This window comes from Vanellus vanellus, assembly GCF_965231255.1.
Source record: "Vanellus vanellus genome assembly, chromosome: 4".
In the NCBI taxonomy this organism is placed as follows: domain Eukaryota; kingdom Metazoa; phylum Chordata; class Aves; order Charadriiformes; family Charadriidae; genus Vanellus; species Vanellus vanellus.
Genome location: NC_138909.1, coordinates 14,684,859 through 14,829,037, shown reverse-complemented (window position 1 = coordinate 14,829,037; position 144,179 = coordinate 14,684,859). Strand labels below are relative to the sequence as shown.

The 144,179-nt window shown below is 39.5% G+C and overlaps 2 protein-coding genes across 2 annotated transcripts; one reads left to right on the top strand and one right to left on the bottom strand.

Moving 5' to 3' along the window:
* Positions 1-47,124: 47,124 nt before the first annotated feature.
* FREM3 (FRAS1 related extracellular matrix 3) lies at positions 47,125-112,867 on the top strand (the record flags this gene model as incomplete). Its single annotated transcript, XM_082482452.1, has 24 exons — positions 47,125-52,216; positions 53,604-53,693; positions 77,429-77,575; positions 80,208-80,438; positions 80,695-80,820; positions 83,780-84,031; positions 90,840-90,989; positions 93,187-93,396; positions 94,575-94,772; positions 95,380-95,544; positions 96,393-96,575; positions 98,138-98,268; positions 99,883-100,041; positions 101,289-101,592; positions 103,495-103,626; positions 103,925-104,256; positions 105,721-105,913; positions 106,640-106,744; positions 107,000-107,127; positions 107,867-108,001; positions 110,017-110,143; positions 111,201-111,388; positions 111,474-111,620; positions 112,337-112,867. The coding sequence occupies 24 exons, from the start codon at positions 47,125-47,127 to the stop codon at positions 112,865-112,867; spliced, it is 9,456 nt and encodes a 3,151-aa protein (XP_082338578.1).
* Positions 112,868-115,231: 2,364 nt separating this feature from the next.
* Positions 115,232-140,319, bottom strand: SMARCA5 (SNF2 related chromatin remodeling ATPase 5). The gene is made up of 24 exons (XM_082482152.1): positions 140,164-140,319; positions 137,555-137,629; positions 134,533-134,699; positions 133,713-133,813; positions 132,937-133,037; positions 130,831-131,010; positions 129,282-129,437; positions 129,047-129,178; positions 128,143-128,211; positions 127,556-127,665; positions 127,056-127,282; positions 125,184-125,305; positions 124,943-125,095; positions 123,554-123,686; positions 122,658-122,806; positions 122,164-122,283; positions 121,827-121,937; positions 121,114-121,227; positions 120,814-120,936; positions 119,429-119,561; positions 118,301-118,419; positions 117,123-117,335; positions 116,566-116,676; positions 115,232-115,551 (listed from the first exon to the last, which is right to left on the bottom strand). The coding sequence occupies exons 1-24, from the start codon at positions 140,287-140,289 to the stop codon at positions 115,486-115,488; spliced, it is 3,111 nt and encodes a 1,036-aa protein (XP_082338278.1). The 5' UTR covers positions 140,290-140,319; the 3' UTR covers positions 115,232-115,485.
* Positions 140,320-144,179: the final 3,860 nt, after the last annotated feature.

Genomic DNA, 144,179 nt, shown 5'->3' with positions numbered 1-144,179 from the left:
ATTTCAGTAAGCAGAGATCGTAGCTTCTAGGTGAATTCAAGCTTTCTGGCTAAAATTTAGACTATACGTAGAGAAGTTGTTTCCATATTGAAACAGCTCTTCACTCCCTCTCCCTGTTGTATGAAATGGTCTGCTATTTAATTACTGTGTGCAATTGCTTCTCAAAGATAATACCTTCTTTATGGTCACTGGTTGTGCTACAAATCAGAAATAAGCCTTTACACTAAGCTAGTCTTGCAAAAATCTTTTTGATCCTTTACAAGCCTAGCTGTAAGCAATGAAAGAATCAAATATTCTCAGACTTCAAATGGTCCAGGACAACGTTTCTTTCCTTCATTATCTGGAGACATGGCTTTCATTGTGTAGCCAAATAAGGATCAAAGGATCACAAACTTGGAAACTGCAAGTTATGTAGGATTATGTAGAATGACTGCAAGGAACCCTTTTATTATGAGAATCAGTGCAGTACGCCTTTTGCAGTTCCCAGTTCAGTATTTGTTATAGACAGAAACACTAGTAAGTGAAATGTTATGGGATTCATTATGTATAATTTTATAGGTAGTAACTAAAACCATTGACACTCAATAGAAATTTTTAATACAGTGTCTCTTGTTATGCATGATATTGAATATCATATGTATATACAAGATAGTTCGGTCATGGTTATGTTTCTATTAATGGTGATTAAGGGCAAAATATCATTTATATTACCACATAGTTCAACAAATAAGCTGCACAGAGAGACTGAATTCTAATCCAAGGAATATTTCCACATAAACAAGGAACAATTGCTAAATACTGCTGAGCCAGCCAACAGAGAACGAGTGTACGCCAGAAAAGTAACAAACGAAACCCTGCTATGTATATTGCTATATGAACCATTGGGAACATTGGGATTCTGGGTGTTCCTAATGGGGTGCCAGAAATCTTTCTTCTTTCATGGTGGTCAGGGGAAGATGCAGAGCACTGCCTTGCTGACTTGTACAACTGAAAGAACATGTAATTTTTCTCCTTTAGATAAACTGGAGAACATGTGTTTTGCAGAAGTAAGAGGAGGAAGAGAAAAATCAGCATGGGAACAGACAGCATTTTGATTTATATAACTCCCTTTTGAGGGAAGGGAACCAAAGCCAATAGAAAATACTTCTTTAAACAATCCTCTAGCTTTTAGTAAGACTAATACATTTGTAGGAACAGGTGAGCTGACATGAGAAGAAAACAGCTCAGTATCACTACTTCAGGGTTTGTCTCTCCCAGTGCAATATGGCCAAGAACCTGGCAAAGGCTTCCTGGCATCCCCAGGTGAGAACATCTCATTTATCTCTATAGTTTTGTGATACATTCACAAAGGACAGCGTGGACCTGTGGAACCTCTATACTGTAGTCTGTGCCCATCAGTGAGGGTCACTCGGATTGAAATCTTCCTCTCCCTGTTAAGCTGAGCAGAAGAGTGTCTCACCCTTTGCCCTACCATACTGCTTCTTGATCTGTAATAACTGGTGGGTTTTGGACCTGGCCTGAAATGGTTTGTTTGCTTAGAGAGATAGTAGATAGCAAGCATGGAAATTGTCAGCTCTTAAAACAAATAATGAATACATTCTGAAGCTCTTGAAATGTTCAATCCTGCAGTCTTTCATATGACTTGCTTTTCATACCTCAGCAGCTATAGACTCATGGGTCAGTATGGAGGACCTGATGTGAGACCAAGTGTGACACCACTTATAGGAGATGACAGGTTTCAAATATTAGCTCAGTGTTTGAAGGATCACTTTGACATGTACTTTGGAGTGTGAAGTCTTACAGTTGCAGTCTCAGAGTAAACAAAAGGACATGACACAATGTAATGTTCCTATTCTGTCATTTTTACCAAGTCATCTTCATTAATCAAGAATCCAAGTTGGTAGCATAGTCTTCAAAAAATGGTGAAATGCAAAAATCTGTCAGTCTTAGGAGATTATAACAGTGTTGTCAGACTTTCAGTGTGGACAAAATAAACTTAAAGCAAGATCTACTCTGTGGAGTTTGAAAGTCCAAAATGTAGACTGCTATTGAAGCTGGAAATCCTGGAGGAATTGTAGAGACTGCTGTGAAAACTACATTCCAGTAAATGTAGATGTTGTCTGTCACTCAATACAATGCCCCTTCTCGAGTCACTTAAGAAAAATCTGCTATTCCACTCTCTATAAGGTCATTTACAGGTTCTATTAAATTGTCAGTAAGTTTTTAACAGGCCTTTTTCTTGCTCTCTAAAGGTTTCTGAGTTAAAGTGCCAGTGAATGTGCTTTAAGGCAAGTGCTATTGGAAATGTCTGTTGCACCAGATACTTTCTTGGGCAGAACTGCTTTTGAAGCAGAGCAGAAGCTGAACTTTTGATCCAAGGTTGTTGCCTGGGCACATGTAAACATTACTGCTGACCTGTAGGATATGAAAAGGGATGAAATACATTTGGTAGGACAAATTATAAATTTCAATAGTTGAGCATAAAAGTCAGAATTTTACTGTTAGTGTAGCAAAGGTGTCATGCAGACAGAAATATTTGACTTTACAGGTGATTTGCCAAAAGAGTAAGGTATTTGTTTTCCTCTTTCCTGCAAATTAAGATGTCTTTGAGATGTTTGTTACAGCTGTTAGAAAATTCTTACAGGGAAATAAAGAAAAATCTGTGCTGTGCTTAAACCTAAGGGGAGTAGAAAGAGCAAGTGGAGAAAATCTTGTGATAGAGTAACCTGAACTCACATCAAGAATGGAAGCTGTTGGCAGATAGATAAAGGGAACAAAATCCAAAATAGAATTTGAAGCATCAGGTTGGCCTGGTTGTAACTATCTCTTGAGAGACTTTAGGCAAAAGTACTTGCTTTGAAAAACGTTGGCAACACTTATGGACTTTGTCATAGCAGTAAGTCATTTAACTGCTTCCTGAATCGGATTGGTAACAAGGAGCGATCTGTATTTGCAGCTACTCAGAGATAAGATAAAATAAAATAATGGAATTGCAAACTATTCACTGTGAAGAAGCACACAGTACAGTACAGTGAATTAAAATGCAGGAGAGGGTCTGAGTAATCATACAATTGAACAACTATTCATATGGCTAGAAATCTAGATTGTAGGAGAGAGGATGAAACACTTGCTGTTGTCCTCTTAAAGCAGAAAATTAACAGATTTTCAAGCACAGAAGTTACGCTCTTATATACTAAACTCCCACTGCTTGATGGCTGTAGTGTAGCTGTGGCAATAAGTAAAAATTTCTGCAAGAATAAACTGCGTTTGGGTCTATGCTCTTATCTTGCCCTATAGATAATATGGTTATCATGCATTTATAGAACATTTACAAACTACAAAACACATTCTTCTAAACACCAGTCAGGCAAGCAGCCTCTAAATAGGCAGCTCACTATGTCTAACCTTCATGCTAAGAATGAGAAATACTTCTTGCAGTGTAGAAAGCCTTGTTAATTCCCATTCATACTAAGGGGTTTTCATGACAGAATTTTTCCTTCTTTCTCTCTATTGCAGAGAGGCTAGGGAACCTCCGAATAGTGATCCCTGTCCAGTTGGTACAGCTGGAGCAGTGCTGGGGCACTTGTCATGGGACTGGGTTGGGGTTACACAGTACCTTGCCCTGTGGCTCATGCGTAGTTGCATGTTGTTCCACTCCATGAGCTAAATTCCCTGGCAGAAGTCCAGTGAAGAATGAAGGTGTGGAGTGGAGGGGAAAAGACAGGACAAGGCAAGCCAAATATAGTTGAGTTGAGGCAACTCTAGCTAAGCCAGAAAGTAGAGTCTTGAGACTCATTCATGATTTGTGTTCAAGTGGCTAAGGAGGTGAGTGTGGTCATGGGCCTGTGAAATGAGTTAGTGAATTAGCCATCTTCTCACCTACCCTTCCGTTCTGTGCCAAGGTAATTTTCAGCTTTCTGATGAAGCTAATTGTTGAAGGGCGGCAAAGAGTTGGTAGGACTTCATCCAGAAATGCTCAAAGCTGCTCTGTAATGAGCTGGTGAGAACATGGTACAGAGAGATGGCACAGGCGCTGCTTTCACTTTGTAAGCCTTGCCACAGAAATCAGAGTTCTAGTTTTAGTTTTGAATGCATGAGCTGCTTGTTTAGAAATCAGCCGGATGTTTGCATTTTCATCTTTTGTTATGCAACAGGGTAAAACGAAAGAGCAAGAGCTATTTAGTCAGTCCTAGATTACCAGGCAGTGCTTTGCAGACTGCCGTTTGAAGAATGAGCTAATGTCGCTACTGTAAGTTTACTTAGTTTTAAATCTGAGAAAAGTGCTGGGCAGTGTTCCATAGCAATCGAAACAACAGTTATTACAAAAAGTAACAAGCAAGCAAAATGCAAACCAGAAACCCCTGTTGGAAGCATCTATCAATAGACCACACCAAGCCCAGCCTAAGCCTGAAGCAAAACCAAATTAGAACACGCGTTTTTCTTGAAGTCCTATGAACATATCCTTAGAGATTCCCATGAGGTTTGGGAAAGCTGTTTTGTTATGAGTAACTAGAGAAAGTCTAGATTTTCAATGCTGGTTTTGGTCTATCAGGCAAGCAGGAGCCTACCCATTAACCACCACCTGAAGTTGTTCTGTCCGTAACTTGCCCACTGTGTTCCCATCCCAGTGTTCCTTGGAGTAAAACCTAAGTGCAGAAACTCCATCCAAGGGGCTACAGAGATTTAAATTTAAAAAATCACCACTGCTTCAACAAGCAGTATATGGAAGCTGGCGATGCATAACAGCTTGCAAAACTCATTTTTAGCTAAGAAGCCCTGCCATGGGTTAGTTATTAATCTTACTTAGTTATTAATCTTACTTACATCGATCCCATCGGTCCCCCAGGCGTCAATACTTGGTCCAATCTTGTTTAATATATTCATTAATGACCTGGATGAGGGGACAGACTGTATCCTCAGCAGGTTTGCTGATGATACCAAACTGGGTGGGGTGGCTGACACCCCAGAGGGCCGTGCTGCCATCCAGCGTGACCTGGACAGGCTGGAGAGCTGGGCAGAGAAGAACCTAATGAGGTTCAACAAAAGCAAGTGCAAGGTCCTGCACCTGGGGAGGAAGAATGCTAGGCACCAGTACAGGTTAAGGGCGGACCTGCTGGGAAGTAGCTCGAAGGAGAAGGATCTGGGGTTGTGGTAGACAGTAAATTATCCATGGCCCAGCAATGTGCCCTGGTTGCCAAAAAGGCCAATGGAATCCCGGGCCTGGGGAAGAGTGTGGCCAGTAGGTCGAGGGAGGTCATTCTCCCCCTCTACTCTGCCCTGGTGAGGCCACAACTGGAATACCGTGTCCAGTTTTGGGCTCCCCAGTTCAAGAGGGCCAGGGAACTGCTGGAGCGAGTCCAGCGAAGGGCAACTAAGATGATTAAGGGCTTGGAGCATCTCCCTTATGAGGAAAGGCTGCAAGAGCTGGGACTCTTTAGCCTGGAGAAGAGAAGGCTGAGGGGAGACCTTATTATGGCATACAAGTATCTAAAGGGTGGGTTGAAGGAGGATGGAGCCAGGCTCTTTTCAATGGTTCCCAGTGACAGGACGAGGGGCAATGGGCACAAGTTAGAACACAGGAAGTTCCGTTCAAATACACGGAAACACTTCTTTACGGTGAGGGTGACAGAGCACTGGCACAGGCTGCCCAGGGAAGTTGTGGAGTCCCCTTCCCTGGAGATTTTCAAGACCTGCCTGGATGCAGTCCTGAGTAATGTGCTCTGGGCAATCCTGCTCTAGCAGGGGAGTTGGACTAGATGATCTCTAGAGGTCCCTTCCAACTCTGAAACTCCGTGATTCCGTGATCTGTTTGTGCCAGAAAACCCAGCACTGTGTTGTTAGCTTCAGACAAAAGATGTTCAACTCCTGACAAGTTTTCTACCAGCTTCTGGTCATTGAAGTAGGAGAGGCCTTCTTGTTGTCCATGAGTGGGTTGCCCTGCCTCCAAGTGAGGGGGGCTGTGTAAATAGGAAGACAGGAAGCAGCAGTTAAGCTGGCTAGTCTTACTGCTTCCTTTCTGAGAGAAAGGAAGGAGCTATGAAGAGGTGCTTAGGGTTTTGAGGGGTTTGGGTGTGTTGTTTTTTAAGTAATCTTGGTGTGTTTCAGAGAAGGTAATCTCAGAATCCTTGCTGCCAATGGGACCGTTTGCTACTTTGAATTGTATTGGAGCTGTATTTCCCAAGCCAGTGTAAGAAATGCAGTAATTTGGTTGTCAGTTGATGTAATCGTTCTTAATGGGTTATTCATTGTGTCTCTGTGTTCTTTAGGTACAGAAGGTAGCAAAGCAAATTCACCAGCTGAGAAAAGGAAATACTTTTTTAGACTCAATTTATTAGATCAGAAAAGCGTTTCCTACCCAATTATGTAGACATGTTGAAGAGAATTTTTCTTATCAGACATTCTCAGTGACAAGGAGGAACTGAGTCAAGATGATAACAGCAAAACTATTATGACATTGCAGGTTCCTGAGCCAGGTTCTTTGGGGCAGGAGTCCTGGTGAAGCTTATGACTGAATGAATGTGATACATCTCAAGTTTTAAAAAACTTGACAGTAATGATAGTATGGGAGAGGAAGTGAATTTAGCCAGAAAAGAGATTACAGATATGCAGAAAGAATATGTTTGAAAAGGCACTTCCTTTTCAAGCAGCCTGTGCAACCAGTACCTGTCAACATTGGGAGCATTTGATCTTCCTGCTCAGTGTATTCCGTAAACTCTGCTTGCATACAGCTGGAACATCTCTTTCTTCTGAAATGCTGCAGAACTTTGAAGCATTTGCCATGATTTTAAATTAATCGCTTTGCACCCATAAAAGCCTAAATCAGGATAGCATATGGTGAGGTAACATATAAAACTGGGAACCAAAGCTGCTATGTAATTATCACATGGGAGGTGTGTTTATGTCTGCCTGGGTGGTTGTTCCTGTGTGGCAATGTAGGATGGTAATCCTTCCTCTTTGCCTTTCATTAATTACTAATGAACTGAAGAAATTCACCACAACATTCTTTACAACTCTGAATTTAGAGACCTGGGCTCTGCAAAGAAAAAGAGATGGCAGTAGAGAGCCTGTTGACAAGGAACTGAAATATGTATCAAAATTAAATAGTATTTCTCTTCAGCAGTCAATGTCATGTTTTAGAACTGGGGCATTCAGACTGCAGAATTTTTACAAGCACAGAAAAAAGGTCTTCATTCTTTTAATAACTTGGTCACTTTTAATATGAACTGTATTTAGGTAAGAGTTAAAATCCCATATTCCATGAAATCTATAAATATCTCTTATCATTTATTTCAGATAGTAGGTGGTACAAAGATAACTTGTGATCTGTGTTGTATCTTTAAGTTATATGAAAAAGGATGCAGTTTATTTTTTAATTTTCTACAGTTAGAAGAACTTTGGGAATGGTATTTTCACTGTGATTGAAAAAAAGAAGCAGGTATAACAAGTAGTGTTTGTCCAAAAAGTTCAGTGACGTTGGTTTTATTCAATGTTTACCATGATTCTGTTTGAAAAACTGAGTCCGTTGATTTTCCATGTGTATTATGGAACCTTGTCTGGAGAACGGATACTCTGAAGACCTGATGTGATCTGTTGTTCCAGTTGCAGTTTTCAGTTCAAAGACACCTTCTGTATTAGTAGTAATAAAGGTGAGTGAGCAAGCAGTCAAAAAGAAGGTTTGACTCCCTGCAGCTGCTAATCTGTCACAAACCCAAAATTGATCAGCAAACTCTGATTAAAATCTCCGTGGGCCTTCTTGAAGGGATGGTATAGTCTATATGCTTCTTATGGTAATTTTTTACAGTTCTGGCCATGCCGTTTGAAAAACTGGAGGGATGAGGGAGGAAGGAAGGAAGGAGAGGTCAGCATTTTGACCGGTCTGTGTGACATATAGACTGCAAGTTTCAGAAGTATTTTAAAAATCAGCTATGTAAAATTATATAAACACCTAACTGCATTTTTAGCCATCCCAATGTTTCTGAAAATCTTGCTCCGAATCACGTTGTTTTACTTCCAGTAAGTTTTATACCTCTTTTCTAATTCTTTAATATTCCATTGCACTCATATTAAAGCTTTAGCTTTTCAGATATGATTCCTCATCTTCCTGACTGTTGCTAAATTAAGCTCGATTCAACAAGTGTCAGTAGCCTTGGGAGGGAAAGATGGCAAAGCAGTGGCACCGGGACAATATCTGATAGGCAAAGCGTAGGGTGGGTTTGCGTGCAAATGCAAGCGGAGTTGTGTGAGGTAAATAAGGATATAAGGGAGTTAGTGGTGGTAGAGAAAAGGAAGAGCAAAGAGGTAGACTGCAAAGATAAAGAAAACAGTAGAAAGGGCCAGAAGAAGAGCACTGCATCACTGTACTATACTTTTCCTCACCAAATATCTTCAAGAGTAATGTGGGGGTGTTTTGTAAACACCTTTTGCCCTGCAACAGCGTTTTCCATGTGACCCCTCCTTTCTCATTCCTGCATTTTAGCACAGCCTCCCTCCAGTGAATTTGAAATGCTGGTTGCAAACAGAATGCTACTAATACTAGTAGGTATACTCATTCAAATCTATTCTCAGGGTATATCTTGACCTTACAGTTCCTTTGGGCATTTAGGGAGGTAGGATGTATGTTGTTTTTTAGCTGCCAAGCACAGTGTGACTGGCCTGATCAAAAACCTGGTGAATTCAATGAAAATAATTTTATATGCTCTAGATGAAGTGTGAACGCAGGTTTGCTTAAAAACAAGAGATATCTTTGTTCAAACTATAATAAACTGAAAAGAAGTACTCGGGAAAGAAAATACAAGGATGTTAATAGTGACTTTTCTACTGCTGTTGCTTGAGCCAAACTGTGACACTATGCATTGACTTTGCCTTAAGCATGTCTTCCAAAAATTAGTTGTCAGTTTAATAAAGCAGATGCTTTCTAGTAACGGGAGAACTGAGGTGGGAAGTTTATGTGTAGCAGCACAAGGCAAATGCAGTAGGCCATGTCCATGAAGAGTATGGCTGGGTCTGCAAGTATTTCTATGTTTAGTGGCTCTACACAGTATCCTGTGAATGTGGCTTCCAAATCTGTGCTTCCTTTTGCTGACAGGTTGGGTGACCCCACACAACACCTTTGCATACTTTTGGCACCGTGGTTAGTCTGTGTGATGGTAATTAGCATATCCCCACACTTACAGTGTGCGTGGGGTCTTTGGTTCATAATCTTGGATCCGTCCCCGATACTCAGCTTACTTAGGAGCAAAAGTACACTTTGGGTTTCAAATTTTAGAAGGCTTGTGTTTCAATAATGCTTTTGCAGTGTATTGCTAATAAAAACTTCCACTTAAGATAGTACATGCAAAGGCATTTTACCCATTTTTCTACATCTGTATTTACAACCAAGCATTGAGTTCGCTTGTAAGGACGCACTGCAGATAGAAAGGAAAAGCTTAACACCAGTGATTTGAATCCCAGAGGAGCCCTTTGTGAGTAATCATGCATCATGAATCCATTAAATGACAACGAGCTATCATGTGCCTTTATGAAAGTGATATTACAGGCTATTTCTGACAGTATTCTTTTTTCTTTGTTTTTAAAAGGATTTACTGTGTGAGACCATTGTCCTACAAAATTTTCTGGAGTTTAAGTCTTCTGAGGGAAGCTCTGGGAATTGTCTGGCATTCCTGAGTGATTGCTGTCTCAGATTTCCATCTTAAGCTTTCATCCATCATGTAATACAGACGGATCTGTCCAACTATTCACAGGATACAAATATGTGAAAGTATAGAGATAGTGATAGCAGGACAGTTATCTAGCTATCACTTTTTAAACGGATGGAAACTTACTGTAAAATAGATGTTAAACCTAATTATTTACAAGCTATAATATGCTTTTGAAAACCAGGGTGTTTTTTGTTGATTTAGTATGAACCAGACTTTAAATTAGCATTTCAGACCAAATTCTAGCTAGCTATATAAATATACATGTATATATACATAGTGTTATCATATATCAATAATGCTTTTTATCTCTTTTTTTTTTAATTAACAGCTATTATATGTTCTTACATAAGCCAAGTTTAGCCTTCATATAAGGATACAGAATGTTGTTGATTTAGTGCCTGCTCTTCCAGACGAATATATGCATTTGATTAACATAATTGTGTGAGATGGTATAATTGGCTTATCTTTTAATATGCTTATCTCCCTATACTACTTTCATGTGTGTTAAAACGTGTTGGATTGGGTGCTACAAGCTGTGGGGTTCTGGAGAAGGAGTTGCTTTTTTTTTCTTAAAGCATTTCAAGTTGCAGGAAAGGGTGCATCATGATTAAAAGAAAATCTTGAATAGTCTGTTGAGATGATTAATATAAATACTTAATTTGATACTTAAAGGGGAGTTTTCAAAGCAGAACATCTCTGAACTGGGCAGGAAGGAATAGGAAGGAGGTAACAGAGATTGGCAGACTAGAAAAAAAAAAACCTTTCTGAAGGCATAGGAGAACTTCAGCTAGCCTGGAAAAATACAGTTCTGTATATAATAAAAAGAAATATTCAGGAATGCAGTATTTACCATCTATAGTAAAGTTGAAGCTTACAAGTAAAAATGAAGTATACTCCAATTTAGAATGAGTAATTTGCTGCTATAACCAGCGAACTTGATTATTTTTAACAACAAAGTAGTTTACGGCAGGCCTAGAATATGCTTTTGAAGTTACAACCTTTAAACTTGCTACTATGTTATTGACTGTACTTAGCCTGAAAGAAGTACTTAATCTTTTTATATTAAAGTGTTTCTTTGCCAAATTGAATTCTCTCATGGTAAAATAGGATGATGTAATTTTCTGGGTGGGTAACAATGGTACTATACTCAGTTCGTAAGTGGATTTGAGGGAAGGAGTGTTACTATGGGAAAAGCTGCCAAAGACATATAGGGAAATGTATGGAATATGGACATAGTACTGGGGAGAATAGTACTAATCTTAGTGAGTTTAGTAAATAAACAGACTTATTTTATAAGGAATATGGATATTTTCCATCTTTGCAAAGGCAGAGAACAGAAAAAGCCAAGTCTTAGGGCTGCTTCAGCTTCTCAAGTAGAAGATGAATATCTCCATGACTACTATGCAATAGATCTTATTTCCAAAAAATGTATGCTTAAGCTTTAGATGTGTTTAAAGAACTGTCAAAGTATTTTCCTCACTTTACTCTCTTTTACCTCATCCTTTCCTCTTGCCCACACACGCGTACCTACAGCGGAATATGTTGTGTAAGCTTTAAATGCAGCAGGCCCTTGTGATAAGCTATAGGACTTTATGATGTTTCACAGCTCACAGTGGAAATACTCAAGCTGTGGACTGGAAAGCTATTAGCAGTAAATACTTATTGTCATAGCATTATTGCACATAATTCGGAACTATACTTGACTACAGAAAACTTATTATTGCCATACCGATCTTTGTGCTGTGAGACTGGGGTTTGAGGAAGAAAAGCACTTTTAAAATAATTGTTCTCTTATATATTATTTTCTCTGTAGTTATTTTGGTTGGTTTTCCTTCTGTTTCATATTTGGAGAATTTCTCCTTAATGGAGTTTTGATTTCTCCCTGAGAACAGAGGAAAAACTTGCACAAAAAAAGAAGCCAATGAGGGAAGTAAGATGTGGCACTCAGTTTTCTAGTAACCTATCAGACAATAGGGACAGAGCATTTTTTGAACTCCACGGGGTGGGCAAGGATTCTTAGAAACTGCTCTGGACATCATAGATGGCTTATCCATGGGGAACTGGCAAGGCAGTCCTGAATTGCCACTATAGGGATTTGGACATGTAGATGTGAAGGGCGGTAATCAAGTATTTGCAGGTTTTTAGCTGTTTATTTTGCCGGTTTTCGGAACTTGTGACTCAAAGTGTAGAGAAAAGAATCACAGAAACAATGAGGGGGTTTTCTTCCTCTTGGGCCATGTGTATTCCTGGTTTGAAGTTAGAAGGCTAGAAATAGATTGTCAAAGGTATTACGGGAACTTAGCACAGTTTTACAGGATTGTCTGCTTTTATGGGTGAGAAACTTGAACTAATACTTAGAAGCGACACTAATATATCATATCGTGCAAAACTTCTGTCATTAGATTTATACTTTCTCTTAGTTCTTGAACTGTAAAGATGTCACAATTAAGACATGGTAAAACAAACAACACAGTTGTCATATGCAAAACAGGTTTTGCTATGTGATAAACGTGCACCTCAGGAAGTCTAAACAGATCCTGAAAATAAGCCATTACTCACAAAAGCACAACACAATTATAAAGCAGATAAAGTGAGTAATTAGTGAGTATATTGCTTCTGAAGCTCTGAAAGATAAAAGTACTTGGGTCAGCTGCCTCTAATTCCTTCACCGTAGATGCAAACTTATATACAAAGTGGATAGCGTATTAGACCAAAGAAATTACTCATGAAATTTGCTCAATAAGCCGTTTCTAAATGTCAGTTCCTTAAATTTGATAAACTTGCACAAGCAGGAGTCTGTTGAACTGTGGAGCAATTAAACGTGTCATAATAGGCTTGTTACTCGAGTTTTGCTTTTTCCAGTTTCCTAACTTAAAATGACCTGATGCAGACTGCTGTATTTCTCTTTTCTTGCTGCATTTCATACAGCTCTTGTGGCTTTATTCTGTCATAGGAGAAAAATTTTTGCTAGCGTTTAAGAACACTTTTCACTTCAAACTGTGTCAGGTGGCTGTAACGACAACTCTGAAATTAGTTCACTTTCTCAATCAACTAAGCACTCAGTCATGCATCTTCTCTGAAAGCTTAAGTTACTTGCGTTCAGGCTGCCTTTTCCAAATAATGAACAGCTGTCAAGCCAGTGCCAGGCTTGGCAATCTTTAAAGACACATGGCTGCATTCTGTCGTTGGATACAGTTTTGACAGGGATTAAACAGACCTGCTTAGGAGGTAAAAATTGGTATCACCTTCTTTCCCCATCTTTTCTCCTCTCTCAGATGCATCACAAGCATTACTGCTCTGGATTGATATTAATAGAATAATCTAAACTATGCAAAATAAACATTTATAAAGATTTAGCTTTTCCAGGGAGGCTTCCTGAAGCAGACTACGTATCAATCACCACAGAAGGTATAAGGCTGAATCACAGCACAATTTACCTATTGCATAGAATGAGCATATGCTTTCCCAGGCAAATATAACTCAGGTCGCTTCAATTCCTTCAGGGATTAGGTTTAAAATATGCAAATTGACATGTTTGCATTTACAAAAATTCCAATTTCAAATGCAAACATGCTTGAAATAAGTTCTGAAGTTGATGTGTTACAGCATTGACAGTAGTACTGAGATGAGTTACCTGCTTGAATCTGTGTCACCTAATTCTTACTCTGCTCCTTTCAAGATAAACTCCCGTTAACTCCCAAGGAAACTGTAATCATGATGTGCTCACAAAGCATATGTAGATTTGCAGGCTATTGCAGTCTGGATCTCAGGTTATCAGGAGGATGTCAGTAGGCCTTTTGCTTGTTCCAGCGAAAGGTTTGGTGTAGTTCATTCCTACTTAGGAGAAAGAGAATGGGGAACAAGTGCTGATCAAGTCTCAAAAGGCAGAACTTTCTGTGAACACAAGGTGGAGCAATGATGTAGTGTCAGTATGGAGGAAAAAAAAGGTGATGGTATTTCACAAAATACATCAATTTTAGTGATGTGCAAGTTCTGAAAACTAGATTAATCATCCAACACACCATTTCAGGGATCTAGAAAGATATGGATCCATATTTGTCACTGGTTTTCTGTAACTGTGTGAACTATCTTGGTCATTGATGTAGCAGATTGCATCAGGTGCTCCTAAGATTCAGCTGTTCCTTGCATTCAGACAGCATCAAGTAACCAAAACAAGACAGCCTGAAGAATCAGATTACATTGCTAGTGGCAATGAGCAGTGAGAAACACAGAAAGAACCATACATGGGTCAGTGTTCAAAGTCCCTGAAGTACACTCACCAAACGATTCAGGGCACAACCATCACTCCAAAAAAAAAAGTGTACATCTTTGGAAGCCTTTTCAACAACTACTGGTCAGGCACCATCTAAATAGCCTGGTAAGGAAATGCAAGCAAAGCTTAGGTACCACAATTAGCAACTATCTATAAACTCATCTGTATGACTGTCCCAGTGTAGAAGACTGATGCAGTTCTACTTATGGAAGAGTAGAATATGCTGAGTACAAAATGTGATACATCACCGTCTGAATGCCTCCATTCATGGGCCAAATGATTGCTGACAAAACAAAAGACAAAATTAATTAATGACATCGGCTGACTTTCATTCAGGTGACCATGACACAAAAGGATTATCTTCCCCTTACACTAGGTGAGTTTGGTTTCTGGTCTGTGTCAGTTACTGTATAGAAATGTTCTGCATGAGGAAAATATGCCTGTACGGGGAGAATAGCAGTGGTTTTAATTGTAAAACTAAGGCTTCTAGCAAGGTGAGTAAGTCTCAGTTTACTGGAAAATAGTTGTTTCAGGTTCTAGAGAGAGTCTGTGTTTAAAAGTGGTGTGGTCCACTTTCCTAAAATAACCAGTTTATGGTATAAACTACAAATGCGCCATATGTACATGATTTAAAATCAACCTATTTTTTTCGTGCACTAGACCAAAAACGTAAAGAGAGGATGCTCAGTTAGATGTCCTTTACTTGTTCTACTCCACTGCATATTAGCAAACACTTGGCAGAGGCAGCTTATTAAAAGTAGCTGAGTATCAAGTAGAAATGGCCACAAGATGTTCTTTGTTTTTGTGATTATTATTAATTAATACTGTTAATGGGAGTTTCAGATGTGCTAGAAAAAAATAATGGCTCAATGGTTATGTTAGCATGGCATTAAAAATGTATCTAAACCAGGACAATTGATTCCTATGGAAAAAGTAGTGAAATTCAACAAACTTAATTAGAGATTTAAATAACTTAGATGATGTTTAGATAAAATTTTTGCAAAAGATTTCTTGGGTAAAAAACAGATGTGGCCGTGCTGTACCAACAGCATGTATAGGATAGTAATTCCTGGGAGCATGTGGTTGTCTCCACCCAGTTAGCTTTTTTCTTTCCCCCTCAGGACACACTGAGGGAGGGGAAATGTCTTCCTACTGTTATTGTGTATTACACCTGTTTACTTGGATGGGGTATTTTGGAGACTTACTTAAGGTCCAGGGTTATTTGCAATGTAAACATGAATAAGGTTGATAAATTAACCTGGCTCATTAAGTTCCATTAAAATGAATTGAAAACCTAGAAGAGAAATTCAAAAGGTTTGACCTTACTATGGCAACCATACCTAAACCCAATCAGAATACAGCTGGAGAGAGCATTACACCACCAGACCCATCTCATTTCTCTGGAGGAAAAGTAAAGCCTGGAGAAAACAGAGGTGACATTAGTATTACTTAAGAAGTTCTACATTACTTTTTTGCAGTTCTGTAAAAATAACCATGTTGTGGTGGCGCTTTTTCTTCAGGAATTACGCAGACTTGCAATTGAATCTTACCACAGGCTGAGTGCTAACAGGGAGCTACAGCACTGAATCATTATCCAGCTCAATTCTTTAGTTGTTAATTTGTTCAACACAACTTGACCTTGAGTCAAGTTGTAAAAGATGTTAGAAATTCAGCTGAGAGATATACTTCAGGTGTTATTAAAGTTTGATGTAAATTACATCTGGACACTACTACTTTTCATCTATCTGCATTCATTCTCATTTGATATGCAGAGAAATGTGTTTCCCAATTGCCCGTTTCTCATTTCTGTTTCAATAACTATAATCTCTGTGACAAAGAATCCATATTCCTAAATACTGTATAACACCTGTAAGACGACTTTGGAAGTCAAACAAAAAACCCCACAAGGTTTTCCTAAACAGTCTTGAAAATTAATTTGAGAAAAAATGGGGTATTTCTTCACTTTAAGAGGTTAGGAAATTCCTCAGTTTACCAGCAGAGATTGTTTCCTTTTACATACTTGGGTCAGTTGTGCCTCCTACAGAGTGTGAAGGAAGGATGTTTTTTTGAGAGGCAGTGGAATGGCAAGATGTTTCTTCACATGGTGAAATAATCTATGAAGGCATTTAGAAGGGGGCAGAAGTGCAACACCCAGCTGGCAAACAGAAAATTCTCAGGCTGAAGAATCTGACAGCTGTCAAAGTTGATGGCTGTGAGAGTTACTTGTGACATGAATGATTCAGGTGAGGTTCTGCTCCACAAATTACTGCATCAGCTTCCCTCAGTTGCATCTTTTCTATCAATTGACTAAAACGTTTATGAATGTGTTCCTGAAAAGATATAGATGGAGAAATATCACAACAATATTTTTGCATATGTGTAACATAATTGGCTTTTGCATATGTTAATAGTATTCTCTACAGTTCTGTTCAGCTGTAGGCAGGTGGCAGAATGGCCCCAGGAAAAGTGTTAAAATCAAGCCAAAAGAAAAAAAAAAAATTTACTGTTTTCAGCACCACTAAGGCAACTTACATTTCTGGATGCAGCAGTATGTAGTTTTGAATGGACAACAAACAATACTTACTTCCTGCAACTTCTGAGAATAGACTAAAAAAATGTACAACAGTGTACTGAAGGAGAGAGCACAGCCACAGAGATTTTTATAGCTGCTGTTCTGGTACTTGCAATAGTTTGGCAAGAAGCAACAATGACAAATCCATTCTCTGCAAGATATACTGTAAATAGTCAAATATCAAATGAACAAAATCCTTTTTTTTTTTTTTTTTTTTTTATTCCATTACTGCAACAACAGCAAGTTTAATTAACTCCTTGTAATGTGATCTTTTGGGCTGTTAACCTCCAGAATCCTCTTTGTTGATCCCACTTTGCTGTTCTTCTGACCTCTCATTACAAGGGCTGTCACAAGGATTGTTCTGAATATTAACCGTTACTTGGAGAAAATTGGAAGACAAAGAAAATTATGGACTTTATTACCAAGGAAACTTCATCTCTCAGCAAAGCAGCCTGAAATATTTGGTTTGCAGGAAATACTTTTGAATTGGCTGACTCAGGTTTGACTAATATTACCAAATAAGCCTTTGCCTATCCTGTATTTTAATTTATGGATTTGTTCTATCTATTCTTTGCTCTATCTGACTGTCAGTGAAGTATTACCCTGAGAAGATGTGTATGTTAAGATGTACGCAACGGTGTATGTCTAATGGTATTTATCCTGTGTCCCTAATTGGCTGAGCGTGTCTCACATGATTAGAGAGGTCAGCTAAGCTGAAACCCCATTCTCCCTCTTTTTCAAAGTGACAAGCATCTTGAATCAGTGAATTTGTTTTAGACCATTAGTTCAGGTGTTAGAACACTACTGGCATTTCATGGGGTAATAACTGAGGGAAAATATCACTCCAAATATGATGTTGCCTAGAATTAACATAATGCTAAACTGCTGATCTCAGGAGGAGACCTTGCCGTCTTTTCCAAGTAGGATTTCAAAAAATTATATGTTGCAGCACATCAGAGGACAGTATCTAAACAGAGATTTGCCATGGGCAACCAATCTACAGAGCCTGAGAGGAGGTGCCCATCTAGGGACCCGAGAGGAAGAACGTGGTGGTCTGTGACAGCCACAAAAGCTAGTCATGGTGTTCCTGTTCAGCTCTGCTTGCAGTCATGGACATCTGCCTTGTGCCACTATTTTTAATCCAGAAGAAAATGTGCCCAGGTTTGCCAGCTTGAGAAAACACAGTGTGGCACCAGCCCTGGACAACAGGCGTGTATGAGACCTGACTAATAGAACGGTACAGAAGGCAGAATGCCAAAGAGACCTGTCAGGACAAAGTTTATAGGTAGAGATAATATGTCCAATTAATTCAACTGGAGGGAAAAAAAAAAAAGGGAAAATTAGACAGCTTTGGGCACAGTTGTATACAATCACTTGTATGCCTGGAAATTTCTCTGATTTTTCCAGCTACCAATAAATACTGCTAACACCTTAAGCCCTGTCTACAGCAAAATACTAAAAATATCTTGTTCAGAAATATAAATGTCTCTCTCCAATGGAGGCTTTAAGTGCCAGAGAATACAACTCATTTGGCTGTAAGTGATCACCACCTAGACCCCCTCAGTTATGAAATATTGTGGATTCAGCCGGAGACACACTGACAATTTCTTGCATTGATAAAATAACCTTTAATTGAAATTATCCCAAAATATTTCCCAAGTTGTATTAAAGATATGGTGACTATATGGTAAATATATAGGACTGAAAAGCAGGGGAGTGAAGAGGAGTAAAATATAAGTTTTCTTAAGGATTGATGTAGCAAGCAAAGAAGTAATAGAAGATATTAACTATAATGGGATCTCGTTAGCATTGCATTGAATGTAATTAATGTTTAAAATGAGATCTTTTTTCCCACACTGGCTAGTAAATAACTTTTATGAAAATCTTCATGAGATGCAAATAGTTACATGTAGCATGGAAAGTAGTAGAAAATAACAAATACTGTGGTTTACTCAGAGATACCAGCTTTTAGTTAAAGAATTTACTGGCACTTCATGCCTGAATGCTTTAAAGGTATTTGGCTTACAGAGTTTTATCTCATTAGTTCCTGATGGCCAAGTAACTCCTTTTCATATTAATTTATTTCCTCTAAATTATACTCGTTTATAACCTGAACTCAAGGATTGCTTTCCTGAGTATGTCCCTGACAAAAGCAGTTTGTGAGTTATGGTCTTATCAGGCCTGTTACTATTGTTCAAATAACATGGAAGACTTGTAATAGAATGCGAAGTAAACCACTCACCATTTCAGTTGTATCTTTCAGTGAAACAGGAGCCCTGGCTTATCTCAGCTTTCAAACAAATTAAAGATGGGCCATCTGTCATGGCAGTGAAGAGTTTTACCTAAACCCAAAGCAACTTACTCTTTTAGAATGAAAGATATTTAAGGCTGGCTTGAAAAGGTAGCTGTTTGCTTTCTTCAGAGAGAAAACTGAAACCAAGGATTCATATGCTCCCTTTTCTAACAAGTTGACTAGTATAATTTAAATAGACTAGTGAATACACTTCTTAAAAATCTATATTGCATCCAAACAGTTTTTGTATTAGGGCTTCTTAGACCATGGGAACAACAAGGAGATAACAAAGGGAGTTTCAGATAACTACACTTTTCTTTTTTTCTTGCTTTGCTTTGAATGCTTACACATGATGGTCTCTTTTTTCCCCAGAATTTTCCTTTCCAAAACTCAGTTGTCAGCTTTGAGAAATGAGATGCTTGACATTTTTTGTTGTATTTTTTATGTCTTGTATTTACAGTGTCTTTTTTTATGTTGTTTACTCCAGAAAGGCTATATGATCACTAAATTAGGTTATAGATTCATTTTATTTGAAAAAAGAGGAAAAAATTAGTTATTGAAAGCACAACTACTAAAATTATTTTCTCTCACTTTAAGAGGAAAAATGTTTTAAAATACCCTCAATTGTAGTTTACAGAAGTCCTTTCAATGAATACTTCGGTCTGCTGCAGAGGAACAAGTCGCTAACTACTATTTTTCCATAGGCTTCTTGGCCTTTGGACCTAGGGTAGTCAAAGGTCTCTAGGGCATGATGAAAAAGTCAGAAGGGAGATGGGAGTCTTGGATTGGAAGCAGTCCTTTTGCTAGGTTAATATATTTGCCGAGCTACTAGTTTCCTCTTAATACTGTGATCTTGTATGAAAACGTTGTAATAATACTAGTTTTGTGATTACAGAAAGAAAGCAATTAAATGCTGTGCAACTGTCTTAAAGCATGGAAAGGAACAGTGCTGTGGCATACAGAAAGTAAGATGTATTTGTAACTTCATTTAGAGGGAATCAGGAGACACAGAAAGGAAGATTGTTCTTTTCTTTTTCAACCAACCAACACTAGCAGTACTAAAGGTTAGAGCATTGTCTCAAATTTATTTCCTTGACACTGTGTGGAAAATTCTATTTCTATCCCATGAAAATATTTGCAATTTCAAAAGAATTTCATATTCCACTTGCAGATGAAATGAGAAAGTTTAAAATATTTGAGAAGGGGAAAAAAAGGGAGGGAAGATTGTGATCATCTTTCCATTTTTATTAGCCTGGTGGTTGGAAGGCTAATTTGATAATATGGAGACATAAGAGTTCAAATTCCTGTGACACCATTCTCCCACTTTGGAGGACATCCACCATCCCCAGGAAATTGTTTTCAGTTTTCTCAAGAGAGTTGCTCTAATTTGCCAAGTCTGCAAACTTTTGAGCTTACCAAAGACGTGGGCAGATCCAAATAACAAAGTGAATTTTTCCAAGGTAGTAGAAGCCCTCTGCATGGAAAGCAGTGGCTGGTGCTCAGGAAGTGAGAAAATGTGTATGCACCTCACAGGGAAAATGTTGGTTGTGATAGAGTAATGGAAGTAGTGTGATTTGTGAATTCCCGAGGATACGATCAGATATAAAACCCAGAATTGGAGAAGACTGGTAAAAGGAGGCATTTCTCATTATTCTTGGAAGTTTGGAGAAAGAGATCTGTGTGTATTTTAACTTTTTTTTTCCTTTATGAGGAAGTCTCAGTGTCCCCATGCAAGCAAAAAGACTCAGTGGCTTAAAAGGAGGCTCTAAACAGTAAAAAGAAATAGTGCAACAGTCATAAAGATGGGATTGATTACATAAAGCAAGATACTCCAGTGACCTTAGCCCAATGTATCACCCTGACTCTGTATTTGATCAGAATCCTTCACTTAAAAGTATGTGGATTCCAAGGAAGAATACCCAGGGCTTGGTGAAGGGTCCAGGTGGTTGTGGTGTTGAAATGTGCCGTTCTGCAAGCCTGAACCCGCATAGTTACGTGGCTGGAAGGCAAGTAAAAGGCCTGCAAAGTTCGCTGATGCTGGTCTCATTTCCAATTTACAGCAGCATACTGTGGTGAAAGCCAGTGAGGCCATACCACTGCTACGCTAACAAGTTTGGAAGATCTCTTTCCAAATTAAGGAATATCTTGTCCTACTGCTAAATAGAACATTGGGATATCGCTTGTAGTAATCCCAGTCACATAAAAGTGATCAAAATTTCCTCAGCCTGATGACTTTGTAGTTCCTACATATAGAACCAGCTGAAAAAAAGTGTGCTTTGTCACTGCAAGACTAATTTTTCATTCTTTGGGAAAGTTCAGTGTACTTGAGACTTTGCAGGTGAAATATGGCAAGATTTTTAAGATAAACAATGTACCTATTCTCTTTTCCTTTTTTTTTTTTTGTTATTTCTTTTTTTTTGCTTGGAAGGAATATGTGCCTGTATCTAGAAACAATCAGAGTTGAAGTCTAAATCACTGTTAGCCTGTGTAACAAATTCTTACATCTGATGGCTGTTTGATGGTCTTGCAATGCTGCTTAAAATTCTTTTAAAACATCTAGTTTCAGAATGCAAAATTAGTCTGCTTTTGTACTAAATATTTTACAAACATCAGCCAAAATTATTTTGGTGCAACAGTATCTTATTTACACTTACAGACTATCAAAGCAGCTTTTAAAATAGTTGATTCTGATCTGGTGTAAGCACTGTAACAGTTCTGTCCTTGTCACTCTAATGTGGGCACGTGCAGCATGTGATAGTCTTTTGCTTCTTACAAACAACCAAACAGATCTGAAGAAAACAGTATAAACTGAATATAAGTAAGGGGACCTGAGTGGGAGAAGTCAATCAAGTGCAAAAATTAATAACGAGCATGCATATTTAATGAATTAAAAATTGTTCACCACAAAAAGTCATGAGAATATCCTGAAGGTCCAACAGTCTCTAAACTTAAATGGCAACAGACTATTCATCTTATTTTGAGGTAGCGCTGCTACAAACTGTAGTTTAGATCTTATGCTGTTTTTTTTTATAATGAAAGAGAGAAGCTTTATCTTGGGGGAAACTGTAAATAAACCTATCAATTTGTATGTTAATTACATGAGTTTATTATTGCACATTAAAAAATGAGTGCTGTCTAGTGTCTCAAGATAAAATCTAACAAAGAAGTATTATATCTTTTTAAATAGCAAGATTTTCGTGACCATAATGTAGACTGTATTTATGCAGGCAGAGTTAGCTTCGTGGTGCTTACTGGGATTTTTTTTCAGCCAGATTATTAATTTGCAGAGCGTGTTGTAAAGTGCATGCTTCCCTTTCAGCAATGTGTGAAGCTTGGATGCTTTCCAGCTTAGAAAATTTGTCATGTATAGCTGATACCTATTAATTACTACTGGTCAAAAGTTCATCCTCTAAAAACTAACCTTAAAAAAAAAAAAAAAAAAAAAAAAAAGGCTGTGGAAAGAAAAGTTATTGGTGTGCTCCCAGAAAGCTACATGAGATGTTAGGCTGTGAAGAAGGAATGGCCATAACATATAGGTCCAAAGGGTCAGAGGGAAGAGACATGAAGTATCACTGTGATTTCAAACAGAACCCAAAACCACTTCAAATGTGAGACAGGAAAATTAGTCAAACCTACATCACCAGGAAGGAGGGAAGGGAGGCAGGGGTGAGAAAGAAGTAAAATGTTTTAAAGTAAGAAAATAGGTGTAACATTTTCCACAAGGCATCAAGGGACCAGGTAAACAGCAGGAGACTAGCAGGGAATAACTTCAGACCCTCAGCTACCCTTTTGGAATAGTAATTCAGGTAAACCTGAATGAGAACCAGATGCCTAACAAATACCTTGAAATTATGTTCACTAACAATTCCTCACAAGAAACTGTAAATCTGCTGTCAGGAAATTACATTTGTGGAAGGTAGTACAGTGTCATTCCTTCATGCAAGGCTGTAATCTTTAGTTTGAGACTCTTGAAGGGTGAGGGGCAATAAAGAAAAAAAAAACAAAAAAAAAACACCTTAAAATTCAGGTATTTTGATTTGTTTGGTGCAATTGACAAACTGCCTGTTTCAGGAGCAGAGGTGTCTCTTCAGTTAGTTTTTAGTTGCAAGGCAGCCAAATTTTTATGTTGCAAAACCTGTTATTGTTTTTAGTTTCACAAGAATAACCGTAAGGATTTGGATTTAATTTTATCTAAGTCATCAAAAAAAAATCTTGTTTCCTTTCTGGTTTTTGTGTTTGAAGTTTTCAAACACAACTCTGAAGCATCTGATGCCCTGTTGCCACTTGAGCAGACAGGATATTTAGGGGAACTATTTCATATGTATAAGAGCTGCATTTATAACAGCTGAAGAACTACTGCCCTACTCATAGCTATTTTTATCTATGAGGTAATTTACTACTGTGGGAGGACCACAACTAATTCAGAGGACTAGGAAACTGAATACAAAAATATCTGAGTTGGTAAGATTAATAAGATATATTATAAAATGTAATTTTTCTCTACTGTTCCAAAATTGGTGCTCATCTTTTCTCCTGTTCTCTGTATTTGCACTGTTGCAAAGGACTGCTTGCTTGAAAGAGCAGGAAGGGAGAAGCGAAGAGGAAGTCTTTCCAGGCCTGTGGGGCGTTACCAGATAACCTGCACGTTGTGGGTGACAACTGTTTAATTATTTAATCAGAACACGTTATTTCCTGAATGACATTTGACTTGATTGGCACTTTGAATCTTTCCCTGAGTAGACTACACAATTTTAAAGTGGGTTTGTTCTCTCTCACTCTTATTGTAAAAATAATTAAAAGCTAAATGTTGGGTATTAGAATTATCTTGTATATTGAACAAAACTTTTCATGCGCAATGAAGGAAGGGCTTCAAGAAGTGCATATTTGGTTACCTAATGAATATTCAGGAAAATATTCAAAAAGAATTTTAAAAAGAAATGTCGACTGATTGTAGATTATCTGAACTGCAGTTTTGCTCAGAAATAATATGTACATTCCTTTGCTGTGTTCTCTTATTCAGAACACTCAACTGTTGTATGTTCTCTCTCCGCCCTCCAAGTAATATTTGTATTCAACTGTAGAACTGTATCTGGCAACACTGGTACAAAACTTTGGTTGGTTGAATTACCTTCCTATGATTGTTGCCATTGTGTATCTGCCGCTCATTCATCCAGACTCTCTAGATACTTCTCCCCAGGTTTTCTACAATTATCATTTACCCTCAGGGCAAGAGACCTGAAAGAAGGCAGTGAGTTTTGGTTCCTCACAGCTTTCTGCTCAACAGCTGCTTCTTCTTTTCAGTGCTGAAGTTGGTGGTGTTGCAATGCAGCATAGAGGCAAAAGGTGTCCTCTGCAGCAGCAAGATCTAAACTAACTGCGTGTTAGTATAAACTTCCTTGTCCACAGGGCTTAAATTTAATCCTTTCTTCCACCTAGGTGTTTCCTGGGCCATAGCTTTTGCATGGGCTATTCTCTCCTAACTTGGAGACCTTCTTAAAGGTTGCCAACTGTAAGGTATCAACACAGCCTAAAAGAAACAATCCAAGCTCCGGTTGAAGATTATTCTAACTTGATATTTCTGGATTTGTGGGTGGTAATTTACAAAAAACTTTTTTTTTTTTCATTTGTTTTCTGGGGGTTTTTTTGCATGATTTTCTTAGTCATGGCAGATTATTATGCTGGGGAAGCATGGGGAAAAGTTTTCTGAGACAATGCTGAAATCTCAAAGGCCTTTATGACTTCTTGGGCATGTGAGAGAGGAAGATCAGTGTACCTGCAGCACACTGATTTCTTTCCCAGTCTTGAGCAGTAAGCAATTCAAACTACCAGATACTTATACTGACCCCTTGGTCACCAGGTTTGCTCTCCACAATAGCGTTTAAAGCTCCTGAAACAAGAGGCAGGTCTCCCAGTACACTTTTAGAGGTTTATTTTTTTGCAAATCACTGTAACTGTGAGAGAATGTGTGTACATTAATTTCTTCTTTTTGAGTGCTGTTAGGACTGCATTCATGTTTTACTACTCTGTTTTAATAGTAAGGCTCCCTGTCAACAATTTTCTCATTCAATCATTGTGGGTTATTGTTTTTCTGCACCAGCGCTTCCATTTCCTCACTGCAAAATTGATACTCGTGTCTGTTGGCTGAGAAGACCTTGCAAGCTACTCAGGGCCCATAACAAACAAACAAAAAAACCCCATATGTGTCTATGCATGTGCACACAAGAGTCTATTTGCACTCAGGAAGGAAGACAATGGAAAGGGAAGAAGTTTGGTTTATCTTTCCCATCTTGGCAGGGCCTTGAACTTGGCAATGAAGCTGATGTATGCGTCTTACTGCTTTTGTATACTATTTTTAAAAACTTGTTGTCTGACCCTCTATATTACAGTGACACAGTTTCCTAGAGCAGACAGCCCTGTTTGGGTCGACTGACTCTCAAAGAGAGGAAGAGGCTGTGAGGTATATATTGGCAATGAGAATTTTGGCCTGACTTCTCAAAGGGACTGGATTACCTTAGTCCTACACTGACTTGTTTTTTCCTTGCCTTAACTCAAACTGGGTTTTGGCCTTATTTATTAATATATTTCTCCCTGTTCCTTTAAAAAACAGAGTAGAAATTAGGTACCTGAACACCCTTGGAAATATGGGAACCAAGAGCTAAAATGAGCAGTTGTACTGATGCACGTCGAGACCAAGAGAAGGCTGAGAAAAGCAGTGATTCTGTTTCCTCCTTTCAAATTTTTTCCAATTTTATTTTTATTTTCTGTTCACAATTATTGTAGTAGAACATCTTAATGAAAGTGCAGTGAGATTGCCAGAGTAAAAGAGGCCATCTCTTTCCTTCTTGTACCCCAACTAGAAGACAAGTCAGTCTGACAGGCTGGGGCAGAGGGCAAGTCCAGCGCAGCCCAGCCAGCAAGGAGTGACAGCTACAAGCCAGACTCCCACTGCTGCCCTTTCCACCCAGCAGCCATGGGGCTCAGCCCCCCTGCCGGCAGCTCCAGCTGGGATGAGACTTCCAGCACCTTTCTTATGCAAAAAGAGGAAATAGTCTGAGAAGTAGGGCTAATCTGTGGGCAGCTTGCTGTCCCTGTCTATCTGTATAATATGGGAGATGGGAGTGGTGGTGAGGTTCTGGGGGGATTGCTGTTGCATTTTATTTTTAAATGCATGAGTGAATGCTGTGAATCCCATGATACATCTGTAACGGAAACTTAATTTTGGGATTTTCTTGAGAATCATTTGTATTTGATTTTGAATAATTCCACCAGTTTTTCTTGTGGGTATATAGTAAATGAAGGACTGAGTGAAGGACCCTTGTTTTGTGAAAGAAATTCTGTGAATCTCATTAAAGGAGTTCACTTCCCATGTAAATGGATGATCAATATGTTAGAGAGGTGCTGTTTGACCATCTGGTTGCCTAGTAAATGGGGAGATCTACCCCTGGTAATCTCATCAGTGAGCTGGAGTAGGGCCTTCCATCAGTTTTCAACACAATTTCTTTCTATGTACCTTTTGTTAATTTTATTGCTACAAAGGACTATGAGAAAAAAACAGGTTTAGAAGTCTGTTTTAAATTAGAAAAAAAAAGCCATGAAATTAGGATTAGGACTGAAACCCCATCCTTAATTTATTTCATCGTGCCTGTATATTACGGGTGCATCTCTGCACTTGAATGTGCCTTTGTGTTTAGGAACAGACGGGAGGAGGAAGTTTAGGACTGCTATTTCAGCCTTCAGTCAGTCTCCTGGCTTTTGTGTGTTTTGAAAACACACCTTTCACATTATTTTACAGATCTGTAAGCAGCTTATGAACCACCTTTGAATAATATTGTGTCTGGAATGCCTCAGAAAGTAAAGTTTGAAGACCTATCCTACAAGGGAGATTAAATATAAGGAGGCCACATAGTGATATTGCAAGAATTTGTGCACAGGAGGACTTATATCCAACATCCCATATTGGGTTTTTTTATTTATTTTGTAGACATGAGACTGGCCCACAGAATTCAGTAATGTGCTTCACTGGACCATATTCAAGCAAAAAAAAGATACTGATAATGAAAATTAGAATTAAAAAAACTAACAAATTCATTTTGCATTTGGAGACATTTTCCCATGAGGGGTAGGTTGATATTTCAAAGATAGTCATCGCTACCCACAACTGTCCCGTCTTATAACTGGCCCCCAAACTATGAAGGTTAAAAGCATGAACGCCTCTCTCAGCAGAATTGCATCCTTCCTGCCCTGCATCCAGCGGCAGCAAAACTCTGACTGGTTTGTTTCCTAAATCGCACTTATCTGAGAAGCAGGCAAAAATCTTTTGGTTTCAAAAGGAAGGCTACTTCAAGCAGACTTCGCCTGTTCCTTTTTGTGTGAACAGTTCCTCAGGCCTTTCAGTCCTCAGAAGAAATTTTTGGGAGCGTGGGTAAGCAGAGTGGGTAAGTCAGTCAGGTGGCACTGGGAGAAAGAAGTCTCACCTGGACAGCTATTTTGTGAGACATCTGGGATGTGGTACTCTATTGGGAACGAAATGTGCTGTTTATCTCTGTCTGCCGTTTTTAGAGAGAACGGGAACAGGTCTGCCCTGCTGTCTCTGTATTTGTATGTGTGTGCTAATTATATTTCTCTGTCCTTCTACATGGCTAATAGGCTGGATGCAGGACAAGTGCGTGTGAGGTATTCTGCTGAGTCCCAGAGTTTTACTGAATTGCTTTGGCTTTGCTGTACTTATCTGCTTCACTAGCTGTGGAGACAGGTTTTCAAGGCAACCGAAAGCCATTATGCTTTATATTGAATTGTCATTTAAGTATGAAGTAACTTGATATTTGTTCCCTTGTTGTAATTGATCACTCAATTTTTTTTGCTGAGTGCTGTAACTGTGGATTATATTATTGTTTAAAAGCCAGGAGACAGACAAATGGCAGGACTTCAGATAGGAGGAAGGGAGTTTGGAGTTTTACCTCTTTTGCAGAAATTTTCAAGTTATGTAATGGGACCCACTGGCTGTCTGAGAAGAAGAGGTTAGACACAAGTAGGATTTGTTAAAACCATACATTAAAGGTACAAGAAAGTCAGTCAATTGTGAGGGTGAAGTAGTCAGACATCCAGGAAGTCTTTGAAAACAGAAGAGTATGTATTGTTCCCGTAAAGAGAGCATGTCAAGGACAAGAAGATTAATCAAATGCTTTTAGGTGTCATTGCCAACAGAGTGTTATTGTTAACTAAGCAATGTTACTTGAATCTGTCTACTGGTTCTCCCTACCTGTGTAAATCACTCTGATCCTTCTAAACGAGGCTGATTTAAAGCAAAGCATTGTCATTGCCCACATGTGAGAGATTACAGAGCAGACAGCGGGATCAGTTACGTCTCAGTTTTTTGAGTGTTTTCTATGAGAAAATGGAAAAGGAGGAAAGTGACTCCTGATTTTTTGGGGGGATGAAAAAGGGAGAGTGTCTTTGCTTATGCAAACAGGCACACACTGTACATAGTTCCCTAAAAATGTTTCCTCTTTTGTTTTGGAAGTATGGTGTCAACTAATAACAATGATTTTATCATTTTTGAATACTAAAAATTGATGAAAAAATTAGTTCACTTAAATTCTAAGAAGACGAGCAGCCATTTTCTAAGGATGAGAAAAGAAAAATCTTTCATTTTAAACAATATTGTCTTTTTAGCAGAATACTTTATATCACATTATCATGCCTCCAAAATTATAGGTTACATTGATCACATCTATCTAATCTAAGTCAAATTCTCGTACCTTCTTTTTGGCTTGCCTGCTTAGTTTTCCTGTTCATAGATAGTTTTAGTTTGTAGAGGAACGCTGTTGCATTGTGTTGTTGTTATGTGTTGGTATCAATTTCCATTCAAAGGCCAACTTTATCCTCAAACAATATACAGTATACTGGAGCTGGATCTGAACTTCACCACATTTTTCTTACAGGTAAAGACAATTAAACCCCCTAAGATATCTTCAGAAAAACATGGTTAATAAGCAATAACTGGTAACTTTATTTTCTGGGTAATTATAGTGGCCTTTCTTGCCTTGGAAGTAATGACAAGATTCATGGGAGCTTGAGTCTATTTTCTAGACTGTTGGTAGCACCACAGGGTGGATTGGCCCTGTGAGGGTACTGGAGCTGAGTTGCATCTGTGTCTGCTCTGGTTCCCCTTCCCCTGTTGAAAAATTGAGTAATATTACTGGCTTCAAATGGGTGAGAGTAGGTCAGTCAATAAGGTCCTGTAAAAGGCAAACAAGCTGACCAGCTGTGAGGAAACTTGGGGGAGCAAAGTTGCAAGAATTCATGTTGATAGGGAGGAAAAGCTGAACTATTTAGACCCTAAACCCTACAGCTCCTCCTCCATAAACGTGGATTATGAGGGGCTTAGAGGAGGTTTACAGTGACCTGTGTAGCCCTGGGGTATGCCACAGAAACAAATTGAGAGGACTTTGAGAGCAGATCCAGTGATAGTGACCAGAAAGTGCTAGCAGAACATGGGGATGAGTGGGATCATTAGGGGAACTGTGACTGGGCTGAGCCTTGGTGCAGCAGTTTGTCTTGATGGCCTTAAATGTGTAGTGAAATGAGATTTTCCTGGAAAGATCAAGTCACCTCCATGATAAAACTATTCAAGGGAGGCAATAGGGAACCAGGGTAGCTGAGATGAGGCCAAGGTCTGGAGCTGATGCTAATCTAGTGCATGCATACAACTATTACCGATTGGTAAACTGTGTAAAATACCTTGTTCCGTCATGTTGTGACTTAACCTTTCTTCCTGAATGAGGCTTGTGACTGACCTGAATTCCTTTTCTTACGTGCTGTAGGTACTTTCTAGGCACAGCCAGCCAGAGCCCTGTACCACTTTCATAAATTCAGGTGTTCAACCACCAAAGTTGTGTGGACAAAAATTTACACAGAAACGATGGGATGTGTACATCAAATCTAATGTAGTTGGAATCTCTTTCTACACATCAGGGAGGATGACTCAGACAAGAATGGTAGAAGTGCTGTTGGTTTCAATGTAAATGCCTGCCTCTCTTCCCTTCGTCTGTTTTCCATCAAATGAAAACGAAGGAATGGATAAATGGAAATAAATGAAACAAATGACTGTTGTCCCAATTCTTGTTCTTTTAAAAGGTAAAAAAGTGTTTCGTACTGTGGTTACTTATTTTTAGGCTTTTTATTAGATTAAAAATGAAATCTTATTCCTTATTCAGGTGTTCTAGGGAATGGGAACTTGCGCAAAAGAAGAGCCTGCGGTTATCTTGCTTGCAACACGTGATGGGCCCAACATAGCAAAATACCTTTTTGTGAAGCTTTGCAGTGCTCTCCATTTCTCAAGACCTGCTACTGCAGAGGTGTTTGCTGGCAGGCCTAAACGTACCTGTTTGATAAGCATGCAGATATCTGAAACCTGCAAATATATTTTTCTGTACTTTAGGCAGAATAGGTGTTCAAAGAAATGGATGAAGTATGAAAGTTTGATACTAATGAACCAAGTTCTTGTGGAACTTGGCTGCAAAGCTCCCGCTGACTTCAGAGGGACTCAGGTTTCACTAGTGTTAACAGGTTTGTGTGGCCAGGACCTTGGGACTGTGTTGTTAGCATGTGCTTAAAGGAGATTATAGCATGCTTTTGTTTGACAAACCCTAAGTTTAGCATACGGAACAAATATCTCTAAAGATACCTTTTTAAAGCTAGCTAACAATGATTTGTATTTCCGGTGACAGACACCTCTTCAATGCTATACAAAGATGAGGAGGCAACTTGTCAGAAACATAGGCAGGATGGAAATCATTGTATTTTTTAAATCTTAGGGTTTTAGAGTCTCACAGACAACTGTCGTGCATCCTTTAGATTCTAAAAGCTCTTGAAGAAATTCTTGGTGTAGAGCTACAGGGACAAAAGAGTTCTTTTATGTAAATGTAAATGAGATTTTCTGCTAATTAGATGAAATTGATTATATTGAGAAACATTTGCTGAACTTGATGCTGAGGCAATACAAAGAAACCACATTGTTTTAAATGTTATATTTAGAAATAGTCTGTATTATATTTGTTGATCAAAACCATTGTTAATTATAGAATACCTTAACAAGAGAGATTTTTCTTTAAAATCTTCCAAAGCAAAAAAGCACAGGATAAAAAAAGCATGCAGGATATTTCCTAACTGTTAATAAGAGCCTAAGGTTAATCCGAAGGGTATAGGCTTCTCTCGATCACTTACTAATGTCCAAGAAATATCTTCTGCCTGCTTATTCTTGCTTCAATTAATGTTTGGTGCACTCAGTTTAAAGTATCATATTTTTCCATAACAGACAGAGCAAAAACTGACAAAGAAATGCCAATAGCCAGCTGTAAGCTTCCTACTACTACCAAAAGGTCATAAATTGCATCTCATTTCAGGGCAGATTTTTCAATTAAAATTTAGTTGAAAAAAGAAAATTAATGTTTATTGAGACCTAGAAATGCGTTTTATTTGTTGAGAGGGTTTTGTTTAGCTGGGGGTTTTGCCCTGAACGTCATAGTGGACTTGATTTTCTAAAATAGTTTAGGTAGGAATTCCAAGCTCTTTTGATATCCTTGCTATTTTGTATATCCATTAAGAAAATGTGTAAAAGTGTGTGCTTTTTAGGTAAGCAACACTAATTGTGGGGGGTTTTTTATGCCTTCTCAGAAAAGTTAATTCATAAGAAATTAGAAATACTACCTAGCAAACAAATTATACTAGACATCCAAAAGATGACATACAGCCCTTTGCTACTTAAAGAATAATATTTTCACATAAGAAAAGCATGTAGAAAATCATAACATCAATCTGAGGGTGAGTAGCGTTCACTGTAAAGATGTGTGGATCCAGTCTGAGGCACATGAGCACTGCAATGTCTAGTATTACGGGGGTAAAAAGACCATGAAACATGCATTTAGGATCAAGGAATTCGGGCCCGTATCCTGGAAGGCAGGCAGACCCAGAGCATAACTCAGTGTGAGTTTTCAAGTGTGATTAAGAAGGTTAATGCAAATGTTGGGTGTATAACCAAGACAGTAACTAAGAGAAGCAGGAAGATGATCCAGCCTTTTTTGTAGCTTTGGTAATGGCAAGCACAGATACTGACAGCTCAGATTTCTAAGATTTATGGTAAAAAAGGCATTAAATTTAGGGAGAGTTTAGAAAACAGGCAATGTAAAGGCTTTGAGAAAACGTCATGCCGTGGCATACTTTTGTTTATAATAATGCTTATAAAGCATTATTATATTTTATTATGCTTTTAAAGTTAACTAAGTAGTTAGAAATACGTAAGTACATCTATAGCACAGTAGTGGTATTCTTCAGATGAGAACCTTTGGCCACATAACCTCTGAGTGGTTGTTCAAATCAAAGATTTAAATAGTTGCCAGAGAAACTAAGTCAAAATAGCTTGCATCTTGGCTTATCAAAGCATGTAACTTCATAAGATCATCTACCTGTTGTGAAAGTCAGTGCTGTAAATGGAAGATAACCAATAACTTGCAAATACAAGCTATGATGATGGCTTGTACGCACGCTGCAGCCTGAAATGAATTGCTCTCCTTGTTCAGTGTTTCCAAATACACTATTATGGTGAGGAAAGAAGAAGTTTTGATGAGGGAGTTACTTCAGAGTTTGTGGGGGGATTGTTTTTTTAAATAAAGGACTTCAATGTTTGTAATGGGAAGCTTACAATAGTCTCTTTGTGATAATGTGATTGTTCTGTGATCTAAAACCTCCCTTTCTGCCTTCAAAGCACCTACTAATTATAGAAGGTTTTGCTATAAAGCCTCTTCCTCTCAAAAGCTATAAGCTCTAAAAACTAATCAAAACAAAACAAAAAAAAACACCCAAAGGAATTACATCGTTCAAATCCAAAGCTTGTTTCTTTTCCTATTTAGCCTCTAGTCTTGCAAATTCGGAGCAACGAGGCAGTTTTGTGTATGTGATGACTCCATTGATCTCAGCTGCTGGGGTGGGGGTGTGCAGCCCCTTCCCCAGGTGTAAATGAGGGCTGGTGCTAATGAGGTCAGCCCAGCAACACCTGCTCCTCACACCTGACAGGAGAATCAGACCTTAAAGCAATGGTTTGCAGAGGCCACCAGTTTAGTAGACAAAGCTACCTTTAGAGTGTGGAAGTTTTAAAAGAACACTGATGAGTCTGTGAAAGTGAGTGTTTGCCATCAGCTGTAGAGGTAGGCGGCTCTTCTTTCTATGCATTTGAATTATTTTAGTAAGCTTTTCTCTCAGTTGTTTTGCATTTCTAAACTTGGGAAGTTTTACTGATAACCTGATTGAATATCTCTCAAATTACTCTCAAAAGTTTTGCCCCTTGCTTAGTTTCTGTTTTATATTACAAGTAGGTTTTGTTTGTTTTCTGGTTGGGGGTGGGGTGGGGTGGTGTTTTCTCTTTCCTTTTAAACTATGTGACTACCCAAAATGTTTGTGACTACTGAGAAATACTACGAGGCCAGATGATGTAATACTGTTTTATCAAGGGAGAGAACAAGAAAAAGCTCTGTAACATTCCACTTCTTAAGGGATTGTTTTTCTGATATAAAAGCTGAGTTTGTTTTAGCTAGAGCTCCTACCGTGTGGTGGTAACGCTCCTAGCTAAAACCTTTCATGATAATAGCACAGTGCAGAGCGTTCTTTTGGCATGTGTTACGAGCCAGCAACTTCCGAGGCACTGAACCCTTAGAGGATGCCATGAGATGTCTGATTTCTGACCTTGGGAAAAGCTCACTGCTTCTCTGGAACAGTTAGAGTTGTGCTGTTTGTGGATGGAGAGTAAGAGTTTCCTGTGTTGGTGCCACTGAGGTACCTCGTGTGCCCTAGGGCGTGCAACATAAACAGTTGAATCAAAAACACCATGTGATGTTCAAACTTGCTTTAAACTAATGCAGTCACGTTCTGACTCTATATCACCAAATAAATCAGTATAGCTGTTACATCTTACTGGTTAAGCTATTATTAGGGTTAAGGCAGTATTTATATTTTACAGTCATACTGAGTTTGTATATTACTTTTTAAAATGAAAACTACAATGATATGTGACTATTTAACAGAAAAGCTTTGAAGCATCAGCTTTCAAAGACTCAAGCTGTAAATGACTCCTTTTTTTCAAACTCTGTTGTTGTGCGAGTGGGAGAATTGCTTCTGAGTTGTGCCTGAGAGTGTGTGAGGCTGGCCAAAGGAAACAGAAGGATATATTCTAAGTCGGTTGTAATTTTATTTACAATTCAGTGCAGTGATAGTATTTTTTACCTCTTAAGAGTCTCTTACCCATTTGTGTTAACCTTGCTTATAAATTGAATGCCTTGTGTTTTCTGCTGTACCTGGCTTAAGCCAGTTCTGCTTAAGCACCTAGTTGCTCACGTGTGTTTAAACTACCTGTGAGGCCCTGGGGAGTGTTGTAGATTTTGCACGTTGCTATCAAGTATGGCCCATAAACTCATTGTCCCTGTCCAAAGAAGTGGTTTCTGAAGATGTGTGATGGTTTAAGTACAGTCTGATGCTGTACATAAACAATTTCTTTACTGAAGTATGGAACCAATAAATAGAGATGAGAGCTAAGTAGTATAGAATGAAGTAAAGAGCACTAGTAACATCAATAGCCAAATCTTATTAGACTATTATAAATTTGCTAGGTTGTATAATGTTGGTATTTGCCAGTGTAAACAGAAAAACAATATAAAGTATTGTATTAGTGAACACCCATAATCTTAAACTTGATAGCTTCTCCATTGAACTGTACCAGTTAGTCTTAAATAAGTATTCCAACTTTAAAATAAGCTCTCAATTTGGAACAAAAGTGATCTTGTTAGTGCTGGACCTCCTATGAACTTCCTGGTTGTTATCAGATTACACCATATCTGTGTCCTTAGCTGCTGCAAAGTGGCGTTAACGAGGATTTTAATATTAGCCTAGCAGACTTTCTGATCTTTTACTAAAGCTCAGAGAATCACTTTGCTCTTAAACACTGTCTGCAGTTCCTAGTGTGAAAGATATCATTTGATATTTAGAGCTCTGCATTTCCTGATACTTACCAGCTTCAACACAATGTGGCAGAATAATAGAATATTATTCTTTAACATTTGTCTCAGACTTTTCTAGTATTTTATAGTTTCAATTGAACAGAGTTATAACCTTACAATGAGTTCTGACAAGATATACAAAAATCTAGAGGTAGCTTTCAGTACAGTTTTCCACATGTATGTATTCAGCATAAAGCAGTTCTGTCAGCTCGCAGACCATAGAACTATCAAACCTAAAAATAATCTCAAACGTGAGATTTTCAAATATTAGGACGAGAGGCAGTTGTTCAGAAGGAAGTGATTGCTGCCTCACACAGTGTTGGACTCTGAATGTGTATTTGAGACTTGTCGTATTTTGTCTCTCTAGGATAACATCCATGTTGAACTGCCAAAGGCTAACCTCAAGGGTATTGCTGAGATACATTAAAAGCCAATCAATCAGGAGCACTTGAAAAGGTTGCTATCTTTATTCTTTAATTTTTTTGGAGACCAAACTGGCAATAAGAGTTAGATTTAATATAGTGCTGTGTAGATACATGCATTGTTGAGGGACTGCTGGTTAAGTATAAGTTGTTATTGCTCTATTGATGGTGTCTGCTTCTGGACAGGGGACTTTGAAGAAAGTAGGACTGTTATGGGAGGCTCATACAATGCCTGTAGCATCCCATTCATCTCTTGGTTTATTACTGACTCACTATATATAGTCAATATATGTATATTGGCTACTATATAAAGTCAATGATTCATATATTGACTATCTAGCAATATAGTACTGGAGAGATGGGTTCATAGATTTCCTTCTACCTTAACTGGAGGTTTAGCTTTTTGCTTTCCATGCATAGTTGGGGATCATGGGAGAAGAATTCTGATGGGTTTGTGCCTAGTGTCTTATAAGTGATGCTTTGATCAATGAGTGGTGGTGCCCCCACTTAAGCAAAACCACTTAAAAGAGGTTTCTTGCTTTGATGGGAGAGCTCTTTCCCTCTCTTTTCTCTCTCTTTTTTTTATTCCTTCTTTTCTAGCCTTGTATTTGTTTAATCTTACTGTGAATAGTCTTCCTTTTCACAAAGTCACCTAGCCTTTACTTACATTGTGCCAGTTCTTCTTAACAGAAGAATGGTTGTATAAAATAAGTGTGTTGGGGGGCAGTCAGATGTACTCATTAAAAGGCAAAGGTGACTCTCTTCTTGGGGAGGTAGAGTGGAAAAACAAACAAAATGAGGCACAGTATTTATTTCTACTGCATGTGTTCTCACTTAGCAGCGTCTTTCTAGTGATTTTTGCAACATCTGTACTGTGCCTTGGAATGTGTAACAGTTAATTTAGGTGCATGTGCAGGGTGCATGGACATTCATGTCAACAAATATATATCATGTTTATGGTTTTTTGTAGATTTTCTATGTTTGGTCTTCTAAAAGACTTAAGTCAGAAACTATTTTCTCAAAGTTGTGGCATGGAAAAATTGAATTTTTCAAGTCTCTTGCTATTTCTTTACAGCGATGTGGTGGCCAGAGTAGGCAAGAAACTGCATGCTGAGATGTCAGAACAGGGAAAGCCTTAATAAGATGTGTTATGCTGTGTTAAGGGTAACCTGAGATTCTCCAGGAGGGTGGATTCAGCTGATCTAGTGTAGCCTAGCCTAGATATTAATTTGGGCTGCGGGAGACCTGTGTTTAAGTACCCACTTTGCCTCTTGTCCCAGGCTGCCTGGAGGATGTGTGCCGCAGGTATTCTTTTTGGCACCATTCTCCCATGTAGCTGTGCTGCCTGAAGCCCAGGCTTGAATGCGTCTCCCGAGTCCTGCCTGGAGTCAGCTGGTTGTACTGGCTTAATGAGCGCTCTCTGCATCGTAAGAATTTACTTCATACCACTGAATTAGATGTCTGTGTTGAACGGCTGGTTGGTTGTGTTTTGCTGGTTGGTTTGTTTGGTTTTTTTTATGTCAAATCAGTGCTTTCCTTTGGCAGAGAACCTTTTTGTCAAAAAAGAAAACAAGCAAAACCTCCAGGTGAACCCCGGTCTACTCTTACTTGACATATAAACCCTGAAAAGTGATTGTATTGCTTTTTTTTGTTTTTTTTTTTGTTTTTTTCCCCTCTCCCCCTCTGGGCTGTTTTGAGTAGCCTGGTAATATTACAAGCACCTACATTCAGCCTTTTTTTGTCCTATGAATCTGAATAACTTTGTCACTTAGCATAAATAGAAACAATGCAGTAAGAAGGCTAATTCTAGAATCTTTTAAAGATTACATATGGGTAGAGGTATTTTGTGGTGGTGAAAAAGTGGATTATTTTTCAAATGGTTAGTATCAACAGTAGAGTACTCATTTTTCTGCTTTACAGGGAAGCTAAACAGGTAGGAACTATTTCTCACTTCACAGAATAAGAATTTCAGAAAAGTACTGCTGTGATCTACCAATGCACTTTTGTGCTTTAATTTTTTTTTTTAAGAAACACAAGGATCTTTGTCCCAAAGCAAGATATGGATCAGATCCCCTGAATATTGGAGTGTGCATATGACTCCCTAGAACGGAATGGAATCAGTGACTAGGAGCCAACTAAATCCTCTTTATATTTAACATACAACAGCTAGAATTTGAACTTGGATCCTCTGATCTCTATGTCACAGCAGATGGTGCAGATAAGATGGGTAGCATCTGGTTTCATAGGTCCTAAGCAGACATATCACTGCCTCAATGTAGCAGCACATCACATGCCAAAAATCCCCAGTATGTTGCTGGCGATAAACCTGTGTGGAAAATCTCTGATACAAATACAGGACAACTTCAAGTCCATTCCTATTAGAATATTGAAATGTTGGGTTTGGTTTTAATTTGTGTAAGCTTCTTCCATATTTATTCATCAAAATAAGAACAATTTGAATAGTTGCTACAGGGCTTGGGAATCTTCAGGGACAGATTCAGCTCAGATGCCTAAGTTTGGGTTACACTTAGGAGAAGGATAATAGCAGTAAAACCTAACAATAGAGTGAAAATGATGGCGCTTACAAATAAAACGGGGGGTTAACTTGATTTCAGTTTCCAAAGACTTCCGACCAATCCTACTGCACTTCCTATTATGTTACTTTTTTAATCCATCAGTCATCAAATATTACCAAAAAAATCATGCCATTTTCTCCTTTAAAATATGAGAAAGGGCCAATTCTCAGAGCCACTCAACTGCTTTTGGTTTTGTAAATATAGGGAGCAAATTTCCAGAGTGGCAAGAGCTTCTAACAATTGTGGGTGAGCAAAGTTATCAAATTATACTCTGCTAAAGAACTGATCTAAGACAATATTGCTGGTTTTGTAGTAAAATTGCTAGGTTGCAGATTTTATGAGAACAAATCCAATTTATAAAATGGGCCAAATTGCTGTGGAAGACCAGATTTATGTAACCCATCCTGATTTAAAATGAATTACAGGAAAGATACAGATTAAATATTTGACATATCAGCCATTTTCATTTTGTGTGAAAAAGGATTTGCAGTGATGAAATCCGGAAAGATGTGTCAATACCTTATAACTTTTTTGTATGTGATTTTAAAAAAAATCCTTTTATATCCATAAATACTTAACGGATATAATTTATTGCTGTATTTCTGTATTGTGGTAAAATACATGCCATTTGCTTTAGTTTAAGGTTTCTTCAACTTCCTTTGACTGCCTTTTTCTTGTCTGTTTTTCTTACCTACCAACTTTCATAGGTGACGAGATGCATTCTAAAATGGTATAGTTTCTCTTCCATTAGGGCAATAGCTAGAGGAGCCCACACCTCTCGAACATCTACAGTGAACAGTGGATCATGAATGTGCTCCTGTCCTACTCTGCAAACTCTTTGTCTGCTCCACACAGAGGTGAACAGGCAGCTCCTCCGTGTGCGTGAAAGAGTTAAAGCTTTCTAGCCATTTCTCCTGTCAGAGTAGTTTTGCCTGGAGTACAGTGGGCTGCTTGCATGAAAGGCTGGCTAGTCTACCTGAACAGATGTCTGAGGGGGGGCTATTGATTCTGTAATCCTCTCTGATGTTGGTAGCGCTCATGTGATCAACCTCTTTGACCTTCTCCTGGTTATTCTAAAGAGTACTAAGAGGTATTAAGAAGAGAAGGACTAGCCTATTCATTTCAAAGAACGCAAATGCATAGTTTGGGATTTACTTATTTAAGACAGAAAGACAATTATAGGCAGTAAAATATTAGATAGGCAAGTTAGCAACCTGACCTACCTGGGCAGAAGTTTCTGTGTATCTTCTATAAAATCAGGAAATGTCACAGAGGGAACAGCTGTAGCATGAAGGAGGGAAAGCAAGCTGTGCCATGCACTCAGTAAACATGCCTGGGTAGCTACTTGGCCACCAGAAATCAAACACAGATGGAGTGTGTGTACGCTGGAATGTTTTTGAAACTTAAGTGAGAAGAATAAAAGGCTACGTCTGTTTCTGTACTTCTTCAAAAGTGCACATAACCATTGGGATCTCACTACATTTGTATATAAGTACAGTTTTAAAAGACGGACACTGTAAACTTTTTAGAATATTGCATACATTTATAGAAATATGAATGTATGAAACAGCGGTGTCTAGCCTTTGGTCATGGTCTTAATTACTTTTTTTCTCTTAATTGAGGTGTAAGGCAAAATTTGTTTCTGCTCTGGACTACCATGTGCGATTAGAGAATTTATCCCTGATCCTATTTTCATAGATAGTCAGTGGACATGCATGTCGGTTTCTAACTATGCTAAATTGATTTGGAAAGTACATTGGTTCAAAATATGCCTCTCCCCTTACAGCTCTCTAGTTCTACCTTTGTGTTCTGGTGCAATTATTGTGAGGTCCATGAGATGTTAATTTTTGTGGAGAGATGAGGAAGGGTTGGTTTTGTTGTTGTTACATGACTGTACTAATCAGGCAGTCTGGGAATGCATTTAAAGGAAAATGCTGCTCCTACTCGCTGTACAGGGTAGAAATGGTGTGTGTGCAGGAGGATATGATTTTAGGTGACTGCCTTTCCCCTCCATTCTGCAGAACCTGTCTCTAGTGGGGGGAACTGGGCAGAAGTGCCCAAGGGTGTATCTGGAGCCTGTAGCCAGATACCAAAGGCTTGCTGTTTCCCCTTCTCCTTGTGGTAGAATACTGTTTTGTCTGGGCAGAATGCTTTGGATCTGACACTAACATTTAAGATTACACAAGTAAAAAGTTGGTCTTTTCAAATACTGTAACAGGTAGCAAGCCTTGTCTCCGTACCCCAGAATGCTACTGCAAATTAGCAAAGGGACAGCAAAGCCATGAGTTTAGGAGCCTTGTGCACAGGGGAGCTTCCTTGATGTTTGTATGTGTCACTGCCCAATTGCTCCACCTTGTCAATCAAACTCAGTGAAGCCACTTGCTCCATCAGAGGGGAGACTTATGGTATGAAATGCCTATTGGAGCATTCCATGAGGAGCTCCTGGACTTCATTTGTGCTCTGCAGCTGCAAGATGGAGAGGGTCTAAAGAGGTCCTGAGGATGGCAGCTGCAGCATCATTTTTTTTCCCTGTTTAAATGGAATAGGCCTTTCTAAAAATTGAATAGTATTAAATCACTTCCAATATCAAATTGCTACCTGTTTAATTACATCTGACTAAGAACTAACTCATCTGTGAGGAAAATAATATTATAGATGGACTACTTAGTGTTTGTATATTCAATGTTAATATAGAAGGAAGAACCTGTATGTAATGTACCTTTAGTTGGTCATAAACTGTTTGCTTAGGAAACTTCATCACAATGTTTGTGACTGTTTCGTAATAATTATGTAAATTCTTCATTAGTCATTGTATTTTTACAATAATATGCAAAATCGTTATATAAACCATCATGAAGCTATCATATGCACTTGTACAATGTTGAAAGATTCTCAATTCTAAGACTGACTATTTGTAAATTTACTTAAATAAACTTCAGAGGGAGCTCTCTTACTCTACACATGGGTTTAAATACCTTAAGTCCTCATAGTAATACTGTGATTTAACCGTAAAATAATTTTACATGAAAAGCTTCTAAATTTGTGCATTTGTTTGTTTTCATTTACCATATCTGCTTATCCAGAACGCAAGGAGCCCTGTGCTTTAACATGAAGTATGCAAGTCAGCAACTTTGACTGACCGGGGGTGAGGGGCGTTGCATGAATGATCACTTCAGATCCCATGTCATCCTGTCTCTTTGAAATAAACTTGGGGAAGCGGGCCTTCGCAAATGTCCCTGCATCCTGCAAGGCTGGCAGCATCAGGTTAAATAAGAAAGACTACATTTCATGGATCTAGACTCTTTAATGTGAATGGCCTCCTTTGAAGATAAACATACCTAAGGACTGTTACCTCAAGCATTATAGTAAATCCTTATTGATTTACAAGGGGGAGGGGAAGCAAGAACGAACAAGTGTGCAAGGTCCCCGTATCCCTCAATATAAGGCTGATTTGAGTTGAAGCTGTTAGTCTTAAGGTTATTGCTATCACTGTTTAAATAGCCTCTTGGATACTTTTGTTTTCTTCTAATTATTTAAAAAAGTGAGTCATTACACCGATACAATAAATCACTCTTAAGCATTTCCTGAATCTCCAGTTGTGGAAAGCTTACTTATTTGAAGTGAACCATAAAACTACACAAATTAAACACTGTACAAATTAATTTTATCTTTGTTAGGTTTTTGGAATCTCTTTCCTTTCTCTACTGTAAGTAGATTTTTTTACTTACTGAGGATATTATTAGCATTCCACTTAGACATGTAGTGTTACCTACTGACCCTACCAGATCTCTCTCTAAAAGAGGTGCAAACGTGGATAGCTCTGAGTTCATGCTAAACTTCCAAAGAATCCCCCAGACTTCAGCCAGTGCAGAAATCAGATGGAAATTTATTAAGAACTGTGAAAGGGCTTTTAGACACTTTTTGTTAAAAAAAAAACTTGAAAGTGTATGCTTTATATGGGAAGCTGCAGCAGATGTTCTTTTGACTGTGCGGGTGTTCATCTACACAGCCAAACCAGCCAGATTCTAGGGGCTGATTTCTCTCTCTCCAGGCTTTGTTCTCTGCTGAATGGTTGCATACCCTGAATTTAGTGAAGGGTCTTCAGTGATACTTTCTACTCCAAAAGTTACGCCTCTGCTTTTTTGCCTTTTATTTTTTTTTTAAAGTGGTATGATTATTTCTAAAGGGGTTTAGAATGCAACAGAAGAAAGAGTTTCAGTAGGGCAATCCTAAGGCCTTAGCTTGGAACCGAGGTTTATAGCCTGGATCTAGTTCTTAAGGTTTTTAAGGACTACAATGTTGTCATTCCCAGAGTCCTATACAGCTGCTGAGCTTTAGAAATCAAATATGTACATATGTCCACATACACACCCGTGCCTATCTGTACACACATAGGCAGCTGATCAGGAAAACTGCTCTCAGTAGAGAGCATTGCAAAATACGGCAGAAGCATTTCAACTTATTTTACCAGAACAAGAACATATATTTATAGTATCTTGCAGATCCACTGTATTTTCTTCTTAGGTACTTGGTTCCCTGTAAGCTGTTAAGTGCAGCAAATCTGCTGCTTGAAAGGGCAGGTACATGCTTGCTGTCATTCATTCATTCATCCAGTTAGACCCTATGGCATGATACAGTATCACTTAATATGTCCTAACATCATGTAGTGCCATATGATAGAGTTTTTCTTTTCTCCTGAAAAGAAACATGACAGATAGTGCTGGAACTAGATTAATATGGGGGGGAGGTGTGTGTGTGTGCACAAAGCCCCGTATGAAATTCAAAGGTAATGCATAAATCCTGTCTGTGCAGTGCCAATGATTGATGCACTACCCGCAGCCTCCAAACAGGGATGTTTGGCACCTGGTGTGTGGGCAGAAAAAAGGCAGATCGCACAGCAAAAGCTCTCATAAGATATGGGGCAGGGTCCTGACACTACCAGCCCGGGGCATCTCATCTGCATAAGGTAGAATTTTTTTTTAAATGGAGCTCTTGCTGACTTTTATTGTTATCAAAAGCATGTTAAGTTGAAGTAGCACTAATATGCTCAGCCTCGCAAAGCAGTGTTTGACTGACATTACTACTATGGAATTGATTACTTCCAGGGTGGAGGACAGATGTCTAATTTGGTCATTGCTACATCTCATGCTACCATTCTTAAATGAAACAAATCTATTAAAAGCAAAACAAAGCAGATGTAGTTGCATGCTTAGCAAAATAGTTATGTTTGTTAGGTCAATTCAGTAAATTACTTATTTTTATGCTTTGATTATTTTTTCAGATTCGTTCACGTTTTCCAATTCAAATACCTTCAAGAGTCCCTTCCCTCCAACTAGTGTCTCAAAGATCAATCGAAGAAAACACTTCATCTTACCTCACTTCAAGATGCAATATACAAAAAGATGGACTAACGCTGGTAGCCGAGTATTCTCTTGATTGTGTGGTGGTGGTTTGGTTTTTTTTTTTCTGAAAACTTGAAACCAAGCAAGATGGAAAGGACTGTTCCAAACCACTGAAGAGTCCAGACAGTAAGACTGGAGACTAACTGGAGTAAGCTGGGAGCCGTACAACCAACAGTGAACTCGGAGGCAACTGGGCAACAAATTCCAAGGTAAGCAAAAATGTCCATCTATTGTTGTACCTCTATATTTCCACACACTTAACCGATGCTTGTCAAGACTTGCTTATAATGCTCACTGTTAAGCGTGAGAAATCACCTAACCGTCAGAAAGAGTTTTTGGAAGAAGTATTGTCTGTTGTTAAAGTGCTCACACAACACTTATGTAGCAAGTATTCACTCAAACATCGTTCTGGTTGCAGTTTTATGTATTTTTGTGTGACTGAAAAAGGATCTTGATGTGATTACTGTAAGTCGAGTTCTGTGGAAAATCTATTTGCTGTTTTGGGCTGCAGGTCATAATTTCCATGGTAATTGGCTCTGAAATCTTAACGCCCAACACATCAGAGGGTTGCCACACTGAACTGTCAGATTGGCTCGACCTACATGGTTCCTATAGGTTAACGTGTGCATCAGTGCTTGTGTACCCAAAATTATAGTTGTGTGATTTTTAAGATAAATTTTGATTCAGATGGGAACGCTTGCAGGGAGTTACTTAACTTCACTATTTTAAACACAGTTTGTCAGCGTAACACTTAAACTATATACTGGGTTTTTTTTAATGGAACTTGTGGAGATTTTCTTTTCCAGCTTACTGAACCCTCTAAGCAACTATTCTTACTTATGCTTTTTTTTAATGACCCAGACTTAGAACTTGAGGACCTAGTTGTGTATGTTGTGCTGCACCAAGGTTTGGACTGTCTCCTAGCTATGAATGCCATATGCTTTTATGTGAAAGTAGAGCAGAAATGTTCTTGAGCCTAGTTTGGGATCAGGAGTATTAATAAAAGATACGCAGAATGCAGAGTGAAAAGTAGACAACTTCTGTTTTTTAGTTGTAGTTATGTTACCATAACACTGGACTAACATGGCGGTAAATCAAGATCCCTAGAATCTTTCCGTGATATCAAGCATCCATGTTTTATTAACTGTCTGATCTCTACCATTTGTCATAACTTGCTTTAATATTTGAATACAGTGGTTTTCTTTAAACTGAAATGTGACTGTAGGAAAGACTACTCAGCTATGTTTGAGGCACAATGAAGCCACTTGAGCAAGTACAACTTTGTTTTTAACAGCCCTTTGAACTTGATTCTGAATATCTTGTGTCACTAACATTGATCCAAAGCCCATCAAAGTCAACTGAAAGGTGATTGCAGGACTCAGAGCTTTGAATTGGGTCCTAAGAGCTGGAAAAACAAATACTCCTTTTCTGCAAGTATATATGAAAGCATTTCCACCCATTTTAACATGTAATATGAGCACATGTGTCTATGTGCTTATAGGACTGGGCTTCAGTGACATAAGAAAGATGAAATATTTTAAAAGCCAGTGAAACAGAGAGTAGAAAATGATTCTTGTATTATGCACAAAGTCAAGAATAGGTATGACCACCAAGGTAGTCAGAACCACTGCATGCAGTTTGGATTTAGTTTGCCCCCACTTTAATGTCAGGTTTCAAAAACTTAAAAATACAGAATCTATTTTTTTATTAATTCATCTTGTGGTGTACATTCATATTTCTGATAAATTATACTACCTCACAACAAACTGAACGATAGAAGTAGGTTGAGCACAAATACGTGGGAAAACAATGCCTCAAATTTTCCTGCCCAGCACACTTTTGAGATAAAAATTGGAATTGAATACATTTATCATTCCATTTATTTTAATGGGAAAATTTGTCTTGCCTTCCTGGAAACTTGACAGAAACAGCATACAATCTTTGAGTTTTACACAGACCTTATGCACTGGCACTGTTCCTTATAGAATAAATGCCTAGATTTCATTAAGGATGGAAAAAATGCAAATTTTGTGAACTTTGCATGCTTGTGTATATATGTAGATGTACACACAGGTTTCAGTGGGTAAGCTGGGTTATTGATTACATGGTTATACCAAAGAATAGAACTTGGCATAATGGCTTTGAATCTGTCAAGAACAGAAAAGCCCTTTCTATCTGTGATTATTCAACAAGGTCTTTGTTACTTATTAGTCCAGTTATATTTGCCAAGAAATACCGTGTTGGCTTGAGGGAAAATAAGCTGGACATACTTAGGTTCCTGAAAGGACAAGTCCCAGTAAAAGTTTGTTAGCGTCGACCACATGAGGGGCTCTCTTCATGCCAGAGAACACTTCCACAGAGTACGGAATTGGTGTCTAGTGTACATGGAAACTTATGTATGAGAAAGCCCTTATACTCAAAAAGAAAAAAAAAAAAAGCCATTGATAAACTAATAGCAAATGATTGTATGAACCTTGTACTAAAACAGAGAAGTGTACTTGGTCTGCCTACGCACCTTATTTTCAGATATGTGTTGGTATTGGTAAAGATACCAGAACACAAGCAAAACACTTAAGAATGAAAAGCACAACCCTATTTTATGGTAGTTAAGAGCGGGCAAGCAATTAATCTTCAAGCACAGTGGGACTCAGTAAATTGCTGATATTTTCCTGAAGAGTTTGAAAAAAAAAAAAACCAAAAAAACCAAACGAACCAACAACCAACAGTAAATAAAGTTTTAAGCAACTTGCCACTTTAATGAAATAATAGGCTAAATGACCAAGATATTAAAAAGTGCAGTAGTAATTCCAACAGAAACCTTGTTTTTTTAAAGTCCAGTAGCATTTTCATGTGCTGTCCTCAGCCAAGAGCCCGAGCACCTGCAAGTGAAACTGAATGGGAATGGTCCCAAGCAAAGCAGAAACTGCCTAGGCTGCTTTCATTTTCTAGCTGTGAGGAACTGCTTAACAGTAAGCAAACATCCTAATGTCAGCGTGGTTTTGCTGATTTTTTTTTTTTTTTTTTTTTTTTTCCCTCCTTTACTGTCTGCACATAGCATGAACTGTATGCCGAGTTTGGGGGTGAAGGAGAGGAAACTTCTTCTGTCTGTATGAAAAGATGAAATATCAAAAGCCCCTTCTAGAGCATGAAGGGGGCGGTCGTGTTAGCTTTGAAATTCTGCATCTGCTCCTCTCCACGCTGAAATAGCTTCCCCCCCTCGAGAGGAAACTTGTATTTCGGGTTTGCAGCCGGATAGTAGCTGGCAGGCGGGGGCTCCTCTACCCCGCCAGCCAGACGAGCCCCGTCCCCGCCCGGGAAGGATCGGCCGAGCCTGCCCGGCTGCCGCCGGCCTTCTTTGGTGCCTGCTCCCTTCTGCCTCTACTTACATCTCCCCAGCTCCGCCTCGCTCCTCCTGCCCTGCTCGCTCCTGCCTCATCTGCCTCTCCTTATTTTCCGTCCTTAATCTCGCTGCATCTTCTCGCTGTCGCACCGCCCGAGGGAGCGAGGCTGCGGCCGTGCCTGCGCCGGGAAAGGGGTCCGGGGGCATGGGCGGGCTTGCTGCTCCCCTCGCACCGCCCCGGCTCGGCAGCCCGCCCCGGGACGCGGGTCGCTCGGGCTTTTCGCCGCCCCAGCCCGCACCTTGCTGCCGCGCCTGGCGTACGGGCACCTCCCGGCCCTAAGCCCTAACCCGGGGCGGCGGCCCCCCCCCGCTGCAGCGCTGGGGGAGGGCCCTTCTCCCCACACACCCCCCAAATCCCGGGGCGGCGACCCCGCCCCGACCCTTTAGTAGCCACGGCGGGGCGGGAAGCGGCGCAGAGCTCAGGGTGCCCAACAGCAGCCGGGCCATGGCCGGGGAGCCACGGGGGGTTCCGGCCGCGGCGGTGCTGCTGCTGCTGCTGGGGCTCCCGAGTGCCCGGGGGGCGGTGGATCCCCCGCTGGAGCCCGATGCCGCCGCTATCCTGGTCTCCAAGCGGGGGCTGCGAGTCCCCCTCGGCCGCTCCGTCTCGCTGGACCCGGCGGCGGACCTGGTGCTGCGGGTGCGGCCGGGGGACAGGTGTGCCGTGGCGGTGCTGGGGCGGGGGCCGGGCCCGCAGCCCGCCGGGACCTTGGATCCCCCGCGCTTCCCCTGTGCCTTCGCCCGCGGGCAGGTCACCTACACCCACTTCGGGGCCCGCAGCCCCGGCCGGTACCGCTTGCGCCTTCAGCTCCGTTACGACTCGCCCCGCCGGACCCTCGTCGTGCCCTTCACGCTGGAGGTGGAGGTGCTCTTCCAGCAGCTGCGCCTGCTCAGCCGCAACCTGCCCCTGCCCGTGGAGAAGCTGCGGGGGCTCAGCTCCCCCCTGGACGGCAAGGTGCTGGGCTTCCCCGAGGGGGAGCCCGGCCGGCGCTGCCGCCTCACCCTGCTGCCCCCCGAGACTGCCGGCCCCCTTCCTGCCTACGGGCGGCTGCTGGACGCCGAGGGACGGCCCCTGCCCGCCGGCTACAGCGGAGACTGCTCTGCCGTGCTGCAAGCGGGGATCCGCTACCAGCACACGGCGGCCACCGCCTCCCCCAGCCGGGACTGCATCCCGGCGCGGGTGTCCGTGCTGCCTGCCGCCGGGCCGGAGCAGCGGGAGTATTTCCAAATGCTGGTGCGGATTCGTGAAGGGGCTGACAACACGCCGCCCAAGCCCAGCTTCCTGGCGCTGCTTATGATGGAGGTGGACCAGTTTACGCTCACTGCCCTCACCCTGGACATGCTGGCCGCTGAGGACCTGGAAACCCCCCCAGACCTCCTGGTCTTCAATCTCACCTCCTCCTGGCCCAGTGACCCGCGGCAGCAAGGCTTCCTGCTCAGCACTGATGACCCCAGCCACCCCCTAGTTGCCTTCTCGCAGCAGGAGGTGAGGGAGCTGAAAATTGCCTACCAACCCCCTACTCTGGACTCTGACCAGGAGCGGTTTTACCAGGTGGAAATGGAAGTGCTGGACCTTGATGGTGCCTCCTCAGAGCCTTTTGCCTTTGTGATCCTGGTAAAGCCCATGAACACATTGGCCCCTGTGGCCATTTTCAGTCATGTGGCTGGCCCACAGCTGATGCTCTTTGAGGGCCAGTCAAGGCCCCTGTCTGGCACCTTGGAGATCAGTGATGAGGACAATCTGAAAGAGGTGAAAGTCTGGGTCACACAGGGCCTGCGATATGGGAAACTAAACATACTGGGTGTACCACCCAGCCGCAAGTACTTCACTGCTGCAGAGCTAGCAGCAGGGCAGGTGATTTACCAGCATGATGGCAGTGAGCACAGCTACAGTGACAACATTATTTTCCGTATGGCAGACGGGCAGCACCAGGTCGAATTTCTGTACCCCATCGCCATTGCTCCTGATGATGATCAGCCACCGCTGCTGAATGCAAACACAGGGCTGGTGCTGAGTGAGCACCAGACTGTCCAAATCTCACCTTTTGTCCTCAGTGCCACAGACATTGACTCTGATGATGCCTCTATCCGATTTGTCCTGGTTGGGGACTCCACAATGTCCCCACTACACTCCCACCGCTTTGGTGAGCTGCTGCTGCGTCAGGCAGAGCAACCAGCATCTTATCAGAGCAAAGAAAGTGGAGCAGGGTTGGAGAGTGACTCCTCTTCCTCCCCCTGGTACTTTGTGGAGGATGAACATGTGTATGAGAGGGTGGTGAATGAGTGGCTGCAGCAGGACATCCTCGATGGGAAGCTGTTCTTCAGGCACATGGGAGCTCACAGCGCCAGCCCAGTGACGGGCCACATTGTGTTTCAGCTGCAGGATGACAACGACCCCCCTAACCAGTCAGGAGAGCACGTGCTCACTGTCAAAGTCCAACCGGTAGACAACCTGCCACCTGCACTGTACCCAGGTACTAGCCTGCAGATGACAGTGCAGGAATACCAACTGACTGTCTTTAAGAAACACTATTTACGGTACACTGATCTGGATACAGATGACAGGGAGCTAAAGTACACTTTACTGACACCTCCAACTGACACAGATGAGAACCACTCTGTGGTTACTGGAGAGATTGTGTTGGCTGACAGTCCTGAGACTTCCATTACACGTTTCACCCAAGCCCAAATCAACCACCACAAGGTGGCATATCGACCCCCGGATCAGGAGCTGGGGATCACACCACGGGTGATTCAGTTCACATTTGTTGTAGAGGACTCAGCCCACAATTCCCTACAAGGTACCTTTACTCTCTTCTTGCAGCCAGTGGACAACCAACCACCTCAGATCATCAATACGGGCTTCACTGTGCTTGAGGGAAACAGCTTCCTTCTCACCAGCAATCAACTGGATGCCACAGATAAGGACACATCTGCAGACCAGATTGTCTTCACTGTAACTCAAGTTCCAGAGCATGGCCAGCTACGCTATCTGGAGGAAGGGCTGATGGTGCAAGGGGAATCTTTCCTGCTAGATGATATTGCTGGTGGGCGCATCTCCTACAAGCACAACGGCGATGAATTTGCTAGTGATTCTTATCAGTTGGAAGTAAGTGATGGAGTCCATCATGTGCCAATCACAGTCAAGATTGCTGTGCAGCCTGTGGATGATGAAAACCCAAGTATCGCTCTCCCTGGTAGTCACAGGCAGGTGGGAGCAGCCATTGATGTCCTGGAAAATGGTGCTACTGAAATTACTACATCTCTTATCCAGGGTACCGATGAGGATACAGATGACGTGGTGCTGACCTTCGTTGTGCAGGATCCACCCAAGCTGGGTGACATCCTTGTGGGTGGGGTGCGATCAGAAAAGTTTACCCAGCATGACCTCATGGGTGGAGCAGTAGCCTACGCTCACAGCAGTGGAGAGATTGGCTTGCAAAAGAGGTACGACTCCTTCAATCTCACTGTCTCTGACCTCTCTGGTGAACGGGTGGTGGGAGGCAGCACAGCACAAAGGGTGCGTGTGGCTGTAACTATATTACCTATGGATAGTATTGCACCTGAAGTTATGGTGGCTGCAGAGCCACTCAGTGTTCTTGAGGGAGGGAAGAGTACTCTAACTCTGGATGAGCTGGATGTGGAGGACGTAGATACTCCCAGAGACGACATCTTGTGCATTGTCACAGTTCAGTCCACTTCAGGATATTTGGAGAATATTTCTCCAGCCCCAGGGTCTGAGAAGTCTAGAGCCGGTACTGCCATTAGTGCTTTTTCCATCAAAGATGTTCGTCTGGGCCATGTCAACTATGTGCAGAGCATTCACAAAGGGCTGGAGCCTGTGGAGGATAGATTCAGTTTCCAGTGCTCTGATGGCATTAACTTCTCACCCCACCAGTTTTTCTCCATTGTCATCATCCCCACCAATGATGAAAAGCCAGAGCTGTTTGTGGGTGAATTCGTGGTGCTTGAGGGGATGAGCCTGGTGATTGACACCTCCATCCTCAATGGAGTCGATGCAGACATGCCTCCAGATGAACTGCGTTTTGTTATTGCTGTCCCTCCTAACCATGGACAGATTGTGCAGCAGCTGTCCACAGGTACTGTGCCTGTTCACAGCTTCACCCTGGAGGAGATCCAGGAGGCTTCCAGCATTGTGTATGAACATGATGATTCGGAAACAAAAGAAGATATCTTCCAAATTCAGCTGACTGATGGACACCACACGGTGGAGCAGAACGTGCCGATTATGGTGATCCTGGTAGATGATGAAACCCCCAGGATGGCAATAAACAATGGACTGGAAATAGAGATTGGCAAGTCAAAGGTCATCTCTAGCCGAGACCTTAAAGCCACAGACATCGATTCAGAGGACAAGAGCCTTGTTTATGTCATTCGTTTGGCACCTGTGCAGGGTTTCTTACAGCATCTGAACAGGCAAGAAGTGCTGTGCAACATTACACAAGGCACAAACTTCACACAAGAGGATATAGACCAGGGTTTTATCCGCTATGTTCATACCGGCCTACATGGAGTGCGGGATCTGATTAAATTTGATGTTACTGATGGTATTAATGCCTTGATAGACAGGTACTTCTATATTACTATTGGTAGCATTGATATGGTCTTCCCTGAGGTGATCAACAAGGGTGTAACTCTGAAAGAAGGTGGAAAGGTGACACTCACAACTGATCTGCTCAGCACAAGTGATGTTAACAGTCCTGATGAAAATTTGCGTTTCAGTGTCACCCGGTCCCCAACCCGGGGCCATCTAGAGAATTCAGACAGTCCTGGAGTACCTGTTGTTTCCTTTACTCAACTCCAACTTGCTGGCAACAAGATTTACTATATTCACACTGCAGAGGATGAGGTGAAGATGGACAGTTTTGAGTTTGAAGTGACAGATGGCCATAACCCAGTCTTCCGTACATTCAGGGTCTCCATCAGAGATGTGGACAATAAAAAGCCAATTTTAACTATTGGTGACCTCGTTGTTGAGGAAGGGGACACCAGGCTGATCACCCCTTTTGAGCTGACTGTGGAAGATGGGGATACACCTGACCATTTACTCCTGTTCACAGTCACTCAGGTTCCAGTGCACGGACAGATTTTGTACAACAGCAGCTACCCAGTCACCAGCTTCACCAAACAAGACTTGAATGAGAATCTTATCAGCTACAGACATGACGGTACAGAAACCAGCCAGGATAGTTTCTCCTTCTCTGTGACTGATGGGACCCACACAAACTTTTATGTTTTCCCTGACACTAGCAAGGAGGTCCACCAACCCCAGACGATGAGGATTCAGATCAATTCACTGGACAACAGAGTGCCACAGTTAGTGGTGAACAAGGGTGCACCTACTCTGAGAAGACTTCCAGGGGGGCATCTAGGCTTCCTGATCACTAGTAAAACACTAAAGGCGGAGGATCGAGACAGTCCACACCAGCTGTTGAAATACAAAATAACAAATGGGCCGGAGCATGGCTTCATCATTAATACTGGCCTGGGAAATGAGAGCATTAGAACATTTATGCAAGGTTGGTGCTGATGGTTGTATTTGCTTATAAAAATTGGGCTCAATGAACTGTTGGGTTTTTTTTGTTATCATTTTTGAATCTTTGTTTTGGGGGATTTAAAAAATGATGTATTTTAAACTACAAAGTATACACAAATTATCAGAATGATAATACATGCATTTTAGAAACAAAGCTTTGTTTTACCTATGAGAACACAATAGAAAAGTTCTGTGTTGTATGTGCATGCATTAATGTGTTTTCTACTGTGTGTTAAGTGTACATCTTGCCGTGTACATAGCATGGTACTGCTCATAAGAAGATGGGATAAAATCTGAAGTGGCGAGTTGCAGATCCTGGACCAGTTTCTTTTTGAAGACTGAAGTACCTTTTTGCCTGCCTGAAAACTAAACTCAGACTCAAAAATCACTATTATTTTCAGAGAAAATTGTTTGGAGAGGTGCTTAACATTTCTACATATCACTGGTTCTAGTATTTAAAAAAAAAAACAAAAACAAACCACCAAACAAAAACCTAAAAAACAACCGAAAACAGGCAGGTGACACCCAGTATAGCCTCAGTAGTTTGGGTGACATTTTGTGTTATTCTGTTCCACCGAGAAAGCTCAGTAGATACGGAGGTCTCCTTTAGGTCTGCTCCACCAAATCTGTGCAGAGAGAAGGGCTTCAGAGAATGGTGGGGTGCAGTGACAGCAGCCAGACTCTTTATAATTGTCCCTGTGCTTCAGCTGATCTTACGGAGTTTGCTGGATTTAGGACTCTCATTCATCTGTCCAGGATAGAGTAGTATAAAGATTTCTCTGAAGTCTTTATATTGATGAAATGTGGCACAGGATAATACGCCTGCAACTTTAGGGTAATAGAAATATCCTGATGGTTTTCCCCTGTTCTCTGGGAATATCAAATCAAAATTTTATCAACTTTCAGACCTATTTGTGATTTGTTTAATGTATTCTCATATTCACTCCCAATGTACCTGCAAGTTTTGTGTATCACAGAAGAGCTTAAACTGATTAAAATTAAATTTATCTTTAAGAAATGGGCAGATATTTACTCCCAATAGATTCAAGTTAGTTACAGCAAATTAAATCTTCCTAATGTGCTGAAACAAGGACGTGACTTTAGTACTTAACAACAAATATTTATGGTAAAACTATATCTCATTATCTTTTTGCCATTGTTCTTTGAGCTGATAAATAAATTCATGTTGTGTTGCTGAGTATAGACCAGTATAAGAAACCATGCCACATTATACAAATTTAGTCGCTGAAATGCTTTATCCACAGATTAGCCAACTTAGTAAGTAATCAAATAGTAAAGGTAGAATGAGCTATGTCCTACATTCTGTAGTAAAATTCTATGATGATTCATTTAGCATATTCTTTTCTTAGCCGATATTGATGAAATGAAGATCAGCTACATCCTGAAGGAAGGTGATAATGCTACCAGTGACATCTTCTATTTCTCCATTGAAGACAATGGTAAGATTAAGATGCTTAATTATACGTATTTTAGAATTGCACCATCTGGACGATTGTTCACATTAAATAAACATATCATCTATTATTTCTTCATAAGTAATACTTGAAAGTGCTATGAATGCATAGGAACAGAAATCAGGATATTTTATTCATTTTAATATATAATGTCATAGTTACTGCAAACTGCTATGGCAAGCTATGAATTCTTAATGGGATATACTGTTGTCACAATGCTCTTTGTTCAGTGGCCTTTACAGAGGACTGTGCAAGGTGGAGCATTGATTGTTTTGGAATTATGGCCAGCTACTGAATCAAAAGAGAAAATTAATGTTAACCTTTGTTAAATAAGGAGAGTTCAGTTGATCTAGATCATGGCTGGGAGCCTGGTGAAATGGTAAGATATGCTGGTTAATTCTATTTTGCTCTTATTTACACAGAAGCACATCCTTCTTTTGCATAGATTTTTATGGTTTCAAAGGCTTCAGGATGAAAGCAAGCACCTTGGATATGACTTCCAGTGTTTTCCTTATCCCATTTGTAGGGCAACACTTACTGGTTTTGGGCAGAGCACTGAAGGTATCACTTAGCAAAACAATGAAATGTGACTTGCTTATTTTCAGTTGTCCAAGCAGTAATTGAACATTTGGGACAAGTAATTTGGTATTGTCACTTTGTTCATATGTGACAGATTATGTAGCTTAAGGGACATTAAAAGCATTTTCAATACTAGATCGACCACACCTCTGGTTCATTGTGGTCCTGTCAGGGACGAGTTTCTCATGTTTACAAATGACGATGGTATGGTAGGCAGCTGGGAATGTGCACAGTATTCGTTGCTTGAAAGAAAGTACTTCCTTTCTAGTTAAGGTTTGGGTAAGCAAATAATTCAGCTGTCATTACACCAGGCTTTAGGAAATGAGAAGATCTGTTTCATAAGCAAAGAATGCGCCAACCCATTCCCCATGGCTGGCACTTTGTATCCTTGGCAACTTTACAGCTGGAAAGATCTTCTCTTTTAGGAGCCAGTAGAGTAATTGGGAGACAAAGCTATGACAGGATGAAAACGGCTTTTGGTTTGTGCTTCTTCTGATTATGCTGAAAGAAAAAGGTTGAACATTGGCCAGCTGAGGAGGATGGAAAAAACAAGCTAGATTTCACAGGCCAATTATTTTCTTGCTCTTTTTGAAGTACTGTGCAACCGATGCAATTAAAATCAAATGGGGCTATTAATTTAAGAAATATTGGAGATGCGTTCTTTGTCTATTTTTGCTTACATTTCACTTGGCACACAGGAGAAGGTGCTGTGAACTGCTACCTGTGTTTCTTACAGACATCTTATTTTGCTGTCACTTGATCAATATACAAGTCTTTTACTGACTGTGGCATGACTAAGTGGGGTTTTATCATAATGATGAGAAACAATGGGGAAAAGGGGATGACATGACATGACTGAACAGATGGTAATTCTTATTCCTTATACACCCAGGGGCACAAAGGGAGTCAGTTACTAGATGTTTTCATTAACAGCACTTGCAGTCTGTGCTAAACGAAGTGATTCTTTCAGCTACGTTACCTCATCATCTGTCTGTTCCAGATATCAACAAACAGAGTAAGAAAAGCTGTGGCAATAAATGTGCACGGCTATGCTTATAAAGAAACTATGTACTGACTGAAGGGTTATTGTATACTGATGTGAATGGCACAACCACAGGAAGAGTACATGGCTACAGGAAGGTGTGCTGAGCAAGTAACATCTGGAAGTTCACTTAAAACTTGTTTGGTGTTGGAAAGAAGGTTGAAAAGCCAATGCTGTCATTACTACTATAGCACAAGAAAATGCTTTTAAAAGCAGTTCTATCTAGATTTGTCTTTTGATGGCTTTGGTGCTTAGAAATACATTAAACATAGTCCTTCAGGAGCAGTTACCTCCCAAGGGAGTGCCTGAAAGAAAACACAACTGTAATAGCTATTGTAAAACTCAGGAAAAAATACTGGAAGGCCCAGCAGGAAGAGAGACTGCTTTAGTACAGTTTGCAACTGCTTCAGCAACCTCAAGAAAGAGCCTGCTCTTTTCTATGTTTTTATGTTCTAGCTTCCAAAATCCTCTTAAAAGCATTTGATTTTGCACCAGTACAAAGGAAACTGAGCAATGAAGTATGCATGTGTGTATGTACCGAACGGGAGGAGAAAATGCATGCATTTTTCTCTCTCTTGTCAATTCCCTTGCACAAACACAATCAGGTTCTTCTGGACAGAAGTTTCACTCTTTAATGGGAAAGAATACCTTTTGAATAATAGCATTTTGTCTAATCTGAGGTTAGGAAAGATTCCCTTAGGTTCTTTGTCTGAATAACGACTTGTTCTGCTTTTTAAGAGAGCAGCTGGGAAAACTTTATCAGTGATATGTGTGAGAAAGAATGGCTGGCAGCTTTCAGAAAAGTTGATCCCTCTAACTTGAGGAAACTGTTCCCATTCCTGCCATTAAACTGAAGATTTGGTCAAAAGTACTGGAATTTTCACCTACTAATTACCGGTGCACGCTGGCAGCTCCGAACTATGAGTGTTCAGTGTTAATGCAGTTCATTTCACAGACCAAGTGTTGGTACAGATTGAATACAAAGTAGGTAAGGTTGAGCTGGTTTTCATGATTTATGCCTGGGATATGTATACAGTAGCATAATGTTAAGTTTATTCAAAGATTTAAAATGGAGCAATGATATGCAGTAAACCTAGGGGGGTTATCTTTGACTTTACCATATCTGATTTCAGAAGTATTTGTTTTTTTTCCTTGGTGATTTTCATGCAAAGATTAGCTTAGTTAGACTTGGTTAGTCCAGTGCGTCTCCACCTGGTTTATGTTCGGTGATATTTTGTATGAGTAACTCCTTTATTTAACTGTAGAGCTCACCTTTTTTATTTTGTAGTTTTTCAGTACACTTAACCTTTTGACACTCCTGTCATTGCTGCCCTCTAGACCTTGTTTTCAATTACTGTTGCCAAAAGAGTAATGAGCGCTTGGTGATACTGAAAGCTACAATGTTTTGCTGATGTGAACTTTGTGGGACTGGTACAGGCTTCTTTCAAACCTTGTGTGGAATGCAATTTTTAAACTTAGAATTCCCTTTGGATAAAGGAATCCTACTGAAATGTCCTAAAGAGTATTTGAAATCCATAAAAACTTAAAGATAATTTTGTATTACATACTTCTAGCTAATAAAAAATAGCTCTGTAGAAAGAAAAATTTTGAACGTGATCTAAAGTGTGAATTTGTTTTGTGCTTTTTGCTCGATGTGGTCCCAGGTCTGCGGGAGGAAAATCTGACCCTGCTAAAGTTAGCAGGTGCTTTGCTATGGATTCTGCTTTTTAATTTCACTCAGGCCTTCTTCCCTGTATTTCATTGGTGCTACTGCAAATAAATTGCATGGAGGAGGTGTAGTTGGGTGAAAGCCTAGCAGTTCTCTGATAATATGTGGGTTTTCCACCTTTTTGTCTTAGCTTTTGCTTTCCAAAGACAGACTGTTCAGCTAGGGAGTTGCTTCAGGGGCTGATCCAGGCTTCCCTGAGGTTGATATAAGGAGCCTCAGCCTTTTATCTTTAAGCTTGTTAATGTTTTTCTAGGCAAGGAGTATGGCTCCTTAATTCTGGACAACCTTTCAGGGTTTTGATTGAAGGTGGCACCTAAGAAGGTAGACGGATACAGGTTTTTGTAATTCTGTGAGCTACACAGTTCTTGCAGATTCTAATACAACATTGTAGTAAGTCACATGCTTGCTTATAAAATCTAGAAAACTTACGATATCTGCTCACTTAAGAATAGGTGTTCTTGTTGATGCACAATGTGCAAGTGAGAAATTAATTTTTCATCAGAATTAAATGGTGTTTTGTTGTTTCCTTTTGTAGCACAAACTGAATGAAATATGGCAATTCCGGAAGCTTATTAACAATCCTTGGTTTGAATTTGATCACCTAAACTGGCAGAATGTAGTTACTGCTCAAAGTTAATATCTGGTGAGGTTTGTGTGTGTTAATGACTGTATTTATCTAACATAACTGTCTACTCTTACATGTAGGTAAGATTTCCTCTAATTTTACTAAAAAGATGTTGCAGTGGTGTAATTTTGCTACTTTCAGACACAAAGGTGCATCATTTAAGAGGCAAAGGATTTCTAACTGATAAGCCATCTCCAAGCAGCCTTAAAAAAACCCACCAAAGCTACACTTCTCCTGAGTTAGATGGAATTTTTAAGGGGTTTACAAAAACTTTTGATTTTTAATAAAGTTTGAAAACATTTGTCAGCAAAGATGTATGTATTCGTATGCAACAAAGCTTGTCAAATAGCTTGCACTGCAGGAGTCTTTTGAATTCAGTGGGAAAATGCCTTCCACTTTTAATGTGTTTTTGGTGTGCTCTAATTTGCTGTCATTCTTGACAGCGCTGAATGATGCATTTTACCTGTGTTGACCTCAAGAATGCAAAGCCTTTAGGTGGGGAGGCTTTATTTTGATACAGTTGTTTGCAAAGGCATTATGTTTCTGTTGAAAGGAGAGAACCTGAGTAATTGTGGAATGAAAACACTGAAGTGTTTCTGACATGGCTTTGATTCATTCCTTCATCTATTGCTGTTTCAAGATATGCACTCTACGGTGTTTTCAATTCTAAAGCCAGGTTTTCCAAATAAATAAAGTTACACACTTGAAGACAAGGCTTTATCTATTTATTTTTTATTTTCTTTTAATCTTCCTCTCCGAGGTGTTGGGTACCATTTCTGCTGATGCAAGAATGAAGTTCCTCTACTAGAACAGAGGAACTGAATGACAGTATTGTTTTCAAGATGCAATAAATAATTGTTCCACTCGGTGCTGCTAAGTCACCTACTAGACTTCTTGTACAATTTTTGTCTGAATTTGTGATGATGTAGAAAAAATGGAGAAACTGTCTTGGGGAAAGAAATGAGAATCACCAGAGACCTAGAAAACTTGACCAGTAAGAAAAGATTACAGGATTTGGTACTGTTTACTCTGGAGTAAAGGACACAGAGAAAGTATATGGCATTTGTTAATACAGATAAGAGGAAGAGAATGAAGTATTCTTCTTTACCACTCTGGTTAGCAAAGTTTACTTTTAACACCCTGTATAATGTGAGATGCCTGGAAGAGAATAGTTAAATTGCAGGGCACAAGAAAATCTTAATTCATAAGTTTGTCTATTTTGCCTCCCCACTATGTTTGTGAACATGATTGACAGCTTGAGGTGCTTGATGGGCCTGATTGAGAGTCAAAAAGATGCAGAAGCTAATGGTCATCCCTATTTGAACATTTTCAGTTTCATTTTCCTCTCTATGCCCTGACATTACTGGGTTCTATCATTAATTCTTACCATTTTGAACTACCACTGCAATCAAGGTTTTATGTCCCCCTCCTTCCCAAATCATGTTTCTTTCAGTCTCCTTTCCATCCTTTACTTCCTGAAGCTGCTTGACTGCTCTCTTCTTCCCTTGCCAATCCAACTTTGCAGCTTTCTGTTAGTTCCCTGATATGTTGTCTTCTGTAGTGTGTTTTGTTTTGTTTTTTTTTTTTTTTAATAAAGGTAACTTGAAACCAGACATTTCTTCTGTAAATTCTTCAATCCAGGTGTTTTCCGCTGAAGGGGTCCACTAGATCATTTGCTCTCTTCTGCTGTGTATTCCTTAGTTATTTTACCAAGTCAAGAAGCCTCTTTTTTGAACTGACATGTTTCATAGAATATCTAGGCTTGCTTTTTAGATAAAAAAGCATAAATAAGTAAAAGGAAAAGCCATAACTTTCCATGCTAATATGTTCTAGTAATTAATCATCCTCACTGAGGAAAACGTATGTGTTTACAAAAGCTCGAGTAGTCTAGCTACACCTTTGGGCCACAAATTCTTCTCATGACAGTGCTAGATTGAAGAACTGTTTATCCCTCTTGGTTTTCTCCTAGAAAGACTATCTCTACTCTGCAGTCAAAGTACCTTTTGGTTTTCTTTTGACTGAGCTTTTGAAGTCCAGTCAGAATCCAAACCTTTATCTCTGCACATGGTGCTGCTTTGTTACGTAAATCTATTTGCCAGCTGGAGCTGTCAGGTTTCTTACCACAGCATTACTTTACACAATGTAGACAACTATGTATTCTTCATTCCTAATATGAGATACTTTTTCAATGAGGCAGTAATTATTTTTGTTTCCCTTTTGCTGTGTCTACCCCATTTCGTCAAAGGCCATTTTTAACTGTAGAAAGCAGAACTGTGTGCTGAATTCTGATTCTCAGTAATGTGGAGAAGTAAAATAACCTTGAAGCTCCTAATTGCTCTTCTCCCCTTTGTAAAATAAAGGATTCTCTAGCTCAAGTATTGCAGTGGAAAATTGTTTATTATTGATATTTTTTTCTGATTTGCATAATAGATCCTTTTCAGAAATTCAGTTTTCTAGGACATACATACTATCTACTTTATATATTGATAAGATCTACAGAGATCTCTGTAAAACTTTGCAGTTGGAGGTATTGAAATGTGGGGTTTGTTCTAATAGACTCTGCCTACTGAGCAGCGCAGTTCAGCTGAACATCTGTGCTTCCTGCATCATTAGTAATCTGAGCATCTCTTTGTAAAAAATGATGTTGTTATTTAGGTTTTGAATCTTTGGGGATGGAAAGAATGGTTCTTTGATTTCAAGTGTTAACTTTTTCCTCATATTGTTGTCACTTATCGATACCCAGTGTCAGGGCAGGCCCAAAACAAGAGACAAGAAAACGATGTGAAGGCTCTAACAGGCAGTAGCTCAAAGAGGCTGATCTCTACCTGCTAACCAGTTCTGCTCTGACGGTGATGGCTACCAAATACATAGTACTTATAGACTATCACCTCCTTTGAACAGATACAAGCATAACCCTGACACTTGATAATTGATAATTTCTGTTTCACACTGATTGCTCTCTGTTTTCCATTAGCTCATGTGTTGCTGTTTTCCAAATTGCTGCCTTCATGTCTTCACTCAGATGTGCTGGGTATTTGCAGAGTTGCCATCTCCTTGATTGTGGCTTTTTGGTACTCAAGAATTTTGGTTCTTAAGAGCTAGAAGAACGTATTTGTAAAAGCCTCATCATTTTCTGCTGTGTACAACTCTTGACCTTGTGCAGTAAGATTATTCTCTAGCCAGTAGCCTTAGGGTTCAAATCGGTACCCTTTAAGTGTGTGCAGCAAATAGGATGTGTATCTGAAGTGGGAACAGACACCCAGAGTAGTACTACTTACGCTGTAAGCCGGCTGTATGGAAGCAGCCCTGTAAGTGACGTGAGTATTGTGAAGGTGCTGCTCTCTGTTTTGCCTATATGTTTGAACTTTTTGTCTGGGATCTTACAAAGCCTGGATGAAGCAGCAACGATGCTTTGGTAGTTCTGAAGCTGAGCCACCTTCGAGAGATACTCGCTTACCTGCCACGCATCTAATAAGAAAACTGTATGTTTTGTTTTGGTTTTGAGGACTTCTTCAACTAAAAGAGAAGAGTGCCAAGTCTCATCTCATGTTGACACTACTCCACTGACTATTGTTTCTTCTGATAATAACAGCATATGAGGCCTAGGATTTACATGAGATCTGACTGTAGCTGAACAGTTAATTTCAAGAATTTTAAGAAATTAAAGATGGGTACTAAAAAAGTAATTTTAGTATTGCACCAGTGTGAATGAGATTAAAACCAGGGCTCTCTAAATCCGGAACATTCTCTCATGCAGAACCTATTCATTATCGGTGACACAAGACCTACTTTAGAAGATGTCAGCTGGGAGGGAGTTTTAGCCAATATTATGGCTTTTCAGAAATTACTTTTCAGTCCCATAAGTTTGCTGTATTGAAACAGTAATACAGACTCTTAGGAAAAAGTACTTGATTTTTCTTTCCTGGCTTTTCTTGGAAGTCCTATATGCTTTAGCTGGAGATCCACACACGTGCAGCTATATCTTGAGTTCAGATTGTTTTGGAGTGTGATCTTTGATATTCCACTAAAAGCTTTTAAAACCTTAATGGTGAAAGCTGAACTGTGAAATATTAATTTTGAGCACACTGAAGGAATTTAAAAGGAAAGAAAGGGATTTTTGCAGCCTAGAGCACAAACTTGTTTACACTATTTTCTTGCCAGTGCAGTGGTTGTCCCAGTATTACAGCTGGGATTCAAATAAAACTAAAATTTCCCCAGTCTTTGCATTGAACATAGTGAATAGTGTTAAATTTTGAATTTGTTAAGCAGATGGGATCTGCTGCACGGCTCTGTTTTCATAGTGCCCGAGATAATTGTTGGGGCAAGCAGAGCAACTATGCTTTTGCCTTCATTGGCCTTCATCTCACCACCCAATTCTGCATGTTTAAAGGCATACACTGAACTGCTTCTGAATACTACCATTTCATTTGTCAAAAACATTTTCATGCTTTTTTAAAGTTAAATACTGTATTTAAACATTAATGCCATCATGTACACCTGTAAAGAGACATGTTAATAGGAAAGGAAACTATTTATTTTAAAATGTCTTAAGAGTACAGTATAGAAAATTTAAACAATAAATGCACAGGGAATTGTCAAGGTTTAAGGCATGTTTCTTTGTACATAGAGGATTTCGTGGCTGAGTACTTGTTTTTAATCATGCAAAACAGAGTACAGAGAACTCTGTTAACTTTTCAAAATCACGTGTATTGATTCCTTTGCTGGTATCTTTTCACTGGACTAAAGCTTAGGATAAATTGAATTAAAAAAAAAATATTGCTGTCTTCTTATTTATATAGTACTTGCACTGAAACCCACATCTTGCTCTTCAAAAGCCATAGTAATCTTACTTTCTGTAAGCAGACTTTTAGAAAAAAAAAAAAGTAGGTTTTCCTCATTCCTTAGCAAATGCATTTATCACCTATGGTAGCCCAATGGCCCTTCCAGTCAATTCTGCATAGATTTAACCACTGTCTTTGAACCAGCCACAAGTCTGCTTTTCATTTAACCTAATGATAAAGAAGCCAATGGATGGTATGTGCATAAATTTTTAAGTATACTTTAACAAAGATAAAGCTATGTTTTTGCTATACAATATAATTTACAATTTTATTTTAATCCTTCACTTTTTTCTATCTCTTCATGCCCTTTCTCATCTAGAAGCCTGATAAAAGCTTTTTGAAGTCAATGGAAGTCTTTTGAAAAAAATCCAGTGAGCTCTGTTTAGGCCTCATAGACTGTAACCTTTTCTAAACAGGACCAACAACACAGGTCTTCAGTAAGCTGCTTTCATCTACACAAAACTGCTCAGATGGTGCAAAGCAGCTGGAAAGTTGCTTGGTTGGTGAACCTAAAGTGTCACATACCATGGTGACATGTTCTTGGATAAAGTGTGCAAATAAAGAGCACCAAACTGTATATATTAAGAATGTGATTAAATAGTAGTAGCAGCAGCATACTTAGTGGTGTGGTTTGATTTTATTTTAATAGGTAAATTAAACTTTATTTCCACAGGGTACTTTTTTAGAGAGTCTTGGCACCTTGTTATAAAAACTATTAATGTTGATGTGAAGTTAACAGAGTGAACTAGAGAACGTTTGTGGTTTTCCCTTTTTTAATTTTTCATAGGAAATCTGAAGGAATTGTTTGTTTGATATGGCTTAAATCATCATGCACTAATTCAGTCTTTTGGGCATATGCTGGAGGTAAGCAAATTTTCAGAGTTTAATTTTATGCAAACATTTTGTTTGTCTTCGTGTTCTTGGTTCTGTATCCTAATGACAGGAGATAAAATATGTACACATTCCTGCTTTCTTGCATCTGGGCAACATTAGGAAAAGCAGCTACAAAATACAACAGAAGATTTTTTCATATACTTTTGAGAGCAAACAGAATACTTGATTAAAATTTCATTGCTGGTTCTTTCCGGTTAATACGTTGTTGCCAGTTTATATAGCATTACTGCATCGAGCAAAATGTCAGATCAATTTCTGTATTTTTTTTATAACTATCACAGAGTTTATTAGAGCTTCAGGCTTCATAAGTAGATTATTTTCCTGATGGCTACCCAAGAATGCTAGAAGGATGTGGGTTCCACAAATACAGTCCCACCCAAATTGGTACTTAACACTTGTTTAAAGCATGGCTTCAAGACGATATGCTCTCTATGTGTTTCTCAATACCCACATAAACTCAAGGAAATGGGACTACAGTGATTTTGTTTTCTCCATTTTTTGCAGTCTCAGGGCTGAGACTCAGAGTTATTACAGATCAGGTCTCATATGTTACTGCCATAACATATTGTTGTTATGAGATATGTAAATTGTATCAGGAAGGTTTTTGTATATAAGACAATTGACATACTTGTCACTGCTTCAAAACAGTAACAGAAGTTGAATGGAAACTAAAGCAAAACACAGTCACCCCAGTCAAATGATGTTGTATTGTGAATGTGTGGCAGCAGATAAGTTCTTCCTGGATAGCGTGATAAGATTTTTCTTTTTATGAGAGATGATGTAGGTCATCTCCTTGGACAATAGATAAAGTTAGTTTCTTTCTGTCTCCTTACCTGACATCTTTGGTAATATTGGATTTCGGTTCCCCCCAAAATACTGGGTAAATATTTCTCAAATCTATCACTTAAGGAGGATTATTTTCCAGAACATGACATACTTAATTAAAGGATATAATTTTCTAGTGCTGCTGAAATTGATGACTTGATGGTTCATGATGTTCTTCCTGAAGATCTGATGTGCCTTGGGCAGTCTACTGTCCTCCTCTGGTTCTTTCAAATCTCAGATTTTTTTTCTTCTACATGTCTTTTAGCAATTCCTCTTTACCTCATTCCCTTTTTTCCTATGTTATGTATCAGTAAGCTCTGCAAAAATAAATTCAGCTACTGTCTTTGTGTGCATGGTTCACATGAGCATGTGATTTGTCTTTCTAATGTCTTTGACAGCATAAGTAGGTAATTTTCTTTAAAGTATTATTAAAAGGAAAATATTTCTGTTCCATAAGTGTTGTCAGTGATGGGAATTATAAGCATGAGGCTCCTAGTTGAACCTCTTGTAATTAGAGGGGCAGAGATTCCCCTGTAATTCCATTAACATCTGGTGCATTGTCTGAATACATAGATGGACAATTAGCAATTGAAATATAGTCTCAAAGTGCAAAATCTGCATCCAGAAGGTATTTGTAAATAACAGAGCCAATTAACGTAAAAATTTATTTTTATGTGCTTTTTCTATTGGGCATTGATCCTGCCATTTACATGTGTGATACATTCAGGAAAGTGTGGTTATTCCTTTCTCTGTCAGTACCGGGAAGTTAGGGGAAGAAAAAAAGACCATATAAACCTGTTCCATTTTCAAGCAGAAAACAAATTTACTTGTTCTGTTCAACATGCATCTCCTATAGCACTCAAAATCTTTTTAGAATACTGTGGGATTCAGTTTCAGATGTTTGGAACTCAAGCTGAATTATGCAAATTGGAAATTGAAATAGCAACAAGTTGCAAACTTGTTATTTCCTTTCACCTAAATTTCATTGAAGTTCATTGCCAGCATCAGGACGGAGCTTCTCAGCATTAACCTCTTTGAGATGAGTCTAATATTTTCCATTTGTTTCAGCCTGTTATCTGTTCTTTGAAGTCAGCTATTCTGAAAAACTAGAAAATGCATTTCAGTATTGGTATTCATCTGTAAAAAATTAAGTGAAGGTACTTTAATGGACAGAACATGCAGACCAGACGTTACTCCAAAGCAGTATCTTCCAAAAGAGGTTATAAGGGGATTGTGTCCCAAGAAGCAAGTCTCTGAGTCTCCAGAATGCAGGGGTACAACCACTACATTGATAGCACTCATCTTGATGAAGGTGGTCCCAGATTCTCCCTTGTTAGCTTCATCCTCCAAGTAGACAAAGGAAAGAGCCATTGTGCTCTTCCTAAGGCTGCGCCTACACTGCCTTATCCCAGTCCTTATCATTGCTGGGCTGGAGAGGAAGAGTGCAGGATTTTCTACTTACAGCGCTGTGACCAGGAAAATATTTCTTAAGGCATATGACTTCTCACATGCCATTTGAACTTAACTGGCACCAGTGATGAGACTGAACTTTCCAAGTTCAGCCATGTTCCTGTCCATTACTCCAGCTCATGCCCTTCTTACTCAGTGTGTATTTCACTTTGTTATGCAGGAAATGGTGAGCAACAATCACATTAGACTTATCTGGGAAAGAAATATCTCTGAAGTTACGCAGCTGCTTTTCCTGATGTTGCAGAGGTTTATGACGTTTCTTTGTAATTGCAGATAGGGAATGAATAATATATTCTTACCATTCACAGATGGCAAAGCTTTCTCACTTCTCAAAGGTACTGTCCATTGTTCAGCCTCTACCTAGAATGGCACTTTAAGAAGCCTTCCCTAATGACTGTCTGTAGCGTCTATTGTGTTGCCTAGTTTTGACATGTTGAAGTAATTGGGGGAGTTAAGAAGACTGTAACTTCCCAAGACAGCCATCATGCTTATGAACCTTGCAGATTCAAACTACAAATCAGTCAGCTGCCTTTTGCTGGAGCACTTTAAAGGTCAAACTATAACATAAATCTTTTGCACTGATCCTTGATTTACAACATCTCCAAGGTCTGACTGTGAAGCCTCAACTTCTTCAGGGACCTGAAATGCTAAGCATACTAAAGTATGTTGCAAAAGAGCATTGATTCAGGGGAGGAACTTAATTTGTGACTAGAGCTACCATTTGTGTTATGGATGGGTAGTTTTATTGCATGTTAGCACACGTGGAAAGTTACCTTTTGGAAAATGTAGAGGCTCTCTGTTTATAATGAAGTCCCTGCACTTCTGAGTTACGATTAGCATAAGATAATTGCATCCTTTCTGTGTTCAATGTGTGCTGTCAGTCATGATGTTATTTTTGCACAGACAGTGATAAACTTGGTAATATATCTTTCCTCTGTACTTAATTTGACAGTTATGAAATGTAATGCATTTTGGCACTGACCATGTAACAGCATAACTGAAATTATATTTTGTTCAGGATGGAGTATGCAGGAGTATGGGGTAGAATGAATGCATCCATTGATCTTTCCTCTTACATTCTCCTAAATGAGCCAGAGAGGTTCAAAGAATTGTTGTTTTCCAAGACAGGGATTGCATTTGTAACTGTGTGATGAGTACTATTTGAAGAACAAACACACAAAGAACAGCCTTTTTTAAGATTGTCGTGTATATCCACTCAGCTGTATATATCTATCTACATCACTTTGATCTTGTCCCAACACAGCGAACTTCACAGTGAACAGTTAAGCTTCTTCATGCAATCAGGCAGTTCAAACAATAATAGTCTACCTCAAAATCAAGCCTATGGTTCACTTGAAAGATTTGTGGAGCCTTCTTCCAACTCAGGTAATAAATTTTGAATTTTTATATTCAATAAGATTACAATACATAGTTATCATGACTGGAACACGTCACTATACCTTTTATTAAGTTTGGTCAATGTGAGGCATCAGATAACTTACTTTATTATTGTTGTTGTTATGGGCAGTTGTTGCACAGTCATAGGCAGTTGGGAGCTATTGGGAAGGAGACTGCAAGTTCAGCTGATACCCTTTATTCTAGCCCGTCACTGACAGGTTAGAGGTTCCTTTGGGATTCAGTTCATCTTAGCAAAAGGTCTAGGGGATAATTTAAGACCAGATCCAAAGATTTTCTCTGCCAAGTAATGTAGTTTCTAGGACAGAAGTTTAAAGATTATTTTTAAAAAACAAATGTGCACCAGTTAATCTGTCTGCAGTTACTTAATTAGGTTGTGATCTTTTCTGTAGATTCAAGGATTAGCATAAAGGAAATACTTGCCGAATCAGTACATTCATAGGTGGAAGATATCATTCTTCTCCTTTGCGTACCGCATCCAATAACTCAGTCATCAATTTCTTTTCAGTGGCAATTATTTACTTGTGCGGTTTGGCTTTTAAATTTTCAGCAGTTATCTCCTAATTTCAACCTGCTCCATGACTAAATGGCCTTGGCATCACTTGTTTGCATTGTCAGGAAATTTCTCCCAGGCTTTCTTTATTGTGATAAAGTATGTAAGTAATGCTGAAGCTCTTACCAGGGGCAACTTATGTGCTTCATGAGCTCTGTGAGTAGACAAGAGCGAGGTTGTATTCAGCAGCTTTCATTTCTGTTTTGGGTACCTGCTTTACCTTCCTTTATGCAGGCTTGCCTAGAGAATGTCCTGGCCAAGTGTGAGAACATAAGCAGCTTTCATGGTGCTCTAGTGCTTCTCATTATTTTCTGCAAAATGAAATTATACAAAAAATGATCATTTTCTTGAAACGCAACAACCACACTTCTTGGGGCAACCCAGCTGGACTCCCTTTTGAAGACACCAAAGGACAGAGTGTATGGGGAAGCAGCCTTTGTGTGGGAAGAAATCAAGACTGTCACAGAGTTACACGGGCAGAAAATCAAGAGAAAGGGAGGCAGAGGCAGTCATCACTTCTTGTAATGCTGATCCTTGTTAGACAAATCCTGATTTCTATTAAGGTCCTGGGGGGGGGGACGACTCCAGGTCATTACCCTGTTGTGGAACTTCAGCCAACGTCAAGTGGCTGGAGGGTTCAGAAAACCTTTTTGTTTTCATCTGTCCTCATCTACTGGTCTTACTATGGCTCTGCAAAATAGCCAGGTGGCAATGATCTTTAAGACTGAACAGGCATTTCACCAGGGAGTAAAAGGGAAGTCCTCTGAAGCATGAGAGAAACATATCTTACATTTCTGTGGTACCTCTTGGCACCTCTCCAGAATTTAGACAGGTGTCTATTGTGCCTGGTGATCAGTCTTTCTACTTTCATTTATAGTTTGATACTTCCTGTATTAATTTCCCTTGGTTGCGCTGTAAAGCGTGTTTATCATACTACCCTTTCAAAGGCTTATAGTAGAGTCTGTAAGGCACTTATTCTCATGATAAAAGAATCATTGTTAAAAATTGTATTGTATACTGTATATTGTTCTCGTGATATTTTAGTGATTTGGCAAATCATTTGTATAGGTAATCAGACATGACAACTTGCAAATGGATTGATAGCTGTTTGAAACAGCTGATACTGAGAAAGCCTCAATTAGATCAGATGTATTAGGGTGGATTAGGATCAAAGCCCAGACAGAACATAAGTATATGCAAGGAGAAGACTGGGTAAGGAAATTTCTAATGAAGAACGTATCACATAAGTTTTGCTGGTTTATCAGTTCAAATGGCTTGCAGAATTCTTGGATGGGTTTGTTATTGTGAAGCTCTGGTAGAATTCTCTGGTAAAATAGTCTTCAGTGTACGGATAGCTTGTAAACTGAATACTGCACAATTTAAACTGTCTAATTAAATTAATTGGTTGATGTTACTTCTACAGTGGCACATAGTTTCTGTAATTAACCTAAACATGGAAATGAAGATGATTCCTTGGAATATAATTTTTAATGTAATTAATAGAAAAAAGGATGGTGGTGGAAGAGCAAATTTCCACAGTTACCATGACTTCTTTCAGGCCAAATACGGTCCAGAAAAGCAGAGACTTTAGTATTAGCTTTACCTACAAACATTTTTCAAGGAACACTCATCACTTTCTGCACAGGGTACTTCCTTCATAGTCTTCTGCATAATAAAAATCCAATAACCATCTAGGGCAAACAAGTGACAAGGAAGTTTTTCAGTTCATTTTTGATGAAGATTTTTTTCTGGCGCAGAACTGGTTAGTCAAAAATTCATTCTTCTGCTTGTTCAATCTAATGCGAAAAATGACTGAAGAGCTCACTCTTGGCTTTCCTCAGGGACATATTCCAGGTTTTTAATTTTTTTGTTATTAACTTCACTATTCTGATGTTTCTTTATTCTGTCTGTCTTTTTTGCTCTCTCCTTTCTCTTTTTTCTCAGAGTCTTTCCAGACAAAGAGACTTTTGTGAAATAATAACTAGCAAGCTCCTATTTCCCATCTGTCTTGTATATACCTTTGTTGGACCATACGTCTGATTTCAGGATAGTTTATTGTTGTTTGAGCCACTTGGTTCCATGAAGAAGTTTAATTTGTTCCTAAATTAAATGAGGAGTAGGAGTTAGGCTTAACTCATAACTAGCAGGGTATGTAAGACTATGTATGTGGATGACCTCTAATACATTTTGTTGTATCTCTGTAATGATATAAAGTTACTCTCAGGAACAACTGGAAATTCCTTGGATGGCGGTAAGGAGTGTCTTTGTGTCTTTGTGGCACAAATCCTTCTACAGTAGCTCTGTCTCAGTCCCTGCCCCATCTCCCCTTCTTGAACCCTCCACTTTTAAACTTTCCATCTGTTTCTAAAAAGGGGACTGTATCTAAATAGAATGTGTCCTGGCTAGACTGCAGTTATCTATGACTGAGGCTGTTAGAAAAACAGACAAAAATTAGACAGGCCTGTGATACAAAATTTCTTTTCTTCCTGTTTTTCTCCTAATTGTACTATTAAATGCAACTCCCCTCTACCAACAAAACTGATTTATGTAGAAGTACAGTGATGATGGTTTGTTGCAAATGCCAAGTTCCCTTTTGCCAAAATAAAAGTTCTTGGGCTTCTCATGAACTTCTATACTTGAAAATATTTACAGTGTCTAGAGCAGCAGTAAGTCTGTTTGAGAGCTGCTTTTACCATCTGATCTCTTGCAGTGTGTTCATATATTGGAAAACCTCCAAGAACTGGGAAGGCCTGGTTGATGGAAAACACCTTCCCAGCCATGCCAGATAAACCATGTTCCTCCATTCTAATACTTACAGCAAATTGGGGCACAGCTTTTGTGTTCCAGTAAGCTACACTGACATGAATGAAATCTGTTATGATGACTTCCACTGGATAAAAAGCTTTAGTATAGAATCAAGTGATGCAGCAAAGCATGTTATTGTGAGGCTTTGAGGACACTTTTTCTCTTGAGTTAATGGCTTCCAGAAAGAGAAAGACTATAAAGATGTAGTTTAAATGACAAATTTTAACAGAAGGGTACAATACTTGATTTAGGTGGATGATGACTGGGTCTGGGCAAAGATTACTAATTCATGATAAAACCAGGCCAAAGCAAGACAACTAAGGCAAAGAACATGAAAAAAAACATTGGAGTCACAAATGAATTAACACTCTTTCCTGATCGAAAGTATGGCAGCAGATCAGGTTTGTTGTTTGTTTGTTTGTTTGTTTTTTATAAGATGTGTGTAGTTTTTGTTATATCAACAATACACTGCAACCCTGTAGTCCTGGAGCGGGGAAGGGTAGGTGAGCGAATGCAAAGATGGGATATGACTTTTGGTCTGCTGGACAGACTCGCCTCACGTTTCACTGTAGGCACTGGCTCATCATTCTCATATTACAAATCTTTTAGAACTTCCAGGTCTTTTGGCATTTGGGAGGATGAAAAGATGAAATCCTTATAATTGGGTTAGATTTAAAAGCAGAGGACAAGGTAATTCAACCCATGCACACCAGCCTTCCACCACAAGCTGTAATAATGAAAGTGGCTCCAATGAAATATGAACAATGTTGTGCCTGTTCCTTTAACCCCCTGTTCAACCACATCAAACAGGAAAAAAAATCTTGAGTATAAGCAGTTTTATGTAGATTCATTAAGGCCTCAAAATTTCATGATAATAACTGAAATCAGGTATGAATTATAAAAGACCTATTAAATACCTATCTAAAGGCCATGTACAAGTCTTGATTATGGTATGGTACCACTGTTTTAGATTTGTGCACTTGAAATGATCAGGTGTACTTTTTTTGTCAGCTAATTTTTGCTCTTTTGATAGTCAGTGCTTTTTTCTAACACCTACAATATTTTCCTATTACTTGCATATGCTTAAAGTGTGATACTAGACAGCAGCCACTTTTGACATGTTTTCTGCACTTTGCATTTAGATTTTTTTAAGAAAAAAGTGTTTTTATAACTTGCTTACTCTTTGTTTTTATTTGTTTGTTCTTCAAAGTCAACTGTGAGGTCTCTTGAAATGCTGGCATGTCCTTAAAATGGAATTTATGTTATAATCAGGCTTAAGGTATTTGGGAGACCAGAGTGATGCCTTTCTTTAGAAAGCCATTTCACCAATAATTTGATGTTTCTCTAGATTTTCTTTTAGCTCAGATAAAAGTAGTTGCTTAGAGTAGGCCAAGGAAGATGACTTTTCTCTGAAAAAAGTGTTTGTTTTTTTTCTAGGTTGATAACCTATGCTGTTATTTCAGCTCTTGAGACATTCAGGAGAGGAAGAGCTGCTAGTTATATCAAAAGTAAAGAAAAAGAACTAGTCCTTTTTTATATCTTCTAATTTTGCAATTTGTGCTTACAGTATTAATTTTATGGAAACAATTTCTAGAATTTAAAAAAAAATTACCTTTAGGAACAGTAAGTCCATTTCTGAATTTTCAGTCTGAGGTTATTGCTGACTGTTTATTTATTTATTTAAAATTTCTTGGAAAATATTTCAGTGAGAACAAAGTTTTCTTGAGTCTAGTAGTATGCCTGCCTGCTGCTTGTCTGAGTAACATGTTAGACCTATGCATGCCAACAAAGAAGGAAGATAAAAGAAGATTAGGGATTAATGGCAGCTGTTATAGCTGGCCTGCTCAGAACAGCCACTTGTTCCTTATGAGCCAGAATGTTTGCTCCTTACAAATACCAGACTGAGAATATTCGCTCATTACAATACAGCCTGATATTGTGGTACACACAAACAAAACCCCACCACCAACAAAAAATTACCAAAAGCCTTTCTAAGTGTGTAGTTATGTAAATGCTTATATAAATATGCTTATGTAAATTCAGGGAAAAATAAGACATCTGGGGCAGGGGAGAGCGTTGCTTTGTTGTGTTTGGGGTTTTTTCTTTTTTTTTTTTTTTTTTTTTTTAGTTTCTTGGAGCATGACTTCTCTGAAAAAAATAACTCCTTGAGCCATAGTACAAGATTAATTTTGTTCAAAATAAAGACAAGAAATAACCCCTGCCTAGTTCCCAACATACTCTACATTTCCTGACCTGCTATCTCCTGTCCCTTCCTTGCCCAAGAATTTCTGAACATTTTTGGTGGTAGGGGACTGAGTACCCATTTGAGACTTTTCCATCACTTTCTCTTTTAACTAAAGTTACAAATTAATTTAGATTTCCCCCCTCCCTCTCATGTCCCTTTTTAAGTTTTCCAACATTTGGAACTATTTTCCCTTTCATATGTCTGCATATTTACTTTCTTTTTCTAAGCTGGTGGGTTTTGTTTTTTCTTCCTTCTGTGCTGATCCAACTTTTCACTCCTTTTATTTCCTTCACTGTTTGTTCCCCTGAACTGCTTTCTATCTTTCTGATCCCTTTCAGTAAATTTTAGCTTTCCAGCAAATCAAAGCCGACTGCAAATATGCTTTTATCCACAGAGCAGCTGTTGTAAAGAAACATAACTTCACTTGAAGGAATTGATAGAAACACTGCCAACCACCCAAGCTAAACCAAAGTCTGAGATGGACTGTTCACCAGAGCAAAAAGAAAGAAAGTGTCCTGCCGTTTGGGTTATTAATCTACTGTTCTTTACTAACTTTGAACTGCTGAATATATATTTACGCTGTCTGTGAGGGTTACAGAAAGAAAACCTATGTTTTATAGCATGCAGGACCCATGTGCCAAGCACATGGCCAACTTTTACCTCCTTGTATTAATCTAGTCTTTTTCCGCAAGATCTAATAGCACTTGGCATGACATCAACCCTTGCTTAAGAGTAATAAGATCAAGAAAGCAGTAACTAGGATAGTATTTTTAGGAAAACACTGAAAACAGAAGGCTCTCTTTTATGAAACTAGGGAAGTTTTTATGCAATTTTCTTTGACGAGAAAAAATGTTCTGGCTTTGTTAGATTTTTGAAGCTGATGGCATGAGACATCCCTTGAAGGCTTCCCTCTTTGGCCAGGAAAAGGCTGATGGACTGTGTAGTGAAAGGGTTACAGGCTTTATGGATTATAGTATCTCGTTGGAGTACCTCTGTTTATCATAACTGTAGAACTGGCAACCATCTAATTTCATACTGACCTGTTTTGAAGATATGGCTTGTTGTAATTTTCTGTGTTCTATGGTTGTCTGAAAAATGCAAATGTAAAATACTTAATATGGATGCTTAATTTTTCCAGCAGTTGCCCCTGCACGTATAGTCTTCCAAAAATTGCAAAATGGGAAGCTGCAAAGTTTTACAGCTTCTGATGCATATGCAAGGAATCTAATGAATTTATAGTTTAGTTAGAAAATAGAAATATTTCAACATGTATCTGGAACACGCTTTACAGAATAAAGTTCTCCTGTTTGTTATTCTTAAAGTAGAAATACTAAATCCTCAACATAAAGAATGGGTTCCTTAGACTTCACTTTATTATATCTTAAAAACTGCAGAAAATGTATTACCTTGAAAAATGAACCACCTCCTGCTCTAGCCTTTTCCCAGTTCAAAGTAAGGAATGGGTGAAGAAGTTGTGAGGTGGTAAACAAGTGTTGAACCTCGCATTAATATTGTGCATAGTACAAGTTCCTCAGCTATCCTGATTTTCACTGAACTTAAGCAGCCCAAGGTTGGGAACCTGCTGTTGGAAGTGCACCTACCAAACGAGATGTCTGTTTGGAAAGAGGAAAAAATTGTCTAGGAGTATGAATGGGTATTTTGCTATTTGCATATTAAAAGACAGGGCCAAAGGGTATTCCAGACGTTTATCTTCTAGGATGCGGAATTCTGTGGTAGTCCCAGTAATAGGAAACTATATGAGTCTACTTTAAGCCTACAGAGTGTTTGGGGTCTGCTTTTGGGATGCTTTTGTTTAACACAGAAGTTCACAAAAAGCCACGTATTGAGTTCAGTCGGATGTGATATACATACCACTGAAAAGTGATGCGTATCTTTAGCTCTCTTGCTCTCTGATCTTTCCTACTGATGATGAAAGCAAAAGACATTTTCTAACAATTCGTGGCGGCTGCTTTGTATCTTCTGCTCCAGCAGTCAGTCGTCAGATCCTTTGATGCATACTATGCTGGGATTGCCAATGCTATAGGTGGACATACGCAATATGCTTTTTTCCCCCCTCACAGTGATTCCCAACAGTAAGTTTTTTGCATGTACTGCACACTAAGGGTACAGTTTTGGGGGTGTGTTACTTTAGTTTTTCAGCAATGTTATGGTGTGACTAAACAGTCTCAGGATAGTTATATTGCAGATTAACTTTCCTAAAACCCTTCCTGCTCTGGCAGTAGGAGCAGACATTTCCAAAAGAAAATATCTGTAGCATACCTGAAGAAGGATGAGTATGTCTGTGCTAAATAGCTATATATAATATAGTGTATTTACAGACACATATAAGTGTGGTTTGTATGTACGGAGGAGGAGGCTGTATGTGTTTTCTATATATGTAGGAGGGATTTGCAGTGCAAACGGATGACAGAGATGTTGGTACCCGTGACTGGAAACAGGTGTACAGGTGGACCCATCACATCTGGGTTTTAACTCTGTATAGATCTATATAGCAGTTTGTCAGTACTTTTACACTTGAAAACTAGCTTTTGACTGCTGTTGTTGACTACTAGGAAATTGGCTGGTTTATCATTAATTTATTAGTGAATTAAAGTTTTTTCATGTTGTGAGCCTTTTGATTGGTTTTGGTTTTAATCTAACCATAAGGCAGAGTTTCCCTTTGTTTCCAATCCTTCATTTCTAAGCTGATAAATCTTTGTTAATTTGGAGCACACTGTGTTCAGCTGTATTTGTAAAAAAGGGGGGGGGGGGGAACCCAAAACACTTAAGGCTGTGGAAGAAACAGCCACCAGGAAAGGTGTCTAGCAGAAATATAATGATCGTGCTGACAAAATGCTTTTCAGCAGAAATAATGTCATTCATTGAGATGTTTCTTAAGTTAAAAAGAAGCCTTTTGATTTTCTATAAGGGGGAAGTCACCAAGAAGCACGTGTGAGCTGTGCTTTCAGAGGTCTTTTTCCAGCCGACATGCTGCAACAGTGTCAGCCAAAGCAGCAGCCAAACAGCTAACTAGATTATTTTTTTTTTAAATACTCCTCTTGGTAAATAGGTTTATGCTTCAGCTTGCAACTGAGGGGATTTTTCAGAAATCTCTGTTTTTTTCAATGCTTTTTTTCACAGTGTTGCTGAATGACTTGCATTTTTTGTTCGACAGCACAATTCATTCCAAGTTGTAACTATTTATAAAGTATCTTAAAATTGATTCCAGGCTCATAGGTTTTATGCAGCTTGCAGTTAGCAGGAGAATCCTGTGCTGGACTTTGCCTTTCACTTTTTGAGAGCCCGAGGCAACTCCCATAGAGATAGTTAGTATAAGAATCTGCAACATTAAAGCAAATGAGAATTATGTGGTGATTTTGATTAGAAGTCAACCAGGAACTAGTAGAGAATTAGATCCTTTAGTCCAAAAGTTTCAGTGCTAATTTTATCCAGTGCTGAATTAGTCAATTGATCTGATGTTGTCACCCTTCTGTAACAGAAGCACATAATTATAGAACAAAATGTTATTTTTATTTTAGAAGAAAAATATTAACCCACAATTTTTAACAAAGAAAATGCTAGCAGCATACAATTTTCTATTTTATTAAATTGTCTGTTTCAGTGAGTAGAGGTTTCTTAAGTATCTGAACTACTCTCTATTTTGCAAATTTCTATTCATTATGTGGAAAATTATCAGACAAGTGGAGGACAGTCTCTTATTAGTTCTTGATGTGAGCAACTTTCTTTTTGTCTATTCTTAGCTGGTCTATACCTTGTCAATTATCTATAAGCAGTGAAGACTTTCTGAAATTAGATGTTATAATCTTGTATTACAAAGCATACTGTGTGCAGCATAAGACCTATTTTTGCTAGAAATGAGCTGGAAGTTTATGGCTTCAAGACCAGTTTTTATTTGGTAACCTTTGTTGTATGGAAATACAGGATTTGCCACATAAGAATTTTACAGAATACTTCTAAAGAGTTAATTTTCTAAAACAGAAGAAAATTTCAACCTAAATTTTGTTGGCTTTGTACATTTTAAATAACATTACATTAATAATATGATTTTTTTTCAGTTTTCCTTTGTGTGATACCAAGTAACTACTGTTTTTAACAAATTATTTTCCTGAAAGCAAAGAATAGAAGCTTAGTCACCATTTCCAAATATTTTTGCACAATAGATCAATATATAATTAATGATATCTTCCTTACATGATACTACGTGTTGCCTATACTTGTGAGGAGATGCTGAATTTATCTGCGTGATGTTGATAGGCAGCTACTAGCATTGTTAAAAAGAGTCAGTAGTGCGAGACTACAATGTGACCCACCTAAAGCCTCCCAAAGACTTATTTTCACAGCTTAATCCCACTCCTGACAGAAAAAATCTTTGCAAATGTAATCTTTGAGAGTTAATAAGTGGCTTAATTAGGGAGCTGGTGTGCTAAGACACAGGCTGTGACCCCTGAACTAGCCTCTAGCCTCTTGGAAGACGTGTCAGCCATCTCTGGAAGGTCTGGGACAGTGGACCATTGTGGTTCATGTGATGCACCTCTGTCCCTCATATCTGCAGGTGAAAAAGCAGTCTGGCTTTGTCCTGAGGTGATATAAGTATACTTAAGCAATGACCTTAGCGAATTCTAGTTTTATTTTGCAAACTATATGTAGTATTCATGATACTTTTTCTGTGACACAGCAGGGAACATGTTAAAGAGCCAGCCGTTTCGACTGAACTGGGCTTGGATTTCACTGGAGAAGGAGAACTACGTCATAGATGAGAACTCCAAATTTCTGGAGGTGACCATCAGACGCAGAGGATATTTGCGAGAAACCTCTTTTATCAGTAAGTAAATCTTTAACATTTGAAGCTTCTTGCACCAGAAAAGGCAGTTGTTAAGGAGCTGTTCCGTAGTTGCTTGTTCCTCTATTCACATAATAAATGCCAAATAATGAGAATAGCAGTGGTATAGTTTTTTATTACTCAGACATGGTTATGTGTTTCATTTTCCACTGCAACCACCCAGAAATCTAAGTGAATATGTATATTAGTAGATGTAAGAACAGATCAATAAAATGAACTTCTGCTGTTTGCCCAGTATCTTTTTCCTGAAGTCACTTGGCAGACAACAAAACAGAAACTGGGATAGTCTGTGTTTTTTATTTTGGCAGGAGGTTACATTTCATAACACATTAGCTATAAGTAAACAAATAAGTTCTTGAAGTAGCTGGTCTCTGCTTGCAGAACGAAGTTGTGTAGAAGTTAGTTACAACTTTTCACTTTACAAGGGGCAGTATTATGCTGGCCTTTGAGCTACGAGAAAATCTGAAAGCTACTAGAAATTCTGGAAGGGTCATCTGCTAGCAGAGGTGGCAGGTGTAGAGCATGCTGAAGTTAAAAGTGTGCTATCATGGGATAGCAGAGTACCCAATCGTGACAGCTCTACAAAGTAAATAGGAATCACAGAAATTTTTGCACCAATGGAGCGACTCAAGGAGCATTGAGCAGAAAGGTCTTTTTCACCCTGATTTAATAAGAAAAGAAAAATGGTTTAAAGTTTAGGGGTTTTATCATTTAAACCCATGCATGAAAGTATTTGGTTTGAGCAACACAAATATATTGGGCTATTATCTGGGTGGTGATTAAGTCAGACATTTAAAACCTAAGCGATTGTGGAATAGAAAAACTGTGGGAATTTAGGAATTAAATCACTTTAGGAATGATTTCATACTCCACAGCCTTCAGAAGTTCTTTGCTAGCCATCAGATTCTCCAACAAACACGTAGGCCATTGACTTGAGCAAGATTAATCATTCTCAACTGGGGAGGTAAAGTCACTCCTAATTGCTGGTGTTGAACCTTAATAAAAAAGCATTCATATATTTGAACTAATGCTGGATTGAAACCAAAGGCAGTAATGAATTTCAAAACCCCATGGTGAGTTACAGATCTTTGCTTCATCACATCCACAGTTGGATTCTGCCAATATGTGTGCACCTTTGATTAAAACAAACAAGAAACCTAGCTATAAAAATATGTAGTCTTAGAAATGTGTAAAAACTCTCTGTACTTAAAAAAAATCTTTTCCTGAGTGGCTTCCTATGATATATTTTTATGTATGGTACAGTCTCACTTTAAAAAAAATTGCAAAAGAAATAAAAACTTGAGCATTTGTGCTGCATTAAGTAGCAAAAGATGAATGAATCCATATGTCAATTGTAGCATCCTGCATGTGAGTTTCCAGTAAAGCATCTTCACAGTCTTCACATTTCTGTATATTGTTTTTGCTCTTTCAAAACATTCATGGTTTGTCATCATTTTATGAATTCATGCTGCAGCAAAAGCCGTCTGAGCTGAATAGCAAACAAAATCTACTTTGAATTAATTAATTTGCTGCTTAATTTTGAACTAAGTGCATTAATCTCTAGCCCTTGAATCTCTGCGCAACTACCCTCTGTGTATTGTACTAAGATGAGAATATGCAGTATTTCAAACCTTTACAATTAATAGCTTCTGCTTGGATAATCCCCCAGCAGAGAGGTTGGATATGTGACTAGGTATAGCAGTTTAGACTTACATGAGGAATTAAAAAGGGGAGTGGGAGAGAAGGAGCAAGTTTGCATAGTGTGGTGGACCCAAGAAACCCTGAGAACATTGTTCTGTCACACTGAGGCTGCAATTCCACGTCAAATGTCCAGTTATTTACTCATCTAGCTAGGAGAGCATCTGCAGAAGAAAGACTTGGACAGATGGCAAAAGTCATTAGGGTTTATTTAGTGTACAGGTAAAAGTGATAAAGAACTTCACAGGTCTTAAATGTGTATAAGTACAGCACAGATATAGAGCAGTAACAGAAACTGTGATCACAAAATATTAAACGTATAATGATTAATATCTCTTTGAAGGAGATGAGTGGTCAGGTTGTTTTTTGATTTGTGTTTTGGGGTTTTTGGGGTGTTTTTTTGTTTTGTTTTGTTTTTTTTTTTTTTTAATGTGGGTGACTAAATTATACCTTCAGCAAAACCTTGAACACCTTAACCGACAAATTTCTTAACAGGCTGATATATCTTTTCTGAAGGCATAACTGGAAATCTTGTTCCACAGATTTTTATATAGATGGGAAAATTGGCCCTGTTGAACAGTTCTGTTCTGTCATAATTGATAAATAACCTCATGCCTCAGTAACTTTGGTTGTGTAAGTTTTAAGTGCTTAGCAGGTGAAGTCAATGGAATTTTTCATTCAAATACAATTCTTTATGCACACAAATGTTGGCAGGACCCTACCCTAATTACCTATTTTTTTTATGAGCTATATGACAATGTTAGAGAAAGTGTGATATAACCATCCTTATTTTTTTCTGGAGGTCAGTAACTGCCAGATTAGTATTTTTAAAGTTATTTTTTTTTTGTGGTGGTTGTTTCAATTTTATTAAAATACTAAAATGCATGGAGAATAATTCCTCTGAATTTTTATGCAGGTATTGGAACCAAAGATGGTACAGCAGTAAAGGATAAAGACTTCAAGGGAAAACCTCAGAAACAGGTCCAGTTCAATCCAGGACAGGTTTCGGCTACCTGGCGAGTGAGGATATTTGTAGACAATGAATATGAGGCATCGGAAACATTCCAGATTGTTCTGTCTGATCCGGTTATGGCTGCCCTTGAGATTCCAGCAATAGCAACAGTTGAAATCGTGGATCCTGGTGATGGTATGTATCACTACTTGTTCTCTTAAAATTTGTGATTAGGTGCAGTACTATTCACTTGCAGATCCTTTGAGTACATGTATAACTCATCTTTTTTTGCTCTATTGTGGTTCAGCCCTGTCTTAAAGCTTCACCTAGCTGAACAATGAATTTGTATTTCTTATTAAATCTCTTCCCTGGCTAAATTCATACTCTGTATGTAGTGTCATACAGGTGTTCAACCTTAGGGCTCCCTTTCTCTCATCATGTTTTTCTTCAGTACCTACAGTGTATATTCCTCAGCTGGAATATAGAATAGAGGAAGATATAAGTGAACTGCTGATTCCTATTAGAAGATCTGGAGATGTCAGTCAAGAACTGATGGTCATTTGTTCTACACACCAAGGTATGTTATCTAGCTAGGTAACAGATTACTCAGCGTAATGTTCACGTTTAGGTAAGTAAGAGAGCAAATGCAGTTGTTAGTCAGCAAGCATTGCCAGTAACTTCAGTAGCTGGAACAAGTGATTTTTGCAGGCAACTTATGTGTGTCTATTTCTCTGCTTAAGGAGTGTTTTAAAGCCCAAAATGTAAGAATACTGTGTGTGCACATGCACATATATATATACACACGTATGTATACATACATACGTGTGTATATATGCGTATACCTTTTTTTGGAGAGGCACCATTTTTTTTTCCTGCAGCTTTTCCTGCTGAAGAGGAAATGCCTGTCCCTGCAGCGATTGTTTAGAGGGGAAAAAAAGATTCTTCTAGTCTTAAGCCCTGTAGCTCTCCTGTGGTTGAGGATCTGACTGGTCACTGTACCTTTGTATATAACCTGGATGAGAACTGAGGTCCCGGGGGGGAGGGGAGGGTCCTGTTGTCAGTGTTTTGCTTTTTGACTATGTAGCTGGAAGAAGTCAAGTCAGGGCTTCAGCTGATTCAGCAAGAAATAGTATTTCAAAATTGCCAGACTACAGCCATTGAGTATCACTTTTTGTTTAAACGCAACTGAGACAGAAGGCTGCATGAAGCAACAATCTGTCTTCATAACGCGTTTTTCTCGTTTGTGAATCTGTGTAATCAGAGAAGGCCACGTATGGAGTTGATCATGAACCCCAGAGAAGAGATGTAGATTTAGAACGAAACCATTTCTAAAATCACATGAGATTTGGGGGGTTTGGTTAGGTTAGAGGCCAGCTATAAGGTTCAGATCACAAGCCTGTCTTCACTAGATATTCAGAGATGTGTGAATGTAAGTTTGTGGTGGCGCACTGACTTTCAGCATAGTGATAGTCACTCAAATACTATAGTTAATATAGACAGGTTGTTGATAGTAAGATTCTTTCTTCAACTCATTTGAATCTTAAGTTTTCTAAATGTACTTCTTGTCTATAAAATAAGCCTGCTGTAAACTGAAAAAGTGAGATGGCAGAGGAGAGAAAATATTAGATATTGTAAAAACACTAGGTATTATAAAATATATGAGATAACTCTTAATCAAAACTAAAACATGCATTCAAAAATAGATGTAATAGACATTTATAAAAGAAACTGAGCTTAAGATACAGGTTAGCATTTAACCTAAGCAGTGAAATATGAAAGTTTTGACTGAAAAAACTGTTTTTCTTATAGAAGTCTTCTATCATCTAGTCATAGCTTGAGATATCAGCATTCTGTATGGTTCATGGGCAGGGAAAATGGGGGACTTCTGTGACTTATTTAAACTTCTGGTTCAGAAAATCCTTGTAACGTCTTTTGTTTCTATTTTACCCTTACCTGTAAGAGTCAGCCTGAGTGGCTGGTAGGAATCTCCAGTGTGTCAGGCATTCAGAGGTCATTTGTTCCTTCATCAGTGACTTATAAGGGCTTAACAGAATTTCTCCCTCTTTTGTTGTGTATTGATGCACAGAAAATCTTACCCAGTTACTTAAGGCTTTTTGTCCTTGTAGGCTGTCAACCTGTCTGGCCTTAATAATGCTAGCCATTTACCCAAATGCACAATTGCTGTAATTGTTGTCATGATTTGTGTTTTTCATAAACATGTTGCAGTAAAATATTTTTTCTTAAAGTTTTAAATGTGATAAGTATGGTAAACATGACACTGTCTCTCATTTAATCTTTCTCAGCCTGCTTATTAAGTGTCTGACACATTACTAACCCTTGTCAGTGGCAAAGCAAGGCAATCAATGCATGTTGTGTGTACTTATGACCTCTGAAAATCAGGCCACCTAACATACTCAGAATTATTTGGGTTGGAAGGGACCTTGAGAGGTCTCCAGTTAGATTTGCTCCTCAAAGCAGCTGTGAGGTGGGTTGCTCAGGCTTTTGCCCCTGAAAATCCCTGTGGGCCCAGGGCAGGCCACTGAGGAACTCCGCTTGTAACTGGCTTTCAGGTGGAATACGGACTATTAACCACCACCTTTTGATCCTGGTGATCTAGCCAGTTTTCACCCAGCTAGCAGACCACTCAACCTCATAGTAACATCCCAATTGGCTACAAGGATGCCACTGCCACTACTGTAAATCCATAGCGGTTCTTAGGTTCATATTGCATATAAGCCTTTTTTTTTTTAACACGTATTTCACACAAATAAACACAGCAGAAGTAAGAGGGAGGGATTTATGTCACCACCACCTTCTAAGGATCACACAATGAGGTAAATGTGAAGTTCAAATTCACATTCATTTGTTCAGGACCTCATCCTAAGGTCCCAGTGACTTTCATAGGCATTCTGATCCATGAAAGAATAGTATGCAGAAGTGAAAAAGGAAAACATCTGGCCATTTTTCAGTGCAAATGTTACGAAATGTAGTCAGTCGTGTGTGATGTTAAATTGGGTGTGGCTCCACGTCCTCATCTTTCAACAGCAAAACCTTTTTGGGGGTTTTGCCACTCGTCTCATCGAGCTGCTCTTGCAGTCTTCTTCTCTCACAAAATTGCTTTTTATTATGACTGTTCAACTGCTGATGGGGCTGTGCTTTACATAATTCATATCAAAGCATATTTTTGAGAGGTTGGTTTGTTTGTTTTTAATCACTTGACTCACTTCTCTCACCTGGTTGAAGTGCAGCCCCACAAAAAAAGTTGAGTCAGGATAACTGGAGAGAATAATGAATTGGGAGCAGGAATGGTTTCATGAGGGTGCTGAGTGAGAGCCTTCTGAGCCACTTTGCTACTGGTGAAGTTGTGATTATAAATAGGAAGAATTTCTTGTGTTTAACTTGTTACCAAAGCATGTTTATTAGTCAACTCCAGCATAAAACCCTTTTGCTGTGTTTGTTTCATTTAAAGGGCTGTTGTTCTGCTTCTTTAAAGTCCTGAGTCCCTGTAATTCTTTTTTTACACTCTCTTCTCATAGGTTCTGCTACTGGTACAGTACCATCCACTGTTTTGTCTTACTCTGACTACATCTCACGGCCTGAAGATCATAGCAGCATTGTTCATTTTAATAAGGATGAGACTGAGAAAATGTGTCGTATTATCATTATTGACGACTCTCTTTATGAGGAAGATGAGACCTTCAATATTTCTCTGAGCATGCCAGTGGGTGGCCAAATTGGCACTGAATTCCCAAGCACTAAAGTAATAATCTTGGCTGACACAGATGATGGTAAGTGTGAAAAAGCAATTTTGTTTTGCTGCGACTTTCCTCTTTGGAAGTTTTACCAATTAAATGATCTCTTCCACTGTGTTTTTCTTTTTTAAATAGGTGAAAGCCTGGGTGCAGGATTTGCTTACTCAGTAGAAAAACTGGCAGAACAAACATGAATTATGTTTAAGATACAATATAAATATGTATCATGCTCTCTGGCTTACACTGTTTTGTTATTGCAGTAGGAATTGAGGATTAGATCTTATTTTCTTTATTTGCATAGGACTAGATGGCTGTTTTATTACAGATATTACGGATCTGAAGCAGATCTGTGAGAATTAGTCTTACTGTTACTGCAGCAGAGTGCGATTACAGTAGTTTACACAGGTATAGGATTAGTCTTGTGACAATATTATAGGTGAAAATAATTGTGTATGATCAGATAAAGAGTAGAAATATTTAATAGAGGCTGATTTGTCATGCACAGTAATTCCCAGTGCATTTTTAAGGTAGAAATGCACGTCTTCCTTTTTTTATTATAAACGTCACAGAATTCAATTCAAGAATTGAATTATCTATTAGACAGAAACAGAAGAAAATTTGTTCTTTTAGTCCCTGTTTATATCTTTCTTGCTAATCCAATATTGTGAATATAATTATGCTAAATAAGGCAGGAGTTTTGTACTGTGATTAGACAAAGCCATGATGTACAATAGTGGTCAGGTTCGGTATTTAAGCTACACCAAGCTTGATTCTTTGGAGCTTTTGATTCACTTCATAAATGAGAATCTGGGGGCTGATTTCTGTGTCCTGCAATAAAAAAGTAATTCTTCTTCTGTTATATGAAGAAAAGTAAGAAGCTAAAGATGCAGGACAATATTGTCCCTGACATACACATAAAAGCCAAACACCTTGTGCTGATTCTATTCACGGTGTTCCGCAGCTCACAGTGATCAAATACAAATAAAGCAGGTTATTGCTTGGTATTAGTATCGGTATTGCTTACCGTTAGTAAGATTTCAAGTAACAAATACATTTCTGGTCAACAATTGAAAAAAAAAAAAAAAAAAGAAGAAAAGGCTTGAGTTTGTTAGGCCAAAGAAAGCTGTTTGTAAATGCCACAACTTTAATGTCAATCATTTTGGTGATGCTGCATGTCAGTGAAAGTTGAAGAATACGTTAAGTGATCTGAAATGTTTTAGTTGCATTAAACTGTACAGCAAGAAGGAAAGCCACTTGAAGTGTCATCAAGGAAAGCAGTCAGGTATGTTGTCAGAGTTTGTGTTAGTGGAATTACCGCTGTTTAGATATTTATAGAGTAGTTCACAAAGTATATAACATGTTTCAGAAAAAATGTTCTATCAGTAAAGATAATGTCACCATAAGGTGAGATAAATACCAGGCATTCAAACATTATTAAATTCTCTTAGTCACTATTCCCATTTTGAAAGTCTGACGCCAGCGCACAGGCAGGAACAGAAATGATTTTTGTCTTGCTGGCTGTTCTGTTGACGTGTCTCATGAGAGCTTCATAAAACTTGTGAGATCACTGGTATCCACAGTGCTGTGTGTGTAAGGATGAAGGAGAAAGCAGTTTCTTGGGTTTATTGTTTCAGGGTTTGAGGTTTCTTGCATATATTCCGCTTAGGTCTCCCTCTCTGAAGGGGCCCTACCTTGCTGCATTTTTAAATAAATGATTCTGTATAATGGCCTTATACCAGAAAATAAAGCACACATTACAGTGACTTTTTTGCTGTTAAATGCATGAAAAATTTCAGTATTAGTTCTGTACATAGGCCTATTTTCATCTCTTATATTACCACTGTAGAAGCTTATCCCTATTTAGCATCCAAATCGTTCAAATTTCCACTGTCTCTGCTCAGGTGGGATATGGTTTGTGCGTTATACAGAGGAAGGCATTGAACAAAGCTTGAAGTATGGTTTGAGAGTCATATGCCTGGGATTCCTTAAAGAGAGAACAGACTTTGTAAAGAAGAGTCCCAAAATTTTGTTGTCAATGTCATAAGGAGAGGCCTGCCACAGACTGCCTCAAGTGAAAACCCAGAGCTCCTCACAGAGTCATGTTACATGCACGTAAAAACCAGAAATAATTCATTGTTAAGTCTCAAGAGTCTTGCGAGTCACCAGTTTCATACAGCTTAGTGCCTGAAAAAGTTTAAAACTTAAGTGTCTCGGAAACTAATTATGACTCCACATTCTCATAGCATTATAGTAATGTTTAAATAAAGTGTTATTTCAAGAATTAAAAAGGCAAAGAAACAGCAAGCTAATAGTCAAGACATAATGTCTGTCCTTTGATCTCAGGTCTCTCCAGGCCAGAGAACAGTGCAGGTTTTGTAGCAGACCCTTGATCCTAAACCAGTAAGCTCTCGGTTGTGTATCATTTTCCCACATGTATCACATGGGTGCCTGGGAGCACGCTGTCTGTGTACAGCTGAACAAAGGGTCCGGTTGTTCAGTACACGGCTTTGAAGAAATAGGTGCAAACAGCTCGTAGTTTTCCGAGTAAGCGGAAATCCACATTAGCTCTTTGCTTGTGTGTTTAAGTGGCATCACAGGTACAACAGGTTTCAGGACCACATCTTAAAAAAAAAAAAAAAGAAAAGAAAAAAAAAAAGAAAATTGTCTGGCTTTCTAGGCCAAACTAATGCTTAGACCTATTCTTTTGTGAAGGCAAATTAATTTTAAATTAATAGTTTATGGCGTTTCGTTATTGAAATCACTATTGTTTACTAGAGATTACTGGTTAGTTCAGATGCTGTTCTGCTTTCCTAGTTAAATATTTGGTAATTAACATAATGATTTCTTCACTGACCACCCTAAAAGGGAAAGAAGAGTATAAATAAATGAATGACTTCCGCTTTTAAAACTACTCTTCTTTTTTCCTCTTTTTTTTTTTTTTTTTTTTTTTATTATTGGGCTCCATAATAAAAATAGGCTGTGTTTCAGAGACAAGTGATTAATTTGCTGTAATAATTGAGTCACAAATGTTATCTTCCTTGAGGTCTCGACCTGTGTGTTTAATAGTGCATTAACTCATGCTTATTATCCCAACCATTTTTGGGAGAGTAGGTGTATCTAGATTGGACATTCAGAAACTCTGAAGACACAGAAAATGCTGTTTAATATTTCACTGGTCACAGTATCCAAGGAACAATTCTCTTGCATTGTAATATATTTATATGGGAAACATGTTCATCTGAAAGATTATAAAAAAGAATTATAGATGCTTGTTTTTTAATCTTATTTTCATCTGTTTGTGTTGGAAATGAAAAACAGTATTTGCTTACTCAGTATTTTTCATTAATAATATAATAAGATTGAGAAAGTTTGTATCATTGCAGCAAGTTTTGCAAGTTCGTTCAGCAGAAGACTTATAAAAAGGTTAGCACAATTTAAGATGACAACTTACAGTGAGTATAATAGAAATGGGAAAGATGACTGTAATAAGAATAATATTACCGATTATTGCAACTGCTTAAGCCATATTTCAAAACAAAAAGCTTGTTATCAAAAGGAGGAGCTCTGTCACCTGTAGTTATAATGTTACAGTCCATATAGTTGTAGACACAGTATGCATATTCAAGGGGGAAAAAAAGTTACTCTCCCATTAAAGCGGGCTGGTATTTAAAGGCCAGTTCAATACAATTATCATGGACTGCCATAAGCTGAACTGATTGATCTCTTAAAGCTTCAAAAGAATTTACAACCTGTACTTGAAAATCCATTAAGCTGTGCCTAAGGGAAATTGATGGACTTTCGATATTTGAAAGCAGATTCCTATGTAAATAGAGAAAATTAACCAGTCTAATTTTTAAACTAAATCTAAAATCTTGGACAATTCTTTCACAAGGGAAGAAGAAATAGGAAAGTATAGATTATATTATTTTTTTTTAATTCTAAAAATATAAATAATAATTTTCTTTTAATTCCAAAGACTCTTGATTACTCTTGCTGAGTAAATACTTTGCAGTGATCATCTTCATGAAATGTGGCTAAAATTTTAACAGATTTTGTCAAGTTGTATTTTTCCAAATTATTTTTCCACTCTTGGAAAAATCACCCCCCCATTGGAGGACCCTCAATGATTTTTCTGCCCATTCTGTTGAAGTAAGATCCTGGTCCTGGTGACACCAATATAACCTGAAGTGCTGCCATTGCCTTGTGCAGAACTACTCTTTCTGTGTTTTACACAAGTTGATTTAACAGAACTGTAACAACTTATAGGGCTTCATTAGTCACTTGATAATCTACTAGCTGGGACAAAAAGGCATGTAAGTTTGGATATTTAGACTCGTACTCTTCTCCCCACCATGTGGGGGAAGACTTCAGTAGTAAAAACTGCATAGCTGGTGGGAAGGGAATGTGATTGTCTTCAAACTTTTACCTTTCACGGCAGGGGGGAAATTGCCAAACTGACAAATAACTGATAATTAAAACTGCTGATTGGAAGGGTGGGAGGAAGGTGGGGCAAAAAAATTGTGTTGCGGTACTGCTAAGGCAAAGCAAAATTTTCTTTGAAAACAGCTTGAACTATTTAATTGACATAAAATGAGCCATTCACTTTGACTTTCGGTTGTGGTGATCTTTTTCTTAAAACAAAAATACTTCGAGAATTGAAAAAGATTGTTTCAAGAAGAAAGCCAACACCTTCAATCCCCCAAAGGCTGAGATTTTTAGCTAGAAATAAGTCCTGCAGTACTGATGAACAGATCTATCCCTCAAAAAGCCAGATTTTTAATGAGCTTTTTGTTTTATTAAACTGTTTAACCCATTGTCAAGGGTCTGGTTTCATTCTCTAACCTTTCTCTTGAGTTTTGCTTGCAAAAGCTTTGCTTTATCAGACATCCTGCTGGGCTGACTAAGGAAGGAATTTTTTTAGCCTGTTTAAAGATAATCTGTCCAAAGGCTGAAAATAAACATTAATGCAGTCCTCCTTGGAACACTTGTTCCTTCCTTAATACGGTGTGCTGAAGACCTCATCTGCTTCTGCAGTAAGTCTTTGTGATTACTAGGGTTTGCTCTAATGGTAGAGTTGCATGAAGGTTCACAGTTCAGTGGCTCAAGAAAATTACAGTGAGTATCCACAGGTGCCTGCAAACTGGAGTGGCAATGTTTATATAAGTATGGGCCAGATGGTGTTCTGATGTTTTTATATATACATGGAGGAAGCAGATAGTGCCTCTAAGCAAATATAAAATTCTCAATTAGCTGAGCAGTGTTGTCTGTCCCTGTTGAGAAAAGAACCTAGCTAGATATTCTCCCCTATTTGCAAAAGAACGTTTATTTAGATTTGGGAAGGTGACATCCCGAGTGTAAAAAAATTATTACTAGGGTGAAGCACTTTTATTATTGAGCTGCTTCACATTATATAGAAAAGCCTGTCAGTTTTCCTGTGCTCTACTTGACACATTGAATCATTGGAAACTGTCCCTTCTGTAAAACTGGCTTTAAGCTCAGCAATAAACTGAGCTCCAGAAAACACCAGGTCGCCAAAAATTAAAAACTCTTTATAGACCATGGTATTTTTCTCTAAACTTCCATTTCCCCAGCTATAGGAGACAACAATCACGACTTCTAAAGCTTTTCAGAGCTCTTTGAATTTCCCCAGGAGGTACAATAGAAATGCAGCGTATTAGATGAGTGCTAGGCTTTTGTGCAACTGCGGAAGTTCTACTAAAGAAGATACTGGCTATTGTGCTAAAATAATGTTGCTGTGGTGTTGGAGAGATTCTCTACGTTGTGTTAATATAGATTGGTAGTAATATGCAACACAGGAAAAATGTGTCAGGCTCTATTATTACTGATAGCAAGATAAAGCCTACTATTGTTTAGGTGACAGAAGGAAAGGATTGAATTTAGCAGACTCCATCCATTACTTAGTAAAAGCAGCAGGTATAATGTGTCTCCAGTGTGTGCTTCTTCATTCTTCTTGATGGGTATTCAGAAAGGCGACTAAATTGGTGCTAGTTTGAGACAGCCTTGTGATGTTTGATCTCTTATGCTAAACAACAGAGTCTGCTAAAACCCAATTTAATATTGACCTTTTCCATGACCTGGATTGTGTAACTTTTTGTATTCCCGATGAATAACTAAAGTCAGTTTACCACACTGAAGAAAAAAACAGCTTCTAACCTCTTAATCTGCCACAACCGTGTCAAATGTATGCTTTGAAAACAATTAAAAAGAAGAAAAGTCTAAACTCTTGAAATCCTGCAAACTGCCTGTGTCTTTTAGGGAGGGGCGAAGGTATATTTAGAGATATATATTTGTTTTAATAGTAAAAAAAAAAAAAAAAATCTGCCTTGGTTTGCTTACCAAAAATATAATGGAAGAACTATCCCGTGTCGTATGTCTGTGTTAGACTACATAGTCACAATTTTTGAAATGGCTATTTTCCTTCAGATGGTAAGGTAAACAGCCAGTAAGCTGAACAGTTGGCTGTGGAAGATCTCCGTCTGCTGCAGATGAGATCAAAAATATATAGATATAACACTTTAATTAATTCAAGGAGTGTGTAGTTTGTTTTTTAGAGGATTAAAAAAACCCTTACATTAAGTGGTAGGCAGGTGCATAGTAATATTTATGTAAGTGGACAGTAGAGATTACTGGGATTTGCAGGGGAAATTGGTAATGCTTCCTTTTTTTTTTTTTTTTTTTGCAGCTGTTAACATATTAAAAGTCAAACTGCAGAGTTTGAGCACTAAAAGTCAGACTGGAGAGTTTAAGCACCGAACATACACGTGTGCACGAGCAGGCCAAAAGAGGCTCTTTCAAAAATATATGCATTTCTCTCTGCTTTTAGAACCTGCGTTGTACTTTGGTAACACTGAATATCGAGTGGATGAAAGTGCTGGTTACGTGGAGATTTGTGTCTGGAGGACTGGAACAGATCTGTCCAAAGCAGCTTCTGTCACAGTTCGTTCCAGAAAAACAGAACCAGTGTCAGCAGAAGGTGAGTTACTCTACTCATAAAAATGTCGCTCAGGTTGCTTTAGAGTATGTGAGCATGAAAATGGGATATCTGGCATTCACTTTTGTCAGTGTATATATGTGGTGGAAAAGTAAAAGACATCAAACATGGATTTATCAGGCAGAAAACATGATATTTGTGTCCCAGTTGTGTGTGGCAGGGACACCTCGGCTAAGCTCACTGACTTTCTGATGGAGCCTGCAGAATGGATGTGAATAAAATGATCGTTAATTTATTCGCACCTTAACTGCTGGCAGACACTGGGAGAAACAGTTGGAGTGAAAGAGAAAGTATTGTCTTTGTAGCACTGTGTTTCCCTGGAATAAAACTGAATTTATAGCATAGATCTGCAGTTGCCCTGAAATGATGTTATCAGTACATTAGCCAAGGAAGCTTTATTTTTCTATGAGAGATGATGTATCTGATATTTTTAGGGTCTCTTGGTTACTGTGGAGAGGCACCAGTAGTGTGACCTCTAAGGATTTTCTCTGTCCAACACTGACCCAAAATACCCCAAATCTGATGACTGTCTCTGTAGAACCCTATTTTTATTTCTCAGTCCAAATGAAAAGTCGCTTTCCCTATCAGACTTTGGGAATACTTAGGCTGGCCAAAATTTTGCAGTGCTGTTTAAATATGTTGCTTGACTTGCTAGCTGCTAAATTAATTTTAAGGAGCAATTTTAGCTGCTGGGTGTCAAGGAAATTGGTTACATAAATGAGAATTTCTGTTCAGCCCAACAAATTGATGATACACTGGCAAGAGACAGATAAGGCTTCAGAAATTTTCATATTGATCAAGCTGAAAGCAACATTTTTTTTAATATGTATGTGATACATAATCAGATTTGCTACCAAAATAACGAAGAATTATAGCAACTAGTAATGCAGCATGTACAATTGAAGGAACAGTTAATTAACTTAGGTACATATAATAAGGTACATCTATGGAAACAGAATTTTGCTACAGTTACTGAAGAACAGAAGTGGTGAGCAAAATAGACAATGTATGTGATGAAAATGTGAAGACTCACTATTCAGGTGAAGAAATATGATTGGGTCCTACATGGTTTTCTGTGTTGTGTATAAAGTAGCAAACTAATGTTTAATTTCTAATCTATTTATACAATTTTTTTAAAAAATAATTTCTGTTAAAGCCAAGGTATGAGTTCTTTCCACTAAATCTTTTCCTAGTTTCAAGTATTTATAGAGTTTTGCATACAAAATTAATATGGTTGTATGTGAAGCACCTATGCGCACAATATTTGATTAAGGAAAGAACAAAACCAGTGCAAGAATTGCAGTTCGTCATGATGCACACAGCCGGGCAGGGAGGTCAGTTTTTATGCAGGTAAGTGTTCCTTGCCTCTAATGCAGAGGCTGCATAATGATGTGTAAAAGAAAAAGGCACAGTTGCTTTTAAGTGTGTAAACTTCAACATACTGTGACAAAGAAGGGAAAGAATTGCTGTCATTACAAGCAATAAGTAGAGCATTTTGAAGGGGATAGGGAGAAACACTCTGGTTAAAAAGAATGCAAACTTATGGAAATAGTCAGAATCTCAGTGAAACAAGGGGACACAAGCAGAAGGAACAAGTGAAGTCATACATCTTCCAGTTTAGATTTAAGTCTCATACACACACACAAAAAAGTCATTCTAGGTGTTTTCACCTGCACTCAGTCTGCCTGCTTCTTTTAGGGGTGAGACAGTGGTAACAGCGTGATTTTCAAGCTCAGTGATCTAGCCTAGTGCAAGACACTTTTTCTTAGGGTACAGCTGAAATTATTCTAGGACAGACATCTGCTCCTTGAAAGGTAAATACCTCAGTAAAACCTCACGCATGTAGTCCAGAGTTGAGCAAAAGGGTTGAATGGCCGTGGACATCAAGTCTGTTGCGTGTTGTTGAGGCTGTAGCCTGTTACTCCACAGTTTAAGGGATCTTAAACAAGTTTTGATTGTGCTGATGGCATAAAGGGTAAATGATGATCCAGATATGTAGTTGTGTGTTGTTGCACTGTATGTTCGTTGTTACCAAATTTATTTGCACATGACAAAAATCTAAATTAAATTTTCTCCAGGACAGCGATAGAAACAGCTGCAAACTCGTTTCACAAATGCACGAGCGAATGTTAACGTATAGTAGTAACTGACCATACAAGTCTTGTTGCTTCCCAAACAGCTGGAGTTGATTATGTGGGCATCAGCCGTAACCTGGATTTTACACCAGGAGTCAACATGCAAGTGTTTCGTGTGATCATCCTTGATGATTTGGGCCAGCCTATTCTGGAGGGTCCGGAGAAGTTTGAACTAGTTCTCTGCATGCCCGCAAATGCAGTGCTTGGAAAGCCTAGCAAAACTACTGTCTTTATCAATGACACCATCACTGATTGTAAGTGTAAGAGGGAGTGGGGGAGAGTTTTTCCAAGGGTTTTTCCTTTTAGTGTTTTAAGTGCACTTAGAAGGTGGAAGAAGTCTTTTAGCAGTAGCATAAATTAATATAAGTGCTGCGATATATCATTCACCCCAACTACATTATAAAGATGAACAGCTGTGAGCTACACCTGAAGTTTGGAATGTAGAGCTATAGTGCAGGTTCTTTACTCTGGCTTGTCCTCCTTCTCATTATGTACTTGAAGATACTGTTTTGGACAAGTTAACATAAAAGTGGAACTGTGCCATAAGCTGAAAGTGCATTTGTTTATTCCTGATACATTAAGGCTATTTGTTTGAATGAATATTTGTTTTGAAGGCAGAGAAGCCATAGGGGTTAAACTTTTTTCCCCCTAGTAGTTATTTGAACATCAAAAATTGTAGGGAGCTAAGTTTTCCAAATAATTATGCAGATTGCTATTGCGTGAAGATGTAACTATATTGTCTCTTCTAAGGGAGCATTGAGGAGGGAGAAAAAAAGGTAGGTGTAAAACTTAAAAGTCAACAAAACTCAGCGCCATTTACAGGTCTTCCAGCACTTGCTAAATAAACCAAGCTGACTCTCAGCAGTCTCAGGTTTCTGCAAATTCACTGCACTTCAAAGACTTAAAGAAGCTATATGATTTTAGAATGCTTGTTCTGAAACAGAACTCTGAAGAGCAGTTCAGTTTCACTCTGAAATATTCACTTGTTGAATTCAGTGCAAAGTATGATACTGACGTCAGTGGAGATGGAATTGTGGTCATCACCCCTTTTTGCCCTGGTGGTATTGTGCACCTAATTCCTCTCTGCATCAAAGGTAAAAGAGACTGCTTTATAGAAAATAATCCCACAGCTCTGAAGTGGCTCAAATGCTGTTTTTAAAAAAATCACTAAGTCTTAGCTACTGTGAGAAGACTGGTGCCAGAATTAGTACTAATTTGGCAATTAGTTGCTGTAGACCAGGAAAGTATTTGAATTAGTCTAGATTCAAAATCTGTGTTTAAAAAGTATGTGCACCTTATGCAGTTATTGTAAAAGGTTAGCAAATAAAATGCTAAATTAAAGAAAATTAATTTTTAATTGAAGAATGTGATTAATATTTTCTGCCCATGTGTGAGGGTCCTTTTCAACTTGTGTAACACGTTCTGTTGTCAGTACCCAAAGTCCAGTTCAAAGAACCGATGTACATGGCAAATGAAAAAGATGAGCAGCTGGTGGCCCTCATTTATCGAAGTGGTGACATTAACCATAAATCCACAGTGCGTTGCTATACTCGCCAGGGTTCTGCCCAAGTTATGATGGACTACAAAGAGAGGCCAAATACAGATGATTCTGTAGTGGTGTTTCTCCCAGGTAGGTTTTCCCATTGGAATTAGAAATTAATGTATTACTTTTGTCCAACAAGTAATCTGATGATAAATAAGAGCTAGACCTCCAGGACACTTTGGGAGTTGTTATGCCAGTTGAGCTTCTGTGGATGAAGAAGGCAGCACAGGACTATTTAACATATACTTAACAGCAGCGCTTTCAAAGGTTTTTCGGACTGAAGTTCGACAATAAAAAGTTCAGTAACATTGAACATTCTCTGCTGCACTTTTGAGCATAGTACTTGTTCATGAGGATAAGCAGGAATACTACTGATGCAGTGCCTTCAGCAGAGGAGAATCAGAGCAGCAGGTTCCTTGCCTATACAGCACCCTGCTGAATACTGCAGGGGATGATGCTTAGTTTCCATTGTGGCAGAGTCATAGGATTTTTCTTTATCAGAGATTGACTTAAACACAACAGCAACAAAAAAATGAAGTGTGCCAGTCAGCGCTAGCCTCTGCTTCCATGTTCTTGAGACTGTCTTTTCTATGGCAATCCTGAAAAAGTGTGTGGGGTTCGTTTTGTTTTTATCCCAGTCTTTTGTACTTCTCTGAAGATAATGCCTTGTCCTTGCTTCATACCTTTCTGCAAGGAGAAACTGAGAAGCCCTGTGTGGTCACTCTAGAGGATGATATAATTTATGAGGAGGAGGAGGAATTCAGATTGGTGCTTGGAACACCAAAAAGTGATTCCATGTTTGGTGCTTCCATTGGGGATCAGAAAGAGACCGTGATCAAGATTAAGGATGAAGACGACAGTGAGTTTTATGTTAATTGTTGATTATATATGTATATTCCCAGCAAATGGGAAAATGGGACTAATTCCATTCAGTGTTTGGTTCAACAGTTTTCAAAATACCATGTATCAAGTTTTTCAAAAAACTGTCAAGTCTTTTGTATTTATTTTTGAATTTGCACCCTTTTAATCTATTCTGAATGCATCACTGGCTCTGCCTTTTGTGGGATAATGAGAAGAGAAATTCTCATGTTGATTTCCATTCTGTTTATTGCCCTATATGTGTTGCTTTCATAAGAGTATCATAAATTTGACTAAGTTGAAAGAATCATGGATGCTTTGGGTCAAATTCACACAAACAAACAAACAAACAAACAAACAAAACCCCCAAACGTAATTGATAATGCTGTAAAGTGGACTCTTTACAAGTCTTAGAGAGTCATTTAAGAAAATCAGATTTATTCCATACCTTTGACAAGGCATTAGAATAGATAACTTATAAAAGTAACTGCTTTCTTCAAAAGCTAAAGGTATTTTATCTCTAAATATTTCACTCTAGAGTCCACTAAAGCAAACACCAGGGGACCATGTATTCTCTTTTTAATGATAGCTACAAACTTCTGTCTGAATTCCAGTTTCCAAAATATTTCACTTTGATCATTCCGGACTGAAATCAATAAACAAAATAAATTAATAGCTAGACAATCACTTTAAATGTTCAGGTTTGTTATGACCTTCTCATTTCCTTTGACTATCTACTCTCAGATAAGGTATTTGCACTTGGTCTAGTTGACACGAGTAAATTATTATTATTTTTTTTTTTAACGTTCAGGTTTTTGTTGGGTTTGTTTTTTTTTTTTTCTTGTCTAGAACCAGTGATTAAATTCTCTGAAATAAAACACAGCATTCAGGAGCCTCAGGAACCTGGAGGAATTGCACTAGTAAGAATCCATGTTCTACGCCTTGGTGATAGCTCCAAAGTATCTGTTGTCAGAGTGCACACCAAGGATGGCTCAGCCACCTCAGGGGAAGACTACAATCCAGTGTCAGAAGGTAAGGGCTTCATTGGGTGAGGGGATGGGAAATAATAGTTTGAAAAGTGCCTTCTTGCGAATGGAATGCTGGACAGGGAGCTGAATTCTTCTTTTGACAACCAAATGGTAAGTACCGTACTTTAGACTAGGAGTTCCTGCTTCACTTTGTGTGTTTTGGAATGGGAGACTTGAGTGTTGTCTATTTTCGGTTTTCTCCAATTGTGGGACCTGTAAGGGACTGTATTAGCATTGGATTGGAGGTGAGATCCTGTTTGCACTGGGTTACTTTGATTTTCCTAACCTGGAATGCAAACTCAGGATTTCTTCATAAAAATGAAAGTGTTTGAGCAGAATTTGGTTCTTGAGCTTTGCCTTCAGGTCCCCTGAGGTGGCAGAAGGTTAGGATATTGTTATGATAGACATCTTAAGATGATACAGGAATATGCTTAAATTCCTGGTTCTGCTATTTTAAGGCAATTGTCTGGATTTATTGAGCTTTCATCATCCTGCAGCATAGAAGAGAGATCTGCTTAAGCACTTACAGTGAGGAGCTGCCAGTGGTGGGATGCTTTCCACAGAAGAGCCCACTCCTGGGAGCTGGCACCCTGGTCCCTGTCTCACAGGAAATAGTGCAAGCCTCAAGGTTACAGACCCGTGTTCTCTTCCTGTGTCCCACTGTGTTTGGATTTTGTTTTCCTCATAGTGACATGGTTTTGACGGAGTGTCACCTTCACAGGAACACTTGTAGCCTGGTGGTTATGCAAACTCCCTAGAGGAGTAACTCTTCTACAGTGTCTCCTGGGGAGGTATGACCTTGAATACACTTAGAGTAAAATGAACACATAAGATCTGTCATTTCTTGAGTATTCATGCTATTGACTAAGGGCTAGTGTCAGAAAAATGGGTACCGCTTCATCCTGACTTCTAGCAAGAAATAACAGAACCCACTTGGTTTCTGGAGGAAGGACCACAGATGCCTATTTCTAATAGACCGTTCTTGTCTTGTGACTTCATGTAGATAAACATGTCTCCTAAAGACCTGATGCCAAGTATGTTGACTTTTCAGTTCAAAGTGCAGGTTTTTTGGATCCTGCTATATTAAATATGCTCTGCAAATGAAGCCTGAGGCAGTAACTGTACTCGTATAATAATGTACCTGGGACCTTTCCTTGGCATGCAGACCCACTCTGTTGAACTTTCTTTGTCACTGAAGCAGGATCTCGGCATGAAAACTCCCTCCCTGGCCCACATTAATTCTGTGTCCAGGAAATGTTTGGAAGAAAGCTAATTGGCTTGGTGCAAAATCATATCCGGATATTATGGTTTTATATTATTTTAAGTCTTCCAACAACTTATCAATATCAACTTGTATTTATTATTTCTGCCCAGTGAAAGTGGGTTAGTTTTACTTAGTCAAGTTGAAGAACAGATGCTAACAGCTCAGTCTACTAGTACATTTTACTTTGAGCAAAAACATGTTATTGCAACAGAATATGATACTTTAACAAAGTACTTGACAAAGAAAACAATTGTTTGGCTCTTGATTTTGCATTAATTTGTTGGTTGGGTTTTTTTAATCAGATATTGAATTCGGAGAAGGAGAAACTGAGCATTTTGTTGAAGTAGAGATTCTGTATGACGGCATAAGAGAAATGAGAGAAGCATTTACTGTCCATCTGAAAGCTGATGAGAACATGGTAGCAGAGACACAGGTAACCACTGCTGATAATAAAAGTTGCCATTTGTAATTATATTTTTTTTTATAAAAACATCTAAAAAGCCATGTACTCACAGTGTGTGTGACAGCTCCTGTGGTTAGTTTGGTGCATACCTGTCTAAATACTGGTATAAATTAGCTGTAAATCCACACACTTTGAACAAAGTCTAGAAGCATTGAATGACAAATTTTATCTGTGACCCGCTACATGCTTCACAGAGAGTTTGGCAGCAGAGAGCTCTCTCATTCTTTCCAAGTTATTGGTCTACACCTTAGGAAAGTATAGTGCACTAACTGCCTTTTAGAAACCTCTTCTAACTTTTCCTATTATGTCAAAAGATTTAAAAATATTGAAATAGAAAGCAAGAAGCTGTGATTGGCAGGAGTTTTTTATATTAATAGTGTCTTTGGCTGCTAGAGACCCAGTACAACAGAGAAGACTGCGTTGGTCCCTCTCTAAACATGTGCGGAGAGATGTGGCAGCATTAGCTGCAGTCATGCTGTGGTGCTCTGATCAGTGCTCTGCACCACTTCATGTGCCCAAGCACAGCTCCACAAGGCCTTCTTACACGTTCCCGTGGTAGGAGATCTGTGGGCAGGGAGAAAGGCATGAATGGGGGCAGATGGGCTTGGATTTGTCTCCCATTTCTTCCTTTATTTTGGTGAAGCAGAGGAGAGCACAGCAAGTGTTAGAGCTACTACAGTTCTGAAGAGCACCACCTGCCATTTGGGGCTATGTTTAAGATCTAATTTGACTCAAACACAAGCAACTTCTTACTTCGATACTGACTTCAATACTATATACTGTAAATTACTACATGCAGAGGAACTATGGCCCTGGGATCCATTACATCATGTATATTATACCTTGATAAATTTGTAGGCCACTATTTGTAGGCCACCTAAACTGGCTGTCATGTGAGACCAAATTGGTGAGTAGACTGAAGCTATTTACATGGTCTCTGGAATTAGTTTAGGAGAGTCTGGGGGTTTGTTTTTGTATTTATAAGGTTTTGGGGGGGTGGATGAGACAGGAGTGAAGTTGAGCATGGGAAAATGAGGACGAAAGGTGGTGTTTTAATGTTTGTCTTTGTTTCTTACTATGCAAATCTACTTTAATTGGCAATAAATTAAATTAATTTTCCTCAAGTCCGAGTGTGTTTTGCCCATTAGAATAATTGGTAAGCAATCTCCCTGTCTTTAGCTGGACACACGAGCTTTCTCATCCTATTTACTTGTCCTGCCATGCTGAAGATGATGAGTGAGTGAGCAACTGGGTGGGTATTTGACTATTTGCCAAGGCTAACTTCTTTTTTTTTTTTTTTAAGAAAAATTTGAATATTTTTATTCCCATTTTCTTAGTGTTTGGGGAAATAATTCTTCCTTAATTTTTAGCTAGTTGCTGGAAAATAGGTTTTAAGTGGAAAAACCTCTAAAAATCACGGGGGAAGTGCATCTTCTTTAATACAAGTTACCATTTTATCAAAGAATCCTGGGTAAAACCAGAATGAGCTTGGTGGCAGAAATTAAGTTGCAGGCACTACTTCTCTTTCTCCCTCTGTTCCTTATTTTCAGCAGTATACATAACCTTTTCTCTCACTCAACACAGATGAGTAAAGCCATTGTGTACATTGAAGAAATGGACAGTGTTGCAGATGTGACGTTTCCAGCTGTGCCCCAGGTTGTCTCACTTCTGATGTATGACGATGCTGCTAAAAGCAAAGAGAATCCACACCCTCCAACTGGCTATCCTGTTGTCTGTGTAACGGTAAGGCTTGTTTCTGCTTTCTTTTGTCCAGCTTATTCCATGCTCTGGGCCAAGTAAGAAGATTGAAAAAGTATTCAGTTCTGGAAAATGATAACTAAAAGCAGCAGGCTGCTACTGTGTCAGAGGCACTTGCGTAAGTCTTTCTGCTGACCTAACTTGAAGAATGAGAGCTTCCAAGAGAGGGCCACTAAGACCCCTAGCCTGTGACAGCTCTTTCTGCAGTGAGTATTTCTTGCTGACCTAAATAGGTCTTTGGTACTAGGCTGTGCTGTCAAACTAATAACCAGTTCCAGGGGATGACTGGGACACGTGGAATTAGGGCTAGAAAAATAGACATTTCTAAATGCAATGCTGAGCAGGTGGGAAGGTGAGTAGGAGGTAAGTGCTGCCCAAAATAGGTCTGTGGCTGGGCCATACAGAGCTTTCCAGAAACAGTTCGCATCCTGGGCTTTGTGAGCAGAGCTGTGCCATGAGGAGCTGAGCAGCAGATTTTACCAAAGTTGACTGAACAGCCTCTGGTGTCAGCCATCTGTCCCATCTGCAGGAGACTGCTCTCCCAGACAGAGCTGGCAGAGGGACATGTACTTGTGTGCCTGATGCTTCTGTGTAAAGTCAGGTGTTTTAAGCTGTTGATCAAGTATAATTCTGAGGGAAAGAAAAAAAAAAAAAAATCTGAATTTTCCACTAGCGAAAAGCACACATGCCTCTTCACTCCTGCTTGCTTCTGCTGTGGGAGCAGCAACAGACTGCTGGGGAGGGTGCAGCTGTAAGTTGGCTGCTCTTTGCCAGGGCTGTATGAATTCAGACCATTCATTTTATGTTTCTAACAGTTTCTAATCTATTAGAGTGGTTTCACACTGGGATTTTTCAAGCTAGGGTGTCTGAATTGGGGAGAATTGTCTTTGATGTTTTCAAATAAGAGTTCAGTTTTTGTAGTTAGCACTAGCGTTTTCCAGGTTTGTATGGTCAGAGCTGACACATGAATTGTTACAGCAACTCGCTGCCATGTGGGGTTTGGTTTTTTGTTTGTTTATTCTTGTTTTCAACTAAAAAAACCCCATGGCATTCATTCGTGTTCCCTCAATTAAGGGGAAAATAGTGTGCCTGCCTGACAGTCTTATTTTGCTGATAGAGTTTTAGTAATAAGCACGATACTGTTAGAATAATGCTTAACAGTTTTCTTGCCTGGAGCAGGTGTAGGTAAGAATAGATAACCCCCTTTATTTTGTGTAAATACCAACCCATAGGCATGCAATCCCAAGTATTCAGACTACGACAAAACTGGATCCATCTGCGCCATGGAAAAAATCAATGATACTCTGACCCTATACCGCTGGCTTGTCAGCGCTCCAAGTGGGAGTGATGGTGTCACCAGCCCGATGAGGGAAGTGGACTCCAACACTTTTTTTACCAGCACCAAATCCATCTCCCTGGATTCTATATACTTCCAGGCAGGCTCCAGGCTTCAGTGTGCAGCTCGAGCTGTGAATGCCAATGGTGATGCAGGTCTGGAGCTGCTAAGTCCAATTTATACAGTGAATAGAGAGGAAGGTAAGTTGTTAATGATGGGAATTTGGTAGCCTTTCTTGGGGAAAGATGAGGTAGTGTTTGCAGCTGACGGTGGTCTGCTATGGAGTGTTTTGTTTTAGGGTATGTGCTCGTATATTAGTCTATTTTTTTGTACACACATGGGACTTGCCAGTGAAAGGCAAAAGCATCTTGTAATCATCTCATCAGCGCTGGTATTTCAAGAGTTTTCTCCAGTCATAGGTCATGTGTAAAGATTGGTGGGTGTAAGGTGATAACCAATTTTTACACCTGATGTGAGTAAAGCAGAATTTGACTTCCCCAGTCTTGGGTCCTCTGCCTTTCTCAATATACATATTTCAAATACACCTCTATTTCCATGTGTTTTTAGTTTAAACAACACAGTTACTGACACAGAGAGCAGATTGTAGGTGTATTGAATTTTATGTTGTCTAAAGACCTGCAGACTAAAGACAGTTAAAATACAGATGCTGAAAAAAGGTGGGGGCATGAAATCCACATGGAAATTCAGATATTGCAGCACTGCATGCATAACTCTGCTGAGAACTTAGCATATGCCTCAGAAGGTAAGGGGACATCCTAATTCTAAGTTTAGCCCACATCCTTCAGGTTTCTTAACTGTGATCCATATCTAGTTAGGGACTAGAACAGTTACTTGGGAGTTACTTTAAAGTCATATTCTGCCCAAATTATAACAGAAGTCTGACTTTACTGCATCTCAGGATTTAAGGGGCCAAAAGTTTGGGTGCTAGAGGGTGACTATTCTCTGTCTCTTTAGACTGAAATATTTAATTTAGGCTCTATAATTGAATACTCACTGGGTGAGAGAAGCACTAGCTCACTGACTATGCAAGTGGGTCATGCTGTGGTCCTCAGCTCTCTGTTTTGTGCAGTTCAGTTCTTCTGGTACATCTCCTCTGCTACGTGGAGTCCTTCACCTCCATCTCCTCCAGCAAAACCCCTGGGTAGGATTGAACTATGTGGGAAGAACTGAAAAAGTTCTGTGTTACCAGGGTATTAGGGATGGTCCTGTCGTAGTCACAGTGGCGCGTCGACAAGACAAGGCTCGTGGATAGAGGCAGTATTTTTTGTTAAGATTACAAGTTGGGGAAGGAAGGGAAGCTTTTGGACATATGATCCAGTCTGAAATCCGCCAAAGTTTTAGGCAGTTGTGTTCATGCTCAGTGGCTGAAAAGTAGCTCCCTTGAGACTGTCCTTCATTAGGAAGTTAGGCAATAGCCTGTGAAGTTTTCAAGGTTCCCTGAGGCTCCTAAGTATTTATAGGTCTAAAGTGGTGATTATGCACCATAGTTCCTCTGTGTATTTACCACTATGGTCCTAAAGTGCCAGTTCTTTGGGTAATTTAGTCAGAAATGACCTTTGCCTCAGCCATAGACAGAAAAAGTAAGAACCTGAAATACCTCTCCAGTGCAAGCGATGGACCCTGCAGCACGGCACAGACTGCCCCTATGCATTTTAGTTAGCTGTTTGCAAGATGTTGGCTTCCCTCAGGCAGCCCGGTTTTTGTGGCAAGAGCTCAGGTGTGGTTGTGAACCACGCTGCCCTTCACCTCAGCAAGTAATTGCTGCCAAGGTAAATGCTGATGTAAAGTTGCCATTTCCCCATTTTGAGGGAGGAAGAATGAATCCTTATCAGGAAGAGGTCGGGTTCCTCAGCCACTGCTCGGCATTGATAAGTTTCCATACTGCTGCCCTTGCCTTTCTGGAAAAGACCTCTTGACACTAGGGGTTAGACCAGGCAGCATGTGAGGAACTCCCTAATTAGCGTGTCGATGTTTCTGTATTTTTCTGACCTAGCTTTACAGACAGACATCTCCAAGCTGCTTAACATGGATACGACACAGTTTAGCAGGCATCTCACAATCTGTCTTTTCCCTTTACTCAGGTCTTTGCCAGCCTCGCATCCCAGGAACAGTAGGAGCAGAACCTTTCTCAGCTAAAATTCGCTACATGGGTCCAGGTGATCCTGACCATCCCAATCTGGTCCGAATAACAGTCACAATGCCCCATATGGATGGTAAGCTTCAAGTGGTGAGAGTAAACATTTAATTAACACGCACTGCTTTGGACTTTTCCTCTCCCATAGGTTTGTCTCCATGGTTGTTTGCTGCATTGTGGCAGAACCATGAATAATTCACATTTAATGAACAACTTGCTAATTGCAATATATAGTGTATGTATGAAAACTTGGGCATCCTTAGCTCCTATGTTTCCAGACTCCAGCTCTAAAAATATGTTCACAAGCAGATAATGAATACTTCATTTGCTCTTTTCCATTCAGGCTGTTAATGAGTCATGTGACATTTATGTTTTAGGAATGCTGCCACTTATCTCCACGCGCCCCTTATCCAACTTTGAGCTAACGCTTAGCCCAGACGGCACTCGTGTGGGACACCACAAGTGCTCCAACCTACTGGACTATAATGAGATCCAGACCAAACATGGGTTTATTACAGAGGAAACTAAGAACCCCAAAGTGATTGGAGAAATGTCACCTTACCAGTACAGCAGTGCTCTACGGTCTGCCAGAACCTTGCGTTTCTACCAGAATCTCAACCTTGAGGCTTGCCTTTGGGAGTTCAACAGTTACTACGATATGTCTGAGCTGCTGACAGACTGCAGTGGCTCCATTGGCACGGATGGGCAGGTATGTGGCACTGAAGTGCCTTCCTCTCTCAACAGGAGACTTTGGAAGCACAAGTCCAACAGAAAGTGTCACTAAGGATTGCACGAGAAAGGATTTAGTCACTGTGCAGGCAGTTTGATATGTGTTCCCTTAGCACAAATGTTTTTAGAAGTACATATTTGTTCCTTTGAATTGTATTTCTGTGCACAGACATGATTCGTCTTCCTGGTAATTGAGCACAGCTTACTGCATTGCTGTTGCTCCTAGTCTGGATTTTAGAAACTATGCTCTTCCAAGCTGCATATATGCTTGTGCTGTCATCCAAAGCTCATGTAGCAGCATATTAAAAGAAGAGGCTACAATTTTATTGCCTTATAGAAGTAAACCGTATGTGTAAAGTATGTTATCGTCATAATATTGCCATATTGTTATTGCCAGTTCTTACTGGAAGTGTGTTCTAAGGCTACATAAAAAAAAATGCTTTTTTACAAAAAAAACCAAAACAACCCAAACCACTTTTTTAATTAGAAGCTCTAATTTAGGTTTACAGCTTTTGGACTTTAGGCAGAGTTGTCTAGTAGGTGAGATTTTATAAATAGAAGCTTGGTTGATAAGGAACTAACAAACATGTAATTTTCCAGAGTAAAACAGACCATCATTCCAGGTCTTTGATATGAATTGCATCAATGTCGATCACAGGGCAGGCACAATGGCTCCCCCATGCAGTGCCTGACAGCACTTTGTGTTTACTTGGAAAATAACCCAACGCACACAGTGCCCTACAGCAATGACAGAGGAAATTCCAGGGGGCTGTAGAGCCTCTCTGCTGGCTCCACCACGAATTGACCTTGGCTCAGCAGCTTGATGCTTTCCCATTCCATAGGTGTTCACTGTTACCTTCTCAGCTGATGCTCAGTGGCCAAAGATTTATTTACTAATTATCTGCTTGGCCGCCCATTCTGGTTGCTTGTTGTTTGCTTGGTAGAGAGAGACCTTCTTAACTCCGTCTGTAATTTCAAATTGCAGTGTTTCAGGGTGCCATAATCCATCAAGTTCAATCCATTGTAAAGGTAGGTGTTACTTACAGGTCTCATTTCTAAATTTGTACTTAATTTCTGAATGCCTAAGGAATCTGGTTGTTCTAATCTGGAATTTTAATTTAGGCCACCTTAAATTTCTATGGAGTTTCTTTTGAAGGCCTTTTTTTTTTTTTTTAATTCCAAAATAAAACAAAATCATAGATGGTCCTTATTTTGGGAGGTATGGACCCTGTTATGTCAAACTGACAAAGATTTGAGGACACTATCAAGTGAGGTGGTTTGCAGCACCTGAAATAATAGTGGTGTCAGTAACAGAAGAAAAATGTTTCCGTGCAGGTTTTTTTCCTATGTTTAAAGAGTGCAGTTGATGAGAATGCAAGGTTGGCAGTGAAAGCAATTTTGTTTCAGGTTGCATGCAGTAACCTGGTGCCTCATTGTTTTTCAGGTCTTAAATCTGGTGCAGTCGTATGTAACTCTGCGGGTGCCTCTCTATGTCTCCTATGTCTTCCACTCCCCAGCTGCCATTGGTGGGTGGCAACATTTTGATTTGCAGTCTGAACTGAGACTCACCTTTGTGTACGACACAGCTATCCTGTGGAAAGATGGGATAGGCAGCCCTCCTGACTCAGAGCTCCAAGGTGAGCTGTTTCAGATGCCGTCATGTCTAAACTCCATCCTATTCAATGTTCTGATGATGGGAGATGTGTGGTCAATAACTCGATGCTTTTTAGCCTTGAGAATCTCAAAAGCAGTAACAGCATGCTGGCTCCCTCAGTTAAAACACCCACCCAACGGACAGCTATGTTTGTTTTTTAAAGTTATATGTTACTAAACCAGATGTTTTGAATCTTCTTTCAATTGCATGGTGCTTTTAATCTATAAAAAATGAGACAAATTAATGCACAGGCCAACTCTAAAGCAGACATTCTTATGGAGAGATGGACTCCAGTGCTGAGTTGATACATGGTTACAGGGCAACAGAAGCACTTACGTAGCCCTGTGCAGGGGCAGTGCCTGCAAAAGGGACCTTACTGGAGCGAGCAGCTTTGGTGTCCGTGTGACAAAAACCCCAGACCCCTTCTTTCTCCTGCCTGCACTCTGTTGTAGCAGCATATGTGAGTTTTATGTCAGGAAAAGGGAAAAAAAAATCTGCCTTAATGGATTGAACCATTAGCAGGTGTGAGTGGATGGGTTTGGAGATCTGTCTCAAAACAGTCAATGTGGCAGGGTTTAATATCTGTGAAGAGCCACCAGGGTTTAGGTGAAGCGTTTCAGATCTCCAGATGCAGAAAATATATGAAGAGCCTTCCTTTAAAAATACACTCAGGAAATGGTGGTGGTAAAATCGTTTTTTTCCTTCCTAGGCTCCCTCTATCCCACGAGTATGCGGATCAATGACGAAGGGCGACTAGTGGTGAACTTCCGAACAGAGATTCGATTCCAGGGCCAGCTGGTGATGTCCCACCCAGGTGTGTACCCAGCCTATCCACCTGTGATGGCCAGAGTATCTGTAGTGCTGTCTGCCTGGCAGAGGAGAAAGGTATCACAGTAACTGGTCTGTCTCAGTGTAGAAGGGGGATAAGTAACCAAGTCATTTCCTTTCCTGTTGTGAAAGTTAATTTGATTCCATTCTCTTGCTCCTTTGCTTTTGTGTGCTGATTTTATACCATGCCAGGCATCAGTATTAATTATGGCAAATTATAATTTGCCTTTTATTCTTTCAGGAACGTCCCTGGTGTCAATGGTGATGTCTGCTGACCACCCTGGCCTCACATTTACGCTCACTCTGTTAAGAAGCGAGCCAACCTTCCACCAGCCTGTGCAGCAGTGGAGTTTCATCTCTGACTATGCTGTGAGTTTGCATTCAGACTTGAACTTAGGGAAGCAAAGGGAATGTCAGTTTTTAACATACTCTCCGTGCAGTTGTCAGTACTATAAGATCAGTAAGCATCAACTCATTTGGATGCAGTCACGTATTCTCATTACCTAATGAACAGTCAGAAGTCCTTGGTGCCCCTGGAGCTTGAGTCCAGAGGCCTGAACCCGTGTTCCTGCAAGCGCTAGCTGGCACCATTCATTGAGCAGGCCAACGCTGGAGCTGTGGCCTGTCTTGAAGAATTTGTCTTAACATTGTCTCCTTGGCATTGCCAGGAAACTGTGATCCAGGAGTTGCTGCTGCTGTTCTGAGAAGTTGGATTTTTCCCCACGCGTGGCAAAGCTGCTTAGCTCCTGCTGAGCTCAGGAGTCAGTGGGAACTACTGTGGCCCCAAAGCCTGTGCCTCTAAAAGCGCAGAAGAGGCTTGCTTAAAAGTGACTTGCTTCTGTGAGGGGGACACAGCCCAGTTACTCAGCTCTTGCTGGGCTGGAAGGAAAGGAGCCATCTCTCTTCAGAGATTTAGTATGTTAGATTCAGACATTGACGTGTTTGATTCCCACCACCACCGCGGCAAGGTCAGTCCCTCAAAGGCCTGATAGCAGGTGTTCGGTGTTAGTCCTCATTTCACAGAGTAGCAGAGGAGAGATGGTACGTGTCAGTGCCTTCCCTATGCTGCTGAAGCGTGCTGACACTCATTTCTCTCATCTTTTCCCAGGTACGAGATTACTCAGGTACTTACACGGTGAAATTCATCCCATGCACGGCTGCGCCTGGTCAGCAATATGCCCCTCCTGTCATCTGCAACCCACGGGACCCAATTGCGTTTGACATGGACATCAGATTCCAACAGGTACACCGTTTTGCTTAGTACTTATGCATTTTTCTGTGGATCCTCATGGGCAAAACCAGTCAAAAGCAAATTCAGGCTGAAAGGCAGGTGTTCTGTAACCACTGAAAGAGAGGTTCTGGCATAGGCCATCCAGTGCCAGTTGTCAAGAGAAAATCATGGAATATTTCAGATGCCTTCAGGAGTTTTACAGTGCTTGAAGATTGCTCTAGATCTCATCTTCTCAGGTGAAATAAAATCAAACTAATTTTTTTTTCCAGTAATTAAAATCGTATTTTTCCATTTATTTACATCATAGTCCAGCCTATTCCCAAGTACTTTGCTGCTTTGTTTCAGGAGGGCGGGGACTGAAAGGGGGAGGAATTTTAGTTCTAAGTAAGATTGTTTTCAAAAATAGCTTGTAGTCCTGAGGTTGATTTTTAAAACTGAGATTCAATGTAATAGAATTGTATCAAGAGGGTCTTTTTTAGTATGGCCTTGTGATAAGTTTCCTGTATATACTAAAGAAAAAAAAAAAGCAGTACACCAAGTAACAATATCTTACTATTGTGGACTGTTACAAAGCCCAGGTTTTCTGTTGCAGTTAGCTTGAGGAATGACTTGAATAGCATTTGGAGACCAAGGGGTCTGAATCTGAGACTTAACTTCCAGTGAACACATCAAACTTTTTAAAACCTCTTAGTGTAACATCGCATCCTTCAGTCAATACATAAAAAATTACCTGATGTATTTTTTTTCCCCCGAAAGTGCTGGATGCCTCAGATGCCTTGTCAGTGTCAGTCAGGGCCGTTGAGCCCTTTTGACCGTTCGAGCTGCTCTTTAGCCTTCTGCTTCGTTATCTGGTTGCCTGGCGTGTGTGACAAGTGTGGAGACAACTGTAGTACGTGCAAATTAACTGAATGTTTCTGTCTTGTTTGCTCAAACAATTGGTGTTGAATTTGATTTAAAGATACAGCTTCAGCAATAATCTTCCTACTGCTACTGTGTAACGCGGGACATGAATGCTACACAAGAAGAGGAAAATGATTTGATGAGGAAGGAAATAACTGGGGTTGTGGTAGCATTGCATATTAAGTTAATTTTGCACTTCTGTGTATATAATCACACCCTTATGACTGTTACCCCTAGATTTCGGGTTTATTGTGGTCAACAAGATTAAATAGTGGTGTGAGACAGTTTAGTTCTTCACCTTATTTCTGTGTTGGAGAGCTGTTTCCCTTCTGTTCCCCTCTACATCTGCCTGCCGTTACACGTGTGGTGGGTCTCACAGTGCTCCAGACTGCCGGAGTCACAGGGCAGGCGCAGACCCATGGCCTGGTGCCAGCTTCCTCCACCCAAACGTGCTGGGCTCTGTTGGCTTTTGCGGCCCGGAGGTGTTTGTGGTGGGGAAGGCAGAAAGCTGGTGACTGGGAGAGACCTACCGCTGCACCAGAGGAGTTAACCTACTGGCGGGGCAACTCCTGTGCTGTCTCCAGGTGTGGGCCATTGGCCAGGCTACTTTTCTGGGCAAGTTGCAAGCAGCGTCTAAGTCACGAGTGGAACGTGCGGAGTGCAGCCGGGGCTGAGTAGGGGCAGATGAGGTTTCCCATCCTGTGCTTGTTGGTTCGAATATGCAGATTGGTGTTCAGAGTAGGGGAAATGAGTTGGTGTTGAGCTAGGTGCTGGTCCTGATCTAGTTTTATTGGCCTCTTGCCCACAGCCTTGTTCTCCCAGTACCTTTTGCAAGTGTCCATGAAAAGATACGTTGCTGTCTTGTATCTGAGGAAACATATCTTTTGCTGTTCTACAAAGCAATGTTGAAATAAAGCACTACAATTGTGTATTTTAATGGGTCATGATGAGAAGCACAACTGGAGGTTTATGTATGTATGTATGTGGGAAGGATTCTTATAAATACTGTGTACTGCTGCCAGGTTTGATCAGCACATCACTACTATGGCAATGATGTACAATCATCATTGTAAAGCTACAACCAAGGCTTTTTATTTTTAATCATTTAATTTCACTATTCCCCACAGGTCAGTGACCCAGTGGCAGCAGAGTTCAGTCTAAACACTCAAATGTTTCTGCTGTCCAAAAAGGAGCTTTGGATATCTGACGGATCAATGGGATTTGGAGAAGGAGCTGATGTAGCCTTTACCAAAGGTAAAAATTCAATTGTACATTCAACGTATGAAAGCTAAAACAGAACCACTTTTAACAAGATCTGAATATGTATTTTACTAGTTTTATAACCCCTACATGGTCTATGTGTTTCCACTACAGAAAAGTAAATTACAGAAGCACTAAAATATTATGTATTTTAGTGTAATTGAAACAGCCTTTGGTTCATTTTATGGGCTCTGAGAGGAAAAGCATTCCAGAGGTAGGTACAGATTTTAGGTGTGTGTATCTGAAACTGCTGTTCTGAAAACTCTTGCTCGGTTACTGCATAATCACATATTCTGCTCGTTCTGGTTGTTTTTCTTGCCGACACGAGAACTTTTTGCCCCATTTTGAGGGACCTAAGTAATTTCAGTGCTTGGGTTATTCTAGTCAGAAATGCAGGAATTGAATACTTGTACACCTGAGGCTCCTTGACTTGGTCATGTAGCTGTTCTCATTTGCAGGCTGGATGCACACTAACTGCAGCTGGTTTCAGCCAAACTGCTCAGACTCATTCTTGATTATTTTTTTTAATTTTTTTTTTGAGTTCTGGCCCAGGGCAGGTGCTCTCACACACTGTACTCGCTCACTGACTGGAGCCGTTACTAGGCTGGAGGAAACTCCTGGTGATGGCAGTATTGGGCCAGAAATAATTTTGGTTTTAATTGGTCCCTTATTTGAGTCACCAGTTTGAAACCCAAATGTCCTGTTGAGAACTTTATTTTACTTGATATAATGCTATCAGGTTGGGTAGTTTCTTATACATGAATATGGGTTGCCCTCTAGTGAAGACAAGGGAAAAGCTTGCTTAAAAAAAGAGCTGCACTATAAGAACCACACGTCAGTACAAATTGTAACAGAAAATAAGACTAAAGCCCATGATAAATTAGTAGTAACAGCCATAGAACATCCTATCTTCACGTGCAAAGGGAAATACACTTAAAGCTGGATAACTCCTGGCCTGACAATTTTTAAGAGCAATGGTTTGGTAATAACTCGATGTAATAATTTTAAATTGGCTGGTATAATGTAAAATTGTGTTAATCTGCTTTACTAGGATCTGAAATCTATGGCCGAGTGATGGTGGATCCAGTTCAGAATCTTGGCGACTCCTTCAGCTGCAACATCGAGAAGGTGTTCCTTTGCACTGGTGCCGATGGGTACGTGCCCAAATACAGCCCAGGCAGTGAGGAATACGGATGCCTGGCTGACTCGCCCTCCCTCTTGTACAGATTCAAGATCCTGGTACGTAAACGAAGGTTACACAGCATGCATTTTTAGATCCCTGATTTCCACCTGAGTCTGGAAATACTAAACTTACTTCCTTTAGGATAAAGCTCAACCTGAGACACAAGCAAGAGCCTTTGGAAACCTGGAGTTTCACGCTACATTAGCAGCTGATCATGCAGATGCTTTTCCTCTAGTAAAACAGCCTGGTTCTGATGGTTTCAGCCTGTCATCTGCTCCGCTCTTCCAGGTAAGTTGTCTGATAGGTATATCACAGAAATTCTTTCATGCTAAAAGACAACTGGGGTGGAAAACAGAGCATGCAGGTAATCATGGGCACAATGTTGGTCAGCAACAGGCTTCAGCAACACATTTACTTTGTTCCCTCTCCCTACCGGTGCAGCAACATTGGCAGCATTGCTTTCTAACCCTGAGCTACCCTTCTGCAGCCTTGCTGTTGTCGCAGACGTACAACCTGTGGCTGGGAGCAGAAGTCACTGGTTTAGCTTACATGGGGGGCCTTTTTACAGAGGAGAAAACTAAGAAATTAGACTTCATTTTCTTGCAATCGGGGGGGATGTAATTGGTTTGTATACAGTATGAAATAAAAAAAGAGAACTATGCATCCTGCTTTAAGTCAGATTAATTCAAATTCCTGATGTCTTTTTTTGGTCTCCTGAAGTGGGGTGGTTCTTGTGTAAAAGCAGCAGCCTTTCTGCATTAACACTAGAAATAAACATAGTTTATCTGAGCTACTTCAGCAGTCTTCATTAAGAAAAGATTAATCCTATCTCCAAGTGCCTATTTCTGCCGTTGACTTTAATTAGACATATTTGGCAGCAAACTTGGGACATCTGTCTGGATGAATCCGATGCTTGGTGTTCTCCAGTTTGTAGTAAATGTGCATGAGGGGGTTGTTCGGGTTTGTTGGGGTTTTATGTGTTTGTTTGGTTGGTTTTTTTTAAGGTGGCAGCTGGCCGAGAATGGTACATTCACACTATTTACACAGTCCGATCGAAGGAAAATGCACACAGGCACAATGGCAAAAGAAGTCTTGAGTACCACCACGTGTTGTCCTCTGCTAACGGAAGAGTTAGCACCACAGCCTTTAATCGCAGCAGAAGAGCCAACCCAGATGTCCCAGTCTTCATGCAAGACATTGGAGCAGATAAAAACAGGGGCACAAATATTCAGCATATTGCTCTTGACCGTTCTGACAAAGCTGTCGTCATCCAGAAAGACGTGGTCCCGGCTGGCGTGCCGCATCACAGGCCAGGTGTGGAAATCACAAGCAGGGACTCAGGAAACAGTATTGTACCTGTTACCGGGGGCTTGACAGGACTGCTCTTTCTGATCTGCACTGTGCTCATAGCTCTTTTTTTGTTGAAGCAGAGGAAACGGCCCTCTGCTGGGAAAAGCAAAGCGCCCATCAGCCACTCCGGCAGCAGCGACACTATGACCACGCGACACAGCAGCAGCGACAGTTCAGAAGTCTAGCCAATTTCTTGGCTGCTCGTATTTTAACATGTAATTTCACCAAAAAGCAGCCTCTCAAATCTAGCTGTCATCTGACTCCTTTGCACAGACCATTGGCTGCTGCGGTTCTAATGCTGGATCAATTATTTGTCATGGGCAGCTATTTCTCACAGGGTTGGTGTGCTACATTCATGTGTGAGTGACTTATTTATGGAATCCAAGCTAGTACGCCATGAATGGCAGTTGGTGCTTTTTTTAAAAAAAAAAACATAGCGTTTTTTTAATGTTTTGACTATATGCAGCTGTAAACGTGCCTTATATCCACCATGAAAAGTTGGTGCTTAGAAGGATGCTGGTTTTGGTTACATGTAATAGTATCTAGCTTTCATATAACTGGTTTGGGGTTTGTTGTTGTTTTTAAATAATTATTGCTGGGGAAGGAAGAAGGTAGTAATATTAGAATGGAAGCTAAGTAATAGATGGTAAGTGTTCTTTTAAATGAGTTATACCAAGAGTTTTGTCTCCAGTTTTAATGAGGACCTCAGACAGATGGACAGCGGTGGGAGACACACAGGTAAGGCTGTAATTGCAATTATCTGTAAGGAGAGCATTATATGTGATCAATGTGATTAGAATTATATTGTAAAGCCACACTAGAAAAATAGTACGTTAATGCTTAGGTGCTGGCATTAAGTGCTTTCAAACATGATTTTAAAAAGATTCCAGTACTTCAGACCAATACTGATGATCACTTTCCCATGTTGTACAGTAATTGTCCATCTTCCTTTGCTTGATACAGACATTATAGCATCCAAATACAGGCAAACACATCTAAAAGGTAGCTTATTTTGCCAGATGGCAGCAGCGGAACACACTTGTATCATCTAGAGCAAATACTTTGCTTTGGGTTTTTTTTCCGTCCACTTGAAAAAAAATGAATTTTCTGTAACTAGTATGATGCCATTTGGGAGATTAAGGTTTAGTTCCTTTTGCCTTCTGCATCCTGGCACTTGAGAATTGTTCGCAGAAATGAAGTGCTGCTCAGCTATTTAATAAATCTTTCCCATCTGCTTCCTCTAAAGGTTTTTATTTAGGGTAGTTGTAAACAAGTGATCGTGGCTTATAGTGGGTGGGTTTTTGATGGTGTTTGTTTGGGTTTTTTTTTGTGAAAAGGCATGCTTTGCAAAGGGATGCTTTTAAAGGAAGGCTTCAGTGTTGCAGCATTTTAGTTTAGGGTACACCAAGTGTAAGCAGTTGGACTGGTGTCTTCTAGGGTTGCCATGACAATGCAACTTGTAAAGCGCTGTCGAATGGGCTGTTAACTCTGCTGTACTTACCACGTTCTTTTGACTTTTTGAAAAGCAAAGCATGGTTACGCAACCTGTTTTCAGCTGGTGTCTGCAAATCAGTCACCTACAACAAGAAACTCATTTCATGTACTCGTAAGAACTATACTGCTGTACGTGAAAGCTACACGTGTGAATTCTCAGCTTTTTCTTAAGTCTGGTTTTGCTTAATGCTTCAGCTCCATAAAGCTGATTTTTCTAGGGATGCATTTCTCCCTGTTTAAACGCTGATGCCTTTTGATATGCGTTCTTAAAAGGGACAAAACCAAGCAAAGATTACTCAATGCAAACTGAGCATTTGTTCTGTTTTGTTGGGTTTTTTTTCTAGTAAATTCCAAAATTACGCTACAGACGATGGTATTGGGAAACACACGATTTCATCTCAGTCATTATATGCCAGATAGATACATATGAAAGAAAGGCCAGCGTAGGAAATACCCGTGTGTGGTACGGTTCGACTAGCTCAGTGGACAGTGTGGATTGCCTGACAACTCCAATCTTGCACAGGTTGAGTCAGCACCAGTTCTTTTTACAGTAATCAAGACTGGCTCTGCATTTACCACAGCTGTTGGGGAGAAGTGGGTTGTTTTACATATTGTTACATTTTCTGTTCTGACTTGTTGCTGTTTGCCAATAAAAACAGTTCTACCATTCTTAGGCCATTCTAATTAAGTACAAACCGCAGCGTGACTGACTGACTGACTGACCTTTCTTCTGGCACAGATCTGAAGCAGAAAAATATCATTTTGTTCCAATCTGTATCTATGTTGGTTATTAGCTCTTGAGGTAAATACCTGCGCTTTCCACTAATGTCAATGAACCGGGTGTATTTGTATTGTAAAATGAAGTTCAATAAAGGTAAGGTCAGAGCCACAGAATCTCCAGAAATAGGATATGACTGGTGGTGGTGGCTTGTAAAAATAAAGCAGAACTAACTGGTTCTAACAATCATAACAGAAGAAGTGTTCGCAACACCCTCAGATGAAAAAAACACTGGGGGATGACTCAATAAATAGTTATTCGAGTGCAAACATTAATGAAAAAAGTCACATGAAGCTTTATTAATAAATGAAGACTATTTATTACTTCAAGTGTTAATGGTAAAAAAAATTCAGCACAGCTGTTGCATTTAAAAAAGTGAAACTACATTAAGTACTATGTTTCTAGTTCAGTAAACAGATGAACCCGATGTCCTTTAATGACATAATAGTTGAGCATTATACAGTACATCTTATGAAGACCCGTAAATTAAAGAACTACTTTTTAAATTTAGTGATTACAAAAATTCTGCATTCACAGCTTTAGCTTCTTTTTTCTTCCACGACCATCAGGAGTACCATCCATTTTGCGCTTCTGTGCCTGTAAGGTAAGTTTCTGAAGAAGTTATTGTGATACAAAAAGATTGTAAGCAAGCGATGCATTTTAAGTCAAAGCAGGTAGAGATGATTTACACCTCAGCAGCTTTAAAAGGTGATAAATGGCAAATGTTGAAATAGGGCAAATATGCACATCCTCCCCGGGATAGCTGTTGTTTTGTATTCTTCCAATTCTGGAAGAGTATGATTTCATAGAGATAAAAAGTGTACAGAAGCAAATGAGGATGTTATAAAGCTGCCTATTTATGAAATGGCATTTTTAAATATTCTGTGAACAGTTCTAAGAAACTTATTAATCCACCAGTCTTAACTTTACTGAGTTCTGCCCATCTGCAAAGTAAGTTGTGCTTCTAAGTTTTTGATACAACACCTCCAGGCAACAACTTGACCAACAAATCTAGGCAAGAAGACGGGTAAAGCTGATATTTCTTTTACAAAACAGGCCTGTGTATTTAGCAATACTTTGAATTCAGTCAGTAAAGACAGCAGTCAAGCACATGTGCTGCTTTCCCAAATCTAGCTCTAGAAGCCCCTTTCATGATGAACCCCCCCATACAAGGAAAGTGATGGCATGCACCACAGTCGACACAGGAACAAGTATAAACAGATCTGCAGCACCCTCAAAGTGCAATGAATGGTCCAAGTCACCTATGTATCCCTCAGTGGTAAATGTATAATTTCTTTAGGGATAAAAATTAATCAAAAGGCCAAATAAATCTCTAGTTGATTTTACCAGGGCAAACCTATAGAGCATACCAACACGTTTATCTGCTCCAAAGCACGTAAGCTACAATTTAGAACCTAAACTTATTTTCTGTTCTTTGACATCCCCAACTGTACTAGCTGAATAACAGCATGAACTTTAAGCGGCTCTTAACATTAACCGGTTTTCTGTTGTTGTTTTTAAATAACTTTCAATGTTGCTTGTCCTAGACAATTAGAAAAGCACCCTGTCTTCAAATGAGCTTTTCCACAAAAATGCCATCTTAAATCTTACCGAAGATGGTTTTGGTCCACGCTTCTTCTTTTCTGCCTTTTCCTTTTCTTCCAGTTCCATGTTTTCTCTTTCAATCAGGGTGATTAAAGTATTGCATCTCCTTTGCAGCTCCTAAATTGCACAACATAGTCACTCACTACATGGGCAGCCACTTAATGTAAAAATCATATTAGAATATCAGAAATGCCTGTAAGTAGGTAAGTTTTTTGCAGGATCTTGGCAGAGTGAAAACAGAATGAAATATTTTTTGATAGTTACTGGCTGGCTTCACAGGAATGGATTTGATCACAGATGTTTGCCTTTTAAAACATGTTGGTATTTAAATTCATGTTGGTTTTGAAAACGGTACCTTGTAATTTTTAATTTCTCCTCCCGTAAGACCTTTCAGTTTACTGCATTTGGCATTCACTACAGTTGTTGCAAAGTCTATAAAAATTTAATGATGTACTGTACACATGCATATATGTCAGTATTTCAGAAGCTATTTAAGTAGCCTGGTGTGAAATTGTGTTGTCATAGGCATTCGTGAACAAAAAGCCAAACAGATTAATACGTACCATTGCAGTTCTGGACTTGAGAAACCAGTCAAATCTGAATTGTGGGGAGTTCCGGATACACTGTCTTAATTCGTCATAGACATTTTCTTTATCAAATCCTAGCTTGTGAAGCATACAGATTAGAAAGCGATCCTCCTCTTCAGTGTAATTCTTCCCTTTATTGGTACCATATGATATTCTTAGCTGGTGGAAAGGGGCTTTGTATCTGCCAATCTAAACAAAACAAATAAGACCATATAAAACTAAGAAATAGTTCAGAATTAGCACGGAACTGTTTTATATGAAAGCAATGCATCACATGAAGACAGGCAGATGAACAACACCAAGTTAGAAAACTAAGATCTTTTATGATCTCTGGTGCTAAGTCACCACATGTAAGGAACTGTGGGTTCTAGATGGTGCGTTTACCAACACCATCTAAACTGGTAAAGTCTGGTTTAGAGAACAGACAGCTTTTGACTGTGATCTTTTGAGTAACAGCAGACTTCTGACACGTCACTCTGAAAATAGTCAAGATCTGCTAGGCTTCAAATGGCAATGATCTTTTTTACATACAAATCCTCAGGAATGGTCAAAGTCAGAGTAATGAGGCACATGAGACTGTAGCCCACAGTTCAGCTGCATTCTGGTTAATTGAGTCAGACACCGTTCTTCCCCAGAAGAGATAACTAACTAGTCAAACCTGAAGTAGGGGGAAAATTCTGATACACTGTCTTAATTTACTACAAATCTGCCCATTACCAAACTCTGGTTGGTGATACATAGATGAGGACGAAAGTCTCCTCTGCTTGGTAAGTCTTCCCTTTTTAAGTGCTCTAAGCGTATACATCGCGTTTTCAGTTACATGGGTCCAAAAGAAATTCTGCTTCTTCAAAAAGCATGTAGTTAGTGGGAGTGTGTTATTCGGCCCTTTGAACTCTTTGTCCTGTGATAAAGACGATTGTTACAAACAACAGGTTGGGCCACACCTTAAGTGACCATCACAGCTGTCAGCCAGGACAGCACTTCTATAGAATGGAAAAGCTATAGGAAGCAACTGCTGAGGAATATGCAAAAGAGGGAAATACCATGCCCAACGTGTTGTCTTCATCCATTAGTAACACTGGCTAGACAGAGAGTCCTGCATCTCACCTCACCCGCGCAGGGAATAAAAGAAGCAAGAAACACAGCAAAGATACCTTTGTATCAAGTGCTTTTTTTATGCTGATTCGTCTCTGAATTCTGGCTTCTCCTCTTTCTATCTGAGCCATGATCTTCTCTATGTCTTGGAGTTCATTGCATCTTTCCCAGAATACAGCTAAGAAAAGAACAATTGGTTAGTTTCTTATCATGCATTTTAAAAAGTTAGGGGGTTGGTACCTTAACAAAAAGATGTTACTTACTTTTACCAGAACTTACTGCTGTATAAGAAAGAATAGGCATGCCTTTACCTGATAAGGAACCTTCTCTTCTTGATATTGTGTGTTGTAGTATTACATAATGCTATTTTGAAGGGGGGAAATAGAGGAGCCCTCAGTTTAAATGAGGTGCGATACAGGCCAGAAAGTTTTTTGTTAGCCAAGCTCTTTCTCAAAGAAAACAGCTTCTTAAAATGGAAACTGATACAACGGCAATACATTTTTACAGACGGAAGCGGGAGGGTAACTGAGTGGCCAAAGACAAGAGCAAGCGTCTAAAAGACTATTAAGTATTTAAATAAAAGGGTTTTTTTAAAGAAGTTTTCACATCTGTAAACTGCGGTATACCTTTAGGAATTTAGCCCTAGGACCTTGCAGCTGCACTATAGTAGAAAACAGCTCTGAGACATCAGCGGTAAGTAGCCAAGTGGACTTAGGTTACAAAAAGCAATGACCATTACACGTGCAGTCACAAAATGTTTACTGTATCCCACTCTTGATGAGGGTGAGGTAATAAAAGGGGTAAAGGCTCAAGAAAACTACTGGTTAGTGAATACAAGGAAAAGTGAAACCTCTCTAGCTTAAGCACTGTTTCTCAGCATTTCCTTTTGCAAAAATTAACAAGAATTGAAGACGGCACTATCCAGTTAGAGCAGATGTAGGATATATTAAAGTGGATCAGTAACAGTTTATATGCACGTTTTAGTACAGCTTTAATTATGCAGGGGCTAAAGACAGTAAGACCTAGATCAGTAGATTCCAAACCCATCAGTACAATCCTACCCTGTCTTCAAGAGCCATGTAAGACATTCTCAGAAGTAAGGTGTTACCATGTTCATAGGCAGTTCCAACCAGGAAAGCAGCATTCGATACAGACTCACAGAGGTGATTATTTAACAAGTCAGTTACCTGAATACTCAATGACTTCCTCTGGGGTTTTTCCTTCTACTTCTCGTGCTATATTTTCAATGTCATCACGGCCCCACTTCTCATTAGCTTTGATGAACTGGTTAAAATCTCTCTTGTTCCAGTTAGTGAATCCCTTTATAGCAATCAAAAGGAAACATTGCACAGAAGGTTAGGATTTGTCGCTCTCCAAATTTGTTTCAAGAGATTTCTTTAAAATGGTCTGTAACACCTCCGTCATTCCAACACTATTAAACCTTGGCTTTCTCTGCAGTTTAATGTTAGTAGAAAAACTGTTCTTATACTGCAGTTGCTGTAGTCTCTCCATCTAAATACTGCATGGTGATTAGCACCTATTCTCTACCTACCCACCCATTTTGGATAAAAGAGTCTTCAGCTCATAAATTAATGCCCCTGACCAATATTCTCTGAGAGACAGCATGGGATCCTTTTAAGAAGAAAAACCCCTCAAGTGAAGCAATTGGTTTGGTTTTGTCAAAAAGGCCCACCAAGTGCCCCACAGGTGCCATCAGCCATTTTCCCTGGTGACTCTCCCTCAGAAGGTCTAAAGCTATCTTGTGATGACACTCATGATATGCCAAAATTATCAGCTGCCAAAACAGGCTAATTTCATATTAGCAATAAAATTTACAAACAGTTGGCAGTAAAACATTCTGCCAGCCATGTTATGATTTAGCCATGGCTTCTCTTGATTGTACTGTTGTAGTTTTTAATAGTGACCCGTTCCAGTGCCTTACTACTCAAGCAAGAGGTCTTATCCTCTAATTCTACCACCACCCCCAAAATACATCATGAAAATATAATACCCAAACAAGGCATAACAGGCAGTAACCTGTTTTAAGTGATTTAAACATACATGCTACCTCATTATATACCCATTCAGCTCATATCCTCTTTAAGAGAGGGATACTATCCACTACCAGGCAGTTTATGAAAACTGACCGTTCACCCTGCAGGATTCACTTCCACAGGGGAGTGATACGTTGGCAGAAAATATGCTTTAAATAATGTGGAAAACAGTACATTCAGCTCTGCAGCTAGTCTGCAAAGCCCCACAGCTGAGGAAAGATGTCACAGTCCACAGTCAATGCAAGCTTGGGAAGCCAGACTCTGACACTGGGCTAGTTCTTACTCTTCAGAATTGAAATACGCAGAGCGTAGATCAGATTCAGTAGAACCCAATGACACTAATCTGGTGCACATTCTTCAAAGGTATCCAGGCCCACGACAAAGCTAATGCTAAACCGCTTTTCAGTTGGAACCAACTATGGCATGTGTGACTCAATGACCAAGAAATGTTCCCATAACACTATAAAACACAAAGCAGGCTTTGGCTGATTCCAGTCTTGCTAAAGACCCAACTGTACCTGGGTTAGAAGCTTCTCTTTTTCTTCTAGTTCTTCATCATTAAGGGGTTCAGCCTCATCAATCTTAAGCTGCTCTTCCTTTTGTGCTTGGGCTGCATTTGGCAAATCTGGATTACGAGGTACCTGAAAGGTTTTGTAAAATGATTAATTTTTCAGATATAATTACTAATTGTTACTTCTCTGTTAATATATCCTAATCATTTGTTCAGCTCAACATGATTTTCCTTCATTTAAATGAGTGTGAAAGGCAGGACAAGTACATAGTCTCCTGATGTTGCGATGTGTGAATTCTTCTATTACCTTGTACCCAATTGTTTTCCTGTAGTAAAGAATCTCTTTTTCCAATAGTTCAAACAGGCGTGGAGGAAAGAACTGGAAGTCCTGTACATTTGGCTGTTTTGGAGGCCGTGGTGCCTGAAATACATACAAAGTTTGTATTTGACTCCTTTTCACATCTATAATCTGTTTGCTTGTAATAACTGAATTCAGTTTATGAGAAAAAAAAAGAGAGCTTTATTGTTACAAAAATGCACTGTCTTAAATAAAAAAAAAAAAACAAACAAAAAAACCAAACACCACACCATGCCAGAGACAACTACAATGATGAAGAATTCTAAAAGGAAGACCTGTGAAAAAAAGGGGAGAAAGTCTTGGGAGGAGGCAGCAGCTGGGGAAAGAGTCACACATACATCCCCTTCAACAAAGTTCAGGTGTTCTGAGCAGCAATAAGGAAATGTTCCACAGGTAAGGAAAATCCACAGCTGCTTAAATAAAAATAAAGAAACACCTTGGTCTCACCCTACTGACATCTTACAAGCTTCATCCTGCTCTTACATTTTTCTCACAGAAGTTTCTCTTAAGTCCGTTGGATTTTTCTAAATTCAAATTGCCTCCCCGATTTATAAAAGTGAATAGAGCATTTTTTTATAAATAAAGACCAATTTCTTGCTTTCAGCTTTAACCATTTATCATGCACATCTGAACAATTTATTTCTTTAATTTAGTCAACTCACCTTGGGTGCTTTGGGCTCACTGACTCGAAGAGCCTCTCTGAAGTAAGCATCCACAGCATAATTGGCTTTTCTTTCTCGTTTAGGTGGTTCAATCCACTCTGTAAATGCCATCTATAAAAACAAATCCCACCACCCCCAAAAATATTAGACTAAGCCTTGCAAAACATTCAGACCAGCTGCAAGTTTTACATAAGACTAAGTTTACATCTACTTCATTAAATAAGTAATAAAACATATAAACTATTTTCATGCATTATATTTTAACCAACACTTCTTAAATAAATATAGTTCAATCATACAACTTAGTGCTTTACTCCAAAAGAAACTTAAACATTACCTTCTGTTTTTCTCTGTAGTCTTCCCCTTCAAAATTATACACACTGGACTCCGTATCCATTGTGAAATTCCTAAGTGAGCTTTCGCCCATCTTTGAAAGTTTTTCATTCATTTCCGCAGTCTTGGAAGAAGAGTAGCAATTTTGAAACATCTCATTTACAACAGCAGAAAAAACAAGCAATTGACCAATCGACCGATATGAAAACCATCGATATCGAAAAACCTGTTCTCTCCAACTTACAATCAAGTTATCATCTAGGGCTCCTGTTCTCTCCAACTTACAATCAAGTTATCATCTAGGGCTCCTGTTCTCTCCAACTTACAATCAAGTTATCATCTAGGGCTCCTGTTCTCTCCAACTTACAATCAAGTTATCATCTAGGGCTCCTGTTCTCTCCAACTTACAATCAAGTTATCATCTAGGGCTATACTATCTTCCCATCAAATTTAAGTCTACAAGTGGGCTCCTGTTTTTTTTTAAAAACTTTCTCTCACCTTCTTTGCACCTCTTTCCAAAATGTGATCAATATCTTCATCTGTAATCTCACTCTCCTTTGAGGCAAATACATGTGTTGCTCCATGTCTAATCATTTGCAGCATTTCATCCTTCCCAAGTTTATTCAGGTTTTGATCCACCAGTCTTCCTGAAGCGAAAAGCATTGGAGGACAGCAACTGACTAAACAGTTTACATTATGGAAGGAGCAATACGTCATTCTTTTCCCCCTTACATTTGCAAGTTAAAGCTCTATATAGGAATTTCCTTTACTGAGAGAAAAGGCAAGTGGAAAAAAAAAAAAAGAGGAGAAAAAAAAAAAAAGAGGAAAACACCCAAGAGAAGTCAGCAAAATCTAGCCAGGGACCACATATATTTCCTTAATTATACATGAATTGTGTTCAACAAACATAATTTTGGATGTAAGGTCTTCCATATAAGCTTTGTTAAGGTGCATGTTTTCACAATTTCCACACTACACCTTATTGACTCCTTTTTTCAGAAATAAAGTTACTGATTCCCATCAAGTCAACCAAGAAGGTTACATTGTCATCACTTTTCCCCATCTATTAAAAAAAGGCAACGCGTTCATTTCTACAGGTCAAAGGAGAAGTTGAGTGCTTTAACAGAAAAAAAAAAAAAAGTCTGACTATCTCCACTTGTACATATGTATCACTAGGAAGGTAATCAAAAAGTTACTGAGGAAAAGCCTTCCCCTACAGTAAAATAAATTTTCAAGTGGCTCAGGCCTTTAAAGGCACTCTATCTTCAGAGTTCAGCTGAGGCAAAAGCAACGCTCCCATTAATTCCTACTAGCTGATTTTGCCAGTTCACAAATTGTGGCGAAAAGAAGGGAATCTCATAATACGTACAAACAAATTGCCTTCCTGTACTTACCTTGCTGAATGACTATGGAATCGAGCCGGAGTTTCATTTCTGCACGTTCCACTATTCTTTCTTCCACTGTGTTGTCTGTGATAAACCTGAACACTCGAACAGTCTTTGTCTGGCCAATTCTGTGTGCTCGATCCTAGGCAAAAAAAAAAAAAAAGTAACAAAAAAATTCAGTACTTGATTTCCAGCATGACTACATAATTAGTCTTCAATTTTCATTAGTTTCAACATACTAATTTACAAAACAGACTAGCACAGGTTAGTTAAATCTTTATAGATATCCAGTTAACATGACTACCCATGACAGCAAATTCTTAGCTGCATTGCAAGTTTTTGGGTGTTTTTTTTTTTTTCAATTTCAACAACAGCTATGTCTCTAGATGTCAAACCTAAAAAAAAGAGCGTTTGGGGTGTTTTTTTGTTAAATCACACAGGGCAGAGGACTGGATGCTTCTGACCTTATGTAACCTTCTGTAAAATCAAAGTATTTAATAAATTATCTCTGTACTGACCAAAAGCTATCTTTCTCAAAATTGTTCACTTGTGCCATGAATATGTCAAGAAAAATACAAGGTACCACCTCACCTGACTGGCGAATCATTAACCACTGTAAAAATTAGTACTCTGACCATACACCTTTAGTGGTAGCTGGAACTGTCTCACTTTTAACCTTCCAGACACAGATTCCAACTCAAACTAATTTTTGCTAGACTACTTGAGAACTTATAGCTTAATTGAAATAATTAAAAATAAATTTCCCAAGATTTGTCACTGAAAGGCCTAATTTGTCAAAAAACACTGGGAGTTTTAAAATAGCTTTACTTTTTCTTATGTGGTCAGTAGTGTTCTTGACAGTGCTCCTGAGGTTGCAGATGCATGCAAATCTACTGCCAAAAATAAAAAAGAATTAAAGATGGTTGCTAAAAGGAGCTTGCTCACTTATCACCATCATAAAAGCAGGTTTTGAAAAGTTTAATTCAGCTTTTCTTTGTCTCATTTCCAAGGTATCAGAGAACACGCTGTAAGCACATTTGCCTCTAAGCCCCACAGATGTAAAGATTTATAGTTTTGGGATTAACACACACCATGCTAGACCTTTTTTTTTAAAAACAAAATAGGCTATTTGCACTAAATACTGCTAAGAGTACTGTAGCATATACCTAGCATTTCCCACTGCATAAATCATTGTCTATCCCAACTGCAACTAAAATGCCACACAGTGGAAGTTCCACTGGAACTGAAAATCAGTTTTAAAAGTACTCGTGCCTGTCCTAAACCACGAAAAATACCAATTTATTTTGGAAATACTGTAGCTTGCCACACACACATTTCTAGGAAAGTTCTGTGAGAAAGAGAAGAAAAAAGAATCATAATTTCCATCTGGATTCTTACCATAGCTTGTAGATCTACTTGTGGATTCCAGTCTGAATCATACAGAATTACAACATCAGCAGTAGCCAAATTGATTCCAAGACCGCCTGCCCGTGTACTCAACATGAACACAAATTTTGAGCTACCAGGTTCGTTATATGCATTAATAGATGCCTAAATAAATAAAAGCAACATATCAGTTGAACCAAATGTTTCATGCATACTATTTTTATTTAGGCGAAACACTTAAAATTTTAAATACCTGTCTCTCGTCATGCGGTGTTTGTCCATCCAGTCTACAATACTCATAATTTCGCCACATACAGTAATCTTCCAAGATATCTAGCACTCTGGTCATCTGACTGAAGATTAAGACTCGTGAACCTGTTTAGGTAAAAAGCTTCCTTATGTTTTCACCAAAACTTAAGATTTACCAAACTCTGCAAGTCTGCATTACCAGAAAGGGAAGGAGAGCGGTTCCATGTACTAAGAAGAAAAGCATTTAGAATTTCAGAACCCAACATATAATGAACGCAAGGCTGCAGCCGCTGACAGCACCACGGCTGTGCAGGGCTTACCTGCCTACCAGGGTTAAACCACAGCAGGCTTTTTTGGTGCCCAACGTGGGGCTTGAAGGGTTACAGATAAGGAGAGATGTGACTGGAGGGTGCTAGACCGAATTCATAGCAACTCATTGGCAGGCTCCTGTGCCTGCCGTGGGGCTTGCTTGCCTTACTCTGTATTAGGGTCTACTTAGTGGCTGCGTTTTTGCTTTTGTTTTCTGTTGCACTCCTTTTCAAAATGTTCCCAGTCACAGCAGCGTAAGATGATAACACAAATATAAAAACATCAAGGAGTATAAAGAAAGAAATTTTGAAGTATTTGGTTTGGACTTACTTAAGATGGGTCAAAATAAAGTAAGGTAAGTTCTTCATATAAAGACTTGTCAGTTTACTTACCTGCCAAGAACAACCTCCCAAAAATGTAAATGTACAGTAATTTATGCATATACACACAACCATTTCCAACCTAGTTGAGAGATTTAAGCAAAACATAGAATATTACAAAGTTTCCACTTCACCTGATATTCTCCTAGTATGATTTTTTTATCCTTTGGACTCAAGGTCTAATAATGACCTCTCTTTTGTTTAAGATGATGACTTGATTTAAGACCAGGACAATTTTCATTACCACATCTCAACAAGAAGCCTCATAGCAGAAAGAAACCAAGATCAAAAAAAGCACAGTAACCACTAAATTCCTCTTTTGTAGTCTTACAATGACACATATCACCACAGCTGCTGAATGATACCTGATATGACATACAGGCTACTTTTATATTACCTAAGGCTGAGGTTTGGACTTGGTTTTAATTTTCTGCAATGTCTTCCCAGTCATAAACTTCCCTCCACTCCTTTAGCCAAGTTACCTCACTAAGCATACTCATTAAAATAATGAGTCAAAACTTATTCCAGAATCAAAAATTCCGTGGTGACTGAGATTTACAGTAATGTATTTATTCCAGAGCTCTGTCCCTACTGTCAAATAACTTTAAAATAACTGAGTGTTCCCCCATGTTTGCGTGCCTTAAAGAATTGACTGAAAAAACTCAGGGGCTGCTCAAAATCACATCCAGCAGAAAGATCAACATGTCACAAAGGACTTGACTTTAACCCTATGTGAAGACTTTGAATCTGAAAAGGTACTTCATGGCAAATCAAAGGAGTGGCTAAACCACATGATTATGTTTCAAACAGCTAATAACACTAAGGAAGAAAACCTAAAGCCCAGACCAACTGATGTTTCTGTGATCTCAATTTAGCTGGGACAAAATAAAAAACCAAAAAAACCCACAACAAAAAATAAAAAACCACCTCCAAAACCTGAAACACTTCACCATCACACAAAGCCATAACAGACTACTGATCCAATTATTTATGACGGCACAAAAGCACTTCACAAATTGTTTTGTATCAACTATTTAAGATACGGTGCTTGACAAGCTGGCATCATGCTAGAAATCAACAATAATCCTCACTGCAGTATGCTGGTTTCTGCTCAGGACACCCAGAAACATTAAGACTTTCATTTTTATCGCCGAACCAGACATCTCAAACAACAACGAGACGCATACCTTGCTCTTTCAACTTAGGTAGCAATTTGTCCAATACTACCATTTTGCCACTGTTGGTGACCAAATGCATATCTGTTGTGTAAGGTGGACCGGGTTCTGCTCCATCAAAGAGATATGGATGATTGCAGCATTTTCGCAGCTGCATGAGGATATTCAACAGTCTCATTTTGTCCAGCTTCCCAGCTGAATTCAATATATCTATATCCTTCATTAAGATTCGCGTATACCTACATCAAAGAAAGAAAAAAAAATTTTTAACTCTAAAACAAAGTTGGCCTTTCTTTAAATGATAAGTACAGTCAAAAGCTCCCCCTCCCCCTCACTTAATCAGGTAACTCTCCCCGATACGCGTGGTTTTCTCATCACAGAAGTGTCACAAGGAAATATGTATGAGTTGGGAGTACACCGGAAGGAATTAAATCAAGTTCCACTCAATAAGCAAATCACAAGCAGCACACTCCTTCTGAGCCTTAACCACAGCAGCCAAGTATGTGAATTACCATTCTCGTTGCATTTTGCTGAGACCCACGTAAATTTTAACCTCCTTCTTTGGAGGCAAGCTTTTCTCCACATCAGCCTTAATGCGACGTAAAAGGAATGGTCGTAGCACCTGAAAGAGATTGCATCATTAAACTTATTTCCGAAACTGAAACACTGAACAGGACAACAGACAAAAGCAGTGCAGATGTTCTCTAACATAAATGCTCAAACACCAGACCATCTGAAAAAGCAATCTATATAGACGTGTTATTATACGTGGGAATATACATGTGCTGTCTTTGGAAGACTCAGAAATGATGCAAAAAATCATCTTTCAGATGGTACTATGCCCCTTGATTCTTTTTAAATTTTGCTTGACTCTTGTCTCTTCATAGCCAATATTTTTAATGCAAGCATTTCAAAACCCTGAAAGGCAGAACTATTAACGGACTGTATTCTGAGCTTCACCAACCTATTCTGAAAGTCTACTATAATTTCTGGAATAAGCTATTTTACTCTAATATTCTGTCACAAGAAGCATTAGAAGAATTATTTAGAACCTAACTTAGGTAAACGTAACACTTGGACAAAAAGCAGAAAGACTTACCATATGGAGACGTTCCACCAACTTTTGATCTCCTAGACAGTTGTTTGTATCAAACCATGAATCAAAGTCCTGTATCAACAAAATCATTATTATGTAAGAGGTTCCCTTGCAAGGTGCAATGTCATTACAATGACAATACAACTCAACTGATTCTCTTATGTAGGCAGTAAGTAAAAGAACGAATTTCCCTCTTTGGTCTATTTTTATGGAAAGCTCTATAACACAGCATATTCAGAAAAAAAACCCAAACAAACAACAAAAAAAACCCCACAAACTTTCCATACCATTGGAAGGAGGAAAAAGAAAAAAAAAAGTCAATACGTTGAGTCCTTTTCTGTTGAAAAAGTTTCACTTATATCACTCCATTAGACAAAGTCAGCGTACTACTGCAGTATTTGATGAAAAACGAAAAGCAAAAAGTAAAATTTTGGTGTAATGCACCACAAGACTTCCCTTTCTACAGATGTTACACTACCAGTTCATCAAAACAGTTAAGCACATGCTTCACTTTATAAAGTCTATTGCTCATTATATAGTATCTCCCAACTCACAGGAAAGAAGCCTTAGATAAACAATAAGGTAACTTGTAGTTAAATGTAAGAACAAAGGTAGTTTAGCCATCACAATTTTTAAATTGTGATTTTTAAACTATTTTGAAATGCAGTAGATATCTTCATATTGTGATTTTAAATAACTCATATCTGCTAAGCTCACAACTGCCCTTTAAAAATGGCCAAGCTGAAAAAGTCTACCCTACTATACTTCACAATTCTGGAAACATTTCCAACTGTCAATCTATTGTTATCAGTAACTAATACTCCTAACTATACATATTCAGGTCTATTTTCAAATCTGGAAAATCAGCAAAATTCCTTTAATTTGATTAGCAGAAATGAAGACTTACTTCAGAAGAGTTAAAGACGTCTGGCAAAAGGAAGTTAAGAAGTGCCCAGAGTTCATGTAAGTTGTTCTGAAGTGGAGTTCCAGTTAACAGCAGCCGATTTGTAGTCTTGAATTCCCTCACAATTTCTGATAACTGAAGGACATTGAGACATGACCAAATAGAGAAATTTTGCTAGTCCCCACACCACCGCCTAATAACCCACACCAATCTCTCTTTCAGTGGAAGTATAAATTACCTTTGATTTTTCATTTTTAATCCTGTGAGCTTCATCTATAACTAGGTATCTCCAGTTAAACTTTTTGAATACTGACTTCTCTTTGATAAGCATTTCATATGATGTTACGCAGACATCCCATTCTCCTGGCAACAACACATCTCTGACAAATGCAGCCTAGACAGCAAGGTGACAGTTAGTTACTGAAACTGTGTCAAATCTAAAACAAAAAGAACACGCTACCGCTGCTAATATTTTAAAACTATGTTGCTACTGATTTAGAAAGAAAAGATAGAATTAGTTACAGAGGCAATATAACATATAACCATTGTAAAGCTTGACCATTTTGTCAGTGCTGAAGCTGCTAAAACCCTTGGGGCAGACCTGAGAAGGGATTTCAGCTCTAACTTCTGGCTTTGAAAACAGCAGATGACTGCCTACACACATGAGGTTTTCAATAGCTGAACTATAAGATCAGAACTGAAAATTAGTTTGCTGTAGGTTTGCTTTGGCTTTTTTACATTTTACGTTTAGAAAACGGTAGTTTTTGACCATGAAAAATAATCCCAAGCACAGCTTTATTTGGCTAACTGAACAATTTCTAGAACGCTGACATCTGAGGTTAAAAGCAGACACAGTAATTAGTCAGAATTCAAAATACAGAGATCTATAAATGTCAGGAACTTAAATCATATAAGCAAGAAATATACTGAAGAAAGAATAAGTATTTTTGGATTCAAAAAAGATGCATGAAAAAATCACAAGACATCAGACTTGGACCAATAACCTCCAGAACTATTTAAAATTTCATCAATATTTTTTTATTTCTAACCCAACGAACTCTGAAAATAGAGCTAAATGCCCTTAGAATAAAAATAACTGCTGACAAAAGCAGAAGTTTAATGGCACAAGTAACAACTCTTCCTTCCATAAATAAACGGGTAACTCCAGTTGACAAAGATGCGCCATCATATTCCATGTTTTTAAGTTTTCTTTGCTGTGCTAAAAAAAAGTAGCAAAGAACTGATACTGAAGTAACAAAAAGAGAACGATAAAAGTAGCAAGGCCATAAGAGGCTGAACAATATTTTCTTTTAATTGACAAAATTCAAGCAAAGTTAAGATCCATTTGCATACCACTTTTAACAACCAACCCACCTTGCCCCCTCCAGCACTAAGCTGACAACTGTTTTCAGAAAACAGTTCCTTAGTGACAGACCCTATAATCCTCTTAAGAACTGCTGTTACAGCCAACACAACGTACTGTACTACATAGAGCAGAAAACAAATTACTTTTTTACAGATTTATGTATTCCTACAAATTGGTCTACCTGGTGTATTGCCTTCACAAAAGGAGAGAGAAAACCTTTGGTTGAGAAATTATGAGCGTAAAGTGATGAAGCAATAGCTGGGCAACACACGTGTGAATTCTAAGCTGGTTATATTTTAAGTAGGTCTTACTGTTTAACCACTACAAACCCATGTAATATCCTTCCCTGTGAACAAAAGATAAAGGACAGCAAGATCACATACTGGATTTCCACAGGAAGAACCACCACATCAAAACTTACTCGCTGGTCTTTGTCACCTATCAAACAAACCGCTCGAAGTGTAGGTACCCATCTCTTGAATTCATTCATCCAGTTATGTAGAGTGGACTTGGGAACTAACACCATATGAGGACCAGGAATATTTCTGTAGTGCTTCATATACCCAAGAAGAGAAATTGTTTGCAGTGTCTTCCCAAGACCCTGTAAGAGATGTTAACGTGTCAGAATAAAAATCTCTCCGGAAACACCTTTAAAAACCACAACGGTGAGCTCTGAGTACAATATGAAAGATACAGCAACCTGAACAAATGAGTGAGATATATTAAAGACGGTGCTACTCACAAAAGGCATCAAAATCTTGGTTATGAAAAGCTTGTATGGCTTCCCACATTGAATAAAAAAAACATAGTCTGAGTAACATTTTCAAACCTTAGATTATAAAGTTAGAATATTGCCTTACCTTTCAAGTAAGACACATTCTTAGAAGTGCAAGAAAACACTATTTAATAAAATTTTGTTTTGTAGACCAGGGTGTACTCAGATTATTTATTTAGAGGTCAATGAACTTCACAAAGTGGACATGTGCATTCTCTTAAACTTGAAATAACGTGACTAAATTAAGAACTCTGTAAGGAAGCTTTTACAGGCCACGACATGATGTCACTTCTTGTGAGAAGAAAGCCAAACATAAACATCACAGCTACATATGTCAAAGAAGAAAACATACGCTGAGCTTCTTTAGAAGTACTTTTAGTGTTCTGCTCTTTATTCAACAGAAATATTTAAAACCTTGTGTCTTCAGCATAAAATTTTAATTAAAACAAAACTGAGGAAGACATGCAAAAACCAGTTCATATCACTTAAATAATTAAAAAAAAAAAAAATTATGACTCAAACATATGGGATTTAAGACACCCCAAACCACCAGTGAAAGTTATTTTTGCTTCTAAAATTCAAGTCTTTGTCTTCAAAATAATCACATTCCACCTGGTGTAAGATGTGGAAAAGTGTTTACAAGCTGTATGAAAGGCACTGATAAGTTCAAAAGGATTAAAAATAAAGATTTAATCAAAAAATATTTAATAGTAAATATTTAAACTCCTCAAGATGGATTTTGGAATACCACAAATCCAAGGACATAGAAAGTTTCCCAGTCGTTTTTGTTAAAACAAGCCTGTTCCACTTAGAACTGTATCGAGCAAAAAGAAAATGTCCTCTATTCATAAGCACGTATGCTGAAGAAAATCCTTGATCTATTTCAAAATTAAACATGTTACTAAACGGTAATTTAAATTCATTTGTCTCTAATTCATCTTGAAGAAGTTTATTACACAGAGAAGAAATTACCAGAAGGTATAAGAAATGTAATATACTGAAATATAATTAGACTTTTGTTTTCCTTATCTGCTCCTTATGAAAACCAGATACAACTAAAATCACTTAAAGGACAAAAACGTATCTGCTTGTCAAGCTACTACAGCTTCTTCTGCATTCATCCCTTGTTTTTCAGGGGAAAAAAAATAAAAGCAAAAGCTACTATGGCCAGTGCTAACCAAAATGTCCATGGTCATGGTGTGAAAGAAATTTTAGCACAGCTCTCTAAGCTACATTTATCCTTGCATCATTTTTCCCAGAAAATTTCCCACTGGTGTAGCTCTTGCTGCTGAGATCAGTCCACCTAGGACACTCATATCCTGCTATCTGCATTTTACTCTAACAACAACAGGAAGTGTTCCCGCATTTGCTGCTCTTTTCATACATGACACTCTCTTCACAAGGGCAGCTTGAGAATACCGTAACAAAATAGCTGCATTTAGAGGGTAAAAAAAAAAAAAGAGGACACGTCATTCTATAGAATAATTCCCCTCCACCAAGCTTAATTTTTCTGAAGTTTGACAGATTCTCTTTTCATATGTCTATTTCTGAAACTGCCTGCACAGTTCATTTAAATTAAGATACCTGTGACCCTTTTAACATTAGTGACTTAAAACATACCAGAAAAATAGGATTTGGGAACTTACATATTGCATTTTGTGCTATTAAAAAAATCCACATACATAGCTGAACTAAAATTGTATTGTATTGCACGTGTTCGCAAGTCCCCAGATACATGGGCTATGTGCATACCATTTCATCTGCCAGGATGCCATTGATGCCATTTTCATACAAAGAGATGAGCCAGTTCAATCCTCGAACCTGATAATCACGCAGCTTTCCCCATTTAACATCTAAAAGACATGAAAGAATAGGCTAAAAGATCTGTAAAAACTTACCAAAACATTTCACCATCCCTCGCCTGCTAATTCACACTGATTATCTAAGCTACAGAACAAAATCAAGTAGCAAGTTTCATGCAGTAAATTCCAAGGACAAAGCAGATTGGAGACAGCAACATGTTAATTTTGTTTCTGCAAGGTGCTCCAACAGCTTTGTTTTCTGCAAGAATCCAAAACATGTAGAAATTTTAACTCTAGCACCACCCCCCAAATCAGAACATAGTTGAATGTTAAAACAACAGAATACTGAATTCTCTGTTAAATGAATTGGAAGCTGTTAGGTACTTTAAACTGCATCAGAAGATAGGTTACGGATGTAAAATTTGTCAGATGACAGATTTAAAAACAGCTAGCTTTTTTCTAGTTACAAAGGTATAGGAACTGGATTTCTAAAGGACAAGACTCACTGGACTATCTTTCTAGCCTGGCTGAAAATAAACAGTCCCTTGCTAATACATTCTGTCCCATTAGACTGGTGCTGGATTTTTTTTCTCCTTCTCCTCTTCCCCAGAATTAATTCATTATACTTGGGAAGGATGTAAATAATCTTCATTTAAAATAATATTTTGAAGGAAAAGAACAGGGTGGGGGTGGGGGTGGGAGGGGAACAAAAAAAAGGAAACACACATGATGGAGATTCTTCAAATCGAGTGCAGACATTAGTCGTCTTGGAGCTTTCTGTTAACAGCTCCTCATCTTCTTCCTGCTCTGTTCTACGATGGCGGTAGCTGAAAAAGTGCAAGAAAGTAAGTTAGTTCCTGGGTAAACTGAAAAGACATAAAAATATTCCAAAATTAAATCTAACATCATTGCAGTACCAAACGCAAACGCGCAAGGAAGCTCCTAGCAAGATTCTTCAAAAGAACTCAGGTTTAGCTGATCAACTGAAAAGCTGCTTTTTAACTCTTGAGAGCGACTAGCTTCTTAATAAGATGAGATGACCACATTTTTACCAGCCTCAAATATTACAGCAAAGTGACTAGAAAGGGATAAATTGCGTGCATTTGTACTGGCCTTTAACTACAAGACAGAGAACGACTCTGTATGTAAGAGTTCCAGAACACCTGCTAAATGCTTGATGTACTTAGCCATTTAAGCTGCAATGAAGGCAATCCAAATTTCTAGACTTCTGATTTTCAAGCTGCCTGTAAGATGCAGTATACTGATGTTCTGTAAGAACTCTTACAACTTACAGCCACAAATGGTCTACTTTTCTTCTCCCACTTTTCTTCATGATAGTGCTTTACCACCAACACAAAATTCTTTTAACTCCTAGAATTCTTAAAGAACCCTCAACTTGCAGGTGGGCAGTTGAAAAAAAAATACAATTATACAGCATAAAACACACACCAAAATAGGACAAAAGACTAGCAAGTTTAACTTACGCTTCTAAAGTACAATAAAATGCATAAATACAGTACAAGCTGGCCTACATGTCATCACTCACTCGCCAACTGACAGTAAATTCTGTTTCTCATCCTTCTTTATTCGTGGACGTCCGGGCTTCATTTTCAAAGGTGAAGTTGGAGTTTTCTGAGCAGCAGGCTGAATGAAATGAGCAAACAGCTCAGTCTGCTTCAACAGATACTCAAATCTGTTTGCTCTGTCTGTTTGCTGTTGACAAAAAAAATTAAGTGGAACAAGCGTGAGACATTACAGTATGAATTAATTCAAAAGAAAAAGCTAACAAATGCTTTTTAAACAATACAGATTCACATTTCTTTATATACATACCTACAATAAGACGGAAGAGATGATTAACGTCAACAGTATAACTGTTAGTGACAGATTCAATATTCTTTCATTGGGTCAAGGCTAGCCTTTGCTACGCAGTACAATCAAAGTTGCAAGACAGACCTGCGCTAAGACTGCAATCTGACTTTGGCACAGAGATTGCATAAGTGTCACCAGACACGGCCAGAATCCCTTTAAGAACCATCTCCTGTCAAAAACGACAGTCCCACTCCCAGAAATTTAGCCACACTGGATTCTTCAGTGAACTTGTTCCTCTCAACAACCTGGCAACAACTACTTTCTACTGCATTAGTTTCCTGCCTGCTCAGTGAGATACACCACCTCACTGTGGTGTCAGATAAGCAAAAGAGCTGGCATGAAAGGGGGTGGAGGGGGCAGAAGAGCCCATTGCTAGAAGCCAGAACACCTATTTCAGAAGCAGAGACCTCTTTGATATGCTCAGCCTAACTTGTCTGACTGCCCCCTTTGATATGAGTCGCTGTTTCTGCTGTGCAAAAAAGATTACAGGAGACAATATTAGCATCTAAAAGGTTCAGTTCCTTTGAGACAGGTTTCATTTGGAATCCACACACCTTCCCAAGGCCACATGAGGACTTCAGAACAGATAATCAAGGCAGAAAACAGTTCCAAGCTTAACAGCAACCACTCTGACATTCTGCCAGCTGCCACAACATAACCTGGTATTTAGCAACTTGCACAGTTACAGGAAGTCAGTTTTCTTAGTAAAAAGGAACATACGTTCCAGACTTCTGCAACAGCAACGCCAGCTCTGTGAGTGTTCTCTTTAAATAAAGCAAGCAGTTCCCGCACTATGTAAAAGACAGGAAGATAAGGGGTTAGAGAAGAGACAAAGAAAGAGATCTTGTGTGTACCGCAGAAGAGTCAGACTCAGTCTTAGCTATTGTTTAAGCTTGATTGACACAGCTACAATTCACATCCACTGAATTAAAGTTTTCCTGTCCATTCTTCATAGGTTTGTGAGGTTTTTTTGTTTCCTTTGCAACAATTTCTGAAGTTTAAACTAGGTAAGATCTTACTACTATCCAAATTTCTGATCCTTATTTTTAAGTACTTGTACTTCTCTTTTGCACAGCCAGTGAAACAAGAGATACAACATGCATTGCAAAAGTTTCCTCATTCAAAAATTTTAGTGAGGAATCTTCTGTGAGTTTTGGCACTGCACACACATATCCCCACAACTCATTTTCATTGTGCTTAAAGACATTCCTTTTAAGAGACTAACAAACATCCGTATCTTTTAGATAGGACACAGACAAGAACAGGCTGTACTCTACAACCTTGAGCTATGCTACCAACAGAGGATCTTTTCCTGTTTTCTTTTCCAGTGCATCTTCTGACTAGTGGAACAGTAAAATACAATCCTCCTTGTAATCGTGCCTGTCTAGATACTTCAAGAGACAACTCCAAGTTCACTTCCTTCAGTTTGCCAGGAAGTAGCAAAGAAATTAGCAGAAGATCACAGGGTTATTTTCAGTGGCAAGAAGAAACACCACAGGAAGCAGCAAATTAGGAGAATTAGTTTCACTTTCCTATGAAGAAATTCCACATGCAGTCACAGACACTGGAATTACAAACAGGAAGAAAGGAAAACAGGGAAGAACAGAGAAAGGAAATGCAACGAGATGGTGAGGAGTGGACAGCTCCATCTCTCATGTTCAGGATATTATAAAAACTAAAACAATAAGGAAAATAGTAAGTTTTCTCATATCTAACCCACAAATCACAGAATCACCAATCTTCAAAAGCTCAAGGACTCTAACTAGAGCTTCACGAAGAAGAAATTAAATTTTAGACAAAGCTAACAAAATCCCTTTCAGTCTAGACAAAGTAAAAGGGTTGAAAAAATGGCCAAGGCGTTCAGTCAACACTTGTCCTAAACAGCAAAACCTTCCTTGACATCCTGTGAATTTTAAAAGCTAACTTTCATTTACTTTGACCCATAAACTGCACTGTTTCAAAGAACCTGTCTATTTTGAAGTCTTCCTACTAAAGCATTTTTCAACTGAAAATGAATGCAGTGCCTACTGAAAGCCTTATGCCAAGCCTTTTTTACTGCTCAAGCCCTTTTCCTACAAAGGACTGCAACTCCTGCAGTTCAAAAGTAAGTTTGAAAACATTTTCCTGTATTCAACAGCAATATAAAAAAGATCCTAGACTTCAATGGATTTTTTACACTGAGAAAGTAAGGTAGCAGCCATTTAAATACTTGTGGATGCTTTCCTAGAGGATCTTTCCATTTCTGACTGAGAAAGTGAATACTCAGCTCTTCATAATCTCCCTTGCCTACAGGAAGGACAACTCTACAGATAACTTCAAAAGCAACTTGACAACTTTTTATTACATTTTTTTTTCCCTCTAAGACATTTGATTATTTCCCATTCTTCTAAATCTAGAGCACCTCAAAGCTGCTAGGACTATACTTCCTAGAAACAACACATTAACAGTTATTCCCACAAATAACTGCAATGGAAATGGAGAAACAGTAGAGGACCAGTGAACAAAATGCTAAAAAGAAGGGTCTGAGGGTTTTTTCCCCCATATTTTTTTGGTTTCAAGTAACTTAAATATTTTTTAATAATTACACAAAGCTCTATAAATCCAGTTAAGAGATTTCAAACAAGCAGAAAAATGAGTCTATTTTAAGCAACTGTGTAAGGGCTGGATAGCTGTACACTGTCCCAAATAATACATACCATTTTCTCTTCGTACGTAGGATCTGCTTCCTGGATCTCTTTTTGTTTTCCTGGTGATGCATCATCAAAAGATTCCTGAGATGAAAAAGAATTAGAAAAAAAAAAAATTCTGAACAAGGGAAGATAGCCATGTAAAGAAGAATAAGCTTGTTTCAAATTAGTATCTATCCACATCAGATGGCACAGCCATCTTTTGCTGCTTTGATATAGTCAGTTTTCTATTACTTACTATAAAATTACCTGGAGATGGATCAAAGATCCCTGCCATAGGGTGAGGGACAGAGCTAGATCTCTGTAATCTGACTGAGCTCCATTATTAAAGCATCACATCAATATGAATGAGAGAGACAGCTGTGGTCCAGGAGCTCGGCATGCCGCTTCCAGGGTGCTGAGCCAAAACCCTCCTGAAGCTGGCTCTGAAGAGTACTGTGAAAGAACTAGCTCCGGTCCCCAAGAAACAGTAGTTTCAAGGTTTTTTTTCTTTTTCCAGATTACCCAAATCCCTCATCATTCTGCATCAAGGGAACAAGTCTAAATGAGAACCTGGACTGCAGTTCTGTCCTGCAAGCAGAGTAGGAAAAAAACTGCATTTTTCCCACATTTAGGTTACTAAATCAAATAATTGTTATCACTAGTCCCACTACTAACAGAAAAACAAGTTGGTTGGGAGGGGACAGTCCTCTCTGATCCCCTTCCTGCCAAATCCTTGACATACTGCCTTCAATTATTTTTCAGATCGGGGCTTTTTTATCCCTGTCTCTCCTGTTGTTAGGTTAACTCCTTCCTCATTATCTCCCACGTACCATTTAATCTTCTGTTCTTAAAACCAAAAACAATGGGATGATCATTCCCTGGTAAGTCAGTAAACCAAAATATTGCAAAATAATTCTTGAAAGGGTGAAAAAAGGAAAAAAAAAAGAGATGCCCTCACACTCATTATTAACCATCTGTTTAATTGAGCCATGTAAGAATAAAGCTAAATTCAGTCTTTACTGGCCAATGTAGAACAAAGGAACAGGAAAGTAAGAAACAACCTGAAACAAAGGCAGGCAAAACACAGGATGTTTGTGGGCGGGTCTTTCCTCACAAAACTCTGGCAGGTAAGGCAAGCGGAAACAGAAGGATCCTACTGCAAATGTTTTATTCACCAGTCAAAATACGAAGAACCGGGCATAAAAAAGGTATGGCTAAAGATCTTCTACACTCATACCCAAATCTTCTTACTCATTTCCCACTGGATTTAGCGAACACCTGCCTACCAGTGAGTACGAGCATAGGGCCATTTGAACTTCTGTACTTCACATTTCTCCTGAAATGCCTAACACGCGAAACGCAGAAATGCAGCAGCGCGCCACCTGATCTTGTCACGTGTGATAAAGATGACAAAACCTCACAATTTAGCTGGAGAGCAAGAAAAGCGGTCTCTCAGATGATCAGGACTACCAAGAAGCTATTTCAACTGAAACGTCACTTTACGGAAGGTAGTTCCTTTTCGCTTGGGGAAGGGATTAACTTGGCAAGCGCAGAGAGAGCACTCGCACACAAGCACCACACGTCTCACAGCCTCCATGCGCTTAGCCCCGGCCCGGAATTGCCCTGTTTTTGCAGGTTCGAGCAGGACTTATTACCCACAGTGCTTTGGCTACTTACTAATCCGAAAAATATGGTATTTGCAAATTTATTTAGATCAAGGAGGTTGGACTGTACAGCATGACTCAGAGCACAAAACAGCCGGCGCTGAAAGCAGGACCAACCAGTTTCCTCACATCGTTAAAGAAACAATGCTGCGATAAAAACTGCATCTCCAGGCGATCACTCAAACCCCTTGAAATTTCTAGAATAAGCACCTGCTGCCAGAAAAAAAACTTCCAACAACCCCCCAGCCAGCAAAAAAAAAAAAAAAGTTTTGAGCGGCTTTAGAAGAGAGAAAAGGTTACTGCTTTTTACAATATAGACATGCTCGTCGCTGAAGCAGGAAGCACAAACGATGGGCTTTCTAGGGAGGGAGGAGAGGAGAAAAAGGCCACTTGCGAGGAGCGGGTAACGAGCCCAGCGGAATCTCTGCGCTTTCAGCGCGTATGCTTCTGCGGGGGGGGGAAGACGACGACGACGGTGGGCCCCCCTCCCGAGAGAGAGGAGGCGAGGGGGGCTCCCCCTGCCCGCCCGCCGCCCCGCTTCGAACAAGATAAATAAATGAAGTGCCCTGGCAGCGAGGCCTCCTCTTGTCCCCGCGGCGGCCGGCGGAGGAACACGGCGCCCGGCACCCGTGTGCGGCGGCCGGCTGCGGCGGGGGGAAGCGGAGGGATAGAGCTGCCCCAACCCCCCAAACACCCATCCCCGCCGCTGGGCTGTTTCCCGAGCCCGCTGCCCTCTCTCTTTCCCTCCGGGGCGCCGGGCGCACGGCACGGCCCCGCGCCCGCCCCTCCATTGTCTCACGCGGCCCCACGCGGCCCGGGGACGCCCCACCGGCGCCGTCCCTCATGGCGGGCACCTGCCGCCGCGCAGCCGGGAGCGTCCCCGGGGCCCGCCGCCGAGCCCCGCGGAGCCGGGGCGAGGGCTGTGGGAAGGGGGGAAGAGGGGGATGTCCCTGCTGGGGGAAAGCGCCTGACCTCCATCTCGATGTCGCCGGCGGCGGAGGGAGCTGTGCTCGCGGCCTCGCTGCTGTTGGCGCCTGGCGGCGGCGCGGGCAGCTCGTCCGGTTGCGACGGCGGCAGCGCCTGCTGCCCGGCGGACATGATCCCCGCCTCAGACAATGCTCCACCGGTGCCCGGGCCCGGGCCCGGCTGGCTGCGCGCTGAGGGGAGAAGGCGGCCAAAAGGCGGGGGGGGGGGGGGGGGGGGAAGCTCGGGGTAAACGGCGCTCTGAGCCCGGTGCGCGGCCGCCGGCGGAGGCCCGTCCCCGCTGCCGCCCCGGCTTTCCCGGCGGGCGCCCACCAACCAGGAACCGAGCCGGCTCCCCGCTCTCGCGAGAGGCCCGCCGCCGGCGTGCGGCGCGGCGCGGCAGGAGCGAGTGCGCTGGCGCCGGACGCCGCCTCACCCCTGACTGGACGCGGCCTCGCGACGCCCGCCGCCACTGTGACGTCAGCGCCAGGGGAGGGGAAGGAGGGGGGAGCGCGCGGCCGCCCAACGGCCGCCGATGGGGCGGGGCGGGGCCGGCTCGCGCGCCCGGCGTTAGGCGGGGGGGGGGTCCGCCAACGGACATGTACCCCAGCCGGTAGTGGGTATTGAGGGGCAAGTGCCCCTCGCCTGCCGCCCCCCAGCGGTGCCCCGCAGCACGGGCTCTGGCGGCGGCCGTCGGTGCACTGAGGGAATGAAGGAGGGCTTCAGGCTTGCGCCTGGGCCGCCGGCCCCGGCTGAAGGCCACGGGGCTCCTGGCAGCTGCCTGGGCTTGTTCGGGCAGCAGCGTTTTGTATGAAGGCAGGCGACAACGTTGTGTTCTTCAGTAGCATTACTAATAATGCGTCTTTGTTGAAAAGTGAAGTGCATGGGGTCCTTGCTGCAGCTTTTAGCAAGTATGAGGAAGCCAGTCTCCTTTAAATATTAAAACCAAAGTTAAATACCATCCCAACACCTCTGCCCAGGCAAGATAAAATTAAGTCTTGTTACTAAAATGTAATTTGTAACCTCACCAAAATAAAACACAAGGAGGACAGCACTGCTATGAAAGGGCAGGTCTCAATAAAAACAAGTGCTTTTTTTCAGGTTGATCTAGTAGAACACATCCAGGAGAAAAGAGCGAATTGCAAATAAAAAAACTCAAAAGTTGACCAAAATGGGCACCAGAGTTAACCGCACAAGTCCCCTTCCCTCACTTTATCTGGCTGGAGGAGCCAGGTGAGGTTTGGAGGTACAGGAATACAGTTTTACAGACGAACTGAATAAAACACAGCGTCTGCTGCAGGCTTGAAGCCAGCAGGGGCTTGCAGACCCCTGCTGTGGGACATGGCTCAGCACATCGACACACGCTTCACCTTTGCTCGGGCCAGGAGTGGTCCTCACTGATCACCCCCCACTCCCCCCACCAGGTACCACCTCCCAGAAGTGCCTTGGAGTGCACAAAATGGATGAAACTGAACAGGAAGGTAAATGTAAAGAGCACCACTGTTGCACTCCAGCTGCTAACAGAGGCTGAGTCCAAAGGGCCAAACTTCAGCTAGTCTGAAGCAAAAGTCCCCTGAATAGAAGTACACTGTATGGACAACCAGGTACTCCACATCAACTGAGTTGTTCTACAGATCTACTCCTGCAGCTTTGTCACATTTGTAGGCATATCCGCATTCACAAGTAGTGTTAATGTAGATGCAGGTAGGGAGTGTACAGGTTTGTGAAGCTGCATCTCCCAGGTCCTGACAAACTCTCATTACCATGAAGGCAGCAGCTAAATGGAGACTATCTCCACAACGATCATTACAACTCTTCGTTCCATTGTTTTTTATTACGGACATCCTGTAAAATTTCTTGAAGTTAAAATGATTAGCACAACATTTCCACAACATTGTGTCAATTTCTGCGAAAACTACTTAGAAGAATAGCTTCCCAGAAAATCTCAGTTTTCCTAGAATAGAATTTCTCAACTAAACATATTTACTGATGTCTATTCCCACTGCTTGTTGTCGTGTTTTATCACAGATGAAAACCAAGTCCCTGAGCTTTGCTGAAGGCTTTCCTCTGCATTCAGGGAGACTGCTTTAATGTTTTAATATATGCAGCAGCCAATTATACTGAATTGTATTAATTTAGCCACCTATACTATACCAGCATAGTCTTGTGTCCAGTTTTAATCTGCTCTGCATCACCTTCTGCCCTTCCTCTTCTAGTGTTGCTTCAGATGATGCAGTGCTGTCTGCGTGGTGTGAAGTGTAGGTCAGGGTGGGAAGCAAGCTACACCCCCCTCCCCATTTTGCACTATTTTGTCTCCCCTGCAAAGCACTCAAAACAAACATGTGGAGGATCACTGGTGAAGGAAAGTGGGGTAGAAGGTCCTGGGGGAGGAGTCTGGTATTTGGCAAGAGAGGTGAGGGTGTTTCAGCACCTTCAACACCATATTTTATAATCAGACTAAAATCGCCAGATAAGATCTGGTTTGGTAGAGAAAGTGAGAAAAATTAGTAAGGGGAGAAGGGAGAAAAGCACCACCTCCACCCAAATCTCAATGATCCTTGGCCATCCAGCAAAATAAAACAGCACCACATCAGTGGATGGTGTTGAGATACTTGTATGCCTGGTATCAGAAAAGATTAATATGATCTCATTCATCTCTACATCAAAATTGCTTCCTTTCTCATCCTGGCTACTGCTTTAGCTTCTCTATTTCCCTTACTTCTGAGAAACTTTGCCTTAACCATAAAGATAGATTTTTATTTTTTTTTAAATTTCAAAGTTAATATGCAAGACAATACCAGCCCAAAATATTTCATTCACAGAAGGTGAAACATTATCAAAGAATATTCCTAGCCAAAATACAAATTCCACGATAGAAACAGGATTTTTTTTTTCTCTACATCAGAGGTAGGGAAAATAAAAAAGAAAAAAAAGTTGCTCTTGCAAGTTGTAGACAAACTGCAGTATCATATAAGTATTTTTGGATAACCCTAACAGGATAGTAATGAAACACAATTTTATAGACCCAAATGCTTCTGAATAGATGATTCACTTCTCAACTAAAATCCTAACTCTAGCTCTAATCCATCCATTGTTTAATTATTCAATATTACACACTTGAAATTGCCATGGACCCTGTAAGAGAGCAATATCACTAGGAGTCAACTCCTATATCAGAATTTTGGACAAGCTATTTCCAAGTGAGGAGAATCATGCCGTGAAAGAGCAGAGCTACCGAAATCTCCGCCATGCTCAGAGGAAAAAGCTCAACTAGAGGCACAAGTAAAGCAAACTGTTAGAATTCTAACAAGTATAAAGGGCAGGCATAATAATTAAAAAAACCCTCTCTTGTAAAAAGTGGAAAGTAAGACTAAAGGTTCTGAATTTCTTAAAGTCCTGAATGCAGAGCAGAAGACTATGCAAAAAAAAACCCCAACCCACAAACCAACCCAACCCAAACAAAAAAACCCAACCAAAACAGGGAAGAGGATTTTCCAAGTTACCATGAAGATGCTCATGAACACACAAAATCCTAACAGTCCATACAGTGCCCAAATACGGAGACCTTAAATTAAAAGCAACCAGCGGCATAAAGAAGCTCATGACAGGGGTTACTAATGCACTAAAAACCAACATATTGTCAAATATACAATAAGGCAAAAACCCCTCCCTCAGCCAGTACTAAATTGTAGAGACAACTAATTATTAACATGCTTATGAAGTTAGTAAAGAACCATTTAATTACAGATTTTTGTCAAATCTCTCAGGCAAGATGTCTTTCAATTTTGTTGCTTAGTTGTGTAATCATAACTTTAATTAATATTCTTTAGATGACTTCTTGTTAAACAAGAAATTGAAACACCACACGTAAGAGCAACTCTAAATGATACTATTAGCTGTGCAGCAATTATGCTAATAGACATTGCTGCACATGTATCAACACTGTAAATCTTCCCAAAGTTTGGGAAATTAAAGGAATGAAATAGTTGTTTGTGGTCACACCAACAGACATATAGCAGTCATTT

Excerpts from the sequence above, each read along its gene's own strand:
- SMARCA5 (XM_082482152.1), bottom strand. The coding sequence starts at position 140,289 with ATGTCCGCCGGGCAGCAGGCGCTGCCGCCGTCGCAACCGGACGAGCTG. Across the intron at positions 125,306-127,055 it reads ACCTAAGTTGAAAGAGCAAG|GTTCACGAGTCTTAATCTTC; the intron begins GTATGCGTCTCG and ends TTACCTAAACAG. Across the intron at positions 121,938-122,163 it reads ACTACAGAGAAAAACAGAAG|ATGGCATTTACAGAGTGGAT; the intron begins GTAATGTTTAAG and ends TTGTTTTTATAG.